Source organism: Talpa europaea, assembly GCF_964194135.1.
Source record: "Talpa europaea genome assembly, chromosome: 4".
In the NCBI taxonomy this organism is placed as follows: domain Eukaryota; kingdom Metazoa; phylum Chordata; class Mammalia; order Eulipotyphla; family Talpidae; genus Talpa; species Talpa europaea.
In genome coordinates, this window is record NC_140070.1 from 118,013,820 (window position 1) to 118,157,998 (window position 144,179).

The following is a 144,179-nucleotide window of genomic DNA, read 5'->3' on the forward strand; positions in this document are numbered from 1 at the left end:
AAAATTTAGCATGGTACCCTATACTTGAGGATTGAAAATTATCTAGCTGGTCCTGGTGCTTTGATGTCCAGCTAGAGCCTTGTTTGAAGAGATAGAGTAGAAAGAGCATGATATTTGAAGTCAAGCAGCCCCATATTTGAATTCCATCTCTGCCACATAGCTGTTTCATCAAGTTGCTTGACTTTTCTGAGTCTTAGTTTCCTCATATGTAAAATAGAGACACCTATTTTACAAAGCTGATGATAAAGATAGCATATGTAAAGCTTCTAATATGTATTAGATAATATATAATACTATTTTATTATAATTTTAAATTATTAAATAATTATGACTTCAGATGCCCCCCCCCCATGTAATTTTACTCTTTGAGTTTGCCATTCACTTGATTAAAAATTTTTAATTTGGTCTCTTAATGCCCAGTCTGGGTGGTGTCCAGGATATCATCTAGTACAATCTCATGTCAACTTCAAACTGAAGGAATAAGATTGAGCTGGTTGGACTCAGTATGTCACCTTGACATCCTACCCATGAAGACTATGATGGTCTTTCTCTTCCCAGTAGTCCTGGAGTGGCAATTCAGTGTTACCTGAAATTTCCACATTTCTTCCTGTTTTCCCTTAGTTTATATATGCAATCCCTCTGCAAAGAGAACTCCTGATGAATGAGACTGATGAACTGAAATTCCTGAGGTCAGTATTTAACTTCAGTCCCTTCACTGTTTTAGCTCCATATTTGCTTTCACACTTGATCTAAGGTCTGTTCTTGCTCCATTGCTTATATCTACAGTCCCAGGCAAGTGTATTTCCTTGCACAGTAGCTTTCATTTTAATGGAATTTCATCCATTTCAGAGATTCATGTCTTTTTTATGCTATTTGATTCTTGAAATCAATTTTAAGGAAAGTTTGAAATAACATTATTTTCTCACATGAGAAAATGAGTAGTAGGAAGACAAAGTGACTTATTCAAAGATACTCATCAAGGTGGTGATAAGTCAGGTGTAGGGAGAATGTAATTTTAATTCTTTCATTCATTCATTAGTCCTTCGAACTTCTTCTCTTTGTGTTAGGGAAGTGGAAACAAAGCAGGCACTATTACTACACTCAAGCAGCTTACAGTCTATTTGGGAGAGGCAGAGCTTAAAAAAAGTCACAAAATAAATCTAAGCTTTCAGTTATGGCAAGTACTGGGAAGAAGGGATCCCAGAGCCAATTTCTGAATGGTTAAGAGGGCCCTCAATTAAACTGCTTCTTTGAAAGTACCAAGAGGCAGCTCTATGTTTAGAGACTTTTGCATATTTGCCTGCTTATATGATACTTCAATTAAAAAAAAAGGCTTTCTATGAAAGCAAAACAGTATGTTTCAGTAGCTAGATGAAAACAACTATAAAGTAATTGTCTCTTTTAGTCATTCTTAACTCTAATGTTTTGCCAGGGGAGTATGTTATAGTACAGCAATCTGAGTTATGTAGGTTCATCTGAGAATCAAAGAATTGAGAAATACTGGATTGTTTTGACCCTTAGAAATCACTGAAATAGTGAGAAAAGCTTACCAACCGAACTCTACACTCTTGTTGTAGAGCATCATGTACTGCTGGGTACAGAAGGAGAAAGTAGCATTTACCCTTAATACCAAGGACCTTGCTAACATCATCATTCTGATCTTATTCTGACATTCATGGATTTGTCAAAACATTCTTTCAGATACCATGAAGGACACTGGCAACCAAGAATGAAACATGGTAGATCAGGTCCCTGGTTCAGGAACATAAATTGGGGTCCCACACTAAGCAAACACGTGAATGAAAATGTATTACAAAACATGGCGAGTTCTATGAAGTAAAGTGACAGATACCCAGGGAAAAAAAGGGAATCAAGTAAAGCTCTCTGAAGAGGAAGTGACAATTGAATTGAGAGGGAGTTCATAAATCAGAAGAGGGCAAGTTTTCCAGCCAGAAGGAGCAGCTTGTGGGGAGAGGCATAACATGGAGAGGGGCAGAGGGACAGAGAGAGACAGGGAAATATAAAGTGTCCCTGAAATGTCAGTTATTTGGTGACATTTCACAAAATCTTAATAAAATTTCAACTAAGCATATACATTCAAGATCAAAGGTGCATTTTGGATATTTTCAACATTTCTTGGGTGCATACAATTTTATAGATGACATCTGTACAATGGCCTATGTTACTGCAGTTTCCTTTTCTTTGGTTTTGCTCCCATTTATATATTAAGTGGTTTAAATGTTGAAGGCTATTTTCCCCACCTTTGACCTATCTTTGTTTTTTTCCCCCATACCAATTTTGTGCTTTGTATTTGCAGTGCTGGTCTTTGAAACAGAACTTCTACTTTCTGTCACCACCTCGAGTGGGGACACTCGCCTTCGCTCTCACAATTGTCTGAAAGCTCCTATTCTGTCTGTACCAAGTGATGACTTCTTTCTCTTGGCTGAGTGTGTGTTACTGAGTACATGTGACCCTGAAAGCAGCTTTATAATCTGCAGAATAAACAGATTGCTTGTCAAATTCTCTTTGTCTGTTCCATTGTGACCTACTAACATTTACACTGCTTTGTAGAAACATGGCAAAAGACTTGGTTGCCTACATCAACTACTTCTATTGCAGTAAAATGTGATTATGCCAGTTTTCAGGCTTGGGGAACACCCCAGCCTCAAGGCCATAACCAGCTGAAGACAGTGGGACTGAATGCTCAGTAGTTATTTACAACTTGGAATCATTTTAGAAAATTCCCTTGAAAATGTGGAGGTAAGGATAAGATTTTTCATCTATGTCCATCTGTCTGTCTGTCTACCTATTTATCTATTCTAACTTCTTGTCTAAACCTCCTTTTCTAAAGTTATTGTCTTGGGTCTCATTTTTCTCCCCTTTGTTGTATTTAAATAGATGTTGAATATGTATTGCTAAGAATCCTGAATTTTTCAATTACAAAAGCTATGGACATAGAGATGTGTTTATTAATGAGAGAGGAAAGGGTTTTAGAAGATTCTTCAGTGGCACTGAGAGGTCCACATTGCATTGTCCCTTCTCACCTTTATCCCTTCCTCTTTATAAACAGCTCCAACATGGGGACCTTCCAGTGCAGTCCATTACCTCCCTAGAGAGCTTGAACCATCAGGGAAGGCTAACAAACATGGAAGAAGAGCCACCTTTATTTTTATCTGTTGGCTGCATTTCATCTCTGCACAGGGCAACACAGACACTTACAGTCCTGAAATATTGTTGAGGAAAGAACAATGAACTCGTTTTCTCTAGGCATCTGGTTTGAATTAGCTATTTCACTAACCCTTTTCTTCTAACTGGCACCAAATTTCTTGATAATTAAAAAAAAAACCACATTTACATCTTATAAACAAAATTTTCCAAACATCTCAAGGTAGAAAATGTTCTAATGGATTCTTGTTCTGGGAAGATAGGTTTTCTATGAATGGCTTTCAGTTGAAAATTAACTTTTTTTTGAACTTAGCGATTTGAATTTTTTTTTCTTTTCATGGTAGCATGTTGGAATTTTAGGAAAATATTATGACTCAATAGAGTGTGCTGGAGTGAACAGTGAGAACCAATGATCTCTGCTACCTAGAGACTGGATGCCACCACAGTTTGCTCCTCTCTAAAACCTGCTAGCTCAGTCCATCTCCAAAGAACCGGTGATTGCTGGCCCAAATAATTGCTGGGCTTAGCTGCCAGATTCATTCAGAAATTGCTGGTATTGTCCTCTGTAAAATGATATGTCCCTATGATCTCTCTCTCTTTTCAGCAAACCAGAATCCTGGATATAATTTGATCTTCATTATAGAGAGGGAAGCTGAATCAGATAATAGAAGACCTGAAGAGTTTAAGTAACAGAGGATCAACCTCACGTTCCCCATCCGGCTCTGCTGTGCAGCTGAGGTACTTGTTCGTAGTTCAAGTTAATTTGATAGGAACTGGGGAAAGACTATTTTGAGCCCAACACCTGAGGCCAAGAGCTTTCCCTCTCAAAGCCCCAACCCCAAAACCCACCCAAATCTTAGATTTACATTTCACAAAGGGAGCTGCCAAGACTGTTTCTTTGCACAAGTAATGCACTTCTCCCGCCTGCTTCCAGAAGCCTACAGGTAGCAATTTGCCACATCCTCTGCATTTGACTGAGGGCTAGGAATTAGAGGAGGTGTTTTGCTCTCCTGTCACTTGTCTCCTCACAGTATAATTATCTGAGTTCCTAGGTGCTGCAGTGATATGTGAAGAAATCCAAAGAAGAAATACAATATGTCTTCATTGTCTTTCATCATTAGCCCTCGATTAAATATTTCTTACCCTGGGCTAAGGTAGCATGGGGTGGAACACGCAATGGGCTGCAAGCCAGAAAAGGTGAGTCTTAACCTCTCTTCCACATAGGCTAGCTGTGTGTCTTTATTCAAATTACTTACCATCTCTGAGGCTTGAGGTTTTCTTCTATAAAATGAGAGGATAAACTGGATTATTTGAAATTCTTCCTAGGGCTAATTTTTTTTTCAATGCTATGACTATAATTTATACTCAAAATCATGATGAAGAAATATTCTAAATACCAAGTAAAGGTGGTGGTAATCAGTAAGTCAGTTAATCTGATGATGAGCTATTGAGGTTTCTTCCTAAGGTAATTTCTAATTTTGCCTGCCCATTTGAAACAGCTGGTAATGTTAGGGAGGTGGCAGGAATTCAAGCAATATTTTTTATGTAAACACAGCATTTTTTTTAAGTTGAAAGCATCTCTTAGGAAATATTTTGAACCAACTCATACATTTCACAGTCTTCATAATTAAATTCTGAGAAATGCGCTGGCCTTACATACCTATTTATTACATTAAAGTATGGCTAAAAAATCACGAGACTAGTTTTTCTTTCCATAAAAAAGTCATATTTTAAGGATGAACAGAATTCAAGAAGTTATTTATTCCTTAGACCACTGCCTGTTTTGTGAAAGCAAGTAAAAATAAACAAACCACCACAACAAAAGACTTCAACAAGTAAATCCAGGTGCTAAGTAATACTATTCTATATTTGAAAGGTGCTTTGATGTTCTAAAGAGTATTTTCAAATAAATTATTTTATTAGCTTCTCCTATTACCCTTATACAGTAGTACAGCAGAGAGAGTAATGTTATCCATTTCACAAGCGAAGAACTGAAAGTTCGGGGGTAAAACTTAAAAGAAAGGAGACAGGAAATAGAACCCCTGGGATCTTGTGCTGAATTCTAAGAATCAGCCAATGAGATTTCCAATATTACTTTAACCTTGCTTTTCTGGAAAAGAAGTTATCAAACAAATCTTATAGATCAGCTCTGTGGGCCTAAGGTGGCCCATATCTTCTGCATGGTATCAGACATCCATGGTTTCCTTGCTTAAAAGTATTTTAAAGGGGATTTGTTATAATCCTGACTGTGCCTAACAACTGCATCTGTGGTGTGTGTGTGTATATATATATAAGAAAATGTCATCCAAAGGTCTGAATGAGCTTCTGGAAATTCCATGAAGCCAACCTAGTTGATTTTCTAGGCTGCTGAAGGTGATTAAAGCCTCTATCTACTTCCAAAAGAGATTCTGTTGTATAAAACTTGGCTACGATAACTCAAGTGTCTCAAAATTTTCAGAGAATGGCAAGTCTTTTCTGCTTGAATTTTGGATTGACAAAAAAAAAAAAAGCATGGTGCCTCGGGAGTGTGGGTTGGTTTGGAATCTCTTTCCTATTGCCTAAGATCCCTGGACTTGAGTGGCAAGCAGGTCAGAGTGGCAATCACATTTTAAGAGCTCACAAGTGTAATCCAACAGCCTGAAGAGACCGCATATCATTCGAGTGACCCTTGCACACCTCCCGCAGGTCACCTTACACTTCCTAGCTTGAGGCCTTTGCAGAATCCATATGAGCTGTGAAATGATTCCTTTCCATGAAGCCCTGGAACAAAGCAGCTCACTTTCTGCTTTCTGGTAAGCCTTGCTGAGCTATCTAGAATTGTGGTTTAGCTCCACACCCTTGGACCTTTTGCAAACAATATCATTTCTTTCAAATGAAGATAATAGCAAGCAAGGCTACTATAGTTATTACTTTCTCTTTTACTCTTTTTTTTCCCCCTTCTGTGAATGTTTCAAGGTTTTGGAGGCAGAAAAGAAATGCAGGTTTGCAGGTCAGTAGTAACAACTTTGGACAAAACTTCTTCAATAAAGCTTCACACTATTTGATTTATCCTATTTGAAAGCAATAACTTGCAGAGACAAGTAACATCTTGCAAAACCTGTTGGCTGTTCAGCTTTGTCATCTGATTTCTTAAGGAAAATGCCAAGCAGTTTTGGATTTTAACACCCTCTGTTTCATGTGTCCTTAGTAAAGTAAAATATTTCATATAAGTTAAGTCCTAGGTGAATCCAGTCTTAAAGATTTATATAGTAAAAAGAGATAAAACCCATAGGGCAGTGCTGTAAATACATGAATGGAGTCTAGACTCCACCCTCTTAGTATCTGACTTGGGAAATTTTAGGTTGGTTAAATTTCTTGGAATGCAGCAAACTGGTTAAGACTGTAGTATGAAAAATCTAAGTATCTTAAAGTTAAGAAAGTCATTGGTAACTTCTAGCCCTATCTCCCAACTGTTGTAGGAATTTCCTTCATAATAGTACCATCTCTGCTTGGCTATCTCCAACGATGGGGAACTCAGCCTCTCTTGAGTCAACTCACCGCATATTGATTAGCTCTGATTTTTAGAAACTCCTTCTGTAAGCTAGAATTTTCCTCCATTTTGACTGCCATCCAAAGTCTTAGGAATATGGTAAATTAAATTAATACCCTCTTCCACTGAATGTCACCTTTGGAGACAAATGGGATAGTAGCCTTATATATTTGCTTCTTCAGATAAATACCCCTCAAAAATAAGAATTTCTTCTAGAATTGGGTTACCAGAACTTTGATTAAAAAATTAAAGACTTGTTTTTAATGATTTTTTTCCTCTGTGCATACAAATAGTGACCCTACCAAATGAAAGAAAATATTTGCACACCATACATCTGACAAGGGGATCTCACTCAAACCAGAAAAAGAAAACCAATAATCCAATAAAAAAATAGAAGAGCTATATAGACACTCTCCAAAGAAGACATACAGATGGGCAAGAGGGACATGAAGAAATGCTCATTATCAAGAAAATGAAAATTGAAACCACAATGAGGTCTCATCTCACAGCTGTGAGTTTGGTCCATACCAAGAAGTTAAAACAACAAAAACCAAACAACTGGTGATGAGATTGTGGAGTAAAAGGAACACTCACATGCTCTTGGTGGGAAGGTAGACTGGTCCAGCCTTTGTAGAAAACCGTGCGGAGGTTTCTCAAAATATTAAAAATAGATCAACCATATGATCCAACAATTCCATGCCTAGGCATCTACCCAAAGAATACAAAAACATTAATTCAAAGGAAATATGAGCTCCTATGATCATCACAACATTATTTACAATAACCAAGTTAGAGAAATAACCCAAGTGCCTACGGACAGATCAGTGGATAAAGAGGATATTACCTAGCAGTGAAAAAAAAAAAAAAGAATACTTGTCATTTGCAACTGACATGGATGCAACTGGAAGGGATCATGCTAAGCAAAATAAATTGGAGAAAGACAAATATTGTACAGTTTCATGTAGATATAATAAATTTTACTTATTGTGTAGTTTTACAAAACAATCAGTCAAAAATTTTGTAGTATCTATGATAGACAAAGGGCTAGTTTTCTTAATATACAAATGAGTCTTAGGGAGGGGTAACATAAAAAAAGAAAAATAAATGACTCAACCGAAAAGTGGTGAAATATATGAAAGAGTTCATAGAAAGAGGAATACTAATTGCCAACAAACGTACAGAATAATACTAAACCCATTTCACAAAATAAGAAATACAATGTATAGCAATAATAAGAGCATTTTTCACCCACGAAATATTAAGAAATTTGAAAATACCTAGAGTTGAAAAGACCTAGAGTTGGCAGAGAGGTAAAAAAACAGATAATTCAAGAAAGACTGTTTGGAAATTGTTAATAGGAAGAAGAACAGCAAATACGCATGTGCCCTTTGATCCAATAATACTACTTCTAAGAGTTGAGACTGAATACTCCTATACAAATATACAATGAATCATCAAAAAAATTGTAAAATGTTTATTTGAGCATTGCTTGTAATAACAAAGGAAATATCCTAAATGTTTATCAGAAGACTAAGTGTGCAGTTATAGTCAAAAGGGAATTATTAATCAAACTATGAGTCATTCATATTATGGAATTGAACAATATATTCTGTAAAACAAAAAAATGAGATATATATTTATAATGTGGAAATATAATCAAAATACTTTAAGTAAAAAATGAAACCATGAATATGGTTTCAAACCATGAAAACCTGAACCCATGTTTGCAAAAAATATATACTGGCATGTTACTATAATCACAGAAAAATATGGAGTATACATTTTGAATTACTTACATAGTTTTCTCTAAGGAATACAGATTAGGGCATTGGGGTGATGGTGGGAAGATTTTTATATTTCACCTAATACCTATCAGGATATTGGATTTTTATGTTATTTATGAAAATCTATTATTTCTAGAATAAGAAAACTAATTTTAAAATTATAGCCAGACCCAAGCACTGTAATCCAGATATTGTCTAGTATGTACTCTTCAACTTTCTTTCAGTGAAAGTGCTCTTGATCATCACTAGATGATTCCTGTTCACTTCATCTCTCTCAATGACAAGATCCATCTGCATTGAAGGTGCCCACCATAGAGACACTTGCGTTTAACTTAAAAAAAAAAAAAGGAGCTTATTTTTTAAAAAATTGTCAGATCTAAACTCAACATTCTGGATTATATCTAAGTGAAAAAGGAAATTAAATATTACTTCCTTTGTTTTGGATACCATACTTCTGATAATACAAACTAAGATGCATCTGTTCCTCTCTCCCTCTCTGCAGCAGCAGCAGCAGCAGCAACAGCAACAGCAGCAGCAGCAGCAGCAGCAGCAGTAGCAGCAGCAGTAGCAGCATCTCTAGGGAACCCATGACATGCTGCTTACTTATTAAATTTAAAGTCAACCAAAATCTTCAAATTTTTGAAACCCTGTATCACGTTATATTGGTATAGGATTGTTTTTTTTTTTTAACTCAAGAGGTAGACTTCTCATTTATTCCTAATAAATGAAATTAAATTAGTTTTGCCCAATAGCATATCCTGTCAAGATGTTTTTGAATCTGATATTTTTAAATCTGTCACAGAGACCTACTTCATTGCCATTCACATTTGCATTAATGTGAATGTTTTGGATATAATTTTTTCACCCAGCTATGAAACCACCTCTTGAGGTCCTGCAATGTTCAAGGAACAGTAAGTAGATTATAAGTTTCTCCACCATGCACATGAAGCCTGATATGTTTCTGTATCTGCTAAGGAGCAGATACAGAAGCCAGGGATCATGATTTTGTGTGTTCATTCATTGTGAGTAGTAGTTTTAAATTGACTTCTGACTTCTTCCATGTAGTATTCAGGCCTCTTACAATTGGATTTATTTTAACCATTAAAATTTAGAATCACAATTTTTTTTAGTATTTTATGATTTCTTTATTTTTTCATGTTTCATATTTTTAATTTAATTTAATTTTTATTATTTATATATATATATTTTTACATCATTGTTCATTTTTAAACAATATTTGCTTCCCCTCAGGTGTAGTCCCTATAGAGTTTCCTTTACCAATGCACCCGTGCACCATCACCTCAGTCCCCTGTGCTCCTCCTTCCCTCCCTCTGATCCCTCTCCCTCCTCCTCCCCTGCAGGATGTCTCTGGTTTATAATTGTCCATTTTTGCTTTGCTGTGTTTTGTACTGTTATTATTTTTTTACACTTATGTCTTATTTGGTTCCCCTATTTTTATAACATTCCAATATTTTTCTTTTTCCTTCTGGCTTATTTCACTGAGCATAATTCCTTCCAGTTCCATCCATGTTGCTGTGAATGGCATGAGTTTATCTTTTTTGATAGCTGAATAATATTCCATTGTGTATATATGCCATATCTTCTTGATCCAGTCATCTGTTTTTGGGCATTTGGGTTGTTTTCATATTTTACCTATTATAAATAGTGCTGCAATAAGCATAGGGGTACAGGTGTTCTTTAAAATCAATGATTTGTAGAATCACAATATTTTAAAGATTAAAAAAGTGGATTCTCTGGCCCTAAATCAGTTCTCTACCTAAGATCATTTAAACTTGAGAAGAAAATCATTTTAGAGTTATTGACTTAAAAAGATGGAACTCAAGGGTTTGCTAGTTACAGTTAAGACTCATCTATGCTCAGTAGGGACATAGCACTTTCTATTAAGTGCTATTCAGTTAGCAGCTTAACCACTAATAGTTGCTGTGAGGAAATATTTTTAGATTATGGCTTCCAAAGCATATTGTTTTTCTTTTTTTCTTTTTATTTTTTTATACAAGAGCTGGGGTACAGGCCAAAGGCACGGGAGGGTGAGAAGATTCACCAGAGACAGAGCGGGGAACAGAACAGGCAGCCTGAGGAAATACACTGCTGAGGTGCAACAGGAGAGTTCTGCGCCATGTGGGAAACTCCCTGGCTGGCCGGGAATTGAACCCATGGTGTAGAAGCTGTGAACAGCTCCACAGCACTGCGCTCAACCCACTGCAGCACTGGGGAAGCCCAAAGTGTATTTTTTAAAAACCCTGTTGCAATGCTAAGTAGCAGGAGTTCATTTACCAGTAATTTCAAAGAAAAACAATCCTATAAGAAAGAAAAGGAAAGACCAAGACAAAAAAAAATTTCAAAAAAAATTCCCAGTTCCTTAAGAATTTTGCCACTTATCAGTAAATTCTCCTTTTCAGAAGTTTGTACAAAAGACAGACCCTCAGTAGATCATATTTATTTTGTCTTATACAAAGATCACCTTTATTACACTTTTCCCTATCCAGGTACCTTGGGTTTTTAAGCACTTCCTCCTCTACTTCCTCCCCTCTCTCTAACCCATAATATAAACCTACCCAAATAAAGAAGTTGCTTTCAGTTGTGCACACTTTAGTATGAATTTTCAATATTTTTGTCTTCTCAAGGTATGTATACTTAAACTGTTATGGAATGAAATTCATTACCTTTATTGATAGAATTCCAGACAATTATTCTGTAGCTAGAATCCCCTCCAAAAGTTTGTTCTTTTACTGTACTTAACATCATTTTATTAATCAGCAATACAAGTATTTTGCTTGAGTTTCTGGAGCCATAATAACAGTTAGTATACTTGTAAGTTTATTTAACAAGGGAGAGTTAAAAAGAAAGAAACTCACATTAAAGAATCTTCACCAGGAAATGTTGCCAAGGGAGTGTGTAAAGAAAAATACAAGACCCTTAGGGAGTACATTCTTTCAAGTGGGATTTAGTATAAGGAAAGCAAGAAGGCTCAGAGTTGAAAGGGCATTGGAAATCACCATGTTCAACATTCTCATTTCGTTAACAACAAAACTAAGACCAGGGAGGTTGAATACTTGCTTGTTGACATATGTCTGTTAGTTTCAGATATGAGACCAAAACTCAAAGCTCCACTGGTTTTAGTTTGTCCTTTTTTTCATTCATCAATTACTCGTGGAGATCTCCTGGGTCCCAGGGTCTCTCTGCAGTTCTGGGATACCGTCATGAATAAAGCAGACCACGCTCCTGGGTGAGTATTATTGTTGATCACTCTGTCATAGCTGTGGGTCAAGAGCTCTTCTTCCAACCATTGCACAAGAACCTGACTGACCTGCAGGACATGGCAGTGAGCAAACTTCCCTGATTAATTACAATCAACGGAGTGCTTAGCAGGGAGCTTAGCAGGAGCTGACATCAGTACTTTCTCACCATAGATTTCAGAGGAATTTCAACTCATGTTTCTGACTCACTGGAAATTTAAATACCTATTGGGGTGCTGTGACAAGAAGACTGGCTATCCAGGATTCTTCTGTCATGCTTATGACTTAAAAGAGTAAAGACCCTCAAACACTACCAATAAGCAAATAGACTCACAGTGGATTCTTTTTTCTATTCTTTATATTTTTTTAATATAACTTGTTTTTATGTATTTTATATCATTGTTCAGTTTGTACAATGTTTGCTTTCTACTCTCAGGTAGTCCCCATAGAATTCCCACCACGAGTTCACCCTTGCACCATTGCCTTAGTCCCCTGTGCGCCTCTCTCCCCTGTTCTGATCCCTCTCCCTCCTCCTCCCTTGCAGAATATCTCTGATTTATAGTTACCTGCCAATTTTTTTTGTTATTATTTCCCCCTGATCCCTTGTTTGATTCCCCTTTATTCCTCCTCTAAGTGAAACCATCCAATATTTTTCTTTTTCCTTCTTATTTCACTGAGCATAATCCCTTCTAGTGCCATCCATGTTGCTGCAAATGGTGTTTCTTTTTTGATTGCTGAATAGTATTTCATTGTGTATATATACCACATCTTCTTTTTTCTTTTTTAATTCAAGTATGTCATATTTTATCCAGTACCAGTTTGATCTTCCAACTTTGCAAATATTGATTGGAATACTACTATATAATCTCATATTTGGTAATAAGTATAAAGGAAAAGCTTCCCTTTTTCCACATGTGCCTAATTTCAGATACACAAATATTTCATAGCAGAAAATATAAATTTAGGAAGAGAGAATAAATTTTCCTCAGCAACTCCTGTTTGTTAGACATCTTGTATATGCTGTTTAGCTTAATTTCACCTTCTCTCTTGCCACCGCCATCCATGTTGCAGAAGGGGTTGAGGCTTTTGATTTAGAGACCAGGACTTAGATCCCAGCCCTGACATTCATTGGGTATGCTGCTAGTGACTGGCCTAAGTCCCAGTTTATTTGTTAATCAGAGGCCACAACACCTTTTAGGCTACGTCTAAGAATGGTGATGGAAATTGCATGTGGAGTTGCTTGAGACCAGCCCCATGCCTGGCATGTGAGAGGAAACTGAATTCTCCTCTTTTCCCTTCCCCTGTCTTTAAATCTTCTTTCCAAATGACTCCAACCGTCCACCTTGCCATTTGGTTTGGAAATTCTTTTCCTGCCTCAACCTTACACAGCACATGGCCCTAGTCTTCCAAGAAACCTAACCTGGCCTGCTCAGCCCAGCTTATTCTCCAGCTTGCCAAGCTCACTGCTCCTCCTCAGATGGATACTCCTACTTTTAAATTTTATGCGAACTCATTTCACCAGAAAATATGCAAGCTGGATTCAGAAGATCTCGTCTAGTCATTTTCTAGTGTCTTACCCACAGCCACTCTTAAGTGAGGGCTATAAAGGCAAATGCCCACAGTCACCAGTCACAAGATAATTTTCACTTCATGTAAAATCGTTCAATATATTTCAAGTTCAATATAATTTCACTTTGTGCAAAATATCTGTATGTTTTCACATACCCAACTAAAAGTTTTGGCTTCATGAACACGTTTACTTTTATTGAATGGGACTTGGAGGTATTTAACTGATGTGTTATTTTAATTTTTAAAATGTATTTCTACAACAAAAAAACTAAAGAAAAATATAATGACGAAAAAGTTTACATTCAGCTTTAAAAGATCTGAGATTAGATGTTTGAAATGTTTTTGAAGCAGGTGACAGAATGATTTAGTCCCATTATTATTTTCTAATGATAAAACAAATCTTGCCATTTGGCTAACTGTGCAAACAGAGACATCTTCTTTCAGATTACTTGGCACATCAATCTGAACTCATGTCAATTAAATTTGGAGGTGGTCATTAACATTATAGAACTAAGTCTTTCTTGGCATGTAGAAACTGCGCTTGAGTTTGATTACAGAAAATTCCCAAGCCAGAAAGTGCACTGGGGGAAGACAACTTAAGGGATTCACTAGACAGTAACAAATTCAAAATGAAAATAAAATATCTTTAGATTCACATTTAATTAATTTTTATAAAATATACACTATATATCCCCTTGGGTGTGGTGCATTTTTACACATAGTTTTCTTATTTGGGTTTCAAAGCAATCTGGTGAAATAGATTATGCTAGTCTCATTTGCAAGTTTGTTAGAGAAACAAAGGGTGACTTGTCCAGGGTCACTCAGCTAAAGGTATCAAGAGCTAGGCCAGGAACCCTGATGCTTTGACTTGCTGATTTGTGCTCTCCCCTTGCTGTCACACTGCTGGGTGACCACGTTCTTGTGGTTGATTCATGACTTCCCAGGAACAATCAGAGGTGCCAATGCGGCTCCTGAAATCACTTCTTCTCCTGGACCTTTTGTCTGTTGTGCCCGCGCTTACCAAATACCTGTATTTGCATTCATCTACAGAAGCCACAGAGTTCAAAAAACCAGAACCACCCAATGATTACAGAAAACTATTCCCTGTGTCATGATAGCCGATATAAAACTGATTAATGACAACTTGAGCTCACCATTATCTGCTGTAGCCTTTTAAGGAAGCTGTTTGACTTAAATTTGAATTTCACTCTGCTGCTTTGTAGCTAAACAAAGTCTGTCTCTTGTAAGAGAATGCATTTATACTCCATGTTCTTTGAAAAGCAGTGGCATTTCAGCAACTTAAGCAGAAAGTCTTCCCTAATTCTTCCAGAAGTGACACCTCATTATCAGAAAATACTGTTGCTAATATCTAAATATTGGCATAAACTTAGCCTATCATTTCCCAAATTGTTTGAGATCCACCAGGGGGAGATGAAATTGTGTGCATGTCTCGATTCAGACTTTGAATGTTTGGAGGGCATCTGTAGTAACAGAAGGATCACCTGGGGACCAGATCCTGCAGCACCAGTTTGTTTTCTGTAGCTCCAATGACAAGTTTGCAATTATGCGTGGCTTTTCTCACTGACAAGATATTGGCCAGCATTTCTTGCTTGTTATTCTTCATTCTTGTCTTTGCATTCTGGGTGAGTCATTGCCATACTTGTCACCCAGGCTTCCTGGGGTGAAACTCTGGATCATTTTTTCTGCCATCCCCACACAATCTTACTGGGTGAGTCTACCTTTAATTATGCTGTTTGTTTTTTGTATTAGTTTGCAGATACCTGGATATGTCAGCCTTAATTCAAGATATAAACTGTTTTCCTTTTCATGAAGCCTGACTTATAGCAAAGGCTAACTCTGGGGAAATAGTTGACAAAATTTACATGTGCTCTTTAAGTTCACCACCTTTAACACACACGTATTCCACCACTGATCCTGGTTCATGCTCTTGACCTGGCCCTTGTGTGATGTTGAACAAGTCATTCCCTTTCTCTGGGTTTCTGTTTCCTTCCCTGACAGGTCTGTCAGAGGTTTGCCTCCTGTCACTGTTTATCCTGTGCTCATAGGAGATATCGCTAGTTGAATAAACTCTTTCCTGGGGGGGTCTGGAAATGACTACAAAATCCTCATGCAACATCCTTGATCTATATAGGCAAATGATAAATCATTTAAATAATTGGGGGGGATACATTTTCTTTTACAAAAACTCACTACACAAGTTAGAGTCTTTTAGAGGATATTTGGATTTCAAATTTCAGAGAATAATAAAGAGAGTTACCAGTGATTACACTCTTTGAAAATTTCCCCAATGACTGAGACTTTTGCCAGTTATCCTGGTACAATTTTCAAAGAGAGGTAAACACTTAGTGTGATTCATGAGTTTGATAATATTTTTACAAGAGAGACCTGGAAATCTTAGATTTAAATGCTGATTGCACTGGGGGAATTGCCTTGTTATTTTATTGCAGACATTTTATTGAAAGATGATTGGGGGGAATATTTTATTAATTTTGTTAACTAACATTGTAGCACTTATAAAGTGCCATGTACTCTTCTAAGTTCATTTCAAATATCAATTCATTTAATCATCACAATAATATTAGAATGTGGGTTCTATTACCTTATGATGTGATAAATCAAGGCTCAGGCCTGTTAAGCAACATACCCAAAGTCACACAGCTGGTCAAGGGTAGAGTTGGATTTCAAACCCATCATTCCACTCTTGGATAAAGTGTTAACTACTAAAATCTTTTCCTTCCTTAAATTGTAGAAATCCTTTGAGACTTGATCTGTACAGGGTATGGGTCTAGGACGCTTAAGGAAAAGAAGTTGCCCTCATCAATACTGTCCATGTCCCAGTAATAAAGCTGTGAGGATCAAATTACATAATCCATACCAGGGATCTAGCATACTGAAGAAGTATTTAATCCAGGCTACTGCTTCTACGCTGCCTTTCTTTGCAAGGAAGATTGAAAACATGTGTATCTCTGTTCTCTGCACAAAATGTTATTCTAATACTGCAATCTGAGATGAATTTTTATTAAAATTTTCAGTGTAGAAATCAAGTAAATAAATGTAATGATTTGAAAAGGTAGAAAATGAAGAGAAATCATTCATTATTTAGAAAATATTAGTGGAGTATTTTTCATATACATTTATTCTATGGTACTATTCTAAAGCTACCGGTTCTCTGATTTTATTATATGAAGGATGGAACTTCTTTCTCCTATCCACCCCCCTTGTTATAGACACAAGGGGATGCTGATATTTCTTTTTATTTGACCTGATCAGATATTTATCCAGTGTTTTCTCACTTCAGGACACCATTCATTCCTGTTTTTCTTGAAGTGAGGGTTTAAGAGTTCAGGGGGGTCTCCTGACAACTAGAGAAGTTTCTCCTAAATTCTTTCTGGTCATGCTTTTCACTAAAATGCTGTAATATGTATCTAGCTCCATGAATGGTATAAGTCATTGATTGGGGTGCCCTCATAAGTGGTCCTATGGAGCCCAGGACATTTTAAAATGCTTATTTCATAAGTCAGAAAGAAAAAGAAAAATACCAGATGGTCTCACTCATAGCAGGAATTTTGAAAACCTAAATAAGAGACCAGGAAAAAGACTAATCAATACAAAGTAAAAATCAAAATCAACAAGCAACTATAAACCAGAGACACACTACAGGGGCGGAGGGGAGGGGGAGGGAGGGGTGCAGAAAGGAAGGACTAGAGTCAAAATAAGGGGGGGCCTCCCCTGGTGGCGCAGGGTTGAGTGCTGGGCTGCGAAGCTGCCCGCAGCCTCTGCAGCGCTGGTTCGCCCTGCCCACCGGCGAGGGTCCCGCATGGCGTGCAGACCTCTCCTGCCGCCCGCTGCTCCCCTCAGCAGTGTACTTCGGTCCTTCTGCCTGTTCTGTTCCCCGCTCTGGCTCTGGTGAATTCTCTCACCCTCCCGCGCTTCTGACTGTACCCAGTGCTTGTATGAATAAATAAATAAATAAATAAGAATTATTTCAGCATTAAAATATCTAAGAAGAACTTATACAGGAGAATTGAAGAAGAGTGGTATTTTGAATGAAGGGAGAAACCTGAATTGTAAAGGCATGAAGCTGGGCTGGGCTGGGGGAACTGTGGAGATAAAAGGAGGAGAGTTAATTTGTCCCTTTAGGGAGAGAAGGTTTAATTTTTATTCTATATGTACAATGATTACAAAGAACTGTCAGCTGTCTATTTTGGGTGCAAGTGTCAGGAAACCCAAATCAACTGGTTTAAATAGGGCTAGAAGATAAGGATGTGGGTACAATTGTGTCAAATCAAGGAAAAAACCCACACAGCAACCTGCTTTGGGTTTGGATTGGGTCCTAGGATTTCCCCTCTTAGCAATGAAGTTATCCCCTTTTAGTTGGTCAAGTCTCTAGTTTTGTTTTAGAGCAATCATCTTGAAGGAGATTTGAAGCTGCATTGGAGATAGAAAGTGAGAAACTTAGCTATTCAGAAAGGGAACTCCTGTGATAGTATAGGAAGAAAATTGTAAGAGGCTGGGCTCTGCACAGCATAAGGTATGGACAAGACATCTAGGAGTCTAGTGAATAACCTCAGTGGTGTGGGGGGAGAAGTCTAAAATTATTTTTAATTTCTAGCCCTGGGTAACCAGATAAAAGTTGGACTTTTCTTCAAGAGAGGAATATAAAAGTTTTAGTAGATCAATAGAAACTGGTTTTTGAATTACCTATGGTACATTCAGGTACAGTTTTCTAGTAGGATATTTTGATTACAATCTCAGAGAAGCCACTTTGGGGTGGAGATGAGGATTTGTAGCCCATCAGAATATATAGGCCACCAAATAGCAGCAGCATTGAATGATTTTGATGTCATCAGGTATTTAGAAAAACAGCAACAGTTACAAGGATGCCCACACACAGCCATTGTGGTGATTCTATTTCAGCCTTTTCTCTTATCAGAAATAAAAATCAAATATAAAGGTTTTGGAAGTTAAAGGGGAAGATATGCAAAGGAAACCAAAAGGAGAGCTGTTGGAGAGGTACAAGAATGGGGACTGCAAAAATGAGGAATAGGAGGAGGAAAAGTAAAATCCTAGGTGAAATTAAAATAAGATGAGAAATGTACCTAGGATGTATGAAACTACAAGATTACTGTCAAGTCAGGTCAATGGTAGATTCCATGCCTTCAACAATTAGATATTGAAAAGAATCACAAGCACCAATTGAATGAATATATTTATTGATCACCTTCTAGGTGAAAGGCACCATACCAACACAATGGAGAAATAAAATTATGCTACAGTCCCTGAGCACTGAGAACATAAATTATTATTTTATGTTTAATTTGAATTCAAATTAAACAAATAGAATTATAACTTAATTTGAAACATGAGCTGAATTTATTCAGAGGGGTTAAGCTTTCTGAAAAGGGAATAAGGTTTCTATACCAAAGTGTGTAATCAAGATCAGAGGATTTAGTCTTAAAAAAAAATCAATCACCTATGATTGTCCTCATCAAAATTATTCCTTGTTATCTCCGTTTAAGCCCTAATAAGTATTGGAACTTTATCCTATTTCTGGAGTATTCTTGCCACTAGAACAACTCCCAACTTTTCCTGCTCAGTGGCTTGATTTAAAGGAGGTTTTCGTTGTCACATAATGACTCCAACCCCAGAGCAGTTGAAAGCGCTTCTTCAGTTTCTCCCTCTATTCTCTCTTCCTTTGTATCAAGCATATTAATGGCATCTATCTGAAAGATGGTCACTTCACCCTGCTCATTTGTCTTTTAGCTCTTAGACTCCCAGTGTTTCATCTTAATCCCTCTTGTAATGTAATATGACTTTTGCATTTTACTGCAATCTTTCCAGGTCCCTGGGAGGAAGTGAAAAGTCTACCACTGACAATGGCACTGGAGTCCTTAATTCCCATGACCTTCTAGGTACTGACTTAGAACTTGCTCTATAAATGTTGAAGCAGATTTATGGTCCAGTCCTGACTCCAGGGGTTCCTTGTCCATATCTCTGGATGTCCTTTCACCAGATTTTTGTGAATAATTGACCTTCAAAAATTCCCAGTTGGAACTGCTAAACCAAATCAAAATTTGTGACTTGCATGAGCTCAACCAAACTGAAATGAGATTGGCCTCTTTTTGTTTTTCATTTTATAGTTCTGTCTGTAATCTCCCTTGCTCCTGCCACCATTTCCCCCCGTTACTTTTCTCCTAGTGATGGAGTACATATAATGCCATTGAAAGGGAGACAGAAATAAATTCTGAAATATCTGCTGTTTCCCTTCCTCACTGCCTATGTGCTCCTCCAACGTGGGTGTGGACTGTCAATGGCCAGTTGTTTCTGTGTAGTGTGTACTTGTGATTGGCACTCCCTGCAATTACCCTTTCCACAGCCTCTGCCCCCGAGCAGTACAGCCTCTTGGGTTACTGATGGCCTCACAACAAACCTGACTTTGTTCTTTTAACCATCTTCTCTCAATGCCATCTCATTAAAGTATATTGCCAGTGAAAGCAGCCCTGACAAATGTTTTTCCACTGGTAATCTGGTCTGAAATTGCCTTTCTAACTTTTCTTGTTGAATGGGTTAAATATTCCAAAATAATTTAGTAGAGAAATGTGAAGAACAGCAATTCATGTTGTCACTTATATTTTTAAGTTGTACTAAACACAGGCCACTAGCCTTTTAAGTTATCTTGTCCCAATAGTGAGACAAGCTTCATTTCACTTTGTATTATCTATGATAGAATACAAAATTCAGGCACCGGGAAAACAATGAGTGGCTGAAACATACAAGGGCAATGTGGACTCCAAATGTTGTGTCTCTTGTGAGAAACTTTGAGGACTAAAGCACTTTCCAAAAATATTTATTAGAAAGTGATAAAAATGTTCCATGCTTAGATGGAAAGCTGTCAGTAAAAGGTTGTTAATGATTTAATGATGTATAATTTTATACAGACTACATAGCATCACTAAAGACAACAGGTAGGCCCATCTCCTGTTGCTTGCTCTCTTCCCCATTCTCGGGTTTATTCTCTTGAGGAGCAATAATGATGCCAAAGCAGAGAAGATGGGTGGAACTGGCATTTCCCAATTGCAAACACAATCCTGCTCCCAGTTGTGGAGAGACAGTGAGAGTTTCTGCTGGATTCCTGATCATCTTATCACATTCGTGATGTCCTAAAGGGAAATGCTTTCTCAAAAGGAGAAAAGAATAAAATTAAAATCAACTCAATTTTGTTAATTTTGAAAAGGAAAGTAGAGGACTTTAAGAGGAACAGATTCCTTGTCCTAGATAGAAACTCTTGTGTCCGTTATTTCATTTATTTCTAAATATTTTCTTAGAACTTTTCAAGGAGACTAGAGAGCAAAGTGGTTGAAAGTGTCTACTTGGATTCAATTTTGGATTCAATTCAAACCACCACTTTGCTGTTCTTTGACTTTAGGCAGTAAGGCTAAAGTCCCCATGCCTCAGCTGCCCCATTTATAAAATGGGTTTACCTGTAGATTGGGATAGTCCATAGCAAGTTGTGAAGACAAAGTTTGGGACTTGGTAAGCATTCATGAACTGTTAGGATTACTATTCCTATGTAGGAGGTAAAATTCTAAAAATCACCATAACACGTTTCTGCCATAAAGAAACCATATATATGCACTTATAATGTATATGAAAAATTCACATACTCCTAAGTCTCTTGAAAGAGACTAATGTAAAATGTGATAGGTTTAAAAGTTGAGGAAAGAAAATGACTCTTAGAAAGTTTCTAAATATACGTTAATTGAGTAGACTTATGACTGACTACACCACAGTTTCATGGTGGTGCTACTATTTATATAGATCCAGTCTCGTTCTTCTTAAAGGATTAGAATCTGGCTTACTTCTACAAACCTGAATCTTGAAAGTTACATAAATGTTTTCCTTGAATTTGAATCATAAATATCAGCAAAGCAATTTTACTTATTTCTCTTACCTCTACACCCTTACAGCATGCACACATACACAAACATCTTATTTACAAACATGGAAGTTGACATACAAAAAGTTGAGTGTTGGCTCAGACCAATGTTGCCACATCTACTAAAGGTCTTGTGTTCATGTCTTGATTGTGAAAAATGTATTTTTGGTCCAATATATAGGCTCACCCACCTGACTCTACTCTACTACTGATAAATAAAATGAAGTGCATGTAAAAGATAACAATGTGTTTCCACATTAATATGCTTGAGTGACACTCAGAGAGATAAGTAATTGTTATACACTCAGCATCAGGGGCATCAGGATTCAAACCAAGAGCTTGCTGGTGTGAAGGCTCTGCTCTTTCCATGGTATTATGAACCCTTTCCTTTTAGATGACTTCCATTCTCCTGCTTTTCTGGGTTATGTGCATTTGATAAAAGTAGCAATGGTAAAAAAAAACTTTTAGTCAACTAAGTCTATACATTAACAAATAGAAGATTCAATAGTTCTGAAAGGATATATTTGAGCAATGCTTTTGTTACATGTTTTTTCATAATAGGGAAATAAATTGCATCTATAAGTATTAAGTGTTTACATTTTTGTTACTTTAAAAATGTTCCCTACATTTAAAATTAACAGCCAATCACAAGTTCAACAGAGAAGGGGAGGGTGTACAAGAGAGGTGGAAAAGATATCTTAGAACTTATCCCAGTACCTGCAAACTCCCATCAGAAGTCAGTCTGGGGCCTCCCTGGTGGCTTAGTGGTTGAGCACTGGGCTGTGAAGCTGCCCGCAGCCTCTGCAGCACCGGTTTGATCCCCGGCCACCGGTGAGGGTCCCACATGGCGCACAGACCTCTCCTGCCACCTGCTGCTCCCCTCGGAGTGTACTTTGTCAATCTGGCTGTTCTGTTCCCTGCTCAAGCTCTGGTGAATTCTCTCACCCCCCTGTGCTTCTGACTGTACCCAGTGCTTGTATAAATAAATAAATAAATCTTAAAAAAAAAAAAAAAAAAAGAAGTTAGTCTGTATAGCAGTTAAAAGCAGACCTGGATCAGACAGGCTCGGTTTGAACAAAGAAGGTGGAACACATTTAACCTTCCATAAAATGGAATAATGATGTCAAGATGGTTGCAAGAGTTAGAGATCACTTGCCTGTCATGTGACAGTTATTTGTAAAAATGTTCTTTGCCTGTGGTTCCTTCTAATCCACTGGTCTCAACATTTCAGATGACCACCTTCAGAATGAACTATTTTCCCAAGCATGAAATATGATTTCCCACAGAGACAACCCATATCATTTTCATTTTAATCTCTCCATCCTAATTCATTTTTGTCCAAGCTTCTGTATGGCCTGGCACACATGTCCCTCCTCTTTATGCCCAGAGGTATTAATAACTGTGTAGAATTCAGGATGATCATCATGGCAGAGTTGGTTTTCTGTTGTTTGCTCAAACTGGCAACATCCAGATGTTGAACATTCATCTCTTCACAATCAGAACCCCCCGACTCCATGAGAGAATGCATGTCTGCTCACTTCCTCCATGGTCTGGAGACACTGCTCCAGATCATTCCGGGTGGCTTGAATTCGGGGGCCTTGAGGGAGGAGTGCAGTGAGATGTGAGGATAGTTATTGCACCAACTTTGAAATGTCCACAGAGCAAAATGGTAACAGAAATCAAAATCACAAACACTAATGAGGCTCCCTAGTTGGTGCCAGCTCTATTCCTGTCACCACCCTCCACAGCCCCAGAAGAGAGTGGAGGATTATAGGTATGGTGGAATCCTTGGGGCACATTCAAAGAGTTTGAGGTTTTGTTTGAAAGTCTGTTTGCAGGCAGTAAAAATGGATTAAATTGCCTCTCCAACACAAAGAAATGCCAGGTCTCAGTAGAGGTAAGACACCAGAGACTTTAAGTGCTACTAGAAGCAAAATAATGAAAAGAGTCCAAAATGCTGGGCCATCTTTGCAGCCAACACTATGTATCTTATATTTAAGAGTATATATATTAATTATGACAGAGGAACTGAGGCAGTAATGCACTTAATAATGTTTTTTCTTCTGAAAAAAAAATAGGCTATTTAAGGACTGTGGTATATAAGATATGCTTTTAAAAAAAAATAACAAAGTTATTTCCTTTGTTCTATTTCCCATTGATTCCTCCTATAAAATTCAGATTCTTTACATGTATAACTTCTAGAAATGATGTGGGTGTGTCGAACTGTATTTTCAAAATGTCATTGAAATCCAAAAATTAAATGAAGAATAAAGATGTGACTTTTAATTGCTTAAATTATGACATTACAAATAATTCAAAGAGGTTAAATGATTTTTTTTAGCACTTTTATGCGTGTTGAAAGCTCTGGATTATATATTTAGGGAAAAATTGGAGAAAAAGCTTTCACAATGGCTCTAGTAAAATCATGCTAATAAAAAAAGAGCCATATATTTGGTAAGCTACTGGTGATTATCCAAGCTTAAAAGCACTAACATTTTTAACTGGTATCACTTAACAGAGATATTATGAGAAAGACCAATTATATAAGTAATTTTTCCCCTTGAAGAGCCCAAATCATCATAAATCCTGCACAAGTAGATGACTCTTTCAAAGGTGGAACTAATATTTTCAAAATATGGATAATGTGCAATCTCTGTAGATTTTGCTATGTATTTGTTCATTTTTGCCTTTTTCCATGGGCTCATGTATTTATCTGCACCCTTGCCTTGTTCAGGAATCTTCTCTACAGCAGATAGTGTGCTGGGAGGAGGGGACAGGTCTGGCACAGGTCCTGCCCTTGGGTGGAGCACTGTTCCTCAAAGGGCTGTGGCCTCTGTGGGTCCTGGAGCCTCATTATGAGCTTCAGCTGTAAGAGAGCACGTGGCTTGAAAGACCGGAGTAAACTTAATGGCGGATTTGAGCACTTGATTTGAGCACTAAAGAAATATTGGGAGTTACTTTGAGAATGCTTTTCTTTTTATCACAAAATATACCACACTCGGTTTTGTTAAATTAATAGATTTTATTTTTTAGAGCAGTTTTTGGTTTGGAGAAAATTGAGCAAATAATACAGAATTCCCATGTAGCTCCTCACCCCTCAGTGCAGTTTTTCCTATTAACATTTTGTATTAGTGTGGTACATTTGTCCTAATTGATGAAGCAATATTGATACTAATAATACAATATTGATATTAAATAAAGACCAGTTTACATGAGGATTCTCTCCATGTTTGGACTGTTTTATGATTTTTGTAAATGCATGGTGTCATGTGTTCATCCTTATAATATACAAAATAGTTTCAACACCCTAAGAATCTCCTGTGCTCCACCTATTCATACCTCCTTCCCTTTCCCCAAACTCCTGGCAACCACTAATCTTTTTATTGTTTTGATAATTTTGGCTTTTCCAGAATGTCATATTAGTCATACAGGCATTTCAGGCTGACTTCTTTCACTTAGCAACACGCGGTTAAGATTCCTCCATGTCTTTTCGTGACTTGATAGTCATGTTAATCTTTTTACAAATAGGAAAAGAAGCACCATTCATCATCCCAGAGATAAGAGCTGTGAATTATTTGGTGCATAATTTTTTTATAATTTATTTTGTGTATGCTCGTGGGCAGGTTCTATTTCAAATATTGTTGTCAACACACACACATATCTACAAATAATCACAGATATAAAGATAAAATTCACAGATCACAGATATACACATCAAATTATCACACTTTGCACAATTTCAAATCCTTTTTGTTTTTAATGTATCAAAAATATAGTATTATTAAACTTCAGTTTGTAAAATTACTTGTAATGGTTAAAGTTGTCCCATTTCTGGAGAAGCCATCATTGATGTAGCTAAGTACCCATCTAGGAAGGGGGCATTATTGCTTATAATCTCGCCAAGGAATTGTTGTGGATTCAGATTTATTTGTATAAGAGCCATGTAAAGGTATAAAGTCAAAATCATATTCAGTAGTATAGCCAGTAAAATGGACTCATTTGAAATGAATACGACTCTGTGACATGGAGATTTTGCCGCTTCCAGGATGCTCAGTTTCCCCAGTCATGGTGCTAGTACACCCTAGGATCCTTAGAGCTGTTCACAGATTTTGCAACCAAAAGATGAGAGAAGCTAGTTCACGGAGAAGGAGCAGAGAAAGTGACAGGATTGGAAGTAGTGAGGGAATCATCTACATCGAAATGCCCAGGACAGCTGAAAGGGTGACGTGGACACAGGGAAGAAGTTTACCTGCCCCATTGGGGAAATCCTCAGAACCTTCCTAAATGTGAAGGTCATGAGAATTCCTCAAAATTCCTTAAAACTAAATTTTGGTTTATGGCAGATGGTTTCACTAAAAGAAAAATTGCGCTGTGAGCACCTGTTTCTGCTATCTTCTTCGAATTCTGTGTTTAATTTTTGGCCCGTTATAAATGACTTGCCTTTTGGCAGGATTGTTTTTGTGTTCTCTCACTAATGTGTGTGTGTGTGTGTGTGTGTGTGTGTGCATCTCCACGTGATTCCTTCTCTGTCTTTTTCTGTCTTCTGTTATATAAGATCTTACTGCTATCTTCACCATGATCACACTTCGACAGCCCAAAAAAAAAAAAAAAAAGATATATTTCAGGTGTTTGAGATGAAGGAGGTTGTGTGAGTTTAACCTTCCTTGGTCTCCTTGTGAGCTTTCTGTATTTAATACTTGTTTTATCTGAAGCCTGTGGAGGTTCTAAACTATTAGAAGACACACTTTCTGAGAACTACCTTTCTAGTAGCCTGAAGATATATCATTGATGTTGGGCAACAAAGTTATTCTCTGTAATCCTCTTGATGTTGTAAATGAAAAAGAAGACGGAGCCAGCACTATCTGAACTTTGGGCAAACCATTTGCTCAAAAGGATCATCAAAGGACCAAGCCCTGCCAAAATAATATTTTTTAAAAAAAATCCAGTGGAAAGGAAAACATTGAGGATCACGCACAAAAATGAAATCGGTGCAAATTAACTCCATTGTGATAGGAAGGCAATACAAAACAAACTCCCACCACAGCCTGGAAAGGAAAGCCATGCAAGACAGACATTGAAGTTGTAGCCTCACAGTTGCCATCTTTTAACAGCTTTCTTTCTTCAATGCTTTAACCTAAAAAAAAGAGAGAGAGAGAGGGAGAGAGGGAGAGAGAGGGAGAGAGAGAGGGAAAGAAAGAAAGAAAAAGAAAAAAAGGAAAGAAAGAAAAAGCCTACCCATTGTTATGCCCCCTATTCATCTTTCATTCAAAGTCACTCACTATGCATTAATTACCACTTTCTTCAATGCGCTGGGAGCTCCCAAACACGGCCTGTTTTCAAAGAGGCACACTTCCATGCTTCTGCTATTTATATGCAGAGCCTGCTGAAATTTTCATCCCAATACTTTGAGATGCCCCCCTTAATTTTTGCATACTGTAATTGTTCATAAGAAAAAAAAGACAAAAGAATGATTTCATGCTTGCAGGACAGTTGTTTGCATCTCTTTCATTTTTCTTTCCAGCTGTGACCGGCAGCGTAGGTTCTTTAGCAGGTGTCCTGCTGCCCTATGGTAATTTTTAACTTTCCTTCACTTTCTTTTATGTCTGTCACATTTATAGAGACTTTTTTTTTTTTTACCCCTGTTGCCTGGTACTTTTTTTCCACCTTTTTTCTTCCCATCTTTCTTTCTAAGATATCTGTCCAATATTGGAATTTTTCCTTAATATATCACTCTCCTTAGGAGTCATTAGAAAGCAGGAAAAGGACCAAGTCAAGAGTTCAAAATCTCATGTAGACATGGGATTTATGTGTTTAACTACATAGTAATTGGATCTCTGACACCCACTCTTCAGTTTCATTCATAGGAGAAGGATCGCTTTGAAACTGTGAAAATTACAGTGTTGGTTAATAGGAAATTAAAACACAATTGGAAAAAAAGATTTTCTTTAATGTCACTCTTCAGTGGAAAGTTTTGATTTTCTAATACTATTTCTAATACTATTTAAACATTGGAAAATTGATGGAGTAAATTCTGCAACTAAACTGTAACAATTAAAAATTAGGAAATATTTATGAGTCACTTCAGATTTTCATGCAAATGTATGATGTTCCAAATTATCCAGGCTAAACAATAGATGTGAAGTTGTTTTGTGGGGGTAAAAAGAAAAAGAATTAATAAATGACACACCTGTAGGAGTATATGGATTTAGGAGAAACCAATGAGTTCAGGCAAATTATAAAAAAAATAACTGAAAGCCATATCTGTGCATTGGGTGGTAAACTTGGAAGGAGATTATTTTAGCATTTCTTTTTCATAGTTGGCGAAAGTGCGACCTGAGAAAGTCTGTGACTTGGAAAAGTCATCCAGGATGAATAGGAGAGAGATTCATGTCCTACAATGTCAATCACCACATAGTTTCCAAAACATACCCACCTGCCTCTTAGAAGTTCTTGCCCTCTTTCATGGGCACCATGGCTGCACACAGTGTGCAGAATGTCCCACTCCTGCCTGGCACTATCATGAGTCACAATCTCCAATATCCTGAAGATACTGTCAAGTTTCCTTATTGCTACCTACAATTGCTACCTGCAATTTGCTACCTACTTATTCTGCGTGCAGTAGATGCTTTAGAAATGAGCATTGTTATCAGTGTTATCCTATTGTTATCAGTTATCATTGTTATCCTATTGTTATCAGTGCCAGTTCTCTTCTAACACTGTTTTTAATGAAGGAAGGCCAGTATGTTCTTTCGTTACACTCATTTTATTTATCCACTTTTGTAAAAGGAAGATTTATGATTTTTAAATTCACTTTAATAATTTATTTTCTTTATGCTTGTGGGCAGTTTTGATTTTAAAAGTTGTTGGCAAGACACACATATATGCAGATAACAGATCACATGCATGAAGTGAGTAGTCTCTATTACACTACCATAATCTGTATCTTTAATAGGCAGGACATGTTGGAAAACATAAATTATATTAATAGGAGCAGAGTTACACGATAGCTCATAGACGATCTAGTCCAACAGTCCTTCCACTGATAGAACTCCTCCTGTACTTACATTAGATTTCTTATATTAAATAATACAACATACCACAAAATAGACCCAGCAACAATTTTAAAGGAAACAAAACCTATTAACAATAGCTACCATGTATTAAGTGCTGATTTTTGTCAAGCACAATATAACATGTTCTTTATATATTTATTTCTAATGCTTACAAACAACCTGGCTAGTTAAATGTTTATATTAACTCCACTTTAGTAGATGACTAAACAGAGCCTTCAAGGGATGTATCAGTGGATTTGTAAGAACCAGGATTTCCACCTAGTCCTGCATAGCTCAAGTCCAAGGTATCCTCTCTCACATCCCTGCATCTAGATATTTCATTCAGAGACAATGGCTCCAAAATTCTGAAGAACTGTGCTTTACTCCTTTTTTGTTTTTTTTCCTATGACTTTTTTATTTCGACCTATATTATTTGTCAAGGGACATTCCCAACCTTTGAATGATATGTGAGTCTCTTCACTTAATAATGGCCAGTTGAACCATTTTATAAGTTCAAGGCATCTAAACTTCAATCTGTAAATCAATGTCTTGACTTGATTTAGGTGAAATGTCATTTTATGTATAAACTAGCTTTGAAGTAAATAATTTTAATCACATTAGCATTTATATGGGTTCACACCCTAGGAGATGTCTGAGTTCAGGTCCCGGTTCTCTGGGTCTCTGCAGCCTTGGTCAAATCACAGCCACTCTGAGTCTCAATTTCCCCACTAGCTGATGGGGTGGCTGGGGCACTCCTTACCTAGCTAATAGAACGGGAGCAGCCTGACATAAGGCACGAAAGCAAGGTTTGTAAACTAAAATGCATGATATAATTAATAATGGTCCACGTTTATAACCACTGTGGTTTAGGAGAATGTATTATTAAATGCTTGGAAATTGAATGATCTTAGAGTAATAAGGAAATAAAGATTTCTTTACTCTGAAGAGAAAACAAATAGCATCATTGTCTTTGGCTTCTTTAAAGAGAAGTCTAAAGGCAATTTTTTTTTTATTTTTGCTTGTTTTTAAATGTAACTTTTAATTATTCAAAATAAAGAGGGAAAAAAATTATCCGAGGCAATTCCGACTCTATAAAATGAAATTCTATTCTTTGGTTTCTGGGCATTTAAGACATTTTTTCTTAAGTATGGAAAGTAACTAAAAAAATAGAACTCCCCCAACTTCTTCATGTGGAAACCCAAACTCGGAGAAAGTGATGTCCCAAGTTCACACAGCTCTTGAACCTGGAGCAGGGATTCAAATTTAGTTTCTTGTAATTCAAAATCCAGGTCTCTTTGCTGCACCACAGGCCTTTGTTCCTACCATCAAGGACACCTGGAGGGCCTAGTTTACTTTGTTAAGGCTGTAAACACCTTGTGAAAATGTTTGTTTTCAATTTTACACACCCCCTTCAGGATACCAAGTTCGCGAGGCAATGTGGTAGGCCACACAGAGGAGCAACGTGTGAGTGTGTTGTGGAGTGTGGATGGGGAGTGGATGATCAGGAGAGGCAGTACAAGAAGGGATTTCTAAGAAAAAATAAATACATTAAGAATTCTCTATCCATTGCTGATGCTTTGTACATCTGAGGAAGGTGTGAAGCTATTCCCCTGAATCATATACAGTGTTGCAAACCAGTGTTACCGCAACACCACCAATAATAATAACAGTAAAGAAGACTTCCAGCTGTAGTTCCATTTCCTTATCAAAACAATGAAATGGGGAATGCTTAAGAGAAGAAGGAGAAAAAAAAAAAAAAAGATAAGAAGCAGAAACAATACCCCCACCAGTCCTCAGCTCCTTCTGCCTTCCGAGGGCACATTTCCACAGGGAATCTTTTTTGGTTTCAGTGTTCCCAAATCTGGCATATGAACATCTGGTATTATTGCCGCGCAGGCCTGCCGCTGTTTACCATTTATCCCACACAGAACCTGCGCTCTCAGGGTTCCTAAGCTTAAGGTGTAAGAAAGAGTAAATCACAGCTATTTGTAAGTGTGTTGGAATCATAAAAACAAAACAAAGTGAAAAGACATTTCATAAAAGTTGTATAAAACAGGAGGATATCTAAAGACAAAAATTTTAATTAGCAGCCACAATAGGCAACCAAAAAGCAAACATATGCCTTGTCACATTCAAATTGTTTCATTTTTAACATTAAAATGAAATAAGATATCAATCTTCTTTCCAACGTTATATTTTTCACTTTAGCCTTCTCTTACTTCATGCTTTTTACTCCAGCCTTTTTTTTAATTCATGTTTTTTTGTTCAGCTTTTTTATACTTCATGTTTTTCACTTTGGCATCTCTCAACCTTGCATGAGAAGCTTGTTTGATGTGCCATTTCTGTTTTCCTTGAACATATCGAGTCTGTATCTCCCCTGGAACTCTCTTCTATGACAGATACTTGTGCAGACACTAATTGGTGATTTATGAAGGTCATTTGGGGTTACTAGACAGGGCAAGAGTCCTCTGTCAATTGTTGTTTTCTTTCTAAAATATTGTCTTATTTTTTCTTTAAAAGAGAATTTTTTATTCATCAAAGATTATTAAGTTCTTAAGGGAAGTATAACCGATCATTAATGTCAGTCTTTTGTAAAAATATTAGTTTCTAGCATTGTGTCTTTCAGGTAACTAAGTAATGCAAAATAAGGCAATTTCCCCTGGTGTACTTAAATTTACAAAATGCTAATAAATGCAATTTTATTTTATTTTATGAAACTGTAGAGAAAAAAATGGTTCCCACAGAGACAATGGGATTCAGCCAAAACTCCCCATAAATGGTTCAGGGCATAATTAAATGTTAATGTTATAGAAAAGCCACAGTCTCTCTCCTTATAATTCCTCCACCCCATACCCAGGTATTTCACTCTTCCTGCTACCTCTTTTACCATTCTCACAAATACTGTATTAAAACCCTGATCTGTAATTTTGAGAATTATAAATTCAGTAATAAAATAAACTTTATAGTAAATGCTAATATTTAATATTAAAATATCTCAAAAAAGATTTAGTGCTGTTTGTGATGTTTTCATCCTCTAACTTGAAAGCCTAGTTCACATGTTTTATAGATTTTATAACATACATGTTATCTATGTCCCTTTGCATGTTTACATGATTAAAAAATTATGGCATGATGACATAGTAAAACATTTGAAAAATTCCAAATGGACATATTTATATGACCAAAAGTTATCTGAAATAGGATTTATTTTCAAATGCTTTGGACTTGAAGCTGGACATGTCTCAGTATTAAAACATAAAGTATAATAACAGTTACCATTTACTAAACACCTGTTTTTTGGTTCCCTGAAAGGTAGCTCCACGTACATTAGAGTCTTGCCAGCCTCCAAGGTTAACAATTACAAACTCCACTTTATAGATTCAACAATGTTAAAGAGGTTTGCTCAGAGACACAGCTAGAAACAGTAAAGCCACATTCGATCACAAGTCTATTTTCTTATATAAATAGAAACAAAAGAAGTTAATATAATACATAAAGCTATTTAGTGTTAGTGTGTTTGAAGGAACATGGATTATTATGGTAAATATTCCCATAATCTATTTTAGAGTATATGATTTTTTTAAAGAGAAGAAGAAATACAATTTTGTTTTCATCTCTTGATTTCCACCTTTGCCATAGTCTTCCAGACCAGAGATTACTTTTATCTATATTTATATGCTAGCACTAGGCACATAATAACTAGGCCATGTTGTGAATTGTGAATTGCTTCAGAATACAATCCAGAAACATTGCTACAAGACACCCTACGGTATTGCTTAAAATTCAAACAACACTTAGAGTGCTGAGAGGTAAATTAGCTAAGGACATTAAAAAAATTATCCTAGTCTTCAAGAGGTTCAAAGTATAAACTTAAATACTTCTTTTGGTTACCAATTCTTAATAATGCCTGCAGCCACATACTGCAAAATGTTAAACTGCTACATCTTCAGGATGTAGATGATGCAGCTTCTCAGAGATGTGCAAGAGTTAGGCTGATGGACGACATTGTGGCTGCAGTGTGGCAAAATATTGAACTGAACAAACTATTCAGTTTCAGCAAGCGGATGTGCACAGCCACATCTTGATTAACAGAGCGTACAGGTTAAAGAAGACTAGAGCTTCTTCCTGGAAGAGTAAATTTACTCCAACACCTGTGACAATTACCCTTTTAAGGAGAGCAGACATACGTGCTTGACATGTGACTTTTTAACCTTTCAGGCACTTCCATACCTGGGGTATTTTCCTCAGAAATGTGCAGCCAAAGTCTGTTTGTTTGCATTCTCCTCTGTTTTTCTGTTGTTTGTTTTGCCCACACTGCTGTATTTATGCTGAACACAGCTAAAACGCCACCAGCAGCCCGGCCTCTTGTCTGACATGTAAACAGCATCTGGGAGGAGAAATCCTCCAGAGTGCCTGGTGTGTAGACTTGAACTGAAGATGTTATTTTTATTATTATTCAATAGATCTTGATTGGAAAAAACATGTCTTTAAGGTGTACATGCACACTTTCTTTTTCCAAGTCCTTTTTTGAGCATTCTTTTCCATTAGAGATAGTTTATGTGAGCAGGCATTACCGTGTTAATGAGTATGGCCAAGCAGAGACTGGCTGACTGGAATGCTGGAGAGAGGATTTTTGCTTTGAGTAAGAGGTTGAACTAAATGGTCTTTTCAAAACTGAGCTTCCATTCCATGACAAGGGGTAGGGAGGTAAATATTTATGGCACTTACATTACTCTTAAATAGATTGTTTTGGCCAACATTTATAAAATAATATGAATGAAAATATACACATTTTTCTAAGCAAGTAAGTTATGAATAATATTAATTAGTACCTTAGCTCTACTCAGTTTCTGCCATGGATTTGAATTTCTATGCCTGTTAAAGTTCTACCATGAACTCCTCCCAGAATAGTCAGATTTTAAATAAAGGCTGAATGGAGTTTTACCTACAACCAATGATTCACTTATGCTTTAATTCTTGACTTATATTTATTATTTTTATGCTTCTGTCTCATGACAGCTCTCTACTCACCACGACTTAAAGGCTCACCTGAAAACAAAATCCATTTCTTGAAGTTTCTGTGTTGTTAGGCAGAAGACTTTACCCACTCAATTTCTCCATTTGAAAATTAGATGACCTATCTCTCTCAGTTGAAAATCATAGCAGGGGTGCATGCTGAGACCGATAAAGTTCAATTCTTCCAATTCTGAATTTTATACACCCCATAAGATACAGGAGAGCAGTGTGGTTGAATGGGAGACAACAGCACCCTAACTTGCAGAGTGATTTTGGATAAGCCACTTCAACTTTCCTGGCCACATATTTCTTATTCCTTAAGGAAAGGAATTGAGTAATATTGCCTTCAAATTTCCTTTGGGATACTCTCATGTTGTAAAAATCTGCCCAAAGAACTGAACAGATACTTCTCCAAAGAAGACACACAGACAGCAAACAAGTCCATGAAAAAATGGTCATCATCACTATTACCAGGGGAATGCAAATCAACACCACATTGAGATACCCCTTCACATCTGTAAGAACAGTCAATATTGAAAAGACTATAAACAATAAAAGTTGTTAAGGATGTGGCTATGGGAAGACAGACTGGTCCAACCACCATGGAAAACATTTTGGAGGTGTCTCAAAATATTAAAAATGGATCTGCCATATGACCCAGTAATTCCACTCCTAGGCATCTATCCCAAAAGTTCAAAAATACTAATTCAAAAGGAAACTTGCACTCCCATGCTTGTTGCAGTGCTATTTACAATAGCCAAACTATGGGAACAACCTAAGTGCCTCAAAAAAATGTGTGGATCAAGAAGATGTGGTATATATAAACAATGTAATATTACTCAGGGATAAAAAAGATAAATTCATGCCATTTGCAGCAACATGAATGGAGTTGAAAGGGATAATGCTGAGCAAAATAAGTCAGAAGGAGAAAGATAATTACCAGATAATGTCACTTGTATGTGGAATATAGAGAAACCAAACTAAATGTCAGATAAAGAAAACCTTAAAAAGCTGCTAAACCTTAAAGCTGACTATGGAGCTGAAGCATTGAGGCAAGGGGAGATAATGGGTATCGGTGAAAACAAAGAGGGAAGGGAGAACTATAAACTATGATGGTTGACTATGGGTGAATTGGTGATGTGTGCACTACAGTGAGACTACCTGAGTGGAGGGAATTTTATACTTCAAAAATATCAACAATAATGTAAACCAATGTTGCCTTAATAGAAAAATAAAGAAAAGGCAGAGAAAAATAATCACCTGTCCAAGGAAAAACACTTCCCTTTCGTGTTGCTGCCTAAATCTCAACAAAAAAAATCTGAGACTTGACTACAAAAGCTTTTCTGCAACTTTTAAAAAAGTACAGTACAAATATGTCAGAGGCATGCAAAGGTTGCTATCCCAATTCACTAATAGGAATGAGCAGAAAACAGCTTTTTCAGGCTTACACCTCTCCTGCCACAGGCACTGTTAAATAGATGCAAAGCCAAGTATGATCTCTGCTTGTCTCCACAGGAGGCATTACCCACACTTGGGCCAATGTTATCATACCAATCTCCATCAGGGAGATTTATATCAGCTTGCTCTTCTATATCAAAAGTCAGAAGGCAGTAAGAAAGTTATTCCTGTCACAGTAGATATGAAGAGGCGGTCACTGTGCTACTTAGGTGATCTCATTTCATGCCATAGTACCTCTAAGAGGTCAGTACTATCAATCTCATTGTGTAGAAGAAACTTACATTCTTCCACAAAGTAGCCAGACCAGAAGAAAGAGCATCTGATTCCCAACCTCTTGCTCCATCAATGCTTTCCATAACCCTACATGTTCAGTTTATGAAGTAAGCATCTAAAAAATGCATTATTATTATTATTATTATTATTATCATCATCATTATCATTTTATTATTATATTTTTTTAAAAGAAATCTCAGGGGCCTCCTCAGTGGCACAGCGGTTGAGCGCTGGGTTGCGAAGCTGCCCGCAGCCTCCGCGTCGCCGGTTCAATCCCCAGCTGCTCCCCGGCCACCAGAGGAGGGTCCCACATGGCGCGCAGACCTCTCCTGCCGCCCGCTGCTCCCCTCAGCAGTGTACTTCAGTCCTTCTGCCTGCTCTGCTCCCCGCTCTGGCTCTGGTGAATTCTCTCACCCTCCCGCACTTCTGACTGTACCCAGTGCATGTATAAACAAACAAACAAATAAATAAATAAAAAAACATGCCTCTTAAAAAAAATATATATTAAAAAAAAAAAAAAGAAATCTCAGGCCTCCCTGGTGGCCAGCAGGTTGAGCGCAGCACTGTGGAGCTATCCGCAGTCTGTACAGCGTGGGTTTGATTCCCTGCCAGCCAAGGAGATACCCACATGGTGCGTCAGACCTCTCCTGTCTTGCCCACTGCTCCCCTCAGCAGTGTTTTTGGTCCATTTGGCTGTTCTGCTCTTGCTCTGTCTCTGGTGAACCCTCTCACCCTCCTGTGCCTCTGTTCTGTACCCCAGTTCTTGTATAAATAAATAAATCTTTTTTAAAAAATCTCAAGGATTTGGAAGATAAAAATGTCTAGAGAAGTATAAAAAATTCCATTCCAAAAGCATATCAGCTTTCATCATTCCTAACCTGGGGCTTTGAAAACTTTTTAGCTGGTGGCAGCCAATTGCTCATTTGACTCCCTTCCTCTTGAAAGAGCTACTGGCCATCTATTTTTAAATGAAATAAAACTAATTTCATTTTGAGAATTCTTTGGAACATTTCATGACATTTGTTGAGATAATTGGGGACATCCTGGAGTGCCACAAAACCAAGGCTGGAAATCTGTGCTCTAAGGACTGAAGAAGCAAATTAATTTTTCTTTCTGGTTTTCTTCAGATAGTTTTATGTGTGAATACTCAACTTTCTAAGGCTTTCATTATGTATTTTGACTTTCTTTTCCTTGTTATCCTTTCTTTTCTTTATTTACTGTGTATAGACTACAGCAAAGCTCATTAATGTATCTCTTAACCTAATTAGCTTCCTACCAGTGAAACAATGCCCTTCATTCCAGAAATGTGAGGGCTTTTAGAGCCAGGAAAAAGGCTGTGACCTTCTGAACCATTCCGCTGTCAGGCTGAGCATAGGTGACTCATGAAACACTTGTCGAGATACAGGGAAAAACAGCTCAGCAAGACAGTGCCCTGTCTTAATAATAGGAAAAATACATTTTCAAAGAGTTGTGCTAGGTTTCTTTTGAAGACTCTGCTCATGGTTTTCAAGGTGTCTGACCTAACCTGATTGAATTCTGGAATAAGCAGAGCTTCAGAACAGGGAACCTGCATGCTGTCATCATAATGTGTTTATAGGCAAAGCCAAAACAGTTCCCAGGGAAAATTAAATATAAATGGCTAGTTTAGGGTGTCCCATTTAAAACCTAAATCTCAAAATTTAAGTATGATTGCCTCATGTCCTTTTAAATCTACCATCTGTTTACTTGTCAATGACAATTTCTTTGTTACAGTCTTCTTAATGACTTCTTGTTTTATCTTTCATAGTTGTTTACTATTCATTCATTCATTCACTCATTCACTTCATTAGTCTTGAATAGGTGCAACTACAAATGCAACCATTTCACAAAATACTTTGCCATTAGCCAGCTCTGTTACTTTGGAGAAGTTATTTAATGACTTTGAGCTTTAGTTTTCTCAACTGTTAATATATGGAGTTGGATAAGATCACTGCCAGTAATTTTATTCTACAATTTTTAAACAAATCCCTGATTCATGGTATGAAGCTTAATATTACCAAAGCATCATCCAAGTTGGGAAACCAATGTAATGATTGGCTTCTCTTTAGAAACAATTCTCCCCAACAGCTGTACTTTTAATAGGCAATCCAACAAACCAGCTTAATGCAAGTCTAACAATGAAAATTTTACAGGTAAAGAGGTCAAAGTGTCCCAGAGACCCACAAACTTGATCATTAGATTGTTTTAATTTTATTTGCTTACTTTCAAGATTCCTGGCATTCAACTCACTATAAAGAAGAGGAACATTGAAGACTTAATAATTAATACTTCCAGCACCTCAAAAATAGTGAGAAACAGTCTGTTGACCAAACTAGAAACAGATTGTGTGACAGTCAGCTACTTGTACCTATTTGTTAGCAACTTGTCTACACTCTTGCTTTTCTGTTTAGTTAATAGAAGACCTCTTGTCCACATTTCCCATACCCCCTTGCAACTACATATGCTTCTGACGCTGCATTCAGGCCAACAGGATAAGAGCCGGTTCAATGGGTGCGATTCCCGGTCATCTCCCTAAAGGTGTATCCACTTGCCTTGCATTTCCCCTTGCATCATCCCTGTTTCTTGGGAAGTGATGGCAGCTCTAACAACCAAGGAAACAGGGGTTGAGGACAGCTGAGCTAGCCTCAGGTGTGACCTGTTAGAAGAGAGAGAAAAAAACTTCTCTCTTATTTATGCCATTATTTATCACAGATACCTTGTTGCAACAACTTAGCCTACAACCTAACTAACACACTCTTAGTTCTGGAGTTAACAAAGGAAAATAGCTTTTGAAGGAAATAAAATATTAAATATCATTTAGGGAGAAGAAAAAGAATGGCAGATTAGAGATAGATTATACTGCTTTTCAAGTCTATTCTGAAGAGAGTTGGGCTGTGTCAGAAAATTAGGAAAAAATGATTAGGCCCATTTAAGTTTTTTTTTTTTTTTAAGTCAGGGATAGTTCTTAGGCCAGTTGAGCCTTACAATGCAAAGAAAACTTTTGGGGGTCAGAGGCAAAAACCTATTATTATAAGTATGTTTTGTTCTTTTGTTGTTATTTTTGTCTTAGGTTCATACAGTCCACAGGGACTTTGCAGCAGGTTGAATTTGACTTCAAATTAAAGTTTCATCACTAGCTAGCTATGAACTCATCAAGTCACTAACTGACGAGTCTCAGTTTCCTCATCTATAAAAGGAGACCAATAATAGATATCTCTTTACAGAGTTGTTTCAAAATCCAAAATAATATATAAAGTCAAGTGGTCCTTGGTACAGAGTGGGTTCTCCTTGAATAAGAAATTATTATTATTATTACTATTATTAGTATTGCCCTTCTTTGACTTACAATTTGGCAGTACTTCTACTATTGATTCAGCAGTAATCTTGCAGGCATTTACTTTCTGAGTGGACTGAGTGAGCCTGATCGGTAGGTCATTCTGCAGAATACCCCATCAGACGAACACCTGCAGGAAAGAGGCTCCTAACCCTCCATCCACGAGCCCTGCAGGCAGAAAGCAGGCTCATGGCTCCCTGGTGTTTTGCACTATGTGGAAGGGAACGCACTTGCACAGACTTTGAGTAAGAGGCATGGGTAACAGGGTACTCGACTCAGGGTTTAGAATCTGGTAAAATTACCCGAGCAGGTCAAGTTCCTATTGCGGTCTCATTTGCAAATACAGAGCCTCAGCCTCTATGCCCCTCACTTACATGCTTTCTTCTCCTGATCCTTCTTTGAGGATTATTTTTCAAATAATACTTACACAGCTCTCCAAACGCCTGCCTCAAAGGACCCTCATCTTTTTGATGCACTTTGCTTCTGCATATTATGGTGCTCTCATTTGGAAATAGAAGAATTTTAAATGTGTGTCACGGAACATCTGAATCCTCTTACGCACTTTCTAGTTACCCTTGAAATATTTTTGTTCAGGTTAAAGGGACTGCACTGTTTCTTCAGAATTAGACCTGCTTTGTGCTGCACTCAGGTTTTGACTGGGATGATCTTGTCAGGAATCCAAACTAGGTAGCGGAAACAAAGGACTACGCTTCCTATATTATCGAATTTGCCAACAAAATCCCTCTCATCACCTAAAAAAGCTAAACAGGTTGTAAAGATATCCTGACTGTGTGTTCCAAGCTCTTCTGTGCAGAATCAGCCTGGGTTTTCCACATTTTAAGAAATGCCTGCATTATGTTTGAGATTCCAGTGATGCGACATATTTATTTCAACAAAGTTCATGCCAATTTCACTCTTTAGATAGTAAGGAATACTTATTAAGTGCCTCTTATGAGTTAGACATAGGATTTAGCACTTTAAATTAGTTGATATGAATACTATTGCTTTATGCCCATTTAAAGGCAAAGTGAGACCTGGAGCACAAGCTCGTACAGTGATTGGATGAGGACAGATTCAACCAGAGGCCTGTCAGTCTTCAAACCCCTGCCATCTCCAGTGTTTCTTACTCCTCAAATTGGGGGTTTTGTCAGAATTGGGATTAGTTCTACTTTGTTGTAAAACTGAAGTGCACATCTCACAATTCACTCAAGTGGAGACCAACTATGTCTTTCCTTTATCATACCAGAAAGTCATTACTAACAGATATGATCTTGGAACAAAAGTAAAAGGAGATGTCTTGTAGAAAAAGCATCTTTCTTCTAACAATGGGGGAAAAGCATTTAATGGAATTTTGTACAAGTTCACATTATTTAAAAATGTATCTTTCTGGGGATTGAGGAATACCAAACTATTTATTGATAAAAACAAAAAATAACAACAACAACAGGAAATGTATCTTTCTGTTTAACTGGCACACCCTCAATATGAACAAGTTGTCAGTTGCCCTTACTCAACTAAGGGTAGAGGGAATAAATTTGTCAAATTAACTCCCCCTCTATTCCCTAAAAATTTCAATTTAGAGACCCTCAAACAATTTATCTTCAGAAAAATAACCCCTGGGGATTTTAGGGGAGCATTTCCTGCCAGCCATAGCAGAACCAGGGAGCCCCGCCCCCTTGTTCCATGTGCACAGGAACCCCCCCCACCTTTTAGACAGACCCCCCCACCCACCCTTTCCCCCACCCCCAGCACCACAGTCTAGGTTTTCACTCAGATCCTTCCTCATGGCCATTTAGCAGAGAGTGTGTAATTTAGGGCAATTACTTCACTTATGTCTATTGTCTTTCCTTCTCACCCTCCCCCAAATTTCCACTGTACCCATCCCTCTTTCCATTTACATTTTTCAGACAAAGCAATTGACAAAACCTAAAAATGAGCCAAGCTCAGTTGGCCTGGGGGCCACATAGAGTTGACAGAATCAGGAGAACAAGTCTCTGTTGCACAGGACTAAAAGCAACACTATGCTCAGAGAGAATGGGTACTGATGGTACCCCAGACAGAAAAGGGGTGTGCCTGGATGCATTATGCTGTCCATAATGCTTTGTTCTGAGGATTATGGGCAGAGTATATTACAAATGAGCAGTATGTAAAAGAGCAATAAGTAAGATAATGACTATTTTACACTTTGGAGAGAAATACCCTATCTATAGGATCCCTTTAAAATAACAAGTGTTCATGAATTTTATCATTTTTAAACTAGTCAACATCTCTGCCATCCTAATAAGAAAAGAGAAACCAAAGATTTAGGGAATTGCCTATTCATAATGTAAACAAATACATAGAATAAAAATAATAATATTATAGTCATATATAGATCATGACCATTGTATACTTACCAGTATGTAGTATTAACAGTTTATGCTGAATAGTTAGCACATTTAATAATGGTTATGGGTTGATTAACCATTATTAATGGGCTATCCTATTTTCAAAACATTTTTTCATAACTAATACTTGCTAGGTATTCAGGAATTTACTATGTTCTGGGTAAATTCTTAGTGCTTTATGTGTGTTATTCCATTGGCTCCCTCACAACTTTGTGAGTGAGACATCATCTCCTGCTCATAGATAGGAAAAGATGAGATTCAAATGACATTCTTAAAATCTGAAATAGTAACTAACAGACCTAGGCTCCCTTCTGTTCCATTATTGAGCATTCAGTTCTAATGACCACTATTACCGAGTCACATGGAATGGGACTGTAGCAATTTAAAATAACTTTTATCAACAATTTCTATAATCTTCTTTTTGTCATTAAAAATAAGGTGTTGTACTATCTTTTCATAATACTGCATACAATCCAAGTCCCAAAAAGGTACTGCCAAGCCTTGGTGCTGGGTATACTACTTTGATTTTCTTGTTGACCAGTGATAATATTCAGGATGTTCCATTCAGCCATGGATTTCTGAGAACAGTGAACTAATTGTAGTCTGATGTGTATCTCTCTGCCTGAAAGTAGATGGTAGCCCCAGGCAAGGTTGAAGCCCAGAACTTTGCTCTGAAAGCAGCCCAGAACACAAGAAGAATTCTGCTTTGGGCAATCAGGAAGCTTCCTGGAGTGAGTGGGGTTTGAACTGCAGTTAAAAGAATAGAAAATAGGTCATTGTAAGCAAGAAAACACACTCCCGACCTCTACAGCTGAAGACCTATAATTAAACAAATCAAGTATCAGGTATTTGATTTAAATATTTCAACTATGAGATATCAACTCTTTTATGTATTTATTTTCATACCTAGGATAGTGATGATTGTTGAAAAGTGAATGAAACAAAAACAATTAAAAGAACTTCAGGAGCACTATTTATGGGATTGATTGATCATATCCGAATAATTCTTTCTTTATTTTGTTTTCTGAAATAAATGTTATAGAAACATACAGTTTAACTATATATTTATTATAAGGTTTTCTCTAATGTACAGAATATTATGAAAAGATAAAAATAAGCAACTTCTCAGCCCTCCCTTCCTCTTCCCTCTGGATTGCTCAGATCTAACACAATGGACCATGGTGGAGGACTATGGGTGCTTTGATTGTGGGAAAACTACAGTGACTACATCTGAGGGAGAAATCCTGCACTGTCAAAACACTGGATGTAAAACAATGGTACCTCAATAAAAAAAAAAAACAAAACTAAATAACAGACTTTACTCCATATTAAATATCAATTGTGGATAATGTAGGTATTAAATTCTCTAGAGTTCTACCTACTAATTTGTATTTTGTCATCATCGGCATCTTTACAGTCCCCGTCTCTAGAGAAAAATATTGACTGCTCATGTCCACATTCACGCATTCACACACACGTCCCTCCCCCATCACCTAATGCACATATATGTCAGTTGCTCTCCCACTTCTTCAAAATAGCCCCTTTGATTTTTAAATTGGTTATATTGGGTTGTCAGAAAAGTCATGACGTATGTTTTCTATGTCGACAACCCAGTATTTCAACATTTCTCACTTTAAGTCAACCTCTTTAAAATGAGCCTATTGAAATAAAAGATTTATATTTTCAGGTCTCCCTGGTGGTGCAGGGGTTAAAGACAGCACTATCAAGCTATCACCAGCCACTGTAGCACCCCGTTGGCCATAGCCAGCAGACCTCTCCTGTCTTGCCTGCTGCTCCCCTCAGCAGTGTATTTCAGTAGATCTGCCTGGTCTGTTCCCCACTCTGTCTCTGGTGAATCCTCTCACCCCCTGCACCTCTGGCTTATACCCCAGTTCTTGTATACATAAATAAATAAATCTTTAGGAAAAAAGAAGATTTATATTTTCTACACCTCTATAAAGCACCATGTAGTTTGACCTGGTTCAAAATGGAGGCATAGGAAGAAAATGCTGATGTGATAACCATCAGCCTGGTCCACCAATCCTCAATCTGAGAACCACAAATAATACCAGCACTCTTCTGACCTTGCTAATGTATAATCATCTTTCTCATCTCATAATTTCACACCACTGACATTTCATCTTACCTTTTAGATCCAGTCTTCAAATTGCCCCCAGAGTTGCTTTTCCCTGGAGGATATAATGCTTCTTCCAACCTCTTTAAGTCACCATCAATCATGGAATAAAGTCGACCTCTCTTTTTGCACAATGAGAGCACTCCATAAGTGACTCTCAAAGTGTGTTAACACCACACATCACCCTGTTCCCTTAAATGGGCCTACAACACTTCTGTCAAACACATCTTTTGAACCTACCTACAGAGTCTCACTTTTAGCCAGAAATGTACATCCTCATTTTGCTTAGTCACAAACACATCTTATTATATGAAATAATATTGAGGCTTTGGAAGTTTTATCTTTTTGTTTATTTTGGCTTGTGTTATAGTAAGTTGTTTACTTATCTCTCATCCCAACTAAATTGTTAATGCCTTGAATACAGGGATTCCATCTTGTTCATTTTGCATATCTAGATTGGTATTTTTAACTTTGTATTTTGGCTTTAAAGACTGAGAATTTGGTGCTTTTGAATTAATAAATACAAAAGTCCTAATTTAACAACTGGAAAACTATAGCTAGATAAATAGCATAGTACCGCAAAGCAAACATACAATAAATGTTCATTGAATTACACATTTATAGGCTGAATTGCTGAGAGAGAACATTCTTTATTCTTTCTAGTTCAGCTACAGCACAAGCTGGGAAAGACCAAATAAAATCATTGACTAAGGTTTCTCTTTTGTTTCTTTAATATTCCTTCATTGCCAACTATAAACCCATAAAAATGAGGGGTTTTTGCCTTCAAGAAACTGACATTCCTTTTGTACAGTCAGCTTCGTTAATCTTTGAGCAAATACATATCATTAAGTCAAGTTCTCGCTGAGAGATTGGAAAATTTAAACTCTGGTCACTCAACTCTGTGTTTCTATAAGATTGTATAGCTCAGTATGTTCATGTAAAATCTGTAAATGACATTGCAGATGGTAATGAATAATAACTTACATTTATGAGCACTTTTCCATTTATGAGGTATTTTATGAGCAGTAGTTCTTAATATTTACTGAAAACTAGTAAGTTAAGTTTAACCTCGTTTTCAGATAAAGGACCACATGAGTCTAAATGCCAAAGCCTTGTAATTAAGATACAGCAGAATTAACTTTGGAACCTCAGTCTCTTGACTCCAAATGCAATATTCTCCACAGCATCATGCAGAAATAGAGCAAGGACAGGGCCCCTGGATGTTTAGAAAGAGAAAATCCTGGTCTCATAACCGTGTGGGTTGAAAACCTGAGATTCTTGAGATAATGCTGCCTCCCCTTGTAGCAGCTAGAGGACCAGGGTCTATTTTGCCCAGTGAAGAGGATCATGTTCATGGGGAGAAGCATTAGAGCAAGAAAGCCATACAGAAGCATCCAAACAGCCAGTACAAATCTGGCATCTGCAAGTGATTAGGAAAACCAGAAACAAGTTATGATCTTATCCTAAAATGTACTGCACCCAGAGGGAAGTTCAGATCACTAGCTGATCTCAAGGAAAATTGTGATTAGACCAGAGAATGGTCTCAGTATTCTCAGTGTTTTATACAGTGCCTGAATTACAGGTATAGGTATCCTATTAGTGGACTGAACTAATATATTTGAAATGTGCTGGTATGATATGCATGCCAAACTGAAATTTTTTAAACATTTCAGTCCAGAAGGGCTAAAATATGAACAAATCTATAAAACACAAATAGAATGGTTAACATAAATATGTTCATAAAATCCTGAAAATAATAAAACAAGAGCAAATCTTTAAAGAGTTGAGAAAGATAAATACAGGCTCTGTAAGAAAAAGTCCTCTCTCCATCTCTTTACACATTACTAATGCAAATGTAAGCAAAGTGTTTGAAAAATTAACCAAACTGGTGAGTTACAGGGCTCAATGGCTCCTAAAGAATTTGGGCCAATTCAAACCTTTCTGGTGTGTCTGCTACTTCATTCAGCAAACAATTATTGCCTACATACTATATGTCAGGCCTACACAGTATGTTAGCAATGTCATAGCAAACTAAAATTATAATTCATTGTCTCTTGGAGTTTGCAGTTTAATTGACATCTTGTGAGGACGGTGGGCTCATTAATGTGTCCTTCAGTACCTTCCTAGACCTTGGGTTTATCTTCACTTGTAACATATATGTTTTGCTCCTTGTTCTCCCGCTAAGTTAAAGCAAAAAGCAGGGAACTGTTGATGTTGCATGGGGAGGATGGGGGATTTAGCACTAAACAAGCAATTATCAACTATTCATAGCAGCACAAAAGAAGACAACAAATTATCTGAGGCCCTCTAAGATCCAGTGGTGGAACTTTATATTAAACGTATTCAATTATTCTGTCTTTTTCAATTGTTCTAATACAACTGAATTCCAAATATATTTACTAAGCAGGTGCTATGGTAAAAAATTTGGTACAACAATTAATAGAATATCTGTACCCTTAATTGCACATATTATATACCAAGCACAGATTGAAGTACTTTAGATTCATTATTGCAGTTAATCCACGAAACAGCTCAACAAGATAGTTTTTGTTATTCTTACAATCTTGATAATGAAGAAACTAAAGCTCTAGTTGGTTCTTTATTCCAAAGTAATTTTACCCAAAATAAAGTAGATAAAGGACTTAAAGCCAAGCGATAAAACTAGTTTTGCCTAATTTCAGAGTCCATCTTTTTTTTTTTTTTTTTTGGAGATTTATTTATTTTTATACAAGAACTGGGGTAAAGGCCAGAGGCGTGGGGAGGATGAGAGAATTCACCAGAGACAGAGCAGAGAACAGAATGGGCAGACTGACCGAAGTACATTGTTGAGGGGAGCAGCGGGCAAGACAGGAGAGGTCTGTCCTGCCATGTGGGTATGTCCCTGACCAGCCGGGAATCGAACCGGCTCTGCAGAGGCTACAGACAACTTCACAGTGCTGACCTCAACCCACTGTGCCACTGGGGAGGCCCAAGAGTCCATCTTTATTAGAATAGTGTTTCAACTCCCTGCCTTCAGTGAACTTAGCCTTCTAAGAGAGAAAGATCACTTAAAATGCCATTTTCAGATTAATGATAACCACTGCAAAAAGGACAGGGTTGCTATGGGAACACATGGGAAATCATTAAATCCATTTTTGTGGGTCAGAGGAGGTAACAACTAAGCCAGGTCCTGAAGAATATGCAGACATTAATTTAATCGAGAGAGAGAAAACACAAACAGTATGTGCAAAGATCCAGAGGCAGATCTGGGGATCTATGAGTACCCAGGCTACAATCCTCAGTAACCTTCCATCACCAAGTGGAAAAAGTTGCAAAATGCTTTCAAACAAATGATCTCACCCTTCCTGGGATACAGGAGGGCTCTGGTCATACTTGTGAAATCTGATACAAGTTTGGTGGGAAACCCTAACCCCTACATTGAATCACAGCACAGAAGCCTGGTGTCCTGGTTACCTGGACCAGGCTCGCCTGGGAGGGGAATGTGCTGGCACACAACACAACAGGCTCAGCTGGGGTCATTCTTCTGTGACTGCCTGACAGGTGTGATTGCCTATTCCTTCTTTGTCCACTCGCTGCTGCTGGAATTCTTAGACTTTGATTCTATAGCAAAACATCCATTTGAATGAAGGACAGTAGATGGAGTAAACAAAAAAGAGCCAATTCCACCCTGGCAAGCCAAAGAATGCCAAATACAGAGTGGGGGAAATAGGGAGGCAAAATCTTGGATTTGAAGTAAAACTATGGAGGAAATGAAGTCAAGTTTTTATACTTGCATAAGTGTCTATCTTGTGGCATCTTTTCTAGTGACAATATTTTAGGACATGCATTGTTTTTATAGCAACATGGCCTTGGTGTCATTGATGAGTATTGTCTCATGCATTCTTAACTTTATCTTACAGAAAAAAAAAAAAGTCTCAGGGGGTTGTAATTGTATGGGGAATATAAAAATAAAATTAAAAAAAAAAAAAAAAGTCCCCAGAAACACAGAGACATGGATCCAAGCCTTGGCCCTGGGACTTACTAGCTGTGTGGCCTGGGGCAAGTTGCGTATCCTTATCTTTAGAATAAGGATAATAATACAGACTTTGAATGACAGACTTGGGGATTAAAGATGTAATATATGTAAAGCACCTAGTCTACCCCTGTGTAGGCATTCAACAAATGGTAATTATTGTTATGATTATATTGACATTTAAAAGAGAGCTTTTCAGTGACTTAACTCAAATTTTGACTAATGGTGGGAGTTTGAGGCTGCTGGATATAGATTTTTTTTTTTTAGGAAAACACATTTATAGAGATGGCCTGAGACCACAATTAAGTGGCACAAAGAACATAAGTTAATGAAATCTCAATCAGATTGTATATGCTCCACCACTTCCACCCATCTCTTTATTCAGCATCCCAGGCTAGAGAAAGCATGGCCAGGAAAAGAGGGGTTCAGGAAGGTGACCCCCCTCACAAATATCCTGGAGAGTTATTCCTAAAAAGGGGGTGGAGTTGGGGGTAATGCTAGGAGTAGGATCTGCTATGCTCCTTCCCCAGACTCAGTGGGTAGCTTTTCTATGTTTCCATTTCAGGTCTTGTCAGAAGCAAAATCTTTATCCTTAGTATATTTTGAAGAGCACAAAGTGATTTTTAGAAAAGCATCTAAACAAAAGTAGAAAACACCAAAGATAACTGCAGCACTTACACTTTATCGTTCGTTCGTTCTTTTAACAAAATTTGTCAGGCATTGCATGTGCCAGGCAGTGAAACTATAGCTGTACATGCTAATAATGATGAAGATGATAAGGAGATATTTTCTGTGAGTATGGATTTTTTTTAAATCAAACAATAGTTTAACTTCACTGAGGATTCTCACATTTAGAGGAACCCTACAGTTAAATAACTATATTTCTGAATAAAGAAATTTGCACCAATTATCTGACCAGTATCAGTAAATTTATGAGAGCAAGAGAAATGAATATTGACTTTAGATCTCCTGGGAAAAATTCATTCCGTGTTTCTTTCACAAAAGGAGACTGATAATTCATGATTTTTTTAACAACTTGAAGTTTTATTACTCCTGATCCATCTGCTACTCCAGTGCTCTATAGCACATAAATCAAGCTCCCCAATTGGTAAGAAAGAGGACATGTTTTCACTCTTTTTCTAAAATGAATAGATTATTCATGTTTAACTTATTTGGTTACATATCAGTGCTGAAACAGAGCATTCAAACAAGGTGCAGAAGACTTGAACTTTAATTCTGACTCTCCCAGCTAGTTTTAAAAACTTGGTCACAAAAAAGTAGGATAGAAAGTTATCACTTTCTCATTGGGGTGGGCCAGGGGAAATTTCAGGGGCTTATCACTTAGAAATGAAAAGTGATTAGCTTTATTCTCCCATGATCAGCATTTATTTCTGGCTACAAGTTAGGTAGTTCTAGAAGTTAAATAAAAGATTTTGGTTTATTTATAAAATTCAGTAATTATTTGTTACTCCCTTTACTTATTTGTCTGAATAAAAAAGCTATAGAGTTTTAGTTCTCAAATGTTACATGTCATGTTAATTAAGCTACTCCCTTTTAATAAATGCATTTTAGATTGTAGCAAATATTATGGGAGGAGAGATGTCTTAGCATTCTAAATTTAGAAGCTTAGGGTATTACTCGAAGATTTCACAGCTTCCAACAAGGGTGCAGGTTTCAATCTGTCATAAAGAAATCTTGCTTAATTATAGAATTCTGAAAACAGAAGCATACTTTCCACAAAAAGAAGTTTTCTAAGGTCATATAGGTATTTCATTAGTTAAATGAGTTTAAGGGCTTGATTTGAGGAAACATAAATCACTTACCTTATTTTAAACCATCCGTGTTTCCCCTAATGGTGTTTACAAAGTTTGAAAGGCATTTACTTTAAATAAGTAGAGTAACTTGTACATTGATTAAACTGTATCTCTTTAGCTAGATGGTGGAATTACAATTTAGCACAGAGAGTTAAAGAGAACATCAATTAAAGATATAGCTAGGCTGAGTCAGGTGCTTATCAGAGGTGATGGGAATAAAGATCAGTCAAAAAAAAAAAAAAGTAAACCCCCAAGTATGCAAAACCTAAATACAATAATAGAATGAAAGCACAAAATCAACCAATTGAGATAAAAAGGAAGCACTTACCTAGTATGATCACCTGAAAAGCATGGCAAAATCCTGCAAATTGCAGGAATTCATATTGCAAAGTACTCAGCAATACTTCTGTGTAGTTCTATAGAAAGCCCAGAAAATCCTGCAATTTTTTGCAAAGCGCTCCACAGGTATCCAATACTTTTGAACTGATATCATTCTCCCTTCCTCGGTGGATCCAAATCATGTAACTACTGATCTTCAAATGAAGAAGAGGTAAGTCCTTGAGAAATGGAGGATTGGTTTTCAGTTTTGAGGATGGGCTGGAGATAAAAAAATTTACTGCTCAGAGGTACCCTGGATACTTTTAAAAATAAATACAAATTTAAAATACCCTTTTGATTATTTTTTAAGTATTTGCTTCTAAAAAGGACAGAATCCCCCAACCTCCCAACCCATATTTTAATAACCCAACAATGGAAGAGAAATATTTGACAGAGGGTGTATTGGATGTTGATGATCTCCAACTGCTTCCAAATCTGCATAAATAAAACTCCAACAAATCCCTACACAAAGAAACGACTGAATGGGGCTCTATTTATCTGCCGCTGAAGGATAAAGGGCCAAGCCAATGCTATTGACAGTTATGTCTGTCGCTTCCAACATATCACTGAGGTCATTAACCCACCACTACAGGATGGGCTGATATAAACAGCTGATTGCTCAACAGAAATTAGGACTCAAATCACTTCACTGCTGAAACCCAATTTTGGGAGCTCTCAGTTTGCAGTTTTGGTTGATCAAATTCAAAGATGGGGTTCGATTCATATTTCAGTAATGAAGATCAGGGCTGGGAACTGATATACTGAAAGGTGTATTTTTCCATTTCTTCTCTACATAAAAAATTCATGGATGCCATGTTCTACAGTGTACTCTCACAGTGTAACAGCTGCCAAAAACCTGGTACCTGAGGCCACTTTTACATCAATAAATTATCGAAGGTTACATCTGTATTGAGATAGCTTTATTTGGCCACGCAAATAATACCAAGGTACATAACACAGTTCTCCCAGCTTTTGTTCCCTTGAGGGTGGACTATTGTTACACTCCATGCTGCAAAGCATGCTGGGAAGCTCCCACCAAGATGTAAGGAGGATAAATACTTGCCTTTGTGCTCTAATAAAGGCGGTGTGATATTGAGGAAAGATCATAATTTGGAGTAAAACATCAGGAGCTGTGTGAAAGTGACCAGATCATTTCACCTCTCTAAAACACAGTTTGTCCATCATTAAAATAGGGATGTTCCTCTACATCCCTGCAGGGCCAGTGAGATCAATAAATAGGCAATGTCTTCAAATGGCCTGCCTCACATTGTACAGTCAGTTAATGTTATTCAGAGTGCTGCCTTCTAAGAATATATGATATAGTACTGAAATACCAAAATAGTGCATCTATCAGAAGATCTGAAGAGATTCTCTACCTTTAGGAAAATTGCTGATTGTAGAAATTCAATTTTCTGGAGTTCTGAACAAGTTGATTTCATAAATGGAAGACTTATTCCTTTGCCATTCTTCCTCTTTCTCCTAACATCTCTTCGCCCTCTGGATCACTCCTTCCTTTTGCCCAAAGGAATGACTTAAAAATACAGGTCACCTCCCCAGTAAAAACATTCCGTCTAAAGTTGGTGTTAGGCTTCATATTTTGAAAGCACTTTAAAAAATTTACCACTAAGCTTTTTTTTTTTACGTTAAAAAAAAAAAGGGCAGCTGAAGGCCAGAGAAGGACCTGGCATGAGCTTCACTCCTCGATTTTAAGCTCAAGGTCAGTTGAATATTCAGTCTGCTGACTCATGTTCTGTTAAGTGTCAGAAGCATGCCACGCTGCAGACAAGAACTTTAAAAACAAGGTTCTAATTGTTCCAGACTAAGGTAGAACTTTCCCAAAATATGTGCCCATGAACCTCCTTACAAGGTAAGCACACTTGCAAACTGGATTCACTCTTTAAAAAAAAAAAAAAATTATTTATGCATACAAAAACTGGGGTCTAGGCCAGAGGTGAGGGGGTTGAGAGGATTCACCGAGACAGAGTGGGGAGCAGAGCAGGCAGATTTACTGAAATACACTGCTGAAGGGAGCAGTGGGAGCTACAGTCTGTGTCACGTGGTTTAGCACCTTGGCTGGAGATCGAACTCATGTCGCATTGAGACTTAACCCCTGCATCGCCAGGGAGGCCCTGGATTCACTTTTTTGGGTCTTTCAGGTACTAAAAAAAATCTAAAAACAAAACAAAAAAAACAAAAAAACAGCAATAACTAGAATCATTGCTTCTGTCTTTTGCCAGATAGGATTCGAGTCTTTGTATATTACACCTAATCCTCTCAAATCAGGTATGTTTAAACTCAGTTTATAGATGTTGAAATTGAGGCTCAGAGAGGATAAGTGACTTGCTCACATCTAAGGAATTTGAATGAATTGAAGCAATGTGGCTTCCTGGTCTGCTCTTTCCTATTACACTACTCCCTCCTTGAATTCATTTGTATGTTGATACCGAAGCAAAGGATCAAGGGATCCTCAACCTTATTTCCTTACCTACTAATCCTCTTTGCTGAGTACATTGCTCTGACCCCACCCAGTAGAGTAAGGAAGAGGAAGCTACAAAGGAGTTTGACCTAGTTGCCAAGAAAATGATCCTGTGGTATCCAAGAGACAAGGCACCCTGAGTGAACCTACCAGGTTCCCATAGCTGGGTCCTGTGTTAACAAGAGGAAACACAGATTTTTTTCCCCAGTGACCTCTGGAGAAGGGCCAAACTGCAGGAATACAACGTCGTGCATAATGTGTGGTGATACCTGACTACCAGAGGGTGACCCAAATCTGAATTTGGATTGCAGAGCACCACAGTCTCCTTTTGCAGCCTGGCAGAGGAAGTGTCATTCAAGGGACAGGGTCTACAGTAACTCAGAAATTACTCATGCCCTGAGGAAAAGAGAAGGGACCAATGCCACCATCTTTCAGGAGTCAAGTGTTTTGTTTGTCTGGAAGGTAACATCTGGGAAAACTCAGAGTCCATGCCCATCATCACAGGGGGCATCAGGAGTTCTGTTCTACAGAAAGAGGCCAAGTTCTGACTCACTTAATTTTCTGAGCACAGCATGGTGATTTTGCCAGGCCTCCCACTCACTTATCACATAGGTCAAATGCTTACAGCTCAGGAGTTTGGAAAACACATCCTGAGGTGGTGTGGCCTCAAGCTAACAAAGGTAGACTCCCCAGTAGCACATCCTCTTTCTCATTGTCAAGTTTTCCAGTATTTGACTTCAGTGGAAATGACTGTTCATTGGCTAGGTTCATTAGTGAAAAATGTTTCAACGCTATCATTTAACAACCTGGAATGTCTTTTGGAGAAGGCCAAATTAATGTGATTTTTACCTTAAGAAGCTTAGAAACATAGCTGCTGCTAACTCAATAATTACATTGTACTGCTAGCAACAATTCAATATTTTTTTCTCTCCTGAGGGTTACAACACATTTGCACCATAGGGAAGCTTTTTCTCTTTACATCTCAAAACTGTACCACAAACTCTTCCTTTATTCATAACAGTGAGATCTCCAGCTGAGATAGGCACTTTTGTATTGCTCTAGATGACAGTTTTCTGTGTTCTTTCCAAGCACAGGGGGCTTAATAAACATATCTGGCAGGCCTTCCATAGCTGGAGGGCCCAGGATGACACTGTGTGCAAACAATATGCTCACGCTGGAGGGAAACAAGTTTATTCAATTATTCAATTAATAGATTACAGTCAAGATACTTGTTATCCTACAATGAAAAATGGGGCAAGAACTCCAAGAATTAGGATAGGTCCCAGGATTAGTAACAGCAGGCAATATGGCCTCTACAGATGATGAGGGCCTGGCCAAATACATGAAACTGTACCCACCAACCACACACACATACACACACATGCACAGACACACACATACTCATGACTGTACCCTCAGAAGAAGGAACAGACTTCCAGAACCAAATATGATAATGGTCTTAAAAACTCATTAAATACTTTAAATTAAAAACTCATTAAATACTTTAGTATTTACCCTGGAATGGAGGGAAGGTTGGTGTATGAAGGAGTAGATCTATGAGAATTTTAGAAAGAGATATTCACAGGATTTTCTTTCTTCAACTGAAAGTATGTTTGCAGGGTTTCATGAGTAGCTGCCTTTCTGCTCCAGGGCAAGACCTTCCTTTAATGCAAAACATCTTAAAATATTCTCTGTGCCAGAATGTCTCACTCTGAAGAAATTGCTAGTTTGAGAGTGCCGTTGATCTAGTTTATATAGATGTATTAAGATCTTAACAAGAAATGAACCATTCATTTAAACATGTGATTTAAGTACAGGGAGGGCATCTTTCCGTCTATGAGGTATTAGTAAAAGAAATTTAAAAATTCCTGAGAGGAGAGTGGAAGACATAAAGCTGTAAAATTCCCTTAGGGGGAAACTGGCAAGGATATTGTGTGCTTAAGGAAGAAGTTCTGATTTAATGCTATGGAGACTAGGGAGTCATTGAAGTTTTTGTGCTGAAGAGTCTTTCCCCCATTCTTTCCTTCTCCAGCTGTACTGTTTTAAATTTCTGGATTTTATTTTGAATTTGTGGACTTAAAACGTTGGGACACAGTTCTAACGTGCTGGAAGCACTCTGTGTAGAATGATAATGTGGTTGGCATTCTAGGGAGCACCAAGTAGTTATTTTCACTATGAATCAGTAGGCGAGTAATACCTTAATTCTGTATGGACCTATTTCTTTGAAATTTTTATTTGTGAGGACATGTGTAGACCTCAATTGTATTGTAAATTTGGGCTCAAGATATCTATAAGTGTATTTTTGACTCTACTGTTCATCTGAGGACACCATTTCCATTTTACTGAGTAAGAAAATGACACCAATGAAAATGCCAAAAAGGTTTCCCAAAAAGACTAAGGAATACGACAGGAAACATGTTTCCAGATACTGAAATCTCTTGATTCTTTATGAAAGACTGAGAAAAGAGCCTGGGCATCTTCAGTTGTATCCTCTGTGAGCTTCAGCCAGGTGGGAAGGGAGTCAAACAATTTCTCCAGCAAGCAAGTGGGCATAGAGAGTTCAGCAGATGGCTTATTTTAGCTACGAAGGAAACTAGCCAAGGCAAGAGCCTGAAACTGAAAATGATCCCCTCCCACATTCTCAAGAGCATAATTGTTCCCAAGTTCATGGTTGTCTCTGAACAAGTGAATCAAGATGGCTTTTTATGTGTCTGTCAGTTGTGACCTTGCCCCGGCTCTCCCAGCTGGAGTCCGTAATGTTCTCTACGGCATGTTCAGCCAGTCTCTCATCCCACCCTCTGTGTGGTCTCTGGGCCAACTAGAGCAGGGCAAGCTTTGGCCTGTCCAGAATGCTGGCTATAGTTTAGAGGGTAAGGGCATCATAGCCAAGACTAGAGGCAATTGCTGCAAGCTCCTTTTCTAAGCAGCAAACACTACTTTAAATTAAGTGCACAGTCTAGAGGTTCAAGGGTCATGTTTGTATGTGTGAGGGTCTAAGCCTGCAAAGATAATTCAAACAAGCAAGTTATCCACAGATGAATGAGAAATAGAGATATGAACAGAGTTGGAGTTATCAGGCATGGAGATACAGGGAGAACAAAAGGGTAAGTGAGAGAGAAGTTGGTACATTCCTGAGTCAGAGGCTATTGCTGATTGCTTTGGCTGGTACTTCAAGCCAAGATTACCAGGTGGTCAGTTGCTTTCAAAGGGATACAGCAGAAGAAAGAGAACAGGCCTCGGTGACCAGCTGGTAGGACCTGAAATTAGTCTGGTTACCATGGATCTGCTGTGTGGTTTGCCTACCAAGAGCCTGAGCACACAACTGGCCTCCAAGATCTAACATTTTGTGATCTCCATGACCTTAGTCAAACTTTCTGTTCTCTGGGGAATGGCAATGTGTCTTCAAGCCCAGAGATCTTGACTGGACTCCAGATGATTCCCTTCCTAAAGATTCCAGGGGTTGGCCCCTACCCTGTTATTGGGTCTTTTCTTCAAGGTATCTGTTTTAAGTGGGATGATAGACTAAATATGGATGTCATTCAACTGATTTTGGGCAACAAATGTCCTTAAGATGCTAATTTCTGTTTTCTATCTACCAGATCAGACCTGCTAGGGTATGGCTCTTGATCAAATGGTGACTCTATGCACAATGTATTGAATAAACTGAGGATTTTGCAAGATCCAGTTTGTTCATTTCTCGAATTCCCTTTTACTGTAGCTTGCTTCCTCTTCTCTCTTCTGTAGAGGGTAGTTGAAGTCTCAGCTTGCTTTCTGCTTGAAACTGCCTCAGTTAGGACATTGTTTTTTTGTATGTCATAGGCTGTTTCAGTATGAAAAACCATAGATAACTTAATTCCTATTCACAGAGAGCTTCAGAGTCATTCCACAAAGGAATGATCTCATCTATGATAAAATATAAAAAAAAAAATGCTTTGTAAATTTAAAAAGTTTCCATGACTTTTAATGTTTTTAACAATGGATCAAAAATACTAATATACATGAAAGAAGCATTCCATATACATAATCTCACATTTTTTTTTTGTTCTTAGAAACTTTATTTGCAATAATCAAAACCCAGAAATAACTCAAATAGCATTCAACAGATAAAAACATAATTAAATTGTGGTACTTAGAGTAAGGAAGAATAAATTGTTGGTAAGTGTAACAATATGGATGAATCTCAATATAACTAAGCTGCTGAATGCAGCCAGATGGCAAGGAGAACATACTATATTATTCCATTTATTAAAAAAAAATTAAAAAAGGAAACTAATCCATAGTGACTAAATGCAGAATAACCATTGTCTTGGAATGGGATGGAAGCAAAGATGGACTGAAGGCAAAGATTATAAGGAAGCCTCAGGAAACTTCTGGAGGTAATGAATAAGATATTATTGTGATTCCAGTGAGGTGTTACTGGTGTATAATATGGCAAAACATATGTATCATACATTTTACTTTTTAAATTTTTTTTTTACAGTAGTAATCTTCTTTATTTTTTTTTTATAAATTTTATTGTTATATTCCCCATACAATTGCAGCCCCCCATTCTGACCCCAATCCCTCCCCTCCCGCCCCCGCCCCCCTAAAAGTGTCTCTGGTTCATAGTTTTTTGTTGATTTTGATTTTCACTTTCTTATAGTTATTCATTTTCCTGGTCCCTTATTTAAGTTTTCTAGATTCCTGCTATGAGTGAGACCATCCGGTATTTTTCTTTTTCTTTTTGGCTTATTTCGCTGAGCATGATCCCTTCCAGCGCCATCCATGTTGCAGCAAATTGCATGGGTTTATCTTTTTTGAATGCTGAGTAATATTCCATGGTATATATGTACCACATCTTCTTGATCCAGTCATCTATTTTTGGGCATTTGGGTGGTTTCCAAAGCTTAGCTATTGTAAACAGTGCTGCTATAAACATAGGGGTGCAGGTGTTCTTTGGAATTGATGTTTCTGTGTCCTTTGGGTAAATACCTAGGAGTGGAATTGCTGGATCATATGGAAGCTCTATGTTTAGTAGGTCCAGAAATCTCCACACAGCTCTCCACAGTGGTTGGACCAGTTTGCACTCCCACCAACAGTGCAGAAGAGTTCCTTTTTCTCCACACCCTCGCCAGCATTTGTTGTTGCTAGTTTTTTTAATATGTGCCATTCTCACTGGTGTAAGATGGTATCTCATGGTAGTTTTGATTTGCATTTCCCTGATGGCAAGTGATGTTGAACATTTTTTCATATGCCTGTTGGCCATTTGCATTTCCTCTTCAGAGAAGTTTCTTTTTAGCTCTTCTGCCCATTTTTTGACTGGATTATTTTCTTTGTTGTTGTTGAGTCTCATCAGCTCTTTGCAGATTTTTGTGATCAGTCCTTTATCATTAGTGTTGGGTGCAAAAATGTTCTCCCAGTTGGTGGCATTTCTCTTTGTTTTTGTTATTGTCTCTTTTGCTGTGCAGAAGCTCTTTAATTTGATGTAGTCCCAGCTGTTTATCTTTGCCTTCACTATCACTGCTTTGGGTGATGTGTCTGTAAAGATGTCTTTGATGTGCAAATCACGTAGTGTTTCGCCTATATTTCCTTCTATATATTTTATGGTTTCAGGTCTTATGTCTAGTTCTTTAATCCATTTTGAGTTGATTTTTGTGTATGGTGTGAGGTGGTGGTCAAGCTTCATTCTTTTGCATGTAGCGACCCAGTTTTCCCAGCACCATTTATTGAACAAACTTTCTTTGCTCCAATGCATATTCTTTGCTCCTTTGTCAAAGATTAGTTGACCATAAATCTGTGGGTTTATTTCTGGATTTTCTATTCGATTCCATTGGTCTGTATGTCTGTTCTTGTTCCAATACCATGCAGTTTTGATGATTATGGCTTTGTAGTATAGTTTGAAGTCTGGGAGTGTAATGCCTCCATTCCCTTCTTTTTTTTTCAGGAGAGCTTTGGCTATTCGGGGTTTTTTGTGATTCCATATGAATTTCATCAATAATTGTTCTATTTCTTTGAAGAATGACATTGAAATTTTGATTGGAATAGCATTGAATCTGTATATTGCTTTTGGAAGGATGGCCATTTTAATAATGTTTATTCTTCCAATCCACGAGCAGGGGATGTCTCTCCATTTCTTTGTGTCTTCTTCTATTTCTTTTAACAGTGTTTTATAGTTTTCTTTGTATAGGTCCTTTACCTCTTTTGTTAGATTTATTCCCAAATATTTGATTTTTTTTGTTTCAATAACAAAAGGGATGGTCTTTTTGATTTCTTCTTCTTCAGATTTATTGTTTGTGTATAGGAAGGCTACTGACTTTTGCGTGTTGATTTTGTATCCTGCCACTTTACTGAACTGATTGATGAGTTGAATTAGCTTTTCTGTGGAGTTTTTGGGGTTCTCTATGTATAATATCATATCGTCTGCAAATAGTGATAGTTTGACTTCTTCTTTTCCTATTTGGATTCCTTGGATGTCTTTCTCTTGTCTTATTGCCCTGGCTAGGACTTCCAGTATTATATTGAAAAGCAGTGGTGAGAGTGGACATCCTTGTCTTGTTCCAGATCTTAATGGAATTGCTTTCAGCTTTTCACCATTGAGAATGATACTGGCTGTTGGCTTGTCATAGATGGCCTTTATGATGTTGAGGTATGTTCCTTGTATCCCAAGAATTTCAAGGGCTTTTATCATGAATGGGTGTTGCACTTTGTCGAAAGCTTTCTCAGCATCTATTGATATTATCATATGGTTTTTATATTTCTTTTTGTTGATGTGTTGGATAACGTTGATTGATTTTCTGATGTTAAACCATCCTTGTGCCCCTGGAATGAATCCAACTTGGTCGTGGTGAATTATCTTATGGATACATTGTTGGATTCTGATAGCTAAAATTTTATTGAGGATTTTTGCATCAGTGTTCATTAGGGAGATTGGCCTGTAGTTTTCCTTTTTTGTGTTGTCCTTGTTCGGTTTTGGTATTAGTGTAATGTTGGCTTCATAAAACGTGTTTGGTATTGTCCCTTCCTTCTCAATTTTTTGGAAGAGTTTGTGAAGGATAGGCACTAATTTGTCTCTGAATGTTTGGTAGAATTCATTTGTAAATCCATCAGGTCCTGGGCTTTTGTTTTTGGGCAGGTTTTTGATTACCATTTCAATTTCGCTAATTGTAATTGGTCTGTTTAGGTGTTCTATTTCTTCTTTATCTAGCTTTGGGTGATTGTAGAGTTGTAGGAATTTGTCCATCTCCTCTAGATTGTTAAACTTGTTTCCATATAACTGTTCATAGTAGTTACTGATTATTCTTTTGATTTCTGCTGTGTCCGTTGTGATTTCTCCTCTTTCATTGATGATCCTGTTTATTTGTGCTTTCTCCCTTTTTTCCTTAGTGAGCCTGGCTAGGGGTTTGTCTATTTTATTGATTTTTTCAAAGAACCAGCTCTTGGTTTCATTGATCTTTTGGATTGTTTTTTTAGTTTCAATTTCATTTATTTCTGCTTTGGTTTTTATTATTTCTTTTCTTCTACTGGTTTTGGGGTTTTTTTGTTGTTCTTTTTCTAGATCTTTGAGCTTCGAGATTAGGTTGTTTCTTTGCGTTCTTTCTTGTTTCTTGATGTGAGCTTCTATTGCTATATATTTTCCTCTTATTACTGCTTTTGCTGCATCCCATACATTTAGGATATTGGTGTCCTCCTTGTCGTTCAATTCAAAAAATTTTTTAATTTCTTCTTTGATCTCCTCATTAGTCCAATGGTCTTCCAGTAGTGTGGTTTTTAATCTCCACGAGGTAGGAAAGTTCCTTGCCTTCTTTTTATGGTTTATTTCTAGTTTGATGCCTTCATGGTCAGAAAAGATGGTTGATATGATTTCAATCTTGGTGTATCTGTTGATGTTTGTCTTGTGCCCCAGTATGTGATCGATCCTGGAGAATGATCCGTGTGCGCTTGAGAAAAATGTGTACTCCGTTTTTTGGGGGTTTAGTGTTCTATAGATGTCTGTTAAGCCCAATTGCTCTAGGTCTTTATTTAGAGCTTTGGTTTCTTTACTTATTTTTTGTCTTGTTGATCTATCCATTGTTGATAGTGGTGTGTTGAAGTCTCCCACTACGTATGTGTTTTCTCTGATGTCTGTTTTCAGAGAGGACAACAGTTGTCTGATATATTTTGGTGCTCCTTCGTTTGGTGAGTATATGTTAATGAGTGTTATTTCTTCTTGAAGTATTGTCCCCTTGATCATAATGTAGTGACCATTGGGGTCTCTTTTTATCTTTTTGAGTTTGAAATCTGTTTTATCTGATATAAGTATAGCTGTTCCTGCTTTCTTTTTTGGTCCATTTGCTTGTAGGATTGTTTTCCATCCTTTAACTTTGAGCCTATTTTTATCTTTTGTAGCTAAATGTGTTTCCTGGAGACAGCAAAAGGTTGGGTTTTGTTTCTTAATCCAGGCTGCAACTCTGTGTCTTTTTATTGAAGAGTTTAGTCCATTTACATTTAGAGTTAATATTGATATGTTAACATCTGTATTTGCCATTGTGTTTGTCTTTCCTTTGATTTTATTTATTTATTCTTTTAATAACTTTTTTTTTTTTTTTGGCCTTCTTTCATTGTTATTCGTCACTCTGAGTTTCTGGCTTTAGGACTCCTTGTAGTATTTTTTGGAGTGGGGGTTTAGTTGCAATGAAATTCTGGAGTTTCTGTTTGTCTGGGAAGGTCCATATTCTTTCTTCAAAGAGGAAGGAGAGCTTTGCGGGATAGAGTATTCTTGGTTGGCATCTGTTTTCTTGGAGTCTGTTGACTATGTCCCTCCACTCTCTCCTTGCCCGTAGTGTTTCTTCGGAGAAGTCTGATGTCAGCCTGATTGGTTTTCCTTTGAATGTTATCTGTTTCTTCCCTCTTGCCAGCTTCATTATTTTTTCCTTGTCCTGGATTCTTGGGAGCTTTACTATTATGTGTCTTGCTGTATTTTTCCTTTCGTTGTGGAAGTTTGGTGTTCTTCTTGCTTCTTGTATATCAATTTTCAGCTCCTTCTTCACATTTGGGAAGTTCTCTTCAATTATCTCTTTGAATATTTTCTCTGTTCCTACATCTCTCTCCTCTCCTTCTGGTATTCCTATAACTCTTATATTTCCTTTCCTCATGGAGTCAGATAGTTCCCGAAGTCTTTCTTCGTTCTTTTTCCTTCGTACTTCTCTTTCCTTTTCTGTTTTGGTTCTTTTTATTTCTGTGTCTTCAAGATTACTTATTCGTTCTTCCATTTCATCTATTCTGCTTTCATTGCTTTTCCCAGAATTCTTTAGTTCTTCCATTAATTCTTTGATCTCCTGCATTTCTTTTACTTCCCTCTTTAGGGACTCAATTTCTTTCTTCTGACCATTGTTTTCCCTCTCTAGGGACTCAATTGCATTCTTCTGATCGTTGATTATTTTTCCCTTATCATTGTTTTCCTTTATGACTTCTGTCAGTTTTTTAATCACGGCAATTTTAAATTCTCTTTCTGGAAGGCTCAGAAATTCTTCCAAGTTATTGTCGTTGCAATCTGGGGGCTGGCTTTCTTTTTGTGGTGTGCTTTTTCTCTGGAGAGTTGCTAGGTTGCGTGTGGTTCTTCTCCTCCCTACTGTCTGTTTTCTAATTTGCCGTATGCGTTGGGACACTGTGTTGTTGGGACTGGCCGGCATCTTGGGTGGGCTTCTCTGTTCCCCTCTGGTTCTTCCAGGAGTCATCTGTCAGTTTCAAGCAGCCTTTACTGGAGAAAGGTCCCTGTTCTAAAATGCCGATGTGGGGACACACTCCCCTGTGCGCCTGGTCTGCCCCGGCGGTGGGTTCCTGCTCCCCTCTGGGCTTGGACTGCAGGCCAGAGGGGGTCTGGCGTGGGCGAACTTCCCCCGCTCACCTCTGGCTCCTGAGGAAGCCTTCTGCAGGTAGTCTTTACTGAAGAAATGTCCCTGTTCTAAAATGGTGATGTGGGACACACTCCCTGCGCTTCTGGTCTCAGGCACACTCTTCTGCGCGCCTGGTCTGCCCCGGCTGTGGGTGCTCGCTCTCCCTGTGGGCTCAGACTACTTGTTCGGAAGGGGCCCGGTGTGGGCTAACTCCCCAGCTGGCCACTTGCTCCTTCAGTAGCCTGTGCTGGGGTCAAGTCGCTAGGTGGCACCAGAGATCTCTCCTAGAGCCCTTGGGGAGCTGATTTTCCACCCCGTGGGACAGGGAGCAGAGCGGGGATGGTAGGGTACACCTCAACGGCTTTGGGGTGCTGTGTCTGCCTTGTGCCCCACCGTCGTGGGGAACCCATGCCCCTAATTTCATGCCCCGGGTCTCAGTTCCAAAGCCCTCAGTTCCAGGACGCGGGCTGTAGCCCAGATCAGTGGCGCGGGAATGGCGCCTTTTGAATCCCGCTTCCCTGCCTGGGCACCTTGTTCCTGCTCACTCAGGGAGGGCCTCCGCCGTCTCCCCGCAAGCCTAGGTCGCAGTCGAGGGGATCTGGGCAGCTGCAATCCGAGGCCGCTTTTGCGCAAGCTTACCGGGCGGCCGGGGCTGTGTGCTGGTGCTGGTCTCCTCCTGGGGGCGGGGCTCTCTTTAATGGCGCCTGGAGCTCACCTCCGCGGTGGATCCTACAGGGTTCGCCTCAGCTCCCGTTCACGGGGTGTGGTGGCTGAAATAGTTCCTTTCCACTCACAGTCCCACTTGCTGCGTCCGTTTTTCTTGTTGGGCGTTTTGGCTTGTTGTTTCCCTCCTCTCTGCTGGTTGGAGAGTGCCGCCTCTGTGGGCGGGGGAGGGGAGCAGGGTTCTGCGCTTCCCTCCCTTCTCGTCCTCTTTTATGGCAACTTTCTTCTTCGGGCAGTTTGCTGGAGTCGTCCGTTTATCTTCCGTGTCCCAGTTCTCACTGGGACCTGCCGCTTTTCCTCCCTATTAACTTTTTTTAATGGGAGATCTTACTCGCAGCGTCTCCTCGCCGCCATGTTGCTCCGCCCCCCCTACATAATCTCACTTAATTTAATTCTTACAAGAACACAAAAAGTAGTTACGATTATCCTGTATCAATACACCAGACAAAGCCATTGAGACTTTGAAAAGTAAAGTAACTTGGTCAAGTCCCTCAGTTCCTGAGTGGTGGGTCTGGAATTTCAACTCCAATCTATTTCTAAAACTCACAATTTTTCTTCCATGTAGGACTGCCTCACTGTAGATACCAACATTACATAGAGTTAAAAACAATTTGCAGCACCCTTCTATTAGTTTGGTGCTATTCTGCCACATTCGTGAATTGTTTAATAAAACCGATTAGATCTCTTAAAACATTTTAAAAACCAGGCAATTTATGGATCAAAGAGTATATAATGAAACTACTAATTATGTAGTAATGACAAATTGCAAAAGCGTTTGGGAAAAGAAAAGATTGAGAGGATTCAATATCTTCATGGTTTTCTTAGAGGTGGGACCTAAGGTGAGCTTTTAAAGGTGGCAGAACATAGATAAGGAGGAAGACATTTCTGGGGAGGAGGTTAGCAAGGGTTAGCCCAATTAGTGGAATTGATCCAGAGAGAACTTTTTAGATAACTCTAAGTGAACTGGGTGGAACAGACAAGCAGAGGAGCATCAAAATCCAGACCAAAGAGTAAAACTTCATGGGGTAGGCAACAGGGACTCACATGGAGACTCCAATTCAAAGTAATCTCAGCCATTGAAGTACTTCTTTTTACTCACAACCAAGACTACAAGCTGTAGCCAACTAGTGCCCCATCTCAAAACTTTCTCCCACCCTATTCATTTTGGTTAATGACTCATGCAATTAAGCTATGAATTGTGTGCATATGCTGAAGATTTGAAAGAGATAATGTTATGAATTCAAGTCACTGATGTGGTAGTCATCTTCCAATACAGACTTGGAGTAAAATTTTGCTCATTCATTTTTACTCACAATTAAAGTTTCTCCCTGTCAAATGTGGACCTCTACCTCTTTATCTCTCTCCACAAAACAAAAATGCTTTCCTCTCAAAACAAAAATGTAACAGTAAAATGAATTCAGTGTAGTAGAGACCAGAGAAAGAAGAAGAAAGGGGAAGGAATTGGTTCTAAGATGTGAACTGTGGCATCTGGCCTTCCTGTTGTTGGAATACCCCACTGCACAAGAAGGGCAGAGCTCTGCCCATACACCAGGACACCACCCATGCATGAGAGGCGATGGCTGTGCTCATGACATCCTAATTGAGGGGCTGTTTGGAAGGGGATGAAGCAGAGCAGCCAGTTGGGGAGCCTTTAATAGGGAGTGATGCACTTGGACTTGCTCTTTCATCAAGGCTGATACAGAAGGTAGCTGAGTGTTGGGTGGTTGACCCTCACCCCCAAATCCCACTCTGGGCAGAGGAGGGAGGAGCCCATGTCCTTGGCAGTGGCAGACCTTGGTCATACACTGCTGGCTCCTGTAGCTCATACCATCGATGAGTAATTGGAACTTCTCCTTCTCCCTCTATCATACTAGTTCTCCCTTCCCTCTTACTTTTGGTTGGAATAAATTGGTTTTTCTTTCTTTCTTCTTCTTCTTCTTTTTTTTTTTTTTTGCCATACCAAAGATCCTTTTGTTTGCCCTAGTGGTGATGAGTGACTGGATGCAGAATCATTGAGAGAGGCTCTGACACAGTGACAGTTTTTTAGCCCCATTGCCTGGTTACACTACTGTGGTGGCAGCAATTCATTTGTGATGTGTGAGTCCAGTCAAATAGAACCACATTTCTTGTTCATTAGGAATGTTTTAGAATTCTAGTTGTTTACCAGTTCCACTATGTAAGTAATCGTGATCACTTTATTTCTAGCACTTAGTGGTAGAAACAAGGAAACTATTGGGCTCATTTCTAAAGCTCTCTCCAGGTATAACACTTGATCTGGAACCAGTCCTGCATTAGCTGGTGAAGGCTGCCATAACAAAACACCACAGAATGAGTAGCCTAAACAATAGAAATTTTTTTTCTCATAGTTCTGAAGGCTGGAAGTCCAAGATCAAGGTTTGGCTTCTCCTGAGCCCTCTCTCCTTGCCTTTCAGTGGCTGCCTTCCTGCTGTGTCCTCACATAACCTTTCTTCTATGTTTGTGTATTACAGATGCCTTTTCCTTATCTTATAAGGACACCACCCTTTCTACCTTATTTAACCTTAATTACTTCCTGAAAGGTCCCATCCCCAAACATAGTCACACTAGGACTCGACTCAGGCCTTCAACATATAAATTTGGAGGTGGGGCACAATTCAGCCTATAACAAGCCTAATACTATTTAAACATAAATATGAGATTACAAACGTATTACATTTGTGTATACAAATGTTCATGTTTTAAAAATTGCTGGCAGCTTATGTCAAGTGGGTTTTCTCTAAGTCACCTTATAGTAAATGGAATGTGGAATGATGGGAGAAAAGTGTGTCAGAGGCAAAGAACACTAGTGGTACAGGAGTATGGTCCTAGTTCTACAATTAACTTACTCTGTGACCTTGGAAAAATCACTTTACTTATCTAGGTGTCAATATCCTTATCTTTTAAAGGAGAGGCTTTAAAAAGTAATAATCTCTAGGGCCATTTCTAACTACAACACCTACAATTTTGTGACTTTGCTTTACAATTTAGTCAATCAAAAGCTATTCATTCAGAGATGAAGAAGCCCGCAGACACTACAACATGCTGAAATTGCTTAGATCAGAGGATACATATTTGCAGTTTGCCCAAAGGCAATGTTTCATCAATATAAGATGGAGGTGAGAAGGTATCAGGTTCATCTGGTCACCACTGTCAAGTTGGGCCACTGAAGTTTTGAGTTGGGGCCTTGGGTAGCCAGTGTTGAAGTCAGGGGGATAAATCCAAATCTCCACTTCATTAGATTTAGATTTATGCCTGCATAATCTACATAACATATCCTTTGGTGAAAGTCAATTTTACAGTTACTTTGGGTCTCTCTCTCTCTCTCTCTCTCTCTCTCTCTATATATATATATATATATATATACACACACACATACCTACACACATTTTATTTTATATATATAGTGAATTTTCCTAGCTTCTCCTACTTGGAAGGCATATGCCTCATAATTAGCATATATCAATTCTATTTAATCAGGCTGCTCATTTAAAAAGATTTCCATTCTGCATGTGGTATCCACAGGTGTCATAGGTAATTGGTGATGAGTGTATGTTAACAAAAATGTCACAGTTATAACAGAATGAAAGAGAAAGATAGGAACACTCCAGGGATAGAAGGACAGACATGTAGTCAGTCTACAGTCAGGACAAAAACATAATACTTGGTATTCTTGTAAGACAAGGAAAGATGAAAAAAGTATAAAAAGAGCAAAAAAGGTATTTTACCAATAAAATTGAAACCTACCCCCTTAAAATATAATGAACTTAACATTTTTATTGAAATGCCTGCACTATTATATAATATTTATAAAGTTAACCTGTTTAATGTTATATTTGTCCTGAGTCCTCAGAAGACCATCATGGTACCCCTTTGTTATATGTGTTATATGTTATATGTGTTATAGAGAGTCACAAAAGTTAACTTTTAAAAAAATTTTTTTTAAAGATTTATTTATTTATTTATTTATACAAGCACTGAGTACAGTCAGAAGCGTGGGAGGGTGAGAGAATTCACCAGAGCCAGAGCGGGGAGCAGAGCAGGCAGAAGGATCGAAGTACACTGCTGAGGGGAGCAGTGAGCAGTGGGTGGCAGGAGAGGTCTGCATGCTATGTGGGACCCTCCTCCAGTGACCGGGGAGCAGCGGGGGATCGAACCGGCGCGCCGCGGAGGCTTCGGGCAGCTTCACAACCCAGCGCTCAACCGCTGCGCCACCGGGGAGGTCCACAAAAGTTAACTTTTAAGTAGCTTTAAGTTAAAGCTTAAAATGTACATTTTCAAGGCAATCTTTAATATCCATTAATAAAAACACAAGTAAAAATAGATCTTCCAATTCGTCCGCAAAACCTAAGACGCATTCTAATGGAAATTCCTTCCATATTTTAAGCTATTCAATATTTGTTCATTCACCCAATGGCAACTATGTGCCAGATAGTCATTTGCTACTCTCATAACTTCACTGTTCTGATACTATCCTTGGTGTTCACGGGATCTACGTTCTAATGAAGAAGTAAACATATCTGTAGAAAATAGTGATGAGTGCAATGAGGAAAGTAAAAGTTGGTATTTGATAAACTATTTATTCTCAAAGTTTGGCTTTTGGACTATCACCTGGGAAACTGTTAGAAATGCAAATTCTTAGACTTTACCTCAGACCTACTAATCAGAAACTGACACAGTAATTTGTATTTTAAAAAGTTCTTAGATGATGTGATGCACAGCCAAGCTTAAGAACTTGTATGATAGAAACATTTGCGGCATGATGAGAGAGACTTTAGATTGAGAACTCAGGAAAGGCCTCCCTGAGGTCTGAATGTTGACAAGAAATCAGTCAGGTGAGCAATGTGGGAAGACATTTTTCCTTATAGGGGAAACAGAGCTGCAAAGGCTCTGAGATAGAATTGTTTGGTGAGTATGAGACATAGAAAAAAGTCCAATATGGCTACATAATTTTGAGAAAAAGAAAAGAGTTTCATAGGATCATGCTAAAGAAGCAGATGAGGGAGGTCACAAAACAGATGCTTTGAAAAGGTCTATAAGAAAAAACAAGAATTATAAGGAGTCAGTGCACAGTCAAAGAGCAAATCATCAAGGACTCCACGTGCATGGCATTCTCTTTATTTAAAAACAATGAGGATTCTCTAAAGGTGACAGAATTTCCCTATTTACTTACTGCATGTATAGAGCATAAACATCAAATTTATATAATTGGATAATGTTTTTAATCCAATTCATTTGTAAACAACAGACCTATGGATTCCTAGATGAGGGAGAATATTTAGGGCTCTCTTGTCATGAGTTTATATCATCTATATAGCACATGACAATAGCTAATTTGTGATTAATATTTCAGCAATATTGGTACCAACTGAAGGTTTGTTGCCACTGAGGAGCCCATGATGCAATGGGACTAGAGTTTAGCAATGTGCTTTAACATGTTTAATAACCATAATTTCAATGAAATAATTGGATCAGGATCAACTTCACAGTACTTTTTAGAAGAGCAATGATATATACAGTTTTCCTTCAACGCACACATCAGTACTAGAAATTATGTTTTTGTCTCTGTTTCATTTGAATGTAAACTCTGAGGGTAAGGGCCTTGCTTTCTTGTTCCCCATTGAATTCTCAGACCTTAACATAAAAGATGCTCAATAAGTACTTGAATAAGTGAATGAGCAAATGAACCCAGAACAGTGTCTTGTGGCAAGACACAAAGCCGCTTCTCTCAGAATGACATGGGCTGCCTGTTCAAGCAAATGCAAATCCATCAAATAATATTAATCATTTATCCATCAGTTTGGGAAAAAAATCTGTTGAAAACATTATGGAGTTAAGAGACTCCCTTTGCTATTGGTACTATAACAAATGACCACAAATTCTGCTTCGAATAAGACAAATCAATTATTTTATAATCCTGGAGATCAGTAGGCCAAAATGGGGTTCACTGATAATAAAATTGAGGTGTTTGTAAGGTGTTCCTGGAAGATCTAGAGGAGAATTATTTTCTTGCCTTTTCTAAATACTTTTCGTGACCCTTCTAAATACTTTTCGTGACCCTTCTTGTCTTGTTCCTCCCTTCTGTCTCCAAAGGTGGCAGTGGCTGGTGGGGATTTTCATATAGGGCTTCACTCTGACCTTGACTCTTGGCTTCCCTCCTCCTTGAGATTACATTGGGTCCACCCAGGTACTCTAGGGTAATCCCTCCCCATTCAAATTCAGGTGATAAGCAGCCTTAATTCCATCTATAAACTTAATTTAGCTTTGCCAGGTAATCTGACTCTCACAGTTTCAAGAATGAGCATGAGGACATCTTTGACTATGATTCTGTCACTATTTATCAATTCAATAATATGTGTGTATTTGTGGTGTGTGCTGAATAACTAGAATTAGTTCTTAGAGTGCTGACTCTTCATGTGTGCTGATTTCATTATAATGTGTTCACAAACTCTCCAATTGAAAAATATGCTCTATTTTTGCTAGAGACCAACACTGTGTTTATCACACTAGTGATTTGCCTTCTGTCTGCTTAGAAAACTGATGGCACAAGTCCTTCTGTCTTCTGACTCTTCTCTTGGTCTCTGTGGTTTCTTGTGAGCAGCAAGATTGATTCTTTAATCATATCTTTAAGGTCAGTGTCCAGGGATGCAGTTCAATATAGATGCAGTACTAATATAGATGGTTTCTGATTAAGGGCACTTAATGCCTTCTCTCTTCAACTCTCTTGACTCTGTTTCCTCTTCACATTGTTTGTTCTGCCCCCTCATTGTGAAGGGTATTCTTCTTGTTAGCTCAGTCTATAGGCAAATAGAAGTGATCCTGGATAACAAAGCAAGAAGAATCCCTAAGGAAGGGGCTAACATTAATCAGAGCCAGGCCTTTTCACATTCTGTATCTCTCCACAGTTTATAGGACATGTTTACCCATCCCATCCACTTTTATTTCATAGTTCTCTGCTTTATTCTGCTTTATTTTTCTTGATTCAAAGCAATTTTAAACTTATTTAGATTTTTTTTTTTTTACTAGCTTTGACTCATTCTATGATAGTTTCATTTGAATAACTTCTGTTTTAGGGTCTCTCTTTTGCATGTTTAGCATTTATAAATCTTTCATCTTAAGCCTAGGAAAGAGAATATCCACTCTCAAGAGCAAGGAATGGCCCATGCATGACCACACATGGCTGAGCAGCCTAGGAATCTAGTCTTCCTGCTCCCAGGGCTCGTCCATAGCACTGCCTGACCAGCTCACCCATCGCTGTACCTTCCTTCTTCCATCTTTCCTATGAATCTTTTAAAATATAAACTCATCAGAGAGCCCCCTTGGCAGTCACAAAAGCTTCTTTAGATGTTTCTACCTTTATTCACATGGGAATTATTCATGAATATATGATCAGAATTACATTTTCAGAGCCTTGTACCTCCTTTGAGCTATGATCCCTTTTAATGTTTCTGTTCATAAAATGATGCGATTTCTTCGAGTTGTTTCTTTGATTTAGGGGGAAGATCACTCTGAATGTGTAAAGAATATATTTGACTTTGCTCAGTCTTCTCTTTGACCATTTTTTACTCTAAAAATGTATTTTCTCACATATTCTCTGTTCTACACAAGCATCATCTTGTCAATGAGAATTAAGTTTAGAGCTGCTGTAGCTTCAACCTTCTAGAAAATCAAGCTGATGGTAAAGTAGAGCAAGATAATTATTTATATGATTTACTTATTTTAGCACAACAAAACTTCCTGCTGATGACTCAGTGGTACAAATTCCATTGGCTACTTAGGTGACCTCTCTGAAACTTGCAGTCACTTACTACCTTATCTATTTTTGCTAAGGTTTCTAGGTAGGACCAAATGAGAAAATTATGAAAATATCTTAGAAACTAAAAAGAAGTTCTTAGATGTCTCTACTAAGTTCCAAAGTAAATGAAGAATAACTGACAAATAATAAATCTCAATTGTCTGACTGAGCAAAGGTAACAAAACTGAATCCAGAGGAAAGAAAATATCTGACTTACTCATATTCATGCCTGCTGTTTGTAGGTATTCATACCATGACCTTTTGTGACTCTTAAAATTCAAAATGAGTAAGGAGAATTTGGAGAACAAAAATGCAAATTTTGGGAAGTAGAACCCATACAAAAAAGCAAAATTAGTTGATAGGCTTCAGCTAGGGAAAGAAATGTTTAAGAGGTCATCTGTTCACTCAAGAGTTAATGCTTGCCATTTGTTAAGAGAGTAGGACTTGATGGGTGGTATAAAAATGTAAAATACATAGCCTCTGCCCTCAATGAGCTTTTAGTGGAATAAATACTGATTAACAAATTCTAAACATTTAGTCAGAAAAAGGTTTCAAGTTTCAACTAAAGGGCAACCAACTTATTGAATGTGGGATATAGAAGTAAAAATGTGGGTTTTTTTCACCTTATAGTCTTATATGCAAAAGTACATAAATAACTTGATATAATGTAAAGATTTTTACATCTGTCAGGATAGGCTACAATCTGCAGCCATAACAAATAATATTGCGATTTCAGTTACATAAAACAACAACTATTTATTTCTCCTTCATACCACCTATTTGCTTGATATGTGGGATATCATGGTCAAGTCAGGTTTCAGGAGAATGAGTCTCATTCCCATGTTTGCTGGGACACAGTGTGGATAAGATCAACATTAATATGTTTACCATCCACAAACAGAATGTAAGAAGTCTTCAAGGATTCCAAGTCAAAGTTTTAGGTTGGCCTATAGCTAAAGGTGGTTCAATGTTTGGAAGTCTTCCTCTCTCTCTTACTCTTTTCAAATCTCTCCTTTTATTCTGACATGTATTGAACTGGACTCTTATAAAGTTATTCAGTCACCTCACACATGGTATTGCATTTGCTTAGAACATACCCTTGGCCCTACTACCACTACCACCTACCTTTTCTAGTTCTGAGATAGGTTGTCAGGTATAAACTAAATGCAAGGAAGCACTTCCTATTAAGAATTTCTAGTCTTAGAAAACCATAAGAGCAGTATTTCCTTTATCTGAAAAGATTCAGTATCGGTAAACTTGAACAGCATTCACCTAACACATCTATATTGGCCCTAGCTGAGTATCAGGCACTGTCCTGGGCACCAGAGAATCAATGGCAAGCAACACCAACCTGTTCTCTGCCCTCATGGAACCTAATGGAGAAGTAGGTGTTAATCTAATAACTGTACAATGAATAATCCAAACTGTAATAAATACTAAAAAGGAAAGAATAGCGTTGTGAATATGTATAATGGTGGTCTTGGGAATGTTTTTTCAGGCAAGTAGCATTTGAGTTGAAATGTAAAGAATGAGTTGTTATCTGAGGATAGGAGATGAAGTGATGAATCAAGTCAATTGGTTCCAGCAACATAATTGCTAGTTATGAGTCATATGTAACAAGAAAACTTAAAAATTTAAAATTTAAACATAGTGCTGAGGCAAAAATATCTTCAATACTGACATGATAAAAAAATAAATATGACATTGGCTTTTATGTTTGCTTTGCTCTATTTTTCCTCATATCCCAATCTGATGTGTTCTACACACACATACAGACACACACACATGCACATATGTGTGTATATATATAATATATATGTGATATATTTTACATATATATTCACCTTCATAACTTGACAGATGACAATAATCTTGCAGTTATTCTAAATGCAGACAAAGGGGCTGTTGGTTCTGCTCCACATGATGGTTTGTGAAGACAGAATATCACATGCTTCCATTGATGATTATATAGTTCGATCCATCTGTCTGCCACTGGAGGTTGGGAGATGGAGATACAGCTCCCACTGTCCCCATAAACAAAAGTAGACCATGCTGTCACCCGTCAGACACGCCAGCTAATTGGAGCTGTCGACAGACACAATATTCTGTGTCAACAACTCTAGTAACAGTTTGAAACAGCAATGATATGTTGGTTGATGGTGAGGATGACACATGTGTCTCTAATAGCATGCTAGAAATCTGACATAACTAGAAAAGAATTACTAAAATGTGATTCCTGGCCTATGGTATTCCTGTTCATACTTACACTCTCTACAGAGGTTGAGTGGGGGTGGAAGGGCGGTTGTAACACATCTTTCTCAGTATCATTTCACGGGCTGACAGCTTAATTTGATACTCATAATGTCTAACTTTAAAATTAATCTTGCTAAAAAGATTTGTTTCAACAAGCTACCATATCTTAAACACTTTTGGAAAATTAATAAGCAAAGAAAGTAGTTATACGGCTTTCAAAGTTGAGACCAAAATTAAAAGGAGACATTTTGTCAGTTTACCATTTTTGTGATTATAGACTTACAATAAGAGTGAATTTTGTAGAGTTAAATGTATAGATATGCTCATCAATGTGACATATTCTTGAACTTCATTTCATGATAGACAAAATAAGCCCAAAATAGAAACAGTTTTGACAAGGCTTTGGAATATAAACACATATTGTACATTAATCTTTGTGTGAATGGTACCCACTAGAAAAAGCCTTACTTTATGCATTATTATATCACCGAAATTCAGAAAAACCCACCTTGCGTTCCAATCATTTGTCTTAAATAATTTAATCACTTAAGTGTCTGACCTTGAATTTTAGCAAAGTCATGTATGAGTTTGGGCAAGTTAAGTAACCACTCTGGGTCTCAATTTTCTCATCTATAAAATGGAGATAATAATATCACCTATTCATGGGGTTATAAAGATTAAATGGGCTATTACATGCTAAGTCCCTATTAAATCACATAATAGTCAATAAATATTTTATATTGTTATTATTATGACTATTATTAACAACACTTTATTTTCAAAGAGAAACTTCAGTGATTAATGAAAACAATTAAGTCAAAAACAGTTCGAGGCAATCCGTTCAGAACCCCTCTCGTCACAAAGAATTTTCCTGCCCTTCTCATCTGCCAATAAATCACTCGCTTTTCTGCCCAAGGGAGGAAAAAAAAGTTCAAATGCCAAAGAACAAAGACTTGAGAGTCAAACAAGCCCGGATAGAAATCTTTATTCAGATATTTTACCAGGCTTTGTGACATTGAGCAAGTCACTTAACCTCTCTGAATCTTTTTCCTTATCTATTAAAGAGTTAATATTACCTTGAAATGATATTTTGAAGGTTTAAAGTAATGACTTTAAAGCACCCAATGCATATTAGGTATTCCATAGATCACAGCAAGAATTAGTATTACTAGCTTGCATTATAGAACACTTTTACTTTTAGACTAATTATCCTCTTATTAATTCCATGTAGTAAAATATGATGACAAATTTAGCAAGGAAAAAATGGGATTCAGAGCAGGGTTTCCTGATTACAGAGTTACTGAGATAAGGTTAAGTTGTCATCTTTACCAGATGACCAGACAGCTGAAAGTCTATTGTATTTTTCCATTCAGAACCCCTTATTTTGTGTCCTTACAGTCCTCTACCCCTCACATTTAGAATCAGCATTAATCACCATCTACTCATACATCATTAGTTGACCCATATTTTTTGACTCACTACAAATATGAGTAAATTGAGCAGCAATACTTATTATACCAACACCACCAAAACTACAACACAAATGCACATCAGATTTAAGTCATTTTGCTCTTTGCAGATGTGAGAATGAAAAAAATAATTCTCAGATAAATAGGTAGGATACTTTTACAGAAAGTATACTTCAAAGGAAAATCTGTGTAAAAGGTATATCTTGCTCCATATCCCTAATGACCTATATCAATTATGTATACACACAGTACACATATATACAATCTTAATGTTACCAAGTTTGTACGAATAATAAAATAACTCAATGAAACAGAGCTTTGGACACTTCTGCATGTCACATTCACTTCCTAATATAAAATGTTTAACCTTCATGCCCAATGACAAAGAAGGTAATGGGGCTTTGCTCTTTGAGAGGTTGTGTAAGCAGCTCAGCTGTGACCCTAAGATCTGCTTTCTGGAGTTAACTGACTGCCTTTTTGAAAATATGAACAGAAAGCATTGACCTTTTTAATGGGGAAGTAATGCTTCAGTCTTGGCTTCTTCATTACTGTGCCAGATGACTTAAGTCTGCCAGTTCAACTTCTGCTTCCCAATACACTGCCCTACATTCCCACTAGTGCAGTCATTTATGCCATCTTTACATCTCCTGCTTCTGGGCCTTTATTCATACTTAAGCATGACATACTGATTATTTCATACTTCTAAATGAGAATGGTCCTCAAATCCATCCAATCTTTAAGGGTCCTCTTGCAATGGCTCCCTTTCAGAAATGTTCCCCTACTTCCTGTTACACCTGTCCCAAGTTGTAGGTAAATCTCTCCTTCTTTTGAGTTCTATATAATGGGCCATTTATTATTTTCTCCATACATTTTAATTAGTTATATACACTAGTCTTATTTTTTCCTATGTTGTCACAACTTTCATAGCAAGATTCAGGTCAGATTTACCTGTCTTCTACCAGAGCTTAGCACATAGAAGATGTTCTCTATATATGTCTTGGTTACTTGAATGAATAAACAAGTGTTCCCCTTATTCCTTCTCATTTCAGATAATTAAAATGCATATACTTGAATGGACAAAACTAAAACCACACAATATACCCAGGAGAAGGAAAGGATTGTGGTGACATGGTGGCAATTTAAATAATGAGGTTTCAGGTACATTTTTATGTCAACACATTTTCTTTTCTAGGCCTTGGGCAGCTTAAGGATATCATTTGTGGCAATGAATGTGCTTTAACCAATTCCATTATGAAAGCAACCAGAGTATTTTAACTTGAAATTCATCATAAAAGTATCTTCCCCGTATGATCATTGACTCATTCATATCTGTGATATCGTCCCTAATTCCTCATATAAAAGTAATTAAATATGCATTAGCTTTGATAAATCATCAAGTATATATGAAGTTCTTATTTTATTATTCATCTATAATTGCTTTCTACACATAATCTCTAAGTAAAGAATTAATGCAAGAGAAATGACTTTTCAGGCAATGAGGCAGTGGTGCACTCACTCACTTCTCTAAGAGATGCCATTCAAGACAACCCAGGGTAAATGGCCCTCTGTAGCATTGTGCAGGGTACAAATTGCACATCTACATGAAGTTCCCTGAGTGGGGAAACCTAAGGAAAACAACTTTGGTCCACATAATACAAAATATTCTCACTTACAGGGCCTCCCTGGTGGTGCAGTGGGTTGAGTGCAGCACTGTAAAGCTGTCTGCAGCCTCTGCAGCATGGGTTCGATTCCTGGCCGGTCAGGGACATACCCACATGGTGCAGCGGACCTCTCCTGTCTCACCTGCTACTCCCCTCAGCAGTGTATTTCAGTCAGTCTGCCTGTTCTGCTCCCCACTCTGTCTCTCATGAATCCTCTCACCCTCCTGTGCCTCTGGCTTGTACCCCAGCTCTTGTATAAAAATAAATAAATCTTAAAAAAAAACTTTAAAAAAATATTCTCACATATTAAGGAAAAAGAGTAAGCCAGGCTTGTAATTTGCTTAAGAAATATCCTGATAATTTAAAAATAATGCTTCTTGTTATGGTTGATTATAACACACTGTGAATATTGCAGAAAGTACAGACAATTCAATAGAACATAATACCTCTCTCAGAGATCATCGCTCTGTTAATGTTAACCTTTTATTGTATTTCCTTTAGATCCATCTATATATATATACATATGAAAATATTTATCTGCATATTTGAAGACACACCCTCCCTTACATTTTTCAAGACATGCAATTTGCAGCAACATGGATGGCGCTGGAAGGGATCATGCTCAGCGAAATAAGCCAGAAAGAAAAAGAAAAATACCGGATGGCCTCACTCATAGCAGGAATCTAGAAAACTTAAATAAGGGACCAGGAAAATGAATAACTATAAGAAAGTGAAAATCAAAATCAACAAAAAACTATGAACCAGAGACACTCTATGGGGGGTGGGGGGCGGGGAGGGGAGGGATTGGGGTCAAAATAAGGGGGTTGCAATTCTATGGGGAATATAAAAATAAAATTTATTTTAAAATAAATAAATAAAAAATAAAAGCCTATTATTAATCACAATTAAAAAAATAATTCTCAAACTTGCTTATTAAATAACCTGAAGAGTTTGCTTAAAATATAAAACTTTCAGAATTCTCCAAAAAAGAACCAGTCCACCAAGTCTGAGATGCGGCTCAAGATTTGGTTTTTGTGAAAGCTACTCCCTGCTCAATGATTTATGCATGCAAAGAAACACGTTTGAGAAACACTAATTTAATAGTATTCAGATATTTAGGTGATTTCTGAACAGACAAAACAGTTTAAATTTTCCCAACCCTCTCATCTATGTGTATTAAAGGCAGCAATCTTATAAAAGTGGAAAATTGAGTGCATTGGAAATCAAGGAAGTGATTCCATTGGCCTAGCTGTCCTTAAGGTCCCAGGCCTGACTTCAAAGGAGAATTCTCTAGTGCTCTAGACATTCTCCAGAAGGAAGGAAGGGCCAAGATAGTTAACATCACTTGATACCAGGCTCCAGAGAGTCTGCAGGGTATTCTCTGAGCAAAATCAGATTCCTTAGGTCAGGAGATGACAATATGTGATGTCTGCTAATACCTGGACATGTTGTTCTGGCATATGTTATTAATAATAATGCCATTGTTTGCTCGCAGAAGCATTCTAGTTTGAACAATAAATTATATGGGCTCTAATATGTAGGACTCCCTCCTTCCCCGTTCTCTGATTCATATATCAGAAATGGAGCTTAATTCTCACCAATTTCTTCCTAAGAAGGATAAGTAAGTCTAAGACCTTCTTATTGAAGTAGAGATCTTATTAATGAATCAACTGTTCTCTTGCATAGAATCACAATATTTAACAAGGCTGGGACCAGATCATTATCATGGTGAATATTTGCTGGCCAGTTAAAGGCTGTTACTTTGCCTTTTTTCTCAAAGCACTTGCAGTTCATAAACTGGTTAAGATGTTCTCTTCTTTCTTTATTGTTCCCAATATGGTAAATCACACCTCAAGAAACTTTTAAATATCCTGCCTTAGAAACTTGTGCAACGAATCTAATTGTCATAAAATATCCCACTTAACATTTTCCTCTTATAAATAATTAGCTTTCTAATTTTCATCATAATAAATGCTGAGACTAATCTCTCCATTCATGGATTTTTTTTTTGTCATTATTTCTTTAGGACAGAATTCTAAAAGTTAACTATGATGTGTTAAAGTAACTTTCCCTCCTCAAAAGAATCCTCCTCTTTTTAAAATCCTCCTCTATCTTAATGATAGCTAAGAAAAGATCCAGTATGAAAACAATGGGAATAACCTGCAAAACTTAGGTGTTAAAATTCACTCTCTCATTGGCTGTGCCCTTAGGCAGTATGACTGAAATAGATGAGGTTTGGGTGTTTCTGCTAAAATCTGGGGCAACAGAAAGATCAGTCTTGCCTTCAGAACAACAGCAAGGTGAGTTGCTCCCTGGTCTTGAGTCACATGCCTGATGGGTCTGTTCCTTCCCTCTGCTTCATCAGATAAACAAGTAGGAATAGTTGGTTGGATCTGTCCTGAACTGATGGCCCTGGAGACTTGTCACTCAGCCATTATCCTGCTGAGTGCAGGAGAGCAGATTCTGTAAAGAGCCACAGCAAAAATCAAATGACGTGTCACCCAAGATCAGAAGGATTAGCCAAATATAATAAGGGTAGGTGAAACTTGATACTTCATGCAACCAGCTAATGACAGGAAGATCTGATTTCAAATAGTTGAAATCACCAATACTACAATAAGAATGAGATCAGTTATTCATTCACTATTTGTTCATTCTTTCCTTCAACTAATACTGAGTACCAACTATCTTCAGAGATTGGTCAAACCAATGGACACAGTAATGAACAAAACAAAAATTATTGTCTTCTGGGAAACTATAATTTAGTAGGTAAGATGGATTATAAATAAGTAAAATATTTGAGATATCAGTGATAATTGTGAAGGAGGAAAAATTAAGCAGAGGGAGAATATGACAGTTGAGAGAACCCTAAATTTTAGTTAGGGTTCCCAGAGAAGATTTCACTGACAAAATAACTTTTGAGTAAACCTGAAGTAAATAAAATAGTTAGCATTGAGACTATTGAAGGAAAGTGATTTCAGAAAGCGACCATAGAAAGAACAAAAGTCCTGGGACAGGAGAGTGCCTGGGGAGTTCAAAGAATTGCTAGACCAGTGTGGCAATAGGGAGACAAGGTCAAAAAGGTGGTAGTGGCATATTTGTAGACCATCAGAAAGATTTTGGTTTTTCCTTTAAATGAAATGGAGGACCACTATAGGATGAGTGGCAGAGTTACATGATTTGAACTATACAATTTGAATTATACCATTTCTCTCTTCTTTGAGGATGGATTTTTGATGGGTGCCACATCAAAAAGGGAGATCAGGAAGATAGTGGCAGAAGCAGAGAAATAAGTTGGAAGGTTATTCACAAAAAGTAGGTGAGAGATGGTAGTAATTTCTACAAAATGGTCATTGCGGAGGAGGTGAAAGTGCAGGAGTGTTGGATCTGTTTTGCCAAGAGAATTTGCTGACAGATTAGACATGGGATGGCAGAGAAAAACAGGAGTAAAGAATGACACTGAGGTTTTAGATCTTGAACTACTAGAATGGAGTTGATATTGGATGAAATGAAAACTCTAGGAAGAGGCAGTTTGGAAGTGATGAGGAGACGCTCCTTATGTACCAGTTTGGTGAGTCATGGTTAAATTTTACTTTCTTTGTACCTGAAATTTCTACATTCAAGTCTTACAATTCAAACAGTTGTTGGTAAAAAAGAAAAATTCTAGTGCAGTGAGTTATATAAACCAGTATATAAGTGCCAATAAAGAACAAAATACTTTGACATTTCCATTAGTTTTTTCAGGGACAATGTAGCTGTTACAATCTGACAGTTCATTATAAGACTTCACCTAGACTGACTCTATATGACTAATAATCAGATTTTCAGGGATTTGTTAAATGAATAATTTTTTAAATGCACAGATAACCTTAACAAGTATAGAAATATGCATCCAAACATATATGTGCATATTAAGAAACTATAAATCGTAACTGGTGCATTAAAAAAATTGCAAAATAGATACACGAGGCTAGATTGCCAAATTACAAGTCTCAAAACAAGCACCACTGAGGCAGTTCTGATTGGTGTCACAAAAAAACAAAATCTATTGATTGGTTCAGAGCAATAAATCAAGCAGTTCAATTGTTAAGGACAGACTATGTAGGCATGTGCACCCTCCTGGATAATTCTAAAGCTTCAACTGATCCAGCTAAAGTAACTCTGTATTGGGGTTGGGTATATAAATTGTATACCTAAGGGAAAAAAATAATTAAAAGAAAAGGAATAGAGAAAATTAAAAAAAAATAAGCATATGGTATCAGAATTTTGTGGTATATTTCATGGTGAGTTTACCAATTGTTTTTTTTTTTTATTTGTTGCCATTTCTTTACTTACGATGTTATAACTGATTAGATTTTTAAAGAGTGTAATTGATTTCATTTGAAAATAATAAATGTAAATTCGTTTTTTTTTTTCAATCTTCAACAACTGTTGTCTGGTGAATTTACTATTCTTGCTTGGTTTCCCTATGTGGTAGTACTAAAAGATTTGTGAATAGAGAGAAAAGATTACTTGAAGAAGCATTGCCTTCACTTATTTTCCACAGGCAATAGAGTTGGGCATCTGATTGTTCAGCAAAATGAAGCTTTAACAACATCCAAGGTGGCAGGCAGGCAAATCAGCCTGTAGCCACTTCCACTTGTCAAAATCAGGACAGAGGAAACTTATTCCACACAGATGTTATTACCATTCTTTTCCTTTTTTGTTGTCACAACATTTTTCTTCTTTTAATAATCATATTATATGGTTTCTCAAGTCCTTCCTTTAATCCATCTCCTATGATTGCACAGGTAGTCTGCAAATACCAGAGAGTCATTGAGCTCAGTTCATACACTGCTAATAATTTCTCAACTTTTGTAAGGGATAATGAGATACTCAGATTTGTGTATTAGCAACTCTAAATACAGAGACTGCTTGATTTTTCTGAATTCCTAGTTATTTTATGAAGCTCAGTTTGGACTTCTTCATTCTTTCCACATCAAAAGTCTACGACTGGGCCTCCCCGGTGGCACAGCGGTTGAGCGCTGGGTTGCGAAGCTGCCTGCGATCTCTGCGGTGCCGGTTCAATCCCCGGCTGCTCCCCGGCCACCGGAGGAGGGTCCCACATGGCGCGCAGACCTCTCCTGCCGCCCGCTGCTCCCCTCAGCAGTGTACTTTGGTCCTTCTGCCTGCTCTGCTCCCCGCTCTGGCTCTGGTGAATTCTCTCACCCTCCCGCGCTTCTGACTGTACCCAGTGCATGTATAAACAAAACAAACAAACAAATAAAGAAAGAAAGAAAAACATGCCTCTATAAAAAAAAAAAAAAAAAAAAGTCTACGACAACCACAATGCCATTTGGCATCGGGCATATGACTTCCAGAGTAGCCTTGATTTTATCTGGCCACCTACCTCCCAGAAGTAAAAAGTGACTTTTTGACGTTCCCAAGATTACCTTAATTTTTTCAGTGTTAAATGTTCTGGTAGGCACGGTATTTATAAATTCATTGAACTGCAGCCTATATAATACAGTTGCCTTTCCAGCACAGTCCAAACCCAAGGTACCAGGGTGGAAGAACTAAAATGAAGGCAAGCTGGCCAGGATGGATATCAGGTCTGACAGTCAGTTCCCCATTTCCAGAGGCAGACAAGGGTTCCAAATTGAAATGCATTCTTCCTGTGGTTTTAGAACTTCTCTTTGCAGGGAATCCAGTCACAAGACTCCCAATTTGGAGTCTAGGTCCAAATGAGAAAACATGGAGAGGTGTTTCTCCAGGGAGAAAGCACCACATCTGCTCAGTTTAAATCTCCACTGAGATCTCGAATATTCTTGAGATTTTCATTGAATCGTTTGTAAGAAGTAAATGTATAATTAGAGATCATATTTTAAATCTAAAGGTTAATAAATGGAATTAGACAAGCTATAAATAGAGTGAGCATTGCTCTGCATCTCTCTGTCAGTAAACTCTAAAGTACATATTTACACGGAAAGGGTTATATGTGCATTTTTAGCACAACTGTTCATTCATGATGACAGAAGATCTGAGCAGAGATTCCAACTAAACGATTTTCTCCCTGGAGTTGTGCAGCAGGTTCCAGAAGGCCCCAGGAGGAATCAGTATAAACACTGTGACCGTTATTTACTCTAACTGGGACTCCAGCAGCTGGGCTGTTTGCATGATATGCAAATGGGCACATCATTCAAGGAAGAAAGGATGAATGCTCTGGCACTTGCAGGGCAAACATTAACTGCTATGGGAAAAGGGCCAGCAAAAGAGAAACCAGACAGAAGCGAGTGGGTGGTGAGGGGCAGGACAAGAAACATCTTCCAGAGAGGCAAAATGCAGGAGGCAGACACTGCTTGCTGGGAACCGATCAGCACTCTCAGCTCAGTAAACAACAGATGGGTGTGTGCTGCAGCCCATCTCCCGCAGAAACAGTGAGTTTCCTCTCTCCCCAATTTACTGCTCTGGATTGTGTTCATAAAAACAGTTTCTATGAGGAAAGTTACTGAGAGGTACAGAGGGAAGATATTACATGAAACGGCAAAGATTCAGGGGGTTAGGAAGGGTTTGGGTGAGAGGAATCAGGTGGACTTAGTAGAAGTTTCAGTTCTACAATTTAACAGCTATGGATTTTGAGCAAGTCTCTGATTCCTTATCTGTGAAATGGGCATAATACTATTTCATACAAAGAAAATTAGAAGCGTTACTAGATCTTTATGTAAACTCCCTCCTACCAATATGGCATTCACTGATCAGCATTAGAGCTGGAACTTGAATTACTCAGGATTTTTGACCCCTAAATAAAGCCCTTCTTTGGAAGTCTGTAGATCAGGAGGATCCCAGAGTAAATTTATGGTCATTCTATTTCTTGAAGACTGAATGATTCAATGAGCGATGTTTTCAGAAGAACTCTACTTCCAGAGTAAAACCCCTGTGGGCAAAAATCTACTTTTTTCCTATATTCCTATTTAACAAAGACTGATAGAGATTCCAATGGATTCCTAGCCACTTGTTGCTTTAATAAACTCAAGAGTATCAGTAGAATGAGCATCTCTGGATCCACCTACACAACCTGAGCATAACTTCCTTTCCTCCCCACTCAGGAAAAAAACCCTACTGAGCTGTGAATTTATAGCTTTTTGTTTATTTTTAAACTTTTACCATATGTATGTGTATATATATGTGTGTGTGTAAAACAATATATATGTATATTTTATATATAGACACACATATATATTAGGAATAGCTTGTTATTTACATTTGTCTAAATTTCTATAGTCTTACTGATTTTTGTCTGACCATTAATTACATATAACAGTGCATTATGTCCTCATCTATGATGATTGATCTATTCATAATTTCTTGCAGCTTCATAATTTTTTTACTTTATGTATTTTTGAGGCTACATGATTATATACACACAAATTTAAGAGCATTGTATTTTCCTGGTTGATTAAACATGCCGGTGTAATGAAGTAGTTCTTGTCATCTATAGTGGCTGTTTTGCCTTTGCTTTAAAGACAATTTTGCTGGACATTACTATATTTTGCCTACTTACTTTTGGTTAATATTTATGGGGAGTTTCATTTTTAATCTCTTTACTTTCAACTTTTCTGTATACTTATACTTTCTATAGATCTTGTAAATATCATATGGTTGGGCTTTTTCTGTAAAAAAAAAAAAAAACTAACCATACATAAATTGACATACTTCATTGATATTGCTAAGATATTTGGGTTTATTTGGGGTTTACTTATTTATTTGTTCTTTTGATTTGTTTTTATTTTTTTAAAAGATTTATTTATTTATACAAGATGTGCAGAAGGGTGAGAGGATTCACCAGAGACAGAGCGGGGAACAGAACAGGCAGACTGATGAAATATACTGCTGAGGGGAGCAACGGGTGAGACAGGAGAGCTCTGCCGCGCCATGTGGGTTTCTCCCCAGCTTGCGGGGATTGAAACCCCGCTGCAGAGGCTGCGAACAGCTCTACAGTGCGGAGCTCGACTACCTGCGCAACCAGGGAGGCCCTATTTGTCTTTATTTATATATTTTTGGCTTTCCCTTCTTGATTTTTATTAAGTTATTTTTTCTTTCCATTTTTGCCTCTACTAATTTAGATATATATTTTATCTCTAATTTTATTCTATATGAGTGATTAAATAAACTATTACTATGTACACATCTCAAACTATAAACCATAAGATACTAATTTCAACAACTTTTTAACTTATACAACTTATGTTTTTATTGTCCTAACTTTAATTTCATAAATCGATCATTTTTGCTTGACATACTCAGTGTTCACTTAAATATACTTATATACTGCCTTTTAAAATTCTTCCTTATTGCATCTCATACTTCACAGTTGGCATCACTTTCTTTTTTTTAATACCTTTTCTTTATTTAAATATTTTATTTTATATAATTCTTACATCTTTTTTCATCTTTGCACAATGTATGCATTTTCATTATGGTTATATTCTCCATACAATTGCACCCCCTCCTTTATTTTGACTCTAGTCCTTCCTTTCCCTGTCCCTCTCTGACCGCCCCCCCCCATAGTGTGTCTCTGGTTTATAGTTGCTTGTTGATTTTGATTTTTACTTTGTATTGATTAGTCTTTTTCCTGGTCTCTTATTTAGGTTTTCTAAATTCCTGCTATGAGTGAGACCATCTGGTATTTTTCTTTTTCTTTCTAACTTATTTTGCTGAGCATGATCCCTTCTAGCTCCATCCATGTTGCTGCAAACTGCATGTGTTTATCTTTTTTGAATGCTGAGTAATATTCCATTGTGTATATGTACCACATCTTCTTAATCCAGTCATCTATTTTCGGGCATTTGGGTTGTTTCCAAAGCTTAGCTATTGTAAATAGTGCTGCTATAAACATAGGGTGCAGGTGCCCTTTGGAATTACTGTTTCTGTGTCATTTGGGTAAATACCTTGGAGTGGAACTGCTGGATTATATGGAAGCTCTATGTTTAGTAGTTCAAGAAATCTCCACACAACTCTCCATAGTGGTTGGACCAGTTTGCACTCCCACCAGCAGTGCAGGAGAGTTCCTTTTTCTCCACAACCTCGCCAACATTTGTTGTTGCTAGTTTTTTTAATATGTGCCATTCTCACTGGTGTGAGATGGTATCTCATTGTAGTTTTGATTTGCATTTCCCTGATTACAAGTGATGTTGAACATTTTTTCATATGCCTGTTGGCCATTTGCATTTCTTCTTTAGAGAAATTTCTTTTTAGCTCTTCAGCCCATTTTTTGACTGGATTATTTTCTTTGTTTTTGTTGAGTCTCATCAGCTCTTTGTAGATTTTTGTGATTAGTTCTTTATCGTTAGTGTTGTGGCATCACTTTCTTTTTGCCTGAGTACATTCATTAGATGGGAAACTCATTCAATATAAATTTCTCTGAAGATTACTTTTTTCATCCTTGTTTCTGGAAAATAATTGTGTGGTGCATATAATTCTAGGTTTCCTTATTACCTTGACAGTTTAATTCCATTGTTTTTGGGTTTCCATTGGTGCTGTTGAGAAATTGGCTGTCAATCTAATTTTCATATCTATATATAATTCCTCTGCCCTTAGGGTCCTCTTTTTGTGTTCATTGTCCTATAATTTCATTAATATTGACCTAGATATTGATGACATTTTAATTATCATCCTGAGAATTCTCTGGACATCTCACATTAAGAAATATGTATCTCCAAAACTAATAAAAAGTTTTAGACTATAAGAAAGTGGTTACTGGAAAAAAAGGGGCATGGGGCTTGTAAATCAGGAAAAATAGGTCAGTTGTATGGTGAAGGATTGAAACTAGATCTTTAGTGGTGAACATAATGTAGCATATACAGGTGTTGATTTATAATGCTTTGTGCCTGAAGCCTATATAATATTATAAACTAATGTTACTTCAATTAAAAAAAAGAAATGTGTTTATCATAATCTCTGAAAAAAGCCCTGCCTTAATTTCTTCATTTATTACCTCTCCCATACATTTTCTCTTCTCTTATGAAATTTTAACTACATGTTTTTTTGTTGTTATAGTCTCTATGCTCCCTTCTACATATTTCATTGAATCTTTCCTCCTATTCTTTATTAGGTTTTCAGCTATCTCTAATCTACTTTTAATACCATTATTGAGGTTATCATTTTAATTATCATATCTAATTCCTTTTAAATGTTTGTAATTTTTTGTTTCTTGCTCTTTAAAACTTAATCATATCCTCTTCCTTTATTCCTTCAAATATGTAAACATTTATTTTACATTTGTGTCAATGATTCCAATCAATCCTGAAACTTTTGCCAGTTGAATCTGTTGATTCCAGTTTATGATATCTCATTTCCAGAGGTATTATTTGATTTTTGACTATGAGTCCATATTTTTCAGAAGTTCAATCTAAGGGAATTATTTGGGTCTGTGTTGTAGGTGAGTTTTTCCAGATATTTTTGTTTCCAATTCATAGGCAGCTGGACATGGCTCATCTAATATCCTTTTAAACCTAAATACTGGCTTCAGGATTTTTAGCCAACCCAGCTACAATGTTTTGTGGGTTATTAGGTGAGTACTCACTGGTAGTTGAAGAAACTCAGGCAATTTGCTTTCTCTTCTTCCCAGCAACAACGTTTCAAAGAGATTGTTTTTCTTACTTCCTTCAGAGAATTCAGGTTTTTCTATTTTTACCCTTACTGTAACACTACAACCCTTGAAGCTTTAGCTTATGTCAGAGGTCTCCTAATTAAATCCACCTGTACACAGTGTAACACCCGAAAGTCAAGGTTATTGAGCTTCAATCATCTTCCATGTGTTCAGCTTGCCTGTGGATTCCTACTTTCACTTAGTATTTGACTTCTTGGGAATCCTTATCTTGCTAGTTCATCAGCATTTTTAAACACATATTTTTATACAGAATTTATATAATTTAACAGGAGAGTCAGCCAAGTCTGATAGACTTGAAATTCATAATGAATTTCCAAGTTGGAAATACAGTTGTCCTTCAACACTTTAAAACCAGTCTTTTCCTTAATTCTTGCTGCCTGAAATTTCTTCAATCAAAATATATCAAAATATGTTAGGGATGATATACTCTTCCCAAGTTTATAGAGTATTTCATATTGTTTTATTTAGAATGCAAACACTTCAATGTTGCAAAAATTCTAACAAGCTTTGGCACAAAGGTTTACAAAAGCTTTTACCCCCATTTTGTCCTTTAATTTCTTGAACAAATGATCCCTCTATAGAGTAATATCAAGTAAGTAGATGTCTGAAATTGATGTTGACCGTGTAAATTGAGGGTTTCCAAATAAGATGTATATACCTCTTATAGTACATCAGATGATCCACTGTAGGTCAGAGAAAATTGCTAGAATTTTCAATAACAATATTTTTTCTTTAAAAATAAAAAACGTAATTAAAAGTCACTAATATTTAATACAACATTGACACTTATATCCTTGGCTTATATATCCTGAGGGAAGAAGAGACAGTTTGTAGCATGAAGAGATTGATGATTGCAACCTCTCTCTTCCTTCTCACTTTGACACATTGCAAGTTACTGCAATGTGCATGCCCAGTTTGGTGCATTTCCAGGTTATATCTTCTGATTGAGGAATAACCTCTCTAAATGGAAACCTGGCTATTTTTGTCACGAAAAGTGTTGTGAATCAAAATGAATCTTTTGTAAGCACATGTAAACAATAAGAAAACAGCAGAAATGGCACTTCTCCTACTTTTAGTATATTTCATTAATCATACTACAATGAAAAATTTTATGATGACCTTATCAGATCTGACAAGACATTGACATTTTTCAGAAAAATAAATTATCATCAAAAAGGCTTTTTGAGATCTGAATTTACACCCACTGTTATCAATGAATAATTTTGCCTTAAGTATATTGTCCCTGAGATATTAACTAATGATAGTTGAATTTATAAATTATGAGCAATAAATAAATACAAGTGTATTTGAGATACATAGTTGATAATTTATTGTTTGTAAAGGTTTGACACCTATTTCCTAGGCACCACCTAATGATTTTGCCTTTCATTACTGTAACTCACATAGAAACTCTTTTAGGTAAATCACTGCCCCTTTGAATAATTTATCTACACCAAGATTCACCCCAAGAACAACCATCACTATCTTCCCACTTTTAGTTGTTTGACTGTTCTCAAAAATTTTGATTTTTCCCATCTTATCAGTAATTTTACAATCTCATTACTTTTGTACTTAGTTTGATATGATGGGGTAAATAATTCTGGTGAAACATCTCAAAGCTATGCCCAATCACTGAGAATAATAAACTGTCATTGTCTTGCTTTGACTGTGCCATTAACGCGTTCAGAGTTGAAATCCCCACAGGAACCATGACTTGGTTCCTGCCTGTGAATACTTTCAGATTGGAAGTTCTTAAGAAAAGCGCTTTCTACATATTCAAAGGGACCGTATTTATAGATATAATACACCCATCTTAGCTAAACTTAATTGCTTTTTTGGTTTGTAAAGTGCAAGCATTCCATACCATTCCAATCTCTGTGAAGAAAGGAGGAAAGCCTGCACAAAACCAGCCAGAATGAGAGCAAAGAAGTTCATCCCTTTACTTGCCTACCTTTCTTTCTCTTCAAGAGTATAAATACAATCTAAAATATTTCCTAGTTTCAAGAGCCAGGGATTGCTTATTTTGAAACAAGCATATTTCATTATCTCCTCATCTCAGCACTAATATATTATTTCATCACATTATGTTACCTTGTCTCGAAATTTTTTGTCTATTGATTATGATAACTCAAATACATATACTTCAATTACTATATGCTATATGCAAAAGAAAATATAAACAAAAGAGTGATATAAAGAATAGTATTAAAGTAATTTAGTAGTAGAAGGACCACTCCTTGATGACTTTGCATATCCCTGGGGTGCTTAGCCTACTTGAGCAGCCACTGGTGGATATATCTTTAGAGACACAAAGAGAATTTTCTGGTTTATTTTAACTTTCACTGCCTAGGGGCAAATAACCATAATCAACAAACACAAATAGAATGAATTAAGAGGAACTTGCCAAGAACATACAGGAAAGCTGAATGGTAAGAGTATGTGATGTTAACCCAAAGAACAATCCCAAATTCTGCTAGAAGAAGTGGACTTTAAAGGACATCATCCACTGATCTGTTTCTTAATTCCTCCCACCTTCTCCTACCAAATGCTCTTTCAATTATTTTTCACTGCTATAAAGCAATTCTCCTAAGTGTTCAAAATCATGAAACCAAAGGCAGATCTTTAAAGGGCTGCCTTTAAACATGTTGAACCTTTCTATAAGGTCTCTGTGACTCAAATCAGGTTAATGGGTTATGACCCAAGAAAGGCACACAGCCCACAACACATGGCATGCCACTAATTAATATTTATTGAATGTCCACTAAGTTCATAAAAATATTTCAGGCACAATGACTATAAAAGTTCTTACTATGAGGGGAGGTAATGACAGTAAGGGTTATATGAGGGGGAATACAAAAGAGGCACTCAAAGAACATAAAGATAAAGAAATCATTTGTTTAGTAACTGCTGCTTTGTCTCTGCTGCTCAGTGCTGCCTGTTCCCCATTATCACCACACAGGGCAAATGACAGCATGTGATTTACAATCAACTGATGAATGCAAAAATGTGTTTTCATGTTGCTGTTTCCTTCTCTACCTCTTCCTTTTCTATGTTTACTTTTCTTTTTTGTTTTTATTTTCTTTATTTATTTAATGTTAATTTCTTCACATTATAGCAAGCATACTTAAAACTACTTAACTGACCTATCCTATCAGAGGACACACCTTTATAACAGATACAAAACTGAGATCACTCTTAAAATGTCAGATTAATTCACTATGCAAGTATTTTAGTGTTCTAAGCCACTTGCATTTGGATGATCTGTAACATCTTGGTATGTGATAACTGCCATAGCCATCCCATATGCCACTTTCAATATATCTTCCATGGGGATTGTACGTTATAAGTCTTCTTTAGGTACAAATTGTTGAACAATTACTGATGAGAGAAAGGTCGTAATAATAGGTTATAAAAGTCTGGGCTGGCTCTAGGACCATTCAGATAGAACCATTTTGTATTATTGTTAAAAAGATGAGAAGGAAGTAGTTTAAAGTAGTTAGAGACAAGCAAACAAAAGACAGGCAAGAAGAGCTATATAACTTCTACTTTCACTTCCTGCCTACTCCATTACTTCTAGTATTATGGGAGAAATAACATGATTGGAATGACCTAAAGGTTAAGGGGTGGACAAAGTTTACCTGGTAGAAAGTAGATTGAATACTGTTGGCTAAACCATTTTGAAAGTGAAAAGCAGTAACATTTAACAAAATACCAAACTGACAGTAGGGATGGGAAAAACTCAAATTGCATTCGGTCATTGTTTTTTTTTTTTCTTCTTCTTCTCCTTAAGTGGGTATCTTTTATTAAGAAAGAATGATAGAATTTAGATGATGGACTGGGGAGGTTAGGTAGGGGTTGGTAGAGAAGTAAAGAGACAGAAGGAATTGTTTGCTTGAAAACTGAATGTCTATTATGACACTTCTTGCAGCTATAGTTGTTCCAAATGTTATATCAAGAAATCGATAAGATTCTAAATTGTGTTCAATCAATAAATATTTCTTGAGCATTTATTCTATGTCAGAACTGACTTTACAAAGCTCAACTATCTTTCCTTTATGCACATAAGACATTCATCAGAGGACTGTGGATCTTTAAAAGGTTTATATAAATGGTACCTGGCCTCAGCAAGTTTGAAAGGTCTGACACCAGTTACAGTTCCCTGAAGTAAGGAGATTGGTGAGATTAAGGGGGAAAAAAAAACTTACATAAAAAAAGAAAAGGCACACACATACATACAAGCACAGATTTATCCAGAAAAACACAATGTTATTTGACAAAGGATAATAATAGCCCCTTTACTGTTTGTTAGATATTTACAGTATTAAACTACCTCTAGCATAAACTATAAATTTTTGAACAATTCATTAGATAATAGGGACATTATCAAGTTCTGAAGTTGATGGTTAGAGTAATCTAACCATAAATTCCAAATCTAAGGACACTATTTCCTGACCATGGGACAAAGAGAATCAATATTCAGATAAGGAAGCATCTCAAGTGACCAAATTGTTTGATTATTTATTACAATACTGGCAAACAGGGAACTGAAGGTATGAGGAGGGGGAGAGAATGACAGCTCCATCTCAAAAATAGCTTGTCTCTGTAAGACAATTAAAAAGTAGAATGCCAATTCAAACAAAAACACCTCCAGATCTTCTGCCAATAACAAATTTCGTGTACCCACTCCATCCCAAAATCACTTTTTAAAGATCTAAGTGGGAGTAATAGTTTAGTATATGTATTGAAAATTTTGCTATTCAGTATGTTGATTACATTTTACATTATTCAATTAAGAACTTCTCTCTATACTCATGTGATTTCTCATTCTTTTTCTTACAAATGACTTTCATAATTTTTGGGTTAACAATTTAACATCAGAGTATTTCTTGAAGTCACAATTCTTTCTCTCATATCAACTGGTATATCTCCAATTTGGACATGTTCTTATAAAGAAAATGGGTAAGTGTCTTGGAAAGCTATCAGAAGGGAAACATTTATATGGCTAAGTACTTAGAACAAAACAAGTATGGCATCCTTTTGATTTGGAAAAAGTAAATGGAAAGTGTAGTGACCTATTCATCTTAAAAAGCACTGGGAATGAACTATGGTGGTGGATTATGGGTGATTTGGTGATGGGTGTGGTGTGGTAAAAACACTTGAGAGTGGAGATCCAATACTTCTAAAATAGAAATAACAATGTAAATGTTACCTCAATAAAAATAAAAATAAACACTAGGAAGAATCAAGCATTTGGGTAGAATCCTGTCTTTCCTAAATTACCTATACCACTGAATAACCAAATGAAGGCAAATTTTTGTAGGTACTTGAACAAATAAATGGAGAAGGAATAAGAGAATTAAAATATAGATTTAGCAATCTTTAATTAATGGATAAGCACTGCACATCAACTCTTGTTAACATCAGAAAGAGAGAGCTAAATAGAAGTCTCTTGATAGAAGCATACACAATTCTGATCATATAAAAAATGCCTCTTGTGGAAAACTGAGACAAATAATACAGTTTCTCCAACAATGAAATGCAAGGCAGCTTACAAAAAAGGTGGGAGGGGGACTAGAGAGATAACCTACAGATTAAATAGACTTAAAAGATACAGCAACAAATCACAATATGTGCACATTATTTTAATTCTGGGTGTGCACTTTATTTTAATTCCAGCTGTGCACATTAGTTTAATTCCTGATTAAAAATGAAACTTTACAAAATCATAACATTTAAGACATTTTTGAATTTGACACTGATAAAGTTCAATCATATTAAAATTAAATGTCATATTTTTAGTGATAACAGCCTGTAACTAGGGCTTTAAAAAACCTTATCTGGACAATATGGCTAAGTAAGACATACTTCATTTCCCTCACCAATAATTTTAGATTCATTTATGGACAAAAGCGCCTTTGTGCAAGCTGTTATAATCATGCCATATACCAAGGGAGCCAGGAAGATTCTCACCCAACCATGTGTCAGGTAATAGACTTACAGACCTTAGTCCCTATTGCAGACCCTGTAGTTACCCATGAACCAACGTTTGTCTCTCTTGGTCATGTTTAGGAGACCCTAGAAAATGCCATCTTAAACAATCATCCAATGATGAATGGTCATAGGTAAATCCAGATATCTTAGAGAATTTCGAGCACACTGTTGAAGAAAAAAATTATAGGTTTAGATACAATAAAGAGGACATTTTGTAAAGACTGGAGGAGGTGAGACTGCTATTTAAAATATGAAGACATTAAAGCTAGACTGCAAGGAATTTGACATATCAAGGAAACATGACATCATAAATAGTCTTTCAGTATATATCCCCAAAGCAGAGTTCTATGATTTACCCAATAAACAATTTAAAATAGTGGGGTACCTCAAAGAAATACACAAAAACACAAAAAAGATAGTTCAATGAAATAAGGAAAACAAAACATGAACAAAATCAGAAATACAACAAAAGGATAGAAATTATATAAAAGGAAACAAAACTTATGGAGCTGAAGAATGCATTGGATGATGTAAAAAATGTAGTAGAGAGAATAAATATCAGAATGGATCAAACAAAATATAATGTGTGAATTAGAAGACAGGAACTTTGAATTTGTTGATACCTTTCTTGAACTATGTGTTCAAACCTGGAAAACATTCCATGTGCACTTAAGAAAAATGTGCATTCAGCTTTTGGGGAGTGTATTTCTCTATACATGTCTATGAAGCCCATGTGATATAACTCTTTGTTTAAAGCTACTATATCCTTATTTTTTTTCTGTCTGGTTGATCTATCCATTGGTGAAAGTGGGGTATTGAGGTCCCCCTCCGTGAATGTGTTCTTTCCAATGTCTGTTTTCACATTTGATAGTTATTACCTTATGTATTATCATGCTCATTCATTAGAGAATTTCCCCTTGATGAGTGTTTAGCCTTCCTGATATATTTTTCCCTTAATCATTATATAGTGTCCATACCTGTCTCTTGGTACATTTTATTGATGGAAATCTATTTTATCTGTATATTTATGGTAGACCCTGCCTTCCTTTGAGACCCATCTACTTGTAAGATTATTTTTCTAATCCTTTTTTTGTACCTGCTTATCTTTGGAGCTCTTATGCATTTCCTGGAAACAAGAAAGTTGTAGTATGTTTCCTAATCTAGTCAGACATCTTGTACTTTTTAATTGGTGAGTTCAGTTAGAGTAATTATTGATATATGAAAATCTTTTGCTGCCATTTTGTCTCAATTTAGTGGCTCTATTTCCTTTTTCAGTTCTTTGTGGATATTTTTCTTTTTTTTTTTAAATACAAGAGCTCCTCCCAACAGTTCCTGGGGGCAAGAGTTCTAGTGTTTGAAAATGCCATCAGTTTCTACTTTTCTGAGGAAGTCCTTATTTCTCCCTCATATCTGAAGGAGAGTCCTGTAGGATAGAATACTCTTGGAGGACAGTTTTTGTATTTAAGTATTTTGATTGTATCATTGCATTCTCTCCATAGTGTTTCTTCAGAGATATCTGATTTTAGCCTGATAGGGGTTCTTTTATAGGTTATTTGCCTCAATATTCTTTCTTTGTCTTGACCTCTCAAAACTTTCACTACTATGTGTCTTGGTGTAGATCTCATTTTGAGGTACTCTAGTGTTCTTTTACATCTTAAACTTGTATATTTAATTCCATTCACAAGCTTGAGAAATTTTCCACTTTTACTTCTTTAAATAAGTTCTTTATTCCCAACTCTCTCTCTTCCACTATTCCAATATTCTTATATTGCCCTTCCTTGTGGAGTTGTATAATTCTCGAGGTATTTCTTCATAATTTTTTTTCTTCTTTTTCCTCTTCTTCCACCTGGATTCTTTGTGCATTCTCATATTCAAGATCAACTGACTCTGTCTTTCATTTGGTCTATTCTATTTCCATAATTTTCTCCAGAATTTTTCATCTTCTCTTTCAAACTCCCTCTCCATTATTTTGGTATTTAAAGCTTCAGTTTGACCATCTGTTTATTAATTTTCTCATTTGTCTTCCTGAGTTTTCTTGTATGTCTTTGGCTGACTTTTCTGTGTTTTCTCCCATTTCTTTGAATTTGTTTTCTCCCATTTCATGGAAATTCTGAACTCTGTATCTGCTAGGAAGAACAGATATTCCATGTTTTGGGGATTAAATTCTATATATCTATTCTTTGTGGTTGTATTCCCCTGAGGATTCAGGTTGGTGTTTGTTGTGTATTTTTTTTGTCTGCTCATTATTTTCCTAAAAATTAAGAGCATAGAGCTTCTGTTTTTCCAGTAGATGGTACTGCATGTCAGGGATAACTAACTTGTAGTTGGGTCTTCAGTAAATGGGAGGCATCATCTCTGTAAGGGGTCTGCTATTGTTGTTTCACTTCATGTCCCTCCCCAGAGTTCACCAAAACCGTTCTAATGTCTGAAGGATATTTGTTTGGGTGGGTCTGCCCTCATTCAAAGTTCCCTTAAGGTCCTGCATGGGAGGACATATGCTGGTATTGGGCTCTGTTCTCATGTCCAATTAAGGAAATTTTGAGCCTGCTCTAATGTGAATAGGGCATCTACTCAGGTGACTCCCCCTCATGTTTATTCAAGAAGTACAATGAGGTCATGCTGGTGTTGGTGAGATGTCTGCTGGGGGCTGCTTCACTCTCATGCTTGCTGAAGGAATCCACTGGGGCCATGCTGATGTCAGCAGGGCATCTGCTGGGGTCATCTCTATCCTCACAATTGCTCAGGGAGCATACAGGGGCCACACTCATGTTGTCAGGATATGCACTGAGGGTTTCCCTGCCCATGCATTGATTCAGGGAGATTACCAGGGACATGCTTGAATTTCTTTATATATAACTGGAGTTTACTTTGCTAAGTGATTGATCTTATTAATTTATTGTTTACACAGATCTAAAAGACACTTTTGAAACATAATATTGAAGTTTCTCCCACATGTTTTATTTTAATCTAAACAAAATAAATAACATTGCTTTGATATAACAAGAATTATTCTTATACAGAATGCTTAGTAAGCTGCCCTCAAGAGTGGTTCATTTATCTCCACAAAATGAACCTAGACTGTTTCCTTTTTGTGTTTGATTTTTGTAGCATCTCTATTTCAGTCTTTAATATCAGGCTACTGAATGGTCACTTATTTTGAATTTAATGTAAACTTGCGTAATAAATATTGGCGATTCTCAGGTATTATCATGTTTGAGATTCAACAAGTGTTATCGTCCATCAATACACATTGACCACATGCTTAATCTGGACTTTTGTTCCTCGGGTAGTGAATGATTATTTTTATGTGGTAATATTACCTACTTAAAGAGAACTGAGTTTCAGCAGTTCTGACATCTTTTAAGAGTTACTCAATTATTTGAATATTTTATCATATTTTGCACTTGCAATTTCATGTAGATATCTGAAAATGGAAAAATAAAAGGGCTGATGATAGTGATAAGATGTATATATTTCGTAAGTTATATTCAAATGATAAAAAGCTGGAAATCATTAGGCATGTAAAAGAGGAACTCTTTGGCTTCAAATGTGATATTTAAGAGAGTTAAGGTACTCAACTATGATAGAAATGAGCAAAATTAAAACTATATGTAAAATGCTAAAAGTTACATCACTAAAATGTGTGTACATGTTTGTTGTTTTTTGTTTTTTTGTTTTTTTTAGCTATCCCTGGGAATGGAAACCCTCATAACATTTGTCTGTTTGAATTTCACACATTTAATATGGCATGCATATCTTAAATGACATATTAAGTGTAAAAGTATTGTATTTTGCTTATTGCTAATACTGTCCTTTCATGCTTAGGGATGATGAGTCTCCTACTGCTGCTATCCTCACTAGCCTCTTCAATATCATTTGTCCACATCTTTGTGAATACTTTATTTAATTCTCTTAATTATCTATTTGTGAGCCATCTGTTTCCTTTTGGGGTACCTGCTGATAAATCAGGCAAGAGAACCATGGAGAAATGAAGAGCTCTTAAAACCAACTTGGACATGGTCTTGAGACCCCTGACTTACTTAACTTGTCATAATTTTGTATTAATAGCAGAATGTGCAGAAATGCATGAGTGTAAGATATATGAAGCATATACATTTTTAATTTCTTTATTGCCATATGAATTTTGTTTATAATTAGTATAGTAATTTTCATTCATGTCAATAAGATGAACAAATATGAGATAGTTTATTCTTTATTAGATTTGATTTCATTTCTAGTTATCCACTAAATATATAAAGACAGCTGTTTAAGAATTAGCAGAACCTGTGTTTCATTCCACGTTATTAGTCTAATCTATGCTCTATGTATCACATAAATATTTTCATTACTTCTTGACTCAACACATTTTTTTAATGGCAATAACTTTACCTGATTCTGGGCTAAATTAAGCAAAAAATGCTTTTTCTTCTCCAAAGATGCAAGATAATGTGGGTTAAATAAATAAGTTCTAATAATTTTTCAAAACAATTTTGCACTTTCAATATTATCTTCCTATTACTTGACATTGGACTTTGTCCTGATGGGCTGAGCTTTGAACCCTGAGAAAAGAAGACTTCCATTTGAAAATAGAACCTTGAATTTAAAATTTCCCTAAGGCTATTCATGTGTACTTTATGGTTATTATGAAGGCAAAAAATGGACTTTGCTCTTATATACATCTACTGTAAATCACTTTGAGACAGTTGAATCAGCTTCTCCTTACTTCTACCTTCCTTCAAGTCAAAAATAAATCATTTATTTATTCTCCACTAAAGTGGCTGTGACAAAGAAAGTCCTCCTCAGATAGTCACCCTCAAGCCATTCCTCAAATACCGCTCATTTGGGGTTATAATCTGCTGCTACCATAGATCAAAAATGTGCATGTGGGTGGAAGATTGGGGGAAGATGGGCAAAGAGTTTTTTCTCCTCCAAAAACCACACCCATGTACTCTCTAGCACACTGGCATGACATAAGTCACAATACAGAGTATAGTCCAATTAAGAGTCACAGCTGAGTGCAGAAGAGCAAGTACTAGGTGTGTCCTCGAAAGACCTAGTCTGCATGGAGACCCTTTCTACCATCAAATTTATGATTTAAAAAATCATTTCTTTGATGCTCAGTTTCCTCAAATGCAAATTGAAGGGAATGCTATCTACCCAACTGATCTCAAAAAAGTTAGCAAGACTGAAATAAACTAATGTGCATTTAACAGGCTTGTGATTGCTAAAACCAATATACTATTATTACGGTTTCTGCACTTTTGTTTAGGAATTGTACATCAAAGTATTAATCAATCTTCTAATCACTTGCCATTTATATTCTTTTTTATCTGAAGGATGACTTCATACCCAGCCACCAGTCAGTCCCTCTCTCCCTTCTCCCTTCTCTCCTCTCTCTCTCTGCTCTGTCTCTCTTTGTCTCTCTCTGTCTGTCTGTCTCTCTCTAGACACAGACACACACACACACACACACACACAATTTCTCCTAAAAAATGAATACTTTTTCTGAGCTAAAGAATTTTTCCTTCAGTTTCAAGCCATATTTACTTTCTCCAGTCTCCTGAATTACTATCTTGATGTTGGTTCTTATCTACAGAATTTTCCAAATTTCCCACTTAGGCATCTTACTCAGTCCACTGAGCTGAACTGTTGATTTCAATCAGTGCCTTTAAGGTTCCCCACTCTTTCTTGACAAATCCCTATCTTTGAAATTTGGCCTTTCTTCCAGAGAGAAAGAATCTGTTCCCCCAGGTTAGGTTCCATCTGTCACCTTTTCTCACTGAGACCCATTTCTTTGCCTGAATCTTTAACCCACTATTTCATCTTACAGGACATTTTCTCAAATATTAGCACATCTATATGAAATTAGAATTCCATTTTCTCTGCCTCACATTTCCCAAACACATCCAGACTCCACAAAAATTTTTGGAGAGTTTACAACAACAAAAAAAATCTCTTAATATTGCCCCAATTTGCTCCTATTTTTTGTCCACTGAGATAGTCTTTTTAATTGCTTGCTCATGAGACAATGCTCTACCAAATCTTAAAGTTAGTAAGGGCTGTGTTCTCCTCAGTAATAGTTCTATTTTCAATGCATCAGCGAATAGAGCAATTGACCAATTTTTCCTACTCATGTTGGTGGCAAAGAATTTAGACTAAATTTTCCCCTAAACCTCTATTATGGATGAACCACATTTCCCTCAAATTCATATGTGGAATCCCTAACACACAGTACCACAGAATGTAACTGTATTTGGAGATAGAGATGCTAAAGAGGTGATTAAGTTAAAAACCTTTAGAGTAGGTCCTAATCCAATCTGACTGATTGTGCTTACAAGAATAGATTAGAACATTGGAGAGACGTAAGAGGTACACATTCACAGAGAAAAGCCCGTGTGAGAGGGCAGCAAGAAGAGGGCATCTGCAAGCCCAGAAGAGAGACCTTAGAGGAAACAAACCTTGCTGGTGTCTTGATCTTGCATTTCTAACCTCTAGAACCATTAATACAATTTTGTTTTTTAAGCCACCCAATCTGTGGCATTTTGTTTTGGAAGCCCTAGCAAATGAATACAATTTTTGATTCTAAGAAATGGGGTGTTACTGGAACAAATACCTAAAAACATGCAAGTAGTTTTGGTACTAGGAATGGGTAGAAACTGGAGGAGCTTTGAGGTGCATGTTAGATTGTCTTGAAAGGATTGTTGGCAGACATATGGCACCGCAAAGATGATAGTGGTGAGACCTCAGACTGAAATGAGGAACAGTTTATTGGATACTGGAAGAAAAGCAATCCTTTTTAAATGTGGCAGAGAATTTGGCTGAATTGTGGTCTAGTGTGTTTTGGAAGGTAGGATTTATGAGTGATGTATCTGCATATTTAGTGGAAGAACTTTCTAGAAAATGTATTGAAGATGCAGCTTGTATCTTCCTTACTGCTTATAGTAAAATTAAGGAGAGAGATGAATTGAAGGGATTTTAAGGAAAAAGGAGGCAAATTAGATTTGAAAGTTAACTTATCTATGTTATAAAAAATAATGAAGCGTGGTTTAGCGAGAACACCAAGGTGTTACTGGAAAATCATCCCACGAAGGGACTAAAGTTGTGACTTAAGGATCTAGTCAGCCATCTCAACAAGAAGAAACACTCCAGCAGAAACACTACCAGCTTTGACAAAAGGGAACAGAGAAAGGACAAAATAAAGGAAGGCCATTGCCCTCGAATTGGGATGTACATCAGCTTTATCCTAGTTCTCCAATCTGCCAGCCCACTCTGCAGATTCTGCACTTGCAGAATCTCCAAAGTCATGTTAGCCAATTCCTTAAAATAAAAGTTATACATACACACACGCACACACACATGAATGCATGCATGAAAGCACATTCTATTGGGTATATTTCTCCGAGGAACTCTGATACCTCAATCTTAGCAAGTATAAAAGTCTATGTGGAACATATTTTTATCCTGCCTGATTCCTGTTTTGGTTGTTGATTTGTTCATATCTTTGTTTTTATTTCTTCTCACCTACATTTAATTTAATGAATTCCATCTAGTTTGTGAGCCTGAGTCAACTGGAAAAGGAAAGCTGCATCAAAACATGGGCAGAGTACCCCTTGGACATAAGCATTCTTTCTTCTGATTTCTAGTCTTTATGACAATGAATAGAGGATACCAGGAAATTTTGTTTATGTGAAGTAAGTTTGTGGAACTTTTTGTCAAACTTATCATAAGATGAATTCGTACTCTTTGTATATGCTTTACTGCCATCTTAACATGGTCTTATAAGTCCTCCTAGTGTGGTCCTTACTACTTTATTTTTCCTGAAAGATTAACACTTGCTATCAGGCTAAGATTTTAAAGCATCTTAGGAATTGACTTCTCATTGCCATTATTTATAGAAAGATGGAAGTTAGGCTTTTTTTTTTTTTCTGTAAATGTAAGATGTCCATGTTGTGAGAATCACAAAGGAAATGAGAGTCATTTCAATAGAGGAAAAAATAAAGAGGAGGAGTATGAGAAACATAGGCTTTGAAGGACGTTTGCGGGAAAGTGAAGTTCACAGGCCCATGTGCATGTTGAAAGACCTTTAGCTCTGCACTCACAAAGGGGACACTTTGGCAGCTCCCCTTACAGACAAAGTCTGGCTGTCAATACTGGCTGATGCAGGCTACCTCATGTCAGCATTTGTGAATGGTGCACACATAATGGGTTGTTACACAAATTTGTTCCCAAGCTACTTGCAGAATAATATAAAAGTTCTACTCTGAGCATCAGCCGCCCTTGTTTGTTAATAACAGCTCAGGCGTTAGAGTGTTCTGAAAAAAATTATCATCAAGGCTTATCATATGAAATTATCCATTTAAAAAAATAATATTGGTTCACAAAGATGCTCTGATAATTTCTCTTGGGCAGAAAGAGGCAAGTTGTTGTTATAAGTTTCAAAATAATTTTGTTTTAAACTAGGCGTGATTTTTAAATGGGGCAATAGGACAGGATTGCCACACCCAACCTTGTTTCATGAAGGTGCTGTGCTTTCTTTTTCCAATATTTTTCTCTAGAATTTTCAACCTCATTGTGTGTGATAATTCCTACCTGACTGTATTATACTAACCCATGTTCTTTTCTTGCCTCCAGCTGTGGTAATGGGAAATAAACAAGGCTGATATTTACAACTCCATTTTCTTACTTACTGAAATATTCTGTGATTTTGTTCCCTGATTGGATTCACACAATTACTGGTTTGCTATTTTCCAAGCTATTGAGCCCAGGTTGCAACTAGATCAGAATTCGACAGCCAGGGTTGCTCACAGAAATGATACTTTCCAGTGGCATAATTCCCACATTATTGCCACTGATTTCCAATAGGAAAGGGCAACCTAAATTTTAGATTTTGGAACTCACTTACATATGTTTATTATATCTAATGTGGAAGATTTATTCAAAAAAATTTTTCATGCATATATCATCCAAATTTCCCATTGGGTTGTTTTTGCTTCATCTAAAACATGGAAAACTATATGAAACTTCACATATTTAATTCTGAGGCTTAGGTATGATAATTTTAGTCAAAGGAATGATTTAGCACTAATTGAGAGTTTTGACATACACCGTTACATCATTCTGTCATAGATAGAAAACTTTTGGGCTAAGTGCCATAGATAAGGTCCTGTTGTAATATATGCAAAGATGGATTTGGTGGTAGTTGTAGGAAAACAGTGCTACTCTTCTAACTTATTCTTTACTTTGGTCTTAAGAAAGATACTTTGGGATATTTCCAGGCCACAGTAATTGGGGAGTATTAGTATTCATATTTATGTGTGGACTAAAACTGAGAACACTGGGAGAGTTAATATTGTTGAAATACATACACGTCTCCTCTGCCAGAAGATTCATATTAAAATCTTCCCCCCAGGGTGGGGGGAAAATAAATTCAAAATTATAGGCTCAGTTACAAATAGAAAGCCAAGTCGTGATCTCCATGACTCACAGAGAATTGTCAAATCATGTTGTTTGGTGCTCTAGACACTGGCAAACATGGCATACTGTGTTGGGGCTACTATGCTGGTTTGGGGGATTATGAGAAACTGTCCAGTTACCTTGAAGTAACGAGTGGCATCAGCTCATCTCAAATATCAATTGTGTCTACTGGCAAAAGGCCCAGAGCCAATGTCTGATATATGTAACTTTAAATTTGCAGGGGTGAATTATATTCATTCTCTAGCTCCCTTTGGAGTATAGAAAGGTTCTGATCCATTCTTGAATCAGTTTGACATTTTTAATGTCTTCAATGCTTCAACTGAAAATAAAACAGAAAAATGCTACAGAAAGCATTAATACCTGTTTTCTTTGTTTAGAGTGCAATAGTGTGATCTCAAAGTGCACTTAGTATAATATCAAGAGTTATCAGATACATTTAGAACGCTTGCCCACTTTTTAAAGTTTCCATGACAATGGTTCTTAACATGACATGGGTTCATTTACACATGTCCCACACTTAATGTTAAAAATTTAAATGACTGCTTTCCTAAAACTTCAAAATTGAAAAATTTGTTTTACATTTTCTGTAAAATCACACATTAACAATGGTTTGTTGTTTACATACATTAAAATCTCCCCCCAAATCAGTACTTTACCAAATACAAGATATAAAAAAACAAAATTTCTGAGTTGCTGATATATGTTTCTGCCCTCAGAGGTGTGAATTTGTTGTTCATTCTGCATTTTCAAAGTTTTTGATTCAGTTGCCAAAAAAAAAAAAAAAAAAACACATGAAAAGTAAATCCTTTTTATAAGTCCCCTTAGGCTTTGTCATGAGTCACTTGAAACAAAATCAAATTTCCCTGAGAGTGTATTTTTCCATTGTTATTAGAAGAAATGGGTAAAATAAGAAACTGGAGGGTTAAATAAAAGTAATTAAAATTGGTTTTGTTAAACCAAACATTTTTTAATGCACTTCCAAAAATTTTGTCAGAAGTATCAATTCTTCATTTTCCCAGTTGATAACAAAAGAATCATACTTTCATAATTTTAAGTTGTTATTTATAATAATATTTTCTATATCAGACTTCCTGACATACAAAATTATTCATTGTGTGCTCATTATGAAAATGTTGTACCTAGAACGAAAAAGACGTAAAATCTACAATTATCACTTATTGGAAAATTAGATCTATGCTATTACATGTGACAAATAACTATATAAATAAAAATCTCCCAGAGGAAAGAACTCTGTCTTTTTCAATATCCCTATTCCTAACTTCTTGTCCAGCATTAGGCATATAACAAACCCCCAAGAGCTATTTGTTGAATGAATGAACCAGTCCCTTTTTATTTATAACTGTGTGTTAGACATCTTAACCTAATTATTAGAGCTATACTCTTAACTTGAGCTATGAAGATTTATATTTTCCTTCAGGAATTTATACAAATCACACATCTTTTGGATTTGGGATTAAATTCAGAAGTCTAAAAGTCTTTGGAAAACATTATAGTTTAAAGGAAGACTTCTCCTCAGGCAATTTTCCCAAGTCTTTACAGTAAAAGTCCTTATCCACATTGACAGACCCTTTATAAACCTTGACATGACACTCTCCTGTGTCAATTTTCATGCTTCATCATGAGGACAAGATGGGTGACAGTATATTAAAGGACTTTCTGTTAATTCATAACCTTTGAAAGCCACTGGGTCCCAAATAAAAGATACTATTGCTAAAATTTTGCTTTTTGATCTAGTGTACATTTTACAATGAATCTGCACAGCACAAAATGAAAGATAAGCATTAAGATCAAGTCATTTTGCATAAACAAACTAAGAAGATAAAATAAGGTAATCTAACATTTTACTCTGAATCAACTATAGCTAAATGCAATGTATGACAGTCAAAAGGATCAAGATGTCAAAGAACAAGATATATGAACACTAAGAATCATGAGACAGAATCATGGAGAAAACCATATTAACAAACGAAAACCCTGTTGGATGACAGAAGCTTTAAGGTGATTTTTTTGTTTGTTTTTTTGCTTTCATGTATTAGATTCCCTGAATAACCAAACTAATATCTTATTAATATGAACCCACTAATACCATAATGAGTGTTGTGAAGTATTAAAATCATTATCCACTGAGATAATGCCAGATAATCACTAAGCGAGTGAATGCTTCAGCCTGAATCAACAGTGTGCTCAGAACATCCATTTGGTAAGATTGGTCCCAAGTGGTTAGGCCTATTGTTACAGCATGCTTCTTTGACAAAGCCCCCAAATAAGCAAAAATGACCATCTTTATTTTATCTCTTAAGGAAATGATATGCAAAAAGCATGATTCATCCACCAGTGCTTTTTAATACCCGATGAAGATGAAAATTCAGTTAGAATGGCTGTTTAGTTCAAGACAATTTTTTCTTTTTGTTTTAGTCTTGCAACTATATGGAAAGTTTAAGGTATACTAGTGCTCTTAAATTCAGAAATAACACAAATGCAAAACCACAGGAATCTGAGTACTACATCCATGTAAAGCATAATTTTAATGTATTTTATGATTACTAATACCACTGATAGCTCTTGAAAGAACTTGAAGTTCCTTTTCAAATCAGTAGAAGAGTTGTCCACAAGTCAGGTCAGCCTTGACTTACTGATGCCTCCTTCTCTCCACATAAAATGATCTGCTTAGTCCTAAAATCCTGGACCTTGAAAATCAACAAGAGGTCCTTTTTTTTTTTAAATAAAATTCTAATATACTTAATTTTTTTAAGTACCATAAAAATTAAAGATTAACTTCTATTTTGTGATCATTTACACTGCAACGAACATATATATTTTCTTTCCATCTTCCACTCAAAAGCCCAAATTTAAATCTGTAAAATTTGCAAGCTGACCATAGATCTGGGGTATACAGCAGGGGAAGAGGAGGGGGAGAGGACAAAATAGGGGAAGGAAGAGCACAAGGGATGGGGGAGATGGGTCATGGGTGCTATGGTGGTGGGAGAACCCAGGGGAGAAAACAAATACTGTACAAAAATGAACAATGATGTAAGAAAACTAATTAATTAAAATAAAATAAATCTGTGTACAATACAGCAGGAGAATAATAATTCAACCCATTATCTGAGAAAGTACAGCTAAAGTTGCTTTACTCTAAATATCAAAACTATCCCCATTATCTAGAAAAATCTGTTTTCATTATTATTATATATCACAACACCTCTTAAAAATGTATATCAATGATATATACACATTATAGGTATTTCCCGAATTCCCTTTAAGGAAAAATTAAGTTAAAAATGTATATTCATGTCTATTAATCAGAAATTATTGCTTCATTCTAGAAAGGATGAGCCACATAAAACACTGTGGTCATAAAATAAATTCCAGAATTATAAGTATTTGAGTTTTGGGGTTTTTGTTTGTTTGTTTTTTTGTTTTTGCAGGAGAATGTGTTCTCTCCAATTGCTCATAAATCAGAAATGAGGAGAAGGCTAAGCTCCTTGTTGAATACATCCAAGTATTGGATTAAGAGGTAAAATGGGAATCACACTTTCAATAACTGTTGAGCATGTGGGAACACGTGGGTACATCCACAAGACTCTGAGCTATATAGGTTTTACTACTTCCTTTACAGTATAATTTCATATTTTTGACATGAGAAAAATAAACCTCTAACAAAAACTATTTGCTTTTAAGCAAATCCAGTCTATTTTCAGAGATTTGTGCTGGTCTCTAACATCTGACTTAGTATAAATGACAATAACAACATTGGTTAATTTTCTTTTCTCTCCAATTTTTTGCCATAAAGCTCATAAAATCTGAAGGCATCTGAATGTATTGTGATACATTTTCAGCTGCCAGTCTAGATTTAACCAAGCACATATTTTGTACAAACTGACTGAAAAAAAGTACATGGCTGATGGCACCCGTTATGTTGACATATTTTTTCTCCTCTTTCCCTTTCTCTCTTCTCCTACCCTCCCTCCCCTCCTTCCTTCCTCCCTCTACATTTTTGCTTTTGCAACTTAGTAAAAGGTCAGTATTACTGTCTAGACTCTTTTCATAATAGTCTGCACTTTTGAGAACAAATGTTAAAGTACTAGAGCTAGTACTAGTCTACTATTCACATTGGTTCCGAATTTTTCTACTTTCTGCCATCCAACTTTTATATGAAACATTTCACTTTTTAATTTAAATTTTATTTTTATATTCCCCATACAATTACAACCCCCTTATTTTGACCCCAATTCCTCCTTTCCCTGCCCCCCATCCCCCATAGAGTGTCTCTGGTTCATAGTTTTTTGTTGATTTTGATATTTTCTTTCTTATAGTTATTCTTTTTCCTGGTCCCTTATTTAAATTTTCTAGATTCCTGCTATGAGAGAGACCATCTGGTATTTTTCTTTTTCTTTCTGACTTATTTCGCTGAGCATGATCCCTTCCAGTGCCATACATGTTGCTGCAAATTGCACGTGTTTATCTTTTTTGAATGCTGAGTAATATTCCATGGTGTATATGTACCACATTTTCTTGATCCAGTCATCTATTTTGGGGCATTTGGATTGTTTATATGAAACATCTCAAATAACCCTGCTTTTATACATTGGAGAGTTTGGATCCATTTGAACCTGACAGATATAAAACATCTTTGGTAGGAAAATATGAATTTTTCAGTTGGAGTCTTGCTAACCAGATGTAAGAAAATAGCCCTGAGTCCCTTTACATCTCAGTTAGAGATGGAAAATAGAAGAACTTCATGGAGAGCAGGTAGCTTATAGGTAACAGTGTGGTAGGGCTAAACACAGGAGTTGGTGAGTTGACACTTTTCAGTTGACTGTCATTTTGTGAATCTAGTAGTTTTTCAGTTTAGCGCTCATTGTTTATTTTGTTAATTAACATTTTCCCATTATCTAGTTTTGCTGACATACTACCATTAAAGGCAATCAACACTGATCGTGAAACTGGTGAGAATGACAAACCTGTCAAAAGTTCTTTTTTTTTTTAAATAAATTTTATTTTTATATTTCCCATACAATTATAACCCCTTTATTTTGACCCCAATCCCTCCCCTCCCCGCTTCCTACCCCCCATAGAGTGTCTCTGGTTCATAGTTTTTTGTTGATTTTGATTTTCACTTTCTTATAGTTATTCATTTTCCTGGTCCCTTATTTAAGTTTTCTAGATTCCTGCTATGAGTGAGACCATCTGATATTTTTCTTTTTCTTTCTGGTTTATTTCGCTGAGCATGATCCCTTCCAGTGCCATCCATGTTGCTGCAAATTGCATGTGTTTATCTTTTTTGAATGCTGAGTAATACTCCATGGTGTATATGTACCACATCTTCTTGATCCAGTCATCTATTTTTGGGCATTTGGGTTGTTTCCAAAGCTTAGCTATTGTAAACAGTGCTGCTATAAACATAGGTGTGCAGGTGCTCTTTGGAATTGATGTTTCTGTGTCCTTTGGGTAAATACCTAGGAGTGGAATGGCTGGATCCTATGGAAGCTCTATGTTTAGTAGGTCAAGAAATCTCCACACAGCTCTCCATAGTGGTTGGACCAGTTTGCACTTCCACCAACAGTGCAGGAGAGTTCCTTTTTCTCCACATCCTCGCCAATATTTGTTGTTGCTAGCTTTTTTAATATGTGCCATTCTCACTGGTGTAAGATGGTATCTCATGGTAGTTTTGATTTGCATTTCCCTGATTACAAGTGATGTTGAACATTTTTTCATATGCCTGTTGGCCATTTGCATTTCCTCTTCAGAGAAGTTTCTTTTTAGCTCTTCTGCCCATTTGTCAAAATTTCTTAATGGGTAGTTGGGATAGACTAGAGCTCACAGTCACTTGTTCCGTGAAGTTTTAAATGACACTTACATACTTTTACCATATACAAGAAAAGAAATTCTTCTGGATATTCAGCATGTCTTTAACCACCCATCCCACTTGAATTGCTGTGTCAATTCCTAGGAATGGCAGCGCCATTTTTGTTGAGTGTCTTATTAAGGGTGACCAGCTATCCAGTGTTGCCTGTCAGCCCCAATTGTTGCCACTTATATGTGGAATATAGAGAAACCAAACACAGGGTCAGACAAAGACAAACATTAAAATCAACCCTTGAAAGCTGACCTTAGTTCTGAGGCATGGTGGGGTGGAAGGGTGAAAAGGGCAGGGAGAAAGCACAATGGACAATGGTGGGGGACTATGGGTGCTTTGATGGTGAGAGGGAGATGGTGACTACACCTGAGGGGGTTATCCTATACTGTTAAAACTTACAAGTTCGATAAAAATTAAAAAGAAAAGAAAATTCATTTTAAATTGACTAACATTTATAACTAACATTGCAAATCACACATAAAATAAGTACAACCTAGTTCTTTAAATTGGATAGCATCTTAAAAGGACTTATTTCCACTCCTCCTGTGGGGGTCCTGCAGTTCACCAGGGGCCAAGTTAAATTAGGTATAATAGAGATGATCACATAACGGATAGATCTGGATTCAAGTCTCCACTTTTGAATTTACTATTGTATGAATTTCCTCTCTGAGCCTTAGTTTGTCAATCTGCTAACTGGGAATATTTACTGCTGGCATAGAGGATTAGCTGAGCACTGAGTAAGAAAATGGAGATTAACGGTGAATATCCTCTCACATAGTCAATGCAAACTTATAACTATAATTAATCTGCTGTGATAAAACTTTCAAATTTGTGAAGAACATAAAGGGCTTATTCACAAAAGAATAGGATAGATTTTTCAAACCATTTTTGCAACCTCACTACAAAAATGGAATTTCTTCCTAAAATCATTTCCACCCTCGGTCATCCTATTCAGGTGAAATTTGGTGAAATACCACTTATTCAGAAGAAATAAAATCTTTGAAACCCATGTAGCCCTCTGTTTTTTCTACATTAATGCTAAAAAAGTGTCCACTTTTTAAGAACACTTAAGTTGAACAGTAAGGAAGCATTCCATGCTGCTTGGCAGTCTCAGATACAAGTAATATCCTGTTTCTCTAGGGGGTTAAATCCTCAATATCCTAATAATCCTCCCTCTCCCCCACATATAATCTTGTAACTAATCCCAACCCCCGGTAGTTACAGACATATCCTATCTGAAACTCTTTATGAATTCAGACCTTGGCAGTTAGAATCACCCCATACTGAAATCAGGTCTATGGATGCCTCTGTGCTGAAGCAAAGCCTTTACAGAGTGTTTCAATAGCCCAAAGGTTCACTGTCATGCTTGTTAGCGTCTTGCTCCAGTACACAGAAAAATTGATTCTTTTAGCAGGTCAAATTATTTTTGTATTTTGCTTTTCTCATGCATAGTAACTCCATTCTTTTACCTGGTCAGTTCCTTTAAGAATGATTGGGTTAGGGGAGCTGCATCTTATTATCTTCTGCCACCAATGCGTGGTGCAAAGACAGTTTAATTCTTAAAGAGAGAATCATTTAAGTGTGACCTATTGTGTTAGTCTGGATGCTTTTCATATTAAGCACCAGGCAGTTAAAGAGGTCTTTAATTTGGCTAAACCACATTGATAAATTTACATTGAACTTGAAGTGCCCACTGCCTTTTCCAATCAACTCAACTATTCCCAGTCCTTCTAAGGTGAATTTTAAATAATACAAAATCTTTAGCTAATGTCACTAAAAAGGATGTCTACACTAATACAATGGATAATAGGAAGATTGTCACATGGCTGAAATGATTTCCCAAAATTATACATTAGTTGTCTGAAAAGCATTTCACCTAAAAGGGACTCTGGGAACTCAACTTCTGCACTGATCTGTGTTTGCCCATTAAAAGTATCATTGAAGTCACCCAAAAACACAATAGCACGTAATTCCAGAACTATGGCCAATAGAGTGTAGGGTTGAGACAATACTATAGTCTCTTGCTGGGTAGACTTGTTAATACCAACTATAAAATGAAAACAAAGCTTAAAAAAATGACTGTGTAACTGAGGCTACTTGAGGGAGAAGGGGAAAAAAAAGGAGGATGATACAAGGGTCTTGGGTAAAGGACTCTGGGTGCTTAGCTGGCGTGTGTGGTAAGGTGACGTACATTTGAGAAACTCTGTGCCTATTCCCCTATGTTATATAAAGTGCTATAATCCAGTGTCACCTCAATAATTTTTTTTAATTTTAAAAATAATGAAATTAAACAATGAAACTCATGGAAAAGGAATATTAGAGATGCGACTGATAATAGATGTGTAATCTATCTGCCCAGAAGCTGTAACTGACCTTTGAAATGTAGGAAGACAAGCAGAAGGACATAATAAATATGTAATATTGACACGATTACATATTAAGTATTACATAACAAATTTAAAAATATTTATCGAGTACTTACTACACAGATGCTTGTTCAACATTATCTTTTTTAATCTTCAACACACTTGAGAAGGATACATCATTCCTATTCCCATTGGGAAGTGAGTCTCAGGGACATTTGAATTGCCCAAAGCTCTAAAGATAAGAAGCAGCAAAGTTGAGATCCAGGCCCCTTTGATGCCAATGTCTATGGCCATAGCCATGTTGCTAGATTGAGAGGTTTCTAATGAGTGTGAGTTCTGGGACGTATGTGACTATAACCCCAGTGTCTGTTTGCAAACACTGACAACAGATCAAACGTGGTAGGGCCCTAAGTCATACATCTAATAACCACAATAAGGCTTCATCCAGCATGATCCTGAAGCAATTTGTCAGGTATGTTTCTTGGCCAAGCAGCACCTGATTGCTTTGCGTTGTGCTTTATGGTGGTTCTCCACAGGGCGTTCCTTTGATTTGGATCATCTATTGTGACTGAGCTTAACATGAAAAACATATTTAAATCAAGGTTGTTTGGGGGAGTTTGTGGGCTTTTGGGTTTTTCTTTAATGCCTCCGTGGGCCCAAAGCCTGCCTTTTGCCAGCTGCTCAGGTGCTGTATTATATTATCATTCAGCTTGTTCTGATACAGGTGGGGTGAATGGGAAGGTATACACATTCACAAGGGACCCCAAAATGTCTTCTTCTTTCAATGATTCATTTGAAAAATATTTCTATGCAAATAACACCTCTGCTAGACTTCAGAAAAAAGGATTCTGAGTCAGGACTTAATAGGTACTTGGTTTTATCTTTTATTCTCCCTTATAACTAAAGGTGCCTTTTTATCTTCACTCAAATCTATGCTTACTTAGTGAGGCTATGAATTGGAAAGTATTACCCATTTTGATCTGATCTAAAAACATCAAACTAAGCAAAGCAAGAGATGGTATTGAAAAATAACTAGCATATAATTCAGAAGGTAAAGAGACTATGGTAAATCTTCCCTGTGTCTTGTCATTCCTTCAATTCTCAAAGATTCTTTTAATGTACTAAGAGATACAAAAACTTGGGTCAGAATCTGGCCCTGAATAAATAGGTGAGGAAGCTGGTTGTGGAGTGAAAGTTGTGTTTTCCATCTTCTAATCTACCTCACCAATCCATGAATATAATTCCACTTGTTTTTACTGTCAAATTCAAAATCATCTTCAGCACCAATATCAGAGATTACTACTTATGTTTTCTTATAGAAGTGTGATGGTTTCAGGTCTTAAGAACAAGTTTTTAATACATTTTGATTTATTTTTGGTGTAGGAGTAAGGTAGTGGTCTAGTTTCATTCTTTTGCATGTGGCTATCCAGTTTTCCCGACATAATTTATTGAAGACATTCTCCTTTCCTTACTGGATAATCTTGATTCCTTTGTCATAAATTAAATTACCATAGATGAATGTTTTTATTTAAATTCCTTTGCCCTGGTTTGCTTTTTTTTTTTTAAAGATTTATTTTTTATTTATACAAAAACCGAGGTACAGGCCAGATGTGCGGAGGGTAAGAGGATTCACCAGAGACAGAGTGGGGAGCAGAACAGACAGAATGACCAAAATACACTGCTGAGGCGAGACAGGAGAGGTCTGCTGCACCATGTGGGTTGCTCTGGGGATGGAACCGGCACTGCAGAAGCTGCGGACAGCTTCACAGTGCTGTGCTCAACTGCCTACGTCACCAGGGAGGCCCTGCCCTGGTTTTCTAATATGCAAAATGGAAATAATATCTCCTACCTCACATGACTGTTTTAAGAACTGAATGAGTAATCACATAGCAGCACAGTATCTGGCTTTATAGAAAGCACTCAAAGAATGATAAGTATTAATTATTATACTACTATTATTATTTTAAAAAGTGAAGCATTGAATAAGGGTTATCCTAAATTCTTTTCCAGCTATGAAATTTAATGAACCACTAGCCATAAGTATTTGCATAGTTTCATTAGAAAGTTGTAAAAGCAAAATGACGTGGTAGATTCTATAAAGAATATAGATGTAAAGATATGCCTCTTCTCTTTCAAGCTCTAAATTTCGTGCATAGCTCAAATCATTTGAAAAGAAGCATGAAAATATATTCAGAGGAAACAAGAATGTTAAAACACATCATAAGACAAATATAATCAGGTCATTTTCATGGGAAGAAAGGTAAGTAGAAGATCTTTTTCACTGAGTATAATTTAAGCCAAAAACTAGTGCTTTTCTCTGTCATTTCTCATTACTTAACAAAAATGAAGGAAACTCAAAACATGATTCTTCTAAATTCAGGTGTTGTAATTAATCAAGTATTTAGACAAAATTTTGTGGAGAAAATTGGGAGAAAAAACTGCTTCTTGTTGTATAAACAGAATAGAAAACTAGAGAGTTGAGGCTAAAGGGGTCTTCAGAGACCTTATAATGCCACCCCACCTGTGGAATGAGGACATTAGGATTCAAATTGTGAAGGAACTTGCCTTCAACCACAAATAAGATCATTTTTTGATATTTTGCTTTTTGCTTCCTAAATCACATTCATCCTTAAACACAAAGCCCACAGCTGATATAAGATCTTCATCTATGGTATGAAACGCTACCTATTTACTGCCTGAATTATAGACAACATAAGCTAAGGGCCACAGTTAAGAAATATCTTTGGTAGATAGTAGCCGTTATGATTAAAAAAGTTACCAATGCCAATGAAAGAATTCTTCTAGTTTAATCTAATCTGACTGTGGTATGAATTCTTCTAAGAAATGTTCTAGTGTGGCGTGAAAGGGTTAAGCCACTGAAGTGAAACACTTCATTTTTCAGCCACTAGCTGTGGTATCCTGGGTAATTACTGCGGCTTACTTGAGACCACACCTTAGATAAACCTGTAATGCAGGAGTTTTCTGCAAACATTTTCTTTCCTGCAAGCTGTGGCTTGTCTCTTTCATATATTTGTCCTAAGTTTTCAACTTGATTTTCCAGTGGCTAGTTTATACTTGGTTGAGCCAACAAATCAGAGTCTGTTGATTTAGCTTCATATCTTCTTGGTGCTTGCGTGAGACAACCATGCCAGCTATGTGGTAACGAACAGAGGCCAGATGAATTATTTTCCTACAAGGGGAATAAAGTTAGAAAAAAAAAAAAAAAAGGAAGAGGGACTGGTTCAGATAAAGGTTATGATTTAATGTTCCCTCTTTTATTTACTGCTTTTAAAAGTAATGTAGTTTTTGCTTGCCACTAATTGCATTCTCATTTCACATTTTCAATCACCTTTTAATTTTTATTTTAAAAAGTTCTGTTTTATAAACAGAGTCTGGTACTAGAACACAATCTAAGGAAAGGTAAGTTCTTGATATGGCAAAGGAAAGTATGTCCTTGAGTAGACCAACTCTCCATCATGGTACTCTATCAAAGTGAAGTGATAATGAGGGAATCATTTTTCAGATGATACAGGTCTATAAAGAGTACAAAACAACGTCATTTATATTTTAAGTTTTAGTGGTTACCAACCAACTACAAGGTAGTCCTTGAATTGCATATCCCTTTGAGAAAAAAAAAAACAAAACATTCATGACATATAGGTCAATGGGGACATATCTGTTTTCCTTCCTAAAGAAAAATGTTATTACTTTTTTTCATCTCCCTGCATCTTATCCCCATAACCACTACTCCCAGACCTAGAAGAAAATGCACTGAATAATCACAGATGAAGGGGGAAAAAATTCCTTTTCAAAACTTTTAGAATCCTGTGGGGCTAGCAAGAGTGGTAGCATTAATATCTTAATATTGCATGCAAGGTAAAAAATTAGGGAAAAGCTACAGTTACTTGAAATGACATGCTCAAAGTCCTGATTGAAGCTACCAGCAGTACTGGGATTATCACCCAGGCCAACTGCTCCTCAAATGCCCTCCAGTCACTCATTGGGAAAGCATCAATGTCAACATCCTCCAACAACACTTCTCATACACACATTAGTGGAATTACTTTAACCAAATAGTTTGATCACTATCTAGCCAAGAAAGCATTATTTTGGAAAGAGAAATTTTGATTGAACTACAATGGAAAGAGAAATCAGTTTTACTTTTGAAGCAGAATACTTAGGAGAGGGGAGAATTAGGAGAAGGAAAATGTGTTTATAAGTTTTTTCCTTAACTTCAAAAGCAAAAAATTCATAAATAATATTTTCCAAAAATAGAGAAAGTTTTCCAAGTGCCTAATGTTCCCTTCTTCCCCTAACATTAAACATTATAAAAATTCTGGTGTTTATCTTTTGAATATTTTTAAAAGTCACAAAAGAAATATAAAGAAAATGGTGGAAATGGAAGCACTGAGTCAAGAAGAATCAAGATTCAAAAAAAAGGGGATTGAGAGCCACCCCTACAAATGTGCCTTCAAACTGGACTCAGCCATACCAAGGTTGATAAATTTTCTATTGGATGCAAAACCACTGAAACTGGGATTTCAGTTTCCCCTAAGTCAGCTTGATTGTCCCATTTGCCTTGCTTTAGATCTATGAAATCCATAATTTCCATTTCAGCCCTTTTTCTATCTATTCTCTGCTCAGATATTACATCTCTGCTCACCACCATCACCACTGTTCCTACCCCATTCCACACACTTCAGTTCCACTGCCCATGTATCACCCATGAAGACAGAAGACCAGAATATATGATGGAAGTTGGAGCTCATGCTATTATTCTATGAAAAGAAGCTATTGGAGACACTGACTTTGTGTGTGTGTGTTCATTTTTGTACAATGTATGCTTTATATTCTCAGGTATAGTCCCTATAAAATTCCCACCACCAATTTACCTGGGCACCATCACCATTTTCTGTGCTCTTCCCTCCCGTTTTGATCCCTCTCCCTCCCCCTCCCCTGCAGAATGCCTCTGATTTATAGTTGCCTATTGATTTTATTTATTATGTTTTCCCTGATCCCTTATTTGGTTCCCCTATAGTCCTCCTACAAGTGAAACCATCTGATATTTTTTTTTCTTTCTGGCTTATTTATTTCTGGCTTGAGTATAATCCCTTCCAGCTCCATTCATGTTGTTGCAAATGGCATGAGTTTAACTTTTTTGATTGCTGAGTAGTATTCCATTGTGTAATATCACATCTTCTTGATCCAGTCATCTATTTTTAAGCATTTGGATTGTTTCCATATCTTACCTGTGGTAAATGGTGTGGTAATAAACATAGGGGTGCATGTATCCTTTTGAATTAATGTTTTTGTGTTCTTTGGGTAGATTTCTAAGCATGGAATTGCTGGATCATGTGGTAGCTCCATTTTTAGTGGTTTGAGGAAGTGCCACACAGTTTTCCATCGTGGTTGGACCAGCTTGCATTCCCCCCAGCAGTGAGGAGAGTTCCTTTTTTGGAGACGCTGACTTTCTAAGACTTGGCATACTGGTGCTTGAAGTCCAGATTTCCTATTTCCTGAAATCAGGAATATCACAAAAGTGGGATGGATGAGTTGCCGATTACTCAGGTCAAAAGCCTCTCGTGATGTTTACATCCTAGTAAGATTTACTGCTTTGACATTTCTATCCAGTCTTAACTTTTGAAAAAGTTAATGGCAATCTTGGATATGGGATAGTTTCAGGCTGTGCAGTCATATTCCTGCCTCCTTTCCCCTACATATGGACAATCTTGAACAACTTGCCCCACCCGCATCCCCAGTGAATCTCCTTGCATAAAAACTCAGCCAGAGAAAGAGGTGACCTTTCATAAAACACTAGTTCAGAGGTCAGTCTGTCTATTAAGTCTTGGGCAACCAGCAGGTTGGTCAAAAATAGAATAAGGACAACAAAATAAGAAGTGAACTGATGACAATAACCTAGGAAGAACAAAAAATATCCTTCAATTTAGAGGGAAGTTGCCAGCTGAGAATAACATTGACCTTTAGAGGAGTCAAATGATGACATGACCTCAGAACTTCACCCTAAGTTAAACTCATACTGTTCTTACTGACATATAGTTTGTTCTCTGAGAAGTGCTAGGCTGGATTTGTCTCTCTAAAATTAAATTAGAAGTATTAATCCCTGAAAGTCAAGGGCTGTGAGCTATAAGAAACAGCACAACCATTTTCAACATGGAGAAACTTTCAAAAAGCAAGCAAAGCTATTTATTTTCTGAAAACATTGGAAATACCTAAAAATACTTATAAATAACAAATGGACAGTAATTTATTTTTGGCATTTTTATTTCATATAACAGCGTAACATTTTTCAAAACTATCTTCTGGACATTTGCTACTTCAGTTCATGGGATTCCATCTCTGGTGGTGGGTATTTCAATAATGGATGCATCCCCTGTCCTCAGATACAATCGCTAGGATCTATCTCCTTCCTTCTTGAACTCTAACCAATAATAGAGTAACCTGGGCACTGTCCACATTTATGATTGTTAAGGTACCTCTATAATAGCATTTTAACCTGTCCACTGCATTATGTGACTAAATTGAAGTCGTGCAAGATCTGTATTTACTAGACTGCTATGGTCTACTCTTCCTTTCAGTAGAATCTGGATTCCAAACTTCCAAAAACTTTCATTGGCCTCTTCACGCTTCTCTCAATCTAAGTATGTGGACCTTTACCATAATAAAACTAACATGAGAAAAGCAGAACGCAAGCCGGGAGAGAAATACTGTCAGATCTATCTTTTGCACAAAGTATTCTGACTTCTAGGGATGTTATGTAGAAGGGACTAAAATAGCATTTGATGGAGAGTGATTCAAAAACAGGGCGGGGGAGTTAAAACGGGTGGTGTTCCAAAAGAGGCATCCAGCCACAGGGAGGGTTGGGCTAGGGGATCGTCCTAGGAGCGGCTCACAGGCTTGGGCCTGCAGCCTCCAGCACTGGCATGGGGGTGTGCACATGCGCGGTGATGACAAGGACGCCTGTAGGAAGGCGTCTGAAACCCTAGTGATGCGGAGGCGATAAAGTCAACACGCTAGCCTGCCAAAAATGTGCAGCTTGAAATGGACCTGCTTGCCACCACACATATGAAGATACCATTCCTGTTCAAATATTTATGTGGGCTTGCTTTCCGAAAAGTCTTATTTCTCTATTAGATTTAGGCACTTCCCCATTCCTGTCTCTATTTTTTTTTTTTTTAGGTTATATGGGGATTTCCTCATCATTTGTCCTAAGGCACTGAAATTGATTGAAATAGCAATGGAAGCCTGAAATAGATTCTGCAACACATAAAGGTGGTAAACATTTCAGTTGTTAAACTCAAGTCACACGGTCATATTCTCAGCTCACCATTTTCAAAACTTATCTTGTTAAAAAACAAATAAGAAAGTGTGAGGCTTTATACGTCGTTGAATTTTCACATGAAGAATCATTTGAGATAAACCTTTTCTTTTCTTAAGGTTATATTCTTTAAAAACAAATTAGCCTTTAATGTGTTACAATTCATGGGATGAGAAAGCTACAACCACGTTATAATTGTGGAAATTACTCAAGAATGAATTATTCTCAGAAAAATAGAAATTATGCTGTCATGAGCTCTTAGATAAAACTCTGTAATGGCCCCATGGCAGGGATCTTTATTGGATCCTACGGAGCAAAAACAATGAATAAAATGCTAGGTAGTGCCTACCAGATACCAGCACTACCTCATAAATTTTAGCAATTTAATCCGTAGATTAAAACTAAAATGAACGTATTTTATTCCCAATTTATGGGTAGAACACTGAGGTCAAAAGATTCGTCAAAATTGCCCTGCTTGGAGATGCTGGGTGAGGATATAAAATCAGATTTTCTGAATCAAAATTTAGTATTCTTTTTGCTATACTGTGACACCTCTCAGACATGAATGTTGAGTATTCCAATGGTTGCTTTTGAGTTGAGAATTAAATTTGCACTTCTCCACATTCCCTTTAAATCCCTTTTTAAAATTTAGAGGTATATGAATAATAAGCAGAGAAATAAAAATTGAAAAGTTCATTAAAGAAAAGTTTCTAAAGTGTCATAAATCAAAGTGGGATTACACACTATCTGTGAAGCATTAGAATGCTAGAGGAGGTTCCCAAAGAGTACCCTGAACAACGGTATTATCAAGAGTTAAGGAACTAAGAATTATTATTAAGAGCTAAGAAACTTTGGAGAGACACTGTCTTAGTTTTCTGTAATATATGGTCTTGAAATGAAGGTGCCAGTGACATAAATGTTAACCAAAACATGTTAGTTTTGCAGTTGTGGTTTGCCATAAAATTGCCGATAAGAATTCTAATGAACTGTACAGAAATATGACCTCATAACTAGGTAGGTAATGATACGGTCAACTGCAAAGCACAGTTCTCAGCAAGAGCTCAAGCTTAAAGTCTGACATTTTGTTCCTTTGTTCCATTTGTTTATTTTTAAAATTTCTTAAAGACTATTAAAGGAAGTAAATTAATATCCTTAAATATTCATTGGCTCAAAGCAATGGTCGTTTATGTTCCACTAATGTGTTTGGTTTGCTTTGAACAATACAAATAAAAAGCAGAATGTTCTACCCTGTGAACCATCACAATTTGTGTTGTCTGTGGGTGTATGTGAGTGCACATGCAAAGAATAATCAAAAATAATCGATACTCTCTAGCTTGTGAATCAAGGTGCATTTAGATGAGTTTGTGGGGAAAAATATATCCAGGAAAGAAATGTCCTGATGGGCACTGATCAAGCAAAATATGGTACCAGTGCTATGACATTTTAAATATATTTTGGAAAGTAGTTTAAGCCATTGACACCAAGGCTCAAATATAAATAATATATTCCTTGAATAGTATGGGCCCTCAGCTGTCATCTTGCCTGCCTCTTAACTCCTCCCACAGATTTCACAGTTTCTGTATATCAGGTTCAGTCATTTATGTAGTGAAGCAGTTATCATATTCCACTATTCTGTGGCTAATCATGGCATAAGCAGTTAGCACTTTTCATCTTCAAAGCTCTTAACAGTAGTTAATTAATATAAACAACCCCCTTAGGAGATAAATTAATCACACTATACTAGTTCCCATTTCACTAATTCAGAAGCTGAGGTAAAGGGGCCAAGTAATTGGCTCAAAGCCATTGAAAAAACAATATTTGAAGACAGTGGTGGCTGCAGGAGCTCTGAATCTCAAACTTTTATAAATTATTTGTTTTTCTCATTACTTTTTTAAACATCGACCAGCTGATGCTCCATAGCATCAGCCTGATGCTCCATAGTATCAACATAACTTATAAAGAAGTTAAAAATATCATCTCTTAGTCTTCAGATAGAATAATATAAAAATCAAATGAAAATTAACATGAAACCTATTGATCATTTGCCCATGTCACCAAATGTGTGAAACTGAATGAAATTTACAGTGACTTAGATGTATTGATGTTGTTTAGATCAAATCACACAGGATAATTTTCAATAAATAACATTTAAGCAACTTGACATGTTCAATGTACAATTCAGTGGCATAGTATGGGAATAGTTAATGGAATACCTCAGCTATGCTCTTTTCTCAGTGCACACTGACTCAAAATAAGCTTGTTACTTGTAATTTCTCCTTCTGATTAAAACAAATTCTTAAAATATCTCAAGCTTTTCTTGAATATAAATGAAACAAAATCTATAAGGAAATTTATAGGCAATATATATAATAAATTTGGGGCACTATATATTAAAATTAACAGAAATCTTACCCATATTTCACAATAATGATACTTTACAGTTATTGCTTTAACTGGAACTCTGTGAGCCCATACTTGTATCAATCAATTCATTTCTTAGTCAAAATCATGGTTTTGTGTCTTCCTTTTTGCTTTGGAAAAGTAGAATATGGGTAATAAGGATCTCATTTTAAATAAAAAGTGCACGGGTTTTCCCACCTATTTTTGTTTCTAAAAATAAACACTATGCCCAACCCCATTAGCACATAAAATTCAAAAACAAAATTTTTAGAACATTTTTTAAATCATTCTAGGGAAACTGGGGAAAGAGTATATGGGAAAACTCTGTACTGGGAACACACAGGAACATTTCTATAAATCTAAAATTATTCCAACATAAAGCATTAATTCTTTCAAAAAAAAAAAGGGGGCAAGACAAAAGTGAGTGTGGTAGGGTGAGAATGAACACCCCAGGGATAGCTACAATCTGATATCTGCAATCTAATCTGTGGCATCTGAGAAGGTCAATTTATTTGGGGATAGAAAAAGAAACTCAAAGAATGATTAAGCTAAGGATTTTGAAATGTGGAGATTATTTTAGATGATCTGGGTGAGCTCCAAATTTGATCTCATATATTCTTACAAGAAGGAGGAAGAAGAATTTTATACACAGAAGATACTTGAAGACGCTGGTCTTGAAGAGTGAGGTGGTACAGGCACAAGCTGAGGCTTACTGACAGGCAGAAGCTGGAAGAGGTGAGAAACACATTTGCCCTTAGAGTCTCTAGAGAATGTGCCATCCTGCTGATATCTTGACTTCTGTCAAGTGATACAGATTTAACTTCTGAACTGCAGAGCAATGAGACAATATTCTTGTTGTTTTAAGATACCAAATTTGTGGTCATTTGTTACAGGAGTCATAGGAAATTAATATTATTGGCAAAAAATATAGAAAAGAAAACCATAGAAAATATAAATGTATAGTCAGTAAGCATATGGGAAATGGTCCGTGTTACTAGTAATTACAGGAACTGTCAGTTAAAACCTTTAGTTAACCTATTTCCTACCAGATCACAAATTAAAGACATTGAGAATTTTTTTAAAATCCCCAGATGCAAATATTTTAAAGCAGCCAATTAATTATCAAGGAAGCCTGGCCAAGTTCCTATAAACTAACACATTTCATGATCTTCAGAAAAATGTGAATATCTTAAAAATAAAATCAGAGTGAGTAAATAATGGAGATTTTATTTTAACAACTCTTTATGACTTTATAAACTTTGTTATTTTATTATTAATTAAAGTACACATATAGAGATACTTATGGTTAATTTTGCTTCATCTATACTCCTTATCTCTCCCAACCTAAATTATTATAAACAAAATCCAGACATCATATTTCAGTATGTAGAGATTCATATCTGAATATATACTTAGTTCACATATTCTGTATGTCTATAATTTACATATTATATGCTCATATACTATTTTTATATATGTATTTTTTATTTGTTTGGTATTTTTTATTGAATTCTCTTTTACTTCCTTTTTCCAGCAATAAAATCAAGACAAAATTCTTTCCTATGAGAATCAAAGATTCCAAAAATTGATGCCTTCACACATAGAGAAAAGATTCACATGCCTTAAGGTACTAAATATTTCAAAGGGTGTTTATGTGTCCTACAAGTTTCCTATTATATCTCAGTCTATCAATATTCCCTCCTTTTCAACCTGTTCATCTTCACTTTGCTCTTCTTATATAAACATATTTAAGATGCTTCCAGCCTCCCCAACAACCTGCCACCTAAAACATATCTCATGTGATTCCAGTTCCCTGAGATATCATCCTGTCCTCACTCATCCAAAATTCTTATGAATAGACCACATTTGTCTTCATTGCCCATTGACTTTGCAGCTCAAAAGAGAGTGAAAACCTTCCCTTGAAACCACTCTCACTTATGAACATTCTTCATAATGAAGGGATATTGATGTTAACAAAACAAACATGGTCCCTGACCTCATTCAGAGCTCTGTGAACTAGCTGGCGTGGGTGGGTTTCTGGTGGGGAATGGAGTGACTGGTTCTTCCCACTGTCCTTAAATTTAACCTTCCACCCTCTCAATTCTGCTCCTGTAAGGTTTAAGGTGAGCCACAGCTTGAATGAGGTAGAAAAGCATGGGTTTTATTCACTGTTCCTTGGGAAATCAAATCACTGACAGGTCAGAGAGAAAGTGCATGAAGATGGTTATTTCTTTCCTGTTATCTTTCTGATTGTTGTAGAATTGATCCTTTAGAGCTCTGAGTGGCTCCTAAGACTGCCAGAAATACTAATGCCATATTTATTCATGTCCCAGGTCAGGATGGAGCCAGGTTCCCTAACAAGTTATTTAAACCTTCAGGAAATTCTGATATTTTAGCATGCCTTAGCAAAAGTACAAACAAAACAAAATGTAGAGCCACTCTAAAGGGATACTTGTGTCCTTTTTACTTAAACTAAAATAACCTGAAAATGTCTGGTCTGTTTCCAATGAGAACGTTTAAAAAAAATAGGGAATGTATTAGTAAAATACATTGTTGAGGAATTAGATAATAATACAATGTATTCAAATCAAAATTTTACTCACTCTTGAAGAGATTATTTGATGCAAGTGGGAAAAATGGATGAAGATTAATTCTTGAATGTTGATTAAAAAAAAAAAGCTTTGAATTCTTGAAACCAGTCAGTAATGGTAAAGTAGGAAAATGTCTTTGTAGATAAATATCAACCAGAGAAATATTACATGTAAAGTCTCCATGCACACACGTATGCACGCTTGCCTGCCAAGGAAGCATGAATCTTGGAGTAAAAAATTACTGCTAGAGAATTGACTTATATTTTCATACTATCATTTTAGCTGCTATATTTCAGAAATTAATATATATGGAGTATAATTATTTACCTATAGTCTTTACAGTAAAATAAATCCTTGGAGAGGATTATATATGCATATTTGAGATAGAGAAATAAAGGAATTCAGAGGAAGTGAGAAGGAGATTTAACTATTCACCTCTGACAGAACAGACCTAGTACTCTTTTAAACTTAGTGAAGACAGAAACTGTGTCTGTCTTGCTGACTCCAGTGCCCTCAGCATTTGATGAATGGGTGAATGAATAAACTCCTATTTCCCATTTTATCTTATACCCAATTCATCAGAAAAGAGATGATGAGTTTTTGAAATGAAGCGGTGAAGATAGGAATGAAGAGGAAATATTAGTCTCAATTGGCATGTGGTTGAATGAATAGGAGAATGTGGAGGAAACAAAAGTAGTCTATTTTCATAAACTTTAAATGTGAGTGAAGCATGTGCACTTGTTGAGGGATGAAGTTGTGCTCCCAAAATTATGTTATGTAAATGATGGCAAATCAATCAAATTTGATTAAAATTAATTAACAATGAGGGACTCCCTGGTAGTGCAGGCGGTTGAGCACCGCACTGTGAAGCTGTTCGCAGCCTCTACCGTGCGGGTTTGATCCTGGCTGGCCTGTGAGAATCCCACATGGCGAGGCAGACCTCTCCTGTCCCGCCCGCTGCTCCCCTCAGCAGTGTGTTTCAGCCAGTCTGCCTGTTCTGTTCCCCGCCGTCTTTGGTGAATCCTCTCACCCTCCCATGTATCTGGCCTGTACCCCGGCACTTGTGTAATTAAAAAAATAAAATCTTTAAAAAAAATTTGCAATGAGAAGGAAGAATGTATAAATGTGAAAAGAGAAGGAGATGGCTATATCAGGAGAGTTTCATTTGATTACTTAAACAAATGAAGGAATAGAAAGAAGGGCAAGATAAAGGAAAATCATTTCTGAAGGGCCGGAATGGGTCCTACCCAAAAACACAATTTTGCTGGCTTAGGGACACGTGATTTAGTCGAAAGACCAGGGAAGGAGGTTCAAAACGTCCTTGTGCTAGCCTGCTTGTGGTACCATTCACCAACTGAATAAGACTGTAAACTCTCTGAACTTCAATTTTATTGTCTCTGCAATAAAAACATACAAATATAATTTTTTTTTCAGTGAAAATTAACCAAGAAAAGAGTTTTAAGGAAACACTCTAGAAATACACATGAAGCGCTGTTACAACGCTCTTGAGGGCCATGTTTTGTGAGCTGCCACCAACAATGACCCTGTCCCTGGAGTGAGCTAGCAGTTTCCAAGCAGGACAGAACTGCAGACCCAACCTGTTTTAGGAGCCCCATTATTCCCCATATCATTGTCCTTTTCTGCAGTGACTTGGCCGAGCAGGCCTCTCTGGGAGCTGTTTTGTAAGCCAGAAAGAACAAGCTGAGTCCTGCTATTGGTCCTTTTGTATCAAGATTTAGCAATCAGCAAGTTAATAAAGTCTCAAAGATTGGCATCAGTTTGAAAGGCAAAATTCACACAAAACAATTAATTAAGAACATTAAAACAAATGCATTGCTGAGAATGGAATTGGATCCAGAAGACAAAATGGGTTAAAAAAATTTTTTTAAAGGAATGCTCTAATTGAAAACTGGCAGCGGTAGAAGACAGTATAGTTAAAACAGTATCTTATCAGAAAATTAGCAAAATGTAATTTTTATTGGGTTTTACAGATGTTATTTTTAACCACATCAAAAATCCCACCTCATGGCTATTGGCACAAATTGTCATAATTACTATAATTTGAAGTCTGAGCGATGGAATGGCTGTCGAGATAGTTATCTCATCCTCAGACTAAGTCTGCATTAGTTTAGCAGCCAGGAGAAGGAGCTCATGTTTTTGTACTTGGTCTGGACTTCATTTGTGTCCTTTATCCAATCTCATTCTTAGGAATATTGAAGAATAATTTTTTTCTACCTGAAACACTGGAGAAAATCAGGAGGTTAATATTAAGAGTGCTGAGGTCACCTTTAATTAACATACCAATCACCTCACCTCCAATCTGCAAGTAAAGTGTTGTATTTTGTTCTATTTTTACATTTCCTAGTGAACTCTATCATATTTAATGCATGTACTAAATTCTGGGTATAATATATTCAACTACCTACATAAGCATGACTGATAATACCAAACTAAGAAGAAGAAGCTTTTGATATCCCAGATATCTAATTTTACATATTTTCCTTGGTAGTCAGGAGTGGAAATATGACTAAACATGTCCAAAATACATCTAACCTATAAATCAAAAAAACAAGATCAAGAAATGCCATGGAGGAAATCTTTGGGCAACATATATGCATGGATTCATAATGACATTAAATAATTAAAACAATTATGATTGTATTACAACTTAAATTTGGGGCTAGTTTGGCAGAGGACCTAGTTAAGAGAGTGTTACAACACTTGGCCAATATAAAAAGGCATTTCAAGCTGACCAGACTTAAGAAAGCACTTTCAAGCAAGAAAGGAAGGTAAAGGTTAACATGCTATTTTAGTGATTGTCCAAAATTGAGTCATCTCATTGTCATTTTAGGTTGTGGAAATTTTTCAAAAATAGTTTATTTCAAACTCTTAGTCATAATTTAACTAAAGTATTATATGAAGACGGCATTATGCTGGTATTAACCTGGTACTGCTGTAGGCCTTGAAAGGACAGTAGTGAACAAGAAGTGGGTAGTTCCATAGAATAACACAAAGAGAAATATACAGAAAACAAGCATAAACATGGACACAGTGTTTTTTTTTTTTTTAAGATTTATTTATTCATGCATACAAGAGCTGGGGTATAGGCCAGAGATGTGGGGGGTGAGAGGATTCACCAGAGACAGAGTGGGGAACAGAACAGGCTGTGAAATACACTGCTGAGGGGAGTAGCAGGCGAGTCAGGAGAGGTCTGCTGCACCATGTGGGTTGCTCCCTGGCCAGCTGGGCATTGAAACTCATGCTGCAGAGGCTGTGGATTGCTTCATAGTGCAGTACTTAACCCCTTGCACCACAAGGGAGGCCCCACACAATTTGGGTTTTGATGAGCCATAGCTTCTAAAATGTTATAATGTTACTTCAATTTTTAAAAATAATAAAATACATAATATGATGCCAGATTGTATACATGTTTTAAAGAAAACAGAAGGATGGCAGTTTAGATAGGAAGACCCCCTTGAAAAAAGTGTTATGTGGCAAAGACATGAAAGAATACATAAAGTCAGGTGGCTATGTTGGGGAAGAGAATTCCAGACAGAATAACAAGTGCAAGTTCCTGAGATAGGAGCACAATACAAAATGGTTGGATAGAAGGTGGAAGAAGTGGACAGGAAACACCAGGTAGGCCTTATAGATCATAGCAGTTCTTTAGTAAATTTAGATTTTTTTTCTAAGTATGGTTGAATTCCCTTGAGGGTATTGGAGAATTGGAGTGATACAATCAAACTACAACTGTTAAAAGGTGATTCTGCTGCTGTGGGGAGGGTAGAAGTACAAGTCATGAGCCCAGTGATGAAACTATTGAAGCACTAGTCAAAAGGTAATGGTGGTTTGGACCAACATAGTAGCAGTGAAGGGGCAGTTAAGATTCCGATTCAGAATATATGTTGGATGCTATAACAATAGGACTTGCTAATGGACTGGAAATAAGAGATTAGAGATCTAGAAGAATCTGACTTCTAGGTTCCTAGTTGAGAAAATGAATGTCATTCACTGCAATGGGAAAGACTTAAAGAAGTACAGGTTTGGGATGCTGGGATGAAAATCAAAAGTTATATTTTCATCACAGTAAATATGAAATTTCCATTATATATTCAAATAGAAGGGGAAAGTAAATAACTGGATATAGAACTCTCAATCCAGAGGAGAGGCTGGGTGAGAGTTATAAACTTGGAAGCCATCAGTTTATTATAAAGACATGAGTGACAATGCATTCATCAAGAGAGTTCATGAATGAAAAAGGGGAATCCAAGTTGAGATTGGAAATGAAGGAGAATCCCTCCAAAGAGAGTTGGAAAGGATTGTTTGATCCCTAGAAGGTCATTTCAATATTGCAACTCATAATAAAACAAAACTGACTTGGAATAGGTGGGAAGAAATGATCAGGTGCACAGAGTAGACCACAATCTATATTTAGCTTGTAATAAATTCTCACCTTATTATTGTTACTTTTATTTTTATACCAAGTGAGATACTGGATAAATTACAATATGGAGTGCAATTTTGAGGTACTTTTCCTTTACAGTAGATTTTGAATAAATCTGATTCTTATGCAAATAGTTCAAGGTCTTATTTTAAGAAATGTGGTTCTAATGTGCAACTTGGAGAGAAGCAACAATTAAAGGGGGAAAACAGCATGTCTCTAAATAAGATCTAAAAGTAAAGATTAAAAAACTACTGAGTTTTTTGGCTCAAAGAATATATTAAAGGGGTGATTAAGTTTTTTATGGGGTGAAATGTAATTGGTAGTACGTGAAGAAGCTGTGTTTTCCTAAGAATTGTGTAGTAAAGAAGAGGCAAAAATCACTTTAGGAAATATTTGGTTTAACTATCAGAAGTCTTTTCTAATGGAAGAGTAATAAGATGCTAAAATAACAATTATCAAAAGTCTTGGAAGAAATTAAAAGAAATTGGCTAAGATAGCATACTAAGTAAGATGTTTTAAAGTAAAACATTTACAGATTAATTGAAACAAATTCAGAACCTTCACAATATTCTATTTTTCATGGCAAAGTTGAATTATATGATTTTCCTTCATTAAAATTTTGTAATAATTGAGTGTTCAGAAAAGCAACAGTTCTTTGGCTATTGTATACTGCAACTTTGGTGAATTCATTTATTACTTCTCAGTTGTTTTCCTGTAGTCTTAGGGTTTTTCTATGTATAATTTCATATCCTCTGCAAATAATGAGTTTTACTTTTTCCTTTCCAATTTAGATGTCCTTTTTTGTCTTTCTTGCCTAAATGTTCTGAACTAGAACTTCCAGTACTTTACCAAATAAAATGATAACAGTGGGCATTCTTGTCTTCTTCCTAATCTTTCATCCACCATTGAGTATGATGTTAACTGTGGGTTCCCCATATATGGTTTTTATTGTGTTTTGATACATTTCCTTACTAAAGAGTTTTTATCACAAACAAATGATGAATTCTGTCAAATGATTTTTCTCATCTATTGACATCATATAATTTTAACCTTCATTTTGTTAATGTGGTGTGTCCCATGGATTTGTGGATATTAAACCATCTTACATCCCTAACTTCCAATGGCGAATAATCATTTTAGTGTACGGATGAATTCAATGTGCTAATATTTTGTTGAAGATTTTTGTCTGTAATTATTTCCCTTGTGGTTTTGATATCAGTGTGATGCTGACCTCAATAAATGTGTTTGGAAGTGTTCCTATCTTTTCTACTTCTCAAAAAGGCTTTGAGATGAATTGTTACTATTCTTTGAATTTTTGAGAGAATTCACCAGGAAATCCATGTGGTCCTGGACATTTGTTTGTTGAAATGTTTGAATACTGATCCAATCACTTTCAGTTTATTCAGAATTTCTGTATGTTTATGATTCACTCTTGGGAGTTTGCACAATCTAGGAATTTATCCACTTCCTGTAGGTTTAATTTGCTGATGTATAATTGTAGCATTCTGTGATCCTTTTTATTTCTGTGGTTTCAAGTATAATGTTTTCTCTTTCATTACTTATTTTGAGTTCTTTCATTTTTTTTTGGCATGTCTAGCTAAAAGTTTATCAATTTTGTTTATCTTTCCAAAGAATGAGCTTACTTATTGATCTTTTCTATTGTCTTTTGGTCTCTGTTTCATTTATTTCCACTCTTGTCTTTCCTATTTCCTTCCTTCTACCAATTAGGCCTCATTTTTCCCTAGTTTCTCAAGGTGTGATAATAGGTTTTCTATTTGATATTTTTCTTGTTTCTTGATGTAGGCATTTATCACTATGAACTTTCACTTTACTTTAGAATTTCTATTATTGTATCCCATACGTTTTAGTATGTGTATTTCAATTTTCATTTATCTCAAGATTTGATATTTTTTTTTATTTTTCTGTTGGTTTCTTCTTTAACACAAGACTGGTAGCATGTCTCATGATTTTCACATGTTAGTAAATTCTCCTGTTTTATTACAGTAACTTATTTCCAGTTTTATACCATTATGGTCCCAAAAGAGGCTTTGTGATTTCAACCTTCTTAATTTTATTAAGATTTGTTTTGTGGCCTAACATATAACCTATCCTGAAGAATGTTTCATGTGCTCTTGAGAAGAGTGTGTATTCTATTGTTTTTAGATGGAATGTTCTGTAAATATGTTAAGATTATTTGGTCTAATGTATCATTTAAAACCAATATTTCTCTGTTGATTTTCTGTCTGGATGGTCTATCCATTGATGTTAGTTGAATGTTAAAAGCCTCTATTATTGTTTTATTTAATTGCTATTTCTCCCTTTGGGTATATTAAGATGTGCATTATATGTTTAGATGCTCCTATGTTGGGCACAAGCATAATCTCAAATGTTGTATCCTCTTGTTTGACCCCATTATCATTAAGTAAATGCCTCTTTGTCTCTAAGTACAGTCTTTGTTTCAAAGTCTATTTTGTCTGGTATAACTACAGCTATTCCAACTCTCTTTTGGTTCCCATATGCATAGAGGATCTTTTTTTATCCCTTTGCTTTCAGTTTTTTTGTGTCTTTATATCCAGAATGAGTCCCTTATAGCAGCATATACACATGTCTCATTTTTTCAATCCATTCACCTATTCTATGTCTTTTAATTGGAGAATTTATTTCACTTACATCTAAAGAAATTATTGATTGGTAGGTACTAATTATCATGTTGTTGTTTTCTGACTGCCTTGTTTTTACTTTAAATACAAAATTTAGAGAATCATTGATATGGAGCTCAATTACAGCAATACCTCTAATTCTAGAAAACAGTTTCTTTCAACATTAAACATTCAGGTTAAGCATAAGAATGAAATTGAGTCCACAGTTTTGTGCATTTTTTGACTTGTTTTTTCTGTCAGTAGAGGGAAAAAGAAAAAAGCTAATTGAATATTTGAAAAACAAACAGTAATGAAACTAGCCAAAAAGATGCCATAAGATGCAATGGGAACAGCTGTCTCTTGTATTGGGAGAAAAATCAGACAATTTGGTTTAAGACCCAACAATTGTTTAAAGTAAAGGGAAAAGATAAGAGACAGGGAACCAATGACAGTGTAATGAAAGTAGCTGATACTAAGTTTTTGATTGCTGAGGCATCTATCTCAAAAGAGACTCATCTTGAATAAACAGATCATTAGCTGTTTGCCACAGTTACTAGCAAAATAACCAGATGATAATTAGGCTCTTCCAACTCATGCATTTTCCTCTTTGGGAATGCCTTGGGTAATACATGGCAATGCTCTGGTTGCTTAAATGACACCACTTCTCCCTTCCTGTGCCCTAGTTATGTTTCACATTAGTCAATAATGAACCTGCAAATATCCTAGACATCCTGGACCCTAATAAAAGTAGAACCCCAGGTTTAAGAATTCTCTCTCTCTACACACACACACACACACACACACACACACACACACTACGGTCCCTGATCACACTGTTCACTCTTCAGAATTTGTAAGTCATATATCATATTCCTCAAAGCCCTCTTTTTTTTTTTTTTTTTTTTTTTGCTAATGTGCATCTTGCAATCGTAATAAGAACCACCAGGCCAGTCAACTCACAACACGGTAACCAGTGGGAGAAATAGACTCATGATAATTACCATATGCTATGTAAATGCCTCAGGAATTTCTAACTAACAGCATCACCATCAATAGACCAAGGTGAATGGAACACAGAGATGAAAGCCAATTAAAGAATTGATGTGTAGACACTATGATGTCAGAAATCAGTTCAGAGGACCCAAAAAGTTTCTTCAGCAGCTCTAGAAATCTGGCACCATCAGCCTATCTCATTCCGAAACCTTGTTAAAGTATACACAAATCCTAGGTATCTGACCCTGTGTGAGACTAACAGACACATATTTAGAGGATTTGAAACTCTATAGTTCAGTGACACCTAAATGATCAAAATTCTATTACTATTTTTGGTAAACTTCACTTTGAAAGGTGGGGAAATGGACGGTAAAATTTCAAATGACTCACCTTTTTGTAATGAATCTACCTTACTATGTGTGAGGCATGGTGTAAAGCATTGAAAAAATATAGATGAACATAACGAAGTTCCAACTCTCAGTGTTTCCAGTCCATGGAGCAGAAGGAGGAAGAAGGCTGATAAGAACAGATGAAGAAAACAGATGCTTACAATACAAAATACTGTGTCGATATAAAAAAGGGGGCATAAACTTTGACCAGAGCTAGCAGAGAAATTAGGGAAGGATTTCTAGAAAAGGTAATGTTAAATTGAGCCTTAGGTAAAAAAATAGAAGCACTCAAAGTAAAAATGATTTAGAGATTTGAACTTTAGCTATTTGGAAACCATTCATTTTTGAAACATTGCCATAATTGTACTAAATAACAGTCATAAATCTATATAACTCAATTCAAGTGAACATCTGGCAGCTTTTATAGTGATAGCAAAATTTATAATATTGAAACTTAATCAGGTATCTTGGTAGCAGTAAGCAGGTAATCCTCATATTACAAATATAAGTTTTTTTCAATATAGGGTAGAGTCACATGATTTCAGGTTAGGGAAAAGGTACTATGCAGACAAAAACCTATAAGATTACTGTGAGTCAGGAGTTTAAATACATAATGTTTAGGCAGCAAAAGTTATGGTCCGAGGTTTTATATTTCAATTCCTAAAAGAATTAAGAGCAAAACAGAGAAATGTAAACTCTTTCATATCTTAGAGGTATTTAGCTTTTTGTTCTTTATCATAATTATTGTGGCAAAATACCAGTTGAAGAAAATTAACTGACTATCCCATTTTTCCTTTTAAATCTGGTTTACATGTGCTCACAAATATATAGAATGACACAAAGGAATTTTCCCATAAAATATCACTAATGAATTAGAGAATGCTATTTGGTGCCTTATGAACATTCAAAATATTGTAAGCCTTTTTGCTCATTAAGATAGTCCCAAAACAAAACTGAGAGAGAGAGAGAGAGAGAGAGAGAGAGAGAGAGAGAGAGACAGAGAGACAGAGAGACGGAGAGAGAATATTTCACTGCAGAAGCACAAAATATGATAACTAATAAGAACAATTATAATCATTTTCCTTAGAATACAGCAACTATGAATGACACATGTAAATAGCTCCAATATATTCATTTAATATTGCTGATAATTAATGTGAGCACTAAATTAGAATTGCCTTTATCAGCTAGGGTTGTAAAGCTTTGCAACAGCCTAGAGATTACTAGAGGAGCTGATACCTGAGTGAGGAGTGTACCCAGCATGCTGATAATGAGGGAGTGTATAGACTTTTAATTCCATAAATAAATACTGTTTTTAAGCATCAGACTTCATCAAAATTAGCTGAATTAATTAGTAAATACATACTGCGTGTTTGCCTAAATCCTTTTATTCCTTGCAGGAGCTACATACCTTTCCTCATTTGCATCTATTGGAATATAGACTTGTCCTGATTTTGAAATTTGAGGAAGCTCACAAAATGCATGGGAACTGATTTTTGTAGCAAATTCACACAGCTATATAAAGTAGTGATCTTTACAATAATTTTTTTGCCTTTCCCAGATGTTATAAGAAAAATAAACAAGATTTTTAAATTAGGAAGAAGTGCTAAAAACCCAAGTTATCCTACAACTCTCTTTCAAAGCCTTTTCTCTTAATATGAATTCAGACAAGATTCTGAAGTTCCATAGGAAGGAAATTGACTTTGTGATATATCTAAAAAATGCAAATGTATGTATTATAACCAGCTTAAACTGACAAGATGCCAACATTTGGACAGAGGCAGACTATCTGGTTTGTAGTAGTTGCTCAATAAATGCTTGTTGAATGAAACAAGTCCAACAAAATTTTTTTAAGTGAACTTTGAAGAGATTAAAATTAAGTGTTCTGAATAAACATCACTTATTATTTCTTTAGAGTAAAATAACATTAATATCAAAGAAATCCAAAAACTTATTTTGCTTTTCTGACACTGTCTTTATTCAAGTTCTCATGACCTCACTTCTTGGTGACTGAAACAGTCATAATGAAATTCCTGTCCCATTTCTTCCCCCTGTTCCCATCCATTTTTCATTCTATAAGCAGAATGACCTTTCTAAAACCTCCCTATGTCCCTTCAATCCTTTGTGATAAAACTCAAAACATTCGAGACACTTCATTGTGTGCCCACAACCAATGGCACTTCAGCCTCCTTCATCTCCACAGCTCACTCTCTTATAAAATGGTAGATGGTGCTCCAGCCATATTCAAAAGCGAAATTTTTCTAAATGTTATGCTTACCCCCAGGGCCCTTTCACATGTTGTTCTCCCTGTTGAAAATATTTACTCTTTCCACACTCTTAGCCTTCTATTCCTTCTATCCTTACTCAGCTTTAATGTTTTAGCTGAGACATGATCCACTTCATGAGTCTTCTTTATATAGCCCCCCACCTTGTTCAAGACTATATAAGTGTTGTGTGACCCCATGCTTTCATTTAATGACTCAAAATAAAGGCCTGTTTGTTATTAGTTCTGTATAAGTTTCTTATCCCCAATACCTAACATGATATTTGGCATATAGCAGGCATTCAATAAATATTCTATGAGTAAATTAAGAAAGTCTTTGAAACTAAGTAATTTGATGAAGCTGATCTAATAGTAATTTATAATATGGTAAAAAAGTAAATCAAAAATGTTGACTTGAATCATCACCTTAGCTCTGTTACTAGCTCTAAATAATTCCTCTGCACCCCAATTTCATCTGCAAAATAAGTATAATACCTCTGACCTCACAAGAGATTAAATCCAAGGGGCTTGGGTAAATGAAAGCACTTCGGAAACATAAATTCATGCTAGATATTATTACATGATCCTTATTAAGTGCCTAATTGTTTTGATTCTGTCACATTCCTACTCAAAAGCCCCCAGTACCTTCACCCTTTTATTTCCCACCCTCATTACTACCCCCTTCTACCTTCAATAGTGATGAATGTCATGGACATTTCTAGTTTTGATTTTTTTTTTTTTTCCTGACTGGTAGCCATCCTGATTTTGCTCCAGTGGAATTTCTTTCTCCCCCTCCCCCCAACCTTGAACAGAGTGTGCTGAGTGAAACTGACTGCCCAGAACCCCAGATATGCTGTAACTAGGTCAATGAACACTCTGCGTTCTCCTGTCAATGGACACAGTCCATGGCCTCCGTTAGCCACAATTAATCCAATCTAATCAGAGTGAACTTCAGAACCTCCTCAGGGAATACTAGAAAAGGATGGTTATGCTTATCCACTGGGTCAAACTGACTTAGGCGTTTCCAGCAGTCATCTTGCAACAGTAAGTAAAACCTTCTCGAATGAAGCCAACACCACCTACAGCAAACGTGAAAGAGACATAAAAGAATACTTCCTGGGGGGGCATTCTTAAACTGCTGATTCATGCCTCACCTGAAGCTAGTAATACCTAGTGTGAATGGTAATCAGGAAGCTACAGCTCTTCATTTTAACACTGAATGTGATGTCTGTGTTTCTTCCACCTTGAAAATAGATTTTTTAAAGTTCTTTTCTTCCTTGAAATGCTGCTTCAAAATGAATTAAAATTTGAATCAATATTCAACTAATACACACAGAGCAATGAGATTAAATTATGAACAGTGTTGAGATCTTTATAAATAAAGGGCTTTGTTGATTCAAAGTTTTTATTGTAGTAGAATGATCATCAATTGATTTGCCTACTTACCTTCTAGTAGGCCTGGAAGTCTTCCATGTTATGAAAATAAGAAATTAAAGCACAGGAAAAATTTTTTATAAAAAAGTAAGTATCTAGGAGAAAAATTATTGTCCATGGGTATAAGGGCAGGAAGGACACAGGGCAGGTTTTCTATGATCCCGCAGACCGGGTAAAGGAGGAGTCAGAGTCCTCAATTGTTTTGCAGGTTTTTATTGGGATTTACCATGTACACAGCAGGCAGGGGTGCTGGGGAGCTGGTAAACTGGCAGGCCTCCCAGCCCCCAGCAGATCTTCACTCTGGGCTCTCCAGCCTTCTCTCGGCGTCTGCTTCTCTTGCTTCTCTCTCGGCTTCTGCTGCTGCTGGCATCCCTGTGACACCGCCCTTAAAGCCTAGTCTTATCCCAGGTGAATCCCATCTACCTATGCCCACACCCTACTCCAGGTGCCCGCCATCAGGCGTGCATTCGGGACCGCAGGGTTCCGTCATCTATCCTAATGGCGGGAAGGCAGAAAAGCCTGATACCTTTTACCTTACCCTACAATGGGATATAGAAAAAGCCACTTTAAGAAGCTTTCCATTATTACAATTCAACCTGATTTTTCTATCTAAATCTTTCAAAAATGTTTTTGGCTCTACAGTTTTGGTAAAATCCAGGTTAACACAAGCTTGTCAGAATTGCTTTCTTCAGAAGTAAGCAGTTAGATCAGGAAATAAACCACAAAAATTCCTTAATTGCTAGTCATCTAAGTAAGGTCTTATACTTTGGCTGAAAAATAAACCAAAGGAAAGAAATACCTAGCAATCTTTCTGGGTTTTTTTTTTTTTTTTAAAGTACAAGCCAAGGAAAACACCATAGCCAGCAAAGGGGTCAAAGAATAGAGGGAAGATAACTATACAACCCTTCCTTTCTAGGTAGAATTAGCCGTGTAAGCTTTGTCCACATTAGCATTAAGCCAGCAGGGCTGGAGAGTGTTTTAATTCATATCACTTTGCCAACGTGTTTAATGAACTGGTCTGAACCAAACTGTATTGGAATTGTCTCCCAAAAGGTGAAACCATGCCTCAAAAGCATCTTAAACTATAATAGTAATTTATTTAGTATTTATTTAAGATGTATAATGAATATATTTGTAATGAATTCCCATTTACAGAATTTCAATGTATCATTAGATGGTTGGTCATCAACCATCTCGCATGGGTATACTTGGTATAGATAGTTGGTCTAATACCCAGTCCTCAAAAAGATAGATATTTTAGAGCCTTTCAGATAAGTAGATTGTGCTTAACGCTTCAGATTCAATCATCAACACCATCAATCGATTAGCAAGTAGAGACTAAAAATGACAATAATGAAGAAATCATTTGTCACTTCCTATGGGCCAAGCACTAAGCTAGGAAGATAAAAAATATATACTTTCAATTTATTGCAACTACTCTGAAAGGAATGTTTTACTAAACTGACTTTATAGAAAAAGAACCTAAGAAGGTTAAGGTTATTTCCTACGTGTTAAGGTTTGAATCAAGATATCCTTACACAACAGGAGTAATGTAGCTATACAGCTCTACCTTCAGTGGGAGAGACAACACACAGAATTTTACTTTCTATTGACTTTTCTATTTGTTGGGACTCGTTTTTTTCCCCTATCTATTGTCTATGGTAATGCACATTTATTTGCATGAAAAAATAGCATAGTAAACTCAATACTAGTATAGAACGGAAATTAGCATAGAATTGCAATCATAACTCAATGAATTATCAAAGAACTGGAACTTTCTTAAGCTAAAGCTTGCAGGATAAAACCTACTTACTGACTATATGACAGCAGTACGACACAGAGATTGCCACACTGCTTCTGTAGCTATAGAATCTCCTGAGCTGTAGAGGTGAAGTTTGAGTGTGCTCAAGGTCATGGGAATCCTCTGGCCTGTCCAGCTGCTCCACTGAGTTGGAGCATAACTGGCCACAGGTTATGATTTCCAAGTGTGTCAAGCATCATTTCTGAGATGTGTGCATCACCAGCCTGCTTATACTGTGGTCCAAGTTTTTGTAGTATTAGAGACCAAGCCTTGGCTTTCTTGTCCACGAAAGGTCTGCTGCTGGGTTAACAGTGCTAGGAGGGGCATAAAAACCTCATTTTAGGTCGTCATCTTCTCCAGCTCAGTATTGACTGTTCTAGCAGAGGTGAAGAGGGACAGGGCACTTCTAAAGCATTAGGATGACTCTTTCAACTGTTTTTCTTTTTTGCTTAAACTTCTCAGGGACAGAGCATTTGTTTTTGAGCGCAAGTACTTAGACAAGCACCAACTAGCTTCAGGGGAAAACTTTACTGCTGCTAAGAAAAATCTCTTTTTTTTAAAGTTTCCTAACCTTTGTTTCAACACCAGGCAAGATATGCACTGCGGACACTTGGGTGTCATTCCTAACAGAGTTTCCCATATGGATAAGAATATCTCCACCTCACAATGAGATATACTTTTTACTACCCTTCCAATCATGCACTGGTTGAGCTCTGGCATTTATTAATAAAATGAAATGTTTTATGAAATTAAACTTTCTTACAAGTAAATATTATACAGTATGTTAAAAGAAAGGCAAAGGGAGATGAGTTTATTTCTGAAAACTTTTTAAGTTTTTAAATGCCAAGTTAATGGAAAACTTGCAAACTCCCAACCTTCTACTGTCAGGTTACTTTAAGCTGTGACAGGATCACAGTCCTTTGAAAGTGTGAAAAAAATCTCAGTCATCTTACATTCCTTTGGCTTGAAAAACATACCCTACAAGTTCTAGTGTCTCTATGCCCAACTGAGGAGTGAAGAAGGGGCTTATAGTACCCCAACAGCTTGGCACAACCCTCCACTCACCAACCAAAGTTTCTGTGCTTTTATGTCATCTATATGTTTGACATATTGCCTTAAAAGGACTTTGGCTACCTATGAAAGACAGAATAAAAAAACTGATTTCCACTGCTGATTATTGTGACATTCTTATTTTATATGTGGTGCAACTGAGGAGGAAGGGTCTCTCCACCAATAAATGCCAAAGGTTTCCTGACTTCTACTACTTTCCAGCTGATAGTATAGTTCATTATTCTGCTCAAAAATCACCTTTCTGTGTATCCGTCCTAAAGTGCCTTCAGCCTCCTATAAATCACACACTTATGGCTCACATTTTTATAAAAAGGATAAGTGCACCAAAGGATCCCAAGAACAACCTTCTCATTGCTTGGAGGCTCATCCATTGTGTTTGCAGTATTAAAATAAATCAAAGGCAAATACTCCCAGATAGCCTTTAATTCTAATGCATTCCTTGACTAAGGTATACACATGTAATCATTCAAAAGAAACGTGCCTCCTATGTGCCCTGGCTTTGGCACTAGTGGTGGGTCACAGTGATAGGATCTATAAGGAATAAATGGCTGTTGGGATTGTTGTTTTAGAAGGACAAAGTCCATAAGAGCACACTCCTGGAAAACTAGACTCAAATTTTGACTTTTATTTCTGATTGCTACACAATCTTGAATAAATTCTTTGCTGGTATCAGAACCCACACAGAGCCCTTATTTATGTCTTTTCCTTGTAATCCTGAATCTGAATCTTCCAGGCTTAGTCTCCTGCATCCCAGCCTCCTGAAAACTTCCTTGGGCCCCTAGGCTGGGACTAGTATCTTCCTGATCTCAATCCATGTGAACCACTCAGATTATTTACTACTTTCTACAACAATTGTAAAAATAACAGTAGCAATATTTAACATGTTTCTAGCACCTACTCTGAGCCAGAGACAGCAGCACTTTTAAGTAGATATGATCCCTATTTTGTACATGATGAAGTGAAACTAACTACAAACAAAAGCTTACCCTAAGATCAAACAGAAAATAAATGACAAAATGGATATTTGAACTCGGAATTCTATAGCCTGAGCTCTTAATAAGCTGTGTACCACTGTGTCTCCTCCATGTTCTATGCTACCTGAAATGTGATCAGTTTCTTATTTGTCTCCCAGAACCATGATTTCTTGTACAACTATGAACAGAATGGGAGCTCAAGGAGCCAATGTCATTGTAAGTCAGAGACTGCCAGTGCTAAATCCCCTAGCAGTGGAAACCATCGACTATGCACGCAGCTACCACAGTCACACTCAGCATTTGGCTCCTTTCACCGCATCTGCAGCAGTTTGGCAGTCCTAGTATCTGATGGATTAGTGCTGATCTACACTGATTGCTCACACCTGCAATTCAAACTAACCCCTGTTCCGCTTTGTGCAATCAGCCATACCCAGGTAAGACCATCGGCTTCCCAAATGACAGGCAAACAGAGACCCACCTGACAGGTCTGACCAGACACCTGTGAGATCTGCAAAGTGGGAAAAAAGGGGGAAGGGAAAGGTGGAATTACAAAATTAAAAGCACCAAATGTAAATGTTAAAGGACTGAGCGCTTCAACTGCTTCTCAGAAACATTAGGAACTTTGTAGATGGGAAACATCAAAGGTCTCCAGATAATGAGTACAGAGTAGTCACTGGCAATGGAATTTTTACAGGCACTAGAATCTGATAACTGTGTTTCTATGTAGAGGAAGCTTTAGTCAGAGAAGTTTGGTAGACCTTGGATTATCAAAAGTACCAAACAAAATTATGCTTTGATTTCCAGTGCCACCCCCCTACCAGTGAGCTCTAGATACATTTGCTAACATTGTCCTCATAAGCCTCATAACATCCTCTCCTGGAGTAAGTGTGGTGGAAAATGCAGTCCAAGCAAGGTTAGCACAACTTTCTCAGCGCATTCAGCAGCAGCAAAAAGTGCATTTGTTCTCCTTGATAAAAAGACTTCAATTTTGTCAGTTATGTTTCCTAGTCAAAATTTCACCTAAATTTTAGCTTTCATTGTGTAATAATTTATAGAAAAAATGTATGTTATCTGGCTAACTGTAATAATGCATGTTTCTGTATATATCTGACTTTTTTTTAACAATCGTAATCACAGAAGTAAAAGCCATGTCCCCACTCATACCTTCCCCTCATCCTTGGTAATCCTTATTGCCTTCTCAAGGGGATAGTTGTTAAATCCTGAGTAAATGGAATAGTTCTAGTTAGAACCATAAATAATTGGATTTTGGTTTATTTCCTTCTTGAGAGAAAAAGCCCTAAATTTTTCCAAGTGTCAGATTTTTACAATATAAGCTTCATTGAATTTGTTTGAACTTTATAACTAATGCTTTTCAAGGTGTAAATGGAGAAATATCAGAAAGTTGAAGATCTTGTTTGAGTTTTAAGACATTTTCCAAACAGGGTGAAATAGAGAAGCTGTCCATCACAATATCTTCCATAAGTTGGTACGATTTTTTCTGCTGCTGATACTTACTAAAGCAATCAATCAGGGGATTTCTTTTTCAATATAAGGTTTAGCTTTGGATTTGTTGTGGTTTACACATTTATAAATATAAGGGTTCTAACTATTTGTAAGAATAATAGTAATAACTTGGAGCAATTGTTTTTGAAACAACTTCCATTCCCAAAAAATCATTCCATGGGCTTTATAAAAGGCAGAATGATGAAGCAGATAGCCTGGACCTTCTCATGTCCTTTTCCTAGTTTTCTACTCAGAGTTGTTATATACTGTCTTGTGATATATTTATAAAGAATTATTACATTTATTCAGATAGCCAAAGTTGGCTCAAGAGGATATATTTGAACTTAAGTGATTTCAAGTTCTAGTGAGAATGCTAAAGTTTGATTGTAGATGACACACATCCTCCTGGCCAAGTCCTAAGCCACTCCAGATGATAAGTTAAAATTCTCTTAGGGTTGAGGCTTTATCTCAAACTGAGAGAGTTAAATCTAGAGCTTTCTCTACGACAAAGCACGCAAAAAATGGTTGGATGAGATCCCTAAAAACTGTCTCTTGTTACTATTCTTTCTTTGATATACCTGTTATTCTAAGCAGAGGAAGGAAAGAAGCTGCAGGAGTCAAACACCAACGTGGCATTTATGTCAGACAAGGCTTCTGGGAACCCAAGCACACATTCTACTTCCACCATGGATCATTTCAAGATTGCTACCATTCATATATTAAGCAACCACATGGCAGGCATCATAATACCTTATGTATGATCTCAATTAATTCATAAATATGGAATGGTGAAGAGCATGGGCTCTAATTCCAAGATTGTCTGAATTCATTTCTCCTTCTATCTCATATTCCCAACTTCAAGCTATACTGAAAAGTGATGGTAATCAAAACAACATGGTATTGGAATAGAAAGACTTACAGATCAATGGAAGAGGATTGAGAGTCCAAAAATAAACCCACACATATATAGACAATCACTTTATAACAGAAGGTCAAAGAGTAAGGAAAATATCTTCAATAAATGGAGTTAAAAAACTGGACATTCACATGCAAATTATTGAAACTAGGCCACTATCTAACACCATATACAAAAATTAATTCATAATGTATATAAGACTTATTTGTAAAATCTGAAACCATAAAACTCATGGAAGAAAACATAGGTGATAGATTCTTCAGCATTGGCTTAGAAATGTATTTGGGAACTCAACTGCAGTGGTAAGGGGAACAAAAGCAAATATAAACAAATGGGAAAATATCAAACTAAAAAGCTTTTGCAAAATGAAAGAAACTTGCATCAAAATGAAAAGACATACTATTGAATGGAATTAGATATTTGCAACTCTTACATCCATCAAGTGGTTAACATTCAAAAGATATAAAGAATTCACAAATATGGCATTCCCATATTTACTGGCATTATGTTTCATATATGGCCAAGAACTGAAAACAACCTAAGTGCCCACTAACAAATGAATGGATAAAGAAGTTGTAGTATATATATTCTACGTAATGGAGCACTATTTAGATATAACCAAAAAAAGTGAAATTTTATTTTTTTAAAGATTTATTTATTTATGCATACAAGATCAAGGGTATAGGCCAGAGATATATGGAGGGGAGTGATGAGAGGATTCACCAGAGACAGAGTGGAGAACAGAACAGCAGACTGACTGAAATACACTGCTGAGGGGAGCAGTGGTCAAGACAGGAGAGGTCCGCTGCACAATGTGCATTGCTCCCTGGCTGGCTGGGGATCAAATTTGTGCTTCAGAGGCTGCAGATTACTTCATAGTGTGGTGCTTAACCCCTTGTGCCACCAGGGAAGCCCCCAAAAAGTGAAATCTTGCCATTTGTAATACCATGGATAGGTATTACAAAGGGTATTATGCTTCATGAAATATGTCAGAGAAAGACAAAAACTGGATGATTTCACTCAAGTTTATACAGAGAAACAAACAAATAAATAAATCACTTAAAGTAAGACCAATTAGTGGTTACCAGAGTGAAGGGAAAAGGGGAGTAAATAATATAAAAAGGGTTAAATTGTATGGTGAAGTATAAAATTGGACTTAGAGTGATGAATTTAAGTGCAGTATATATACATTGAGTTCTAATGATATACACCTAAAACTTACATGTTGTAATGCAATATTACTTAGAAAGAAGGGGCAGGGGAGACATAGACAGGGGGGAGGGGGAGGGAGGGGGGTGAGAGAGAGAGAGAGAGAGAGAGAGAGAGAGAGAGAGAGAGAGATCGAGCTCGAGCATATGCTTCCACTAACATACACTCTTTATTGGTTTGACAAACAGCAGGAACAGGGTTCTCTCTTTTCATGCAAAACAGTTGCAGCTGACTCCCCTTACTGGATCTTGATGCCAATATTCAGATGACTCAATGTTCAGAGGATTCTGGAGAACAGCTTAGCAATGAAAATTATGAAAGAAGAATAAATCTCCTTGGGCAAACAGAGCTTGGTAGAAACTTTCAGGGTGAAATATAAAATACACAATAAACCCATTTTACCTTTTTGCTCAAAGTTTACCATTTTACCTTTCCCTGAACTCATAGAGCTGATCTTCCTTGAAACTACCAAATTATGTTCTGGGTCTACAAAGAATAAAAAGCCACATTATAGACACTAAGTCCCAGACTAAGCCTCTTTATGTAGGAAAAAGTCATGTTCTTCATCTTTTCTTCTTCTTGACTTCCTTCTGCTACCTTAATAGTCAAATGATCCCATTTAGAAAATGACAAATGTTCCTGGATCAGGAAATGGTCTGGGGCTCAAATTTAATCTTCTAAGTAAGGAGAACCATCTGGAAGGTGAAAGATATTTATAAAGAAACCACTTTAACACACAGTGTGCTCTATATATAGAGAGAGTGTGCTCTCTATATAGTCATCACCATGTTAGACATTCCTTCTTGTGGTCAGTGTGAATGTAGCTGACAGTGAAGGATAGAACCCACCACAGAGACCATCAGGAGCCACCACACTCCTCTCTGTACATAGCTTGTAGACAGTGGTAGTGGCATTTTTTAACTCAGTCATCAATGATGCTGAAATTGCTGTAAACAACTGGTGGTTTGACATAGAGCAGAAGTTTCTTGACAGGAGGAGCTGGGCATGATGCAGGGGGTGAGGCATAACCCCTGTGCAAGATCAAAGTGCTTGCTTGCAATGTAGGAGACTTTTTCCAAGCTGATGCTTAATAGTGGACACCAAATTGCATTGGAAATATACTCTCCTTGAAACCAAACCAAGGCCCCTAGACCTTCTATGACTACATATCCACATCTCACATCCTAGAAGCAAATCTGTTTTCCTCTGGGTTGAGGGGTGGGGGACAGGGAATAAAGGTGTGTGTGATTATTTGGCCAGATTCCAGAAGTTTATGAAAATATCTCCTCTGCTAACCCAGCTGTACACTTCAAACCAGAGGTGTTCACATTAGCAGAGAGCATCTAAAAACTGAAGAGCCTACGGGCCTCCCCTAGTGGCACAGGCGGTTGAGCATAGCACTGTGCAACTGTCCACAGCCTCTGCAGTGCTGGTTCAATCCTGGCCAGCCAGCGAGGGTCCCACATGGCGCGGCAGACCACTCCTGTCTCACCCGTTGTTTCCCCCAGCAGTGTATTTTGTCACTCTGCCTGTTCTGTTGCCCTCTCTGTCTCTGGTGAATCCTCTCACCCTCCCGCGCATCTGGCCTGTACCCCGGTTCTTGTATAAATAAATAAATCTTAAAAAAAAAAATTGAGGCGCCTACAATTGATTAAGGTCCTTTTTATACTTTCCAGTAAAAGCTAAATATACTTTACATTCAAGAATATCTAAGTACAAATAAAATTCAGTAAAAAAAATAAAAAATAAAAAAACAATAAAATAAAAATAAAAAATTAAAAAAACAATAACCCCAAATGTAAGAAATGCCATAAAAAACTGCTACCAGGTCACCAATGAACATGCTACTGATCTCTTCCCAAAGCCATAGCTTTAGAGGAATGATGCCCCTCGAAGAGCTACTGTAAGTATATCTTACTCCTGGCACCTATGCATCCCACCAATTAATGAAAGCAGAGTCTCGGCCACTCTTCCCTCCTCCTCTACTTGCCACACATGGCCTTCTTTCTTTTGTTACTAAAGGATTCCTGAATAGAAACGACTCTTCTGTGACCTTACAAAATTCAGATGTGCTGTCATGTTCTAGTCTCACAGGGACTGTCACCAGATTCGGGGTGTCCTATTTCCTGTTTTGCTGTTTGAGACTCTCTACCTTCCTTACAAAGCTGAGAAATCTCAACTGCCTGGAGTGAAGGCCATGAGGCCATGTTATGAAGGTGCCAAGAAAACTTCAATAAGTGGTTAAATGTATTTGCAGTGTCCAAAATTAGAACAGCTTCCTTTCCCTTTGATTTGACAGCCTATTTTTGTGCTACAATTTACAGTTCTTCCTCTAACAACTTAAGTTAATTTCTACTCTGAGAAAAAGTCAGATGTGAAGGAGCTAAGGTGAAGCTGTGGCCTGAGGTAGATCTGTGTAAGTGCAAGCAAGGAGAGTGTCGTCATGGCTGGCACCAGGGACCAAGACATCCCTGGA

The 144,179-nt window shown here is 36.8% G+C and overlaps 1 pseudogene across 1 annotated transcript; it reads right to left on the minus strand.

The window, feature by feature from the left end:
* Positions 1-41,245: 41,245 nt before the first annotated feature.
* Positions 41,246-80,977, minus strand: LOC311170344 (ADP-ribosylation factor-like protein 4A; annotated as a pseudogene). The gene is made up of 4 exons: positions 80,699-80,977; positions 80,068-80,366; positions 42,946-43,055; positions 41,246-41,546 (listed from the first exon to the last, which is right to left on the minus strand). The product of its transcript is annotated as an ADP-ribosylation factor-like protein 4A (transcript).
* Between the last annotated feature and the right edge of the window lie 63,202 nt (positions 80,978-144,179).